Here is a 108,817-nt window from a genome sequence, read left to right as displayed (position 1 = left end):
GTAAATTAAAATCTTGTATAAATACTTTTGTAATACTTTTTCTACTTGTGAATAAAATGTTATGTGAACCAGTCTTGGTTTGTTGATTTCAAATTAATAATAGCATTCTATACAAAGTTAGTGATCAATTCTTTTATTATTTTTAGCAGAATTCTATAATGGTTTAATTGTATTAAAATTATGGTATACTCTTCATCTTGAGATGCTTGCTGTTTAACAGTGGTATCATTCTTCAAGCTGGCAGACTTTGAAGAAGCAGTAAGTTAACATCAACCCTTAAAATCACAGTGCTTCAAAATCTTTTCAAAATTTTCCTTCTCGAGAAAGGGGAAAAAAATAATTTAAAAAAAGCTGGTAAGCACTACAGATTGCTGTCTGTATAATGTTTTTGAAAAGAGAACCAAGTACTCCAGACAGTAGGCTCTTTCAGACAAGATATATAGGTAAATAATGAGAGTAGCTGTATTTCTGAAGCAGAAAATGCCCTAATCATGGCCCCTGATTCATACCAACAGAGCCTGCACTTGTGTTGCACTGCAGCAGCCAAGAGTGGTTTCAAACTTTGGTTGAAGAAAGAGAGAATCAGAGAGTACCAATTGAGAAGACCAATTACCGGTGATTATTTAGGCCATTTTTTGAACATTGTCCAGAAGGTTTATATGTTGAAAAGATTCAGGAAAATGTTACTCAAAGAGATGCTCTGCAATTAAATTATTAAGAAAAGGATGGCATGGTTTGACTGACAAGAGCAGAGGACTGAGAAGAAAGAGTAATTTGATAATTGCATATAATTACATGGGTTCTTATGGTAAAGACGTAAGAAGCAGTAACTGGAAACTGGCTCCAGATAAGGATGGTAGGTAACATAAAGCCAGGTTGTTCCTGGTGAATTTGGAGCACTGTTGGTTTTTATGGGAAAGTTTGAGAGAAATTGAAAGCTGCTTTGTCCCTGCCGCTAGTTTAGTCTAGCAAATTTCACGTTGGTTCTTGTCTGTGTATCGCTGTTATTTCTCCAGTCTTTTAAGTACGTAATTCAGAGCTTACCTGGGGAACACCTTCCCAGAATAGCAAGGTCTTCTTGCACGACGGTGCCCCTGTGCTGCACTCCTGAGTAGTCTGCTACTTGTCTTTTTCTGAGGCTGTGAAGAATGGCAGCAGTCCACATCCCCAGCCCACCTGATCATCCTTCTAGGTCACGCAAATGCTCACAAATCTGCAAAGCAGCACATGGCATGTTTGGTGGTTCGCTTTATGCCAATAAAGGTAGCTTTGTGACTCGAGTCTCAGCACTGCTAGGATCACAATGGTGTGTCCCTGCCAAAAATATAAATGAAAAAAAAAATCAAGGAAAAAACAGGAATTGAAAACCAGGTATTTACTCTATTTTATCTGGAAACAGAATTCAAAACAAATTACCTATGTGATCACAAAACTTGCAGAGACATTTGATTGTGTCAGATAAATGTCATTAGTAAGGCTGCAATTTTCTATCTAACTATCTATCTTTCTAAAGGAGGTCTACAGGAAAAAAAAAAAGCTACCCCCCAAAATCTTTTCCCTGCTTGCATTGCTTTTCAATACAGCTGTGTTTCCTGCCTTTTCTACAAGGTATACCAAGCTCTTAATCCAACGCTCCTTATCCTACCATGAGTATGAGATCATATGGCTTTTCCCTTTGTTGTGGGCTCTTTGAGGGCCTTGGGGTTGCGTTCCTGTGAACTAACTCCAAGCAACAACCTTCATGCATTAAATTAATCCACTCACTGACTTTGGTGATGGAGATTTAGATCGCTACCTGCAGCACATTCCAGTGCAGACACTGCTGCTTTGTTTTGCCCTTTCAAAAAAAAGGGTACTGAAGGGAGAGTGTAGCGTTTTATCGGGCACGGCGCAAGCTGAGGTTGGGTACTGCAGAGCAAACCACACAAGGCACACTTCGTGCTGGCAGGGAGCAATTTAATCCATATTTAGTTTTAGCATGAGTTTTGGTAAAACCCGCTTGCTCTTCACATTGCACATGAGCATTTTGATTATGTCCAATAAGGTAGCGCCTCTCAATAGGATAAAAATAATAGTGGGTGGATTTGCTAGGGAGCCTGCTGGTTTCCACAACGGCAGTGAATGATGGGATTAGAGGAGATGTTTTCTAACAGCCTACTGACAGAGAGGGTGGCTGACTGAGGGCACACTGAAGCTTCTAGCAAGTGCCACAGCTTCAACAGCAGGATCAGCTGAGTAAGATTGAAATATTTATTTTTTATTAATCCCATCATTTGATTTTCTAAATCCTTCCTTGTCACAGTTGATTTTTTTTTTTGTTGTTGACCTGACAAAGGGAGATTTGGCTTGTTCAAGAGGTTATAAATGACGTTATTCTAAAGCATTGGTGGAAAAGCACACAAAAAAGGAATGCAGCTTTTAGAAAGCGCTTTCTCTGAGCCTCAGTCTTTGTGACATTTTCCATTTCTTCTGCCCAGGTCCCAGTCTCAGTTTGTGGACAGACAATTCAGATTCTATTCAGCATGCAAAAATTCTCCTAAGTATAGGAGATAATATATGAAAATCTAGTCTGTAATCAACAGTTTAGGGGACAGCACCGATATAAAGCTTGGAAAAAATTAAACCACTGGAATTCAAGAAATGACCTTGCTATTTTGAAACTATGAATAGAAAAAATTCCTTACTTGAAAAAATTTTCACACCACGACAGAATACTGTGAAACCTCACACGAGTATTTTCTCCAGGAGGGTTTGTGCAGCTGCCCTCCATGTTAAACTCTCAATAAATTGAAACCCTCAATATTAATTTAAATTGTGTCTTTAAATATATTGGAAGATTTGTTGGTTACTCAAGGAAAACTAATCCATTTGTGTGGGCAAGAACTGCCTAAAAGTTATTTTCATACACTGGTTTTTAACTAGCAGAAAGATGTATTCAGGCAGGAGACATTCTAAATCCTTTAGATGATAAAAATACCTGTTTTACTGATGGGTTAAAAGAAGCAAGCCCTGTGGGTTCAGCTCTCTCTCTTTAGTTCAAACAGGCTATGGGATCTGCAGGGAAGAGCTCAAGAATGCCATAAATTACATCTCCTGTGGCTTTCAACAACAAATAGATAGCGTTGGAGTTTACTCAAGGTGTTGCCAAGTGCTGGAGTAGGGATTCCTGAAAATATCTGCCTGCCAGATGATGTTTCCTAATACACAGAATGTCACTGAGGAGGTCTTGCTACATTTACAGCCAGACTCTTTCTTTTCCTAGAGAAGAGATCTTTTTATTGCCTTTCTGCAGTAAGTGGACTGGAGGCAGAGGAGGGATGCAGCAACACCTGGAGAAGCCAGAGGAGAGCAGGACGCAGCGCTGGTACGTCCAGCACACGCTGCAGCCTGGTACAACTGATTTCCCTCTACAAGTCTCCCAGCTGTGCAGAGATTAGCTGAAAATGTGCTTGGAAGCCTAAATATCCCCAAAGATGCAATACTGCACCTTCTGCAGGTGTATCAGTGTTGTAACTGCAGTAGCTGAAAGCTGTAAGTAAAAAGAAATAAGTATCTTCTGTTAGTTGGGGGAGGGGAAACAAAAAATAACCTTAAGATTTTGGGCTCAGGGCTTTCTTGGATCTGCTTTGTAATGTTTGCTTGCACACCTCACATCTAGTTAAAGGTCTACAGCTGCTGGGGCTCTGAGGATGCTCCTGCAATTCTTACCTGATCTTAGGGAGCAGAAGTTACCTTTCGGCTTGGCCTTGCTATACTTGACGCTGCAAGAGCTGGACGGTTTAAATACCTGAAAATATTTGGTTCTTTCCCAATTAACTATTTTTTTTAATTAAAAAAAAAAAAAAAGACTCTCTCGATTCAAATTTTGCTTAAGTTGCATTTTTAATTTTGCTTAAGTTGTATTGCACATAAGCTGCCCATAAAAAGACTCCAATTTCATTTTCACTTGGGAAAAAAATGCAGTTACCCTAGTGCCACCTAGAAGACGGCCCAGGAATCAGATGTTCATTCACTTTGTCACCAGCATCTCCCTGGTGAGACACAAAAAAAAGAAGATAGGAGGAAAAAAAACTGCATAAGGAATTATACTGCAAAATTCCCATTTGTGTATTAAAAGTTTAGCTAAATAACCTTGGGTGGCACAGGAAGACAAGTAGGAAGGAAAATTCTGATCTTTACAATCACCCTGCCCCTCGAGCATACCAGGCTTTTTATATTCTTAGTCTTCATAAAAATTTGATTTTGTGAAGTAGATATGCAGCACTTGCCCCTCATTCTTGATGCAGAGTGTTTGCCCTCCCCATGCCCTGCCCAGTGTCAGAAACAGTAACGCCCAACTGGGTTTCCACCAGGAAAGGAACGTCTCTGTCTTTATCCCCTCTCCTGTTTCATGGCTCTTCCCTACCGTTCTGCCTTACTTATCACTGCTGCAATTTTCGGGTATTTCTTCACCTTCTTTCCTCCAGGTTCGTGTTTCCCATTCTCCTGCCTCCACTAGCTGGTCTGCTCCCCCACCACCACCACCACCTGAAAGCAGAATTGTGGATTTAATTTCACAAACCTGAAACACAACATACACCAGCACCTCTAAGGCTTTGCTTTGCTCTTATATAAAAGCAAAGGAAATAAAAGAGAGGGAAACAAAGCTCCCCAACTGTAGCATGCAAGTGCTGGTCTGTCTCACAGTGGGCAAAGCTTACTTTCAGAAAGGCAGTGAGCTCTAATCCAAAGCCAGCCTACCCAGGAATTTATATGGTTGGGTTCCTATCTGTGGACAGCTGCTTCTCAAGTGGATGATAATGGCTGAGTGCTTAAAGTTGTGATTTTTAAGCACATGCCCTGATCAGGATTTTTCTGCAAGAACCCTCCGTCAAAGCTAGAGACAAGGAACTGGTCCCAGCAGCAGGTGAGATGGAGTTATCCATGACAGTATGTAAAAATTGCTGATAATGTGCTGCAAAATAATTACTATTTGAAAAAATACAGGCAGGACATTTGGGAATTATGATGGTTTAAACTGAGTGGAAACAAAAACCTGCCTACTGGTTTTTGTCTGGAACAATCACTTTCTCTTCCCTGAGATAATCTTACCACAAAGTATTATAGCAAAACAAACAGTCGTTCATATCAGGTCTATTTTTCACACTCCTGACCTGGTGTTCAACTTAATTTCCTGAATGGGTGAGTCAGAGCAGGTTGTGCTGACCTGTAAGTGGAGATACAGGAGGGTATTCCCTGCCGTGAGCTTAGTAGGTTGGTGGAAAACAGCGTCAACAGAGTGAAGGAGTTACTGCAGAAAGGACGACACAACTGAACTTCACACTCTGCTTAGATCTGCTGACTATAAATCAGCCCCAATCACATGTAAGTTGTTTGTTTATATTTGGCTCAACAGAAATTATTTTAACGCTAATGTTTTAAAACACTTTAAAACTTAGGAACAGCAAGATGGAAGAGGTGGAATGAATAATCCAGTCTAATTTGGGCTGAAACGGACAACAGTCCCCACGGGCACCAGGAAGGGATGCCGGGAGCGCTCCCCCACTGCTCACTGGCAGCACCCCCACTGCAGTCTCAAATCCTCACCTCTTGAACCTCGCCGGCTATTGCTGGTTAACAGATCAGCTGAAAATGATAGATTTTTTTTTTAATATATTTCATCCATTCCTGCAGAAGAAGCAATATTATATTATACTGACCTCTGCCCCCTCCTTTTTGTTGCTAAGTATTTTGTTGATGTATGCTCACAGTCTTCCAGCGGGTGAATGGGTTTTTCACAGCACTATGTTACAATGTACTGCTGTATTATGAAATTTGGCCATAAAGGAGCATTTGCACTTGGTCTGTTTGGCTCTGGCTCTTTATTAGGTGATGGAGTGGGAAACTACAAACTAGTTTCAATGAGTGAGCCTTTTTCTTAGCGCTGCTTATGAACTTCCAGCAGCTGAAGGATCTATTCCTGGCTGCAACTGATTCATCAATTGGCAGTATGCAAAAATCCAGATTCAGAAACGGCTGAAAACGCTGCCGCCACCGTGCCGCAAGCTCTTGCAGTATCCTTCTGGATGGAGATTTCTTTCTAACAGCTTTTTGTTGGGGGATCCCAGCTGAGGACTCATCATCTATACACAACACCCGTGAGGTGGGCACTGACGCTGGCCGAGACAGCTCTGTGCAGAGCCCTGAGTTCACACCAGTCTAAAGAAGGCCTTACCGGTACGCTGCCCAGTGGAAAAGCAGAAGAGTGCACCAGAAAGAGACGCAAGAGGAGAAGATGATGTACGAAGCTGAGACTGGGCTTGTAAATTCCATTTTCTCCTTTAGATTGAGAGTAAAATTCAGAAATGCTGAGTGAAGGATTGGCAAAGCTGCAGATAGAGCACTTGTGGGTGTAAAACTGGTGTAACGGGAATGGTTTTAGCTTTAAGCAGCCCAGTAGAATGTACAAATTACCTGAGCTTGGCTTCATCCCTGAATTTGGTGTAACACCTAGGGGCTAATTTGCCACCTGTTTGCTTTCAGTAGAGCCACAGCACAAAGAGGTTTGAAACACCTTGCTGCAGCAAGCGCTCCGTGCTGGACTGCAGGCCCGTCCTGCGTGGGCTGGAACAAGAGCAGGTCAGAACGTAGCTCTGGCTTTTGATAGAACTGGTCTTGGGACTTGAGATCTGTCCCCTTCCTTTTCCTTTCAGTACTTGTGAGCACAGGGGTGGGGATTCCCAACAGAGCAGAGAGCAGGGACAGCTCGGCTGGCGCAGCCCGGGAGCCGGCGGCCAACTTGGCGCAGCACCCAGGCATGGAAGATGTGGGAAGGTGAAACAGATGCGTCTGCAAGGCCAAAGGGGAGGAGAGGACAAGATGCAATGCGGAACGTACAAAAGTGCCCAGAGATCAGCTAGAGAAGGTAAACGGATCCTACATGAGAGTAAAACGTCTATCATGCCAGCTAGGAACCTGTGGGGACAGTGACAGAGGGCTCTTGTAAAAACACTTCTGAAAGCAGCTTTTAAGTAAATCTGACTGAGGTATGCAGGTGATTTACATGTTTCCAGCCAAAGCGAAAGATCTCAACATTTTCTTGGCTGGCCTCGGCAAGGCTTAATTCCCTCCTTAGAGCCTAAGACACTTTTCCTTTTTGAACAAACACAGCTGTGCCGTACATATTTTAGTTCAAACTCACAAGAACACACTTCACAACCCCTGAATTTAGCAAGGCAGCTGAGCGAGTGCACGTGAGTGCCTGCAAGCGTGCTCGTCATGACCACTGTGTCTCCACTGGGACCAGCTTGCTGTAATGGACCTTTAATTGCCTGTGCCTTTGGTGGCTGATCCCGCTACACCAGTCTGTAGCAACGGTTCAGATCTGTAATTAAAATTTAAATACTGTAAACTTCCAGTTGAGCAAGCCAACAACTTTTATCACTTAGTATGGCGTAGTTTCAGAATCTTGCACCATTTTCACTACAATTTTTTGCACTAACCACATATATTTTTATTTGATGTTATAATAAATTTATAAATCAATTTCATTTCTTCTCTCACCCACAAGAAATGTTCGGATGCCTTCCCTACACCTTTGACTAGCTCAAGAGCATGTGCAGAGACTAGAGAAAACCCCCCAAAGACACACTCCTCTTAGTGAATTAACCCAGGTTTCCAGCAGCCAGCCATGGCCATATAAATTAAAGATACCTGTGGACTTTGCATGGGGCTTCACAGAAGCAAATTTACCTTGCAGGTAACGAAGCTGTGATATGACACATTCAAAGAAAAAGCTGGGATAGGGACTTTCCTAGGTGGATCTTATCTGACCCTGGACAGTTGTTCTTTGGCCCTGGAGTCATCCGAACTGTGCTTTATCCAGAAGAGAAGCAGATATCTTTAAATGCATAAATTTTGTTGGACACTGTCCTGTATAGAAGATTTCACATGCAACATTAAAATCTAAAAGGATAAAGACCTGCCAACAATTGGGAGTCATGGTGCAGGACTGAGACTCTCATTTCCTCCTGTGAGGGTGATTTCCAACCATCCAATTCTGGGAACTCCTGTGAGTCTCCTGCCCTCGGTCCTTAGCTTTGTTTCCAGGACTTGCCCCACCTTTCTAGCCCTCGTTGCAAGGCCACGTCATGACACGAGCATTTCATGCACCCCTCTCCCTTTTCCGTCCTTTACTCTGACCCAGAGCCTCCCTCCCTGCCACACCAGCTTTGAACCTGGCATCTGCAAAGCCAACCCCTCACCCTAATTCAGCGCATTTGGTCCTAAAACATCCGTGTGCTTTAGTGCTCTTCCCTCACCCCACCATGCCCACAGCATGACGCTGCTCCAGCTGCTTTCCCTCCAGCTCCCCAGCGCTGGTTTTACACACCCGACTTTCACCATTTCATCCCCTGGGTTTCTGTCACGTTGGATTGACAACTAATGTGACCACCAAAAGCATCTTTTGTGCACCCTGAAAGTGAGATTGGGGAAAGGCTGCTTTGGAGGACCACCTGATGCCATGGGTCAGGACACAGGAGGTCAGAGGGTCCCGCACCAGGCAACCCTCCTGTGGGACTTGTGTGTGAGTTTTGGGACACAGAGAAGAGGCAGATTAGACCCAAGCCAACAGGAAAAGCCATGGAAGATGTGAACGCACTTGAGGCATTAACACCACAGCTGCACCGCTGAACAGTGAGCGCAGGTCCAGCCTCCACTGCGCAGGAGCCGAGCCAAGCCAACCTGCCAGGTATGGCCCACTCCTAGAAAAGCCACCGAATATTGACATCTTCATCCCCTCCGTGTTGCCAGTGCCCAGCGTCTTATGAACATCTTCCAGCCCCTGCAGGAGGGACGGCATTTTGGCAGTTCCACTGGTGATGAGCCTGGAAGTGGAGCACGATGTGGAGGCCACAGCTGCAGCCAAACACCCAGTGCTCCTGAACAGTAAGAAAATACCAGTTTGGCTGCCACGTGCCCTGCTAAGGGATGTTACGGGACTATTAATTGTCCCAATTGACCTCTGGGCATATTAACACCTACTCTTCCCAAACAGTGGTCACTGCTAGATCCACTGCCTCCTTCCACTGCGAGCTGGTTTATTCACATTTCAATTACTCAGAGATTCATCTAAGGACAGTAATTTGTTGGCTGCCTCCATAGCTGAAACCACAATTTCTCAATCCTGCTGGGAGCTTGCCAGCAGCCAGCCCTTGGACAAGCAATGCAGGTCTGCAGCAAAACGCTGCCTTCTTGGGGATTTAGGAGGGAGAAACTTGGATTAGCCACCTCATTTCATCACCCGAGTACGTTGCCCGTATAGAAATACTCCTACTAGACACATCTGTACTCATCTGCTGCATGCATTGTCTAACAGATGGGACGAGTCCTACTCCCAGTCTGGTCTGGGATGCTCTAACGTGAACCACAGCATGCTTGCAGTGTACTGCAGCCATCCGAGCTGCTCGCCCCGCGTGCATCTGCGACTCCTTATTCTTTGCATTCTTTTCTATATGTAGGAGATTCATGTGTACACAACAGCCAGACAAAGTGTGGGAAGGGCAAGCAAACATCAAGACAAGTTTTGAGTTCATGAATCCCTTGGGACTGTCAACAAGTCACAGCAAGGAGCTACAGGAGCAGCTAAAACAATGAGGGCGTGATGGCAGCTGTATCTACAATGGTTCTGTCCTAAGGAGCGAATGGTTATACGCTTTCACTTGTAAAGACATACTCGAGCTCTTCACCTCAGGTAGCATCTCCAAAGTCCCACCTGCAGAAGGGACTCGAGTGTTAGCAGCTCTTAAGGTTCTCAAGTCAATCACGTGCTCCTGAGCATAAGGTAAGAAGGAACTCCTCTCATCGTGCAAGCTCAAATAAATGATTCTCCATGAACAAGAAACCTCAAGTGCGTTAAAACCCCGCAACTCAGTTATCCCCACTCTCCAGCAGCCGCTTGAGTGAGTTTGCAAGGCTGGGAATAAGCGCTGGAGAGATGCTGCGGTAGCCTCATTGCTGGCCAGGGTTAAACCACGACAGTGATGCAGCAGGTGAGATGGGCAGGGCACCGCTCGGGGCAGCTGTGCCAGCATCTGCACAGCCTACGGGGCAAGTCTGGCTTGCAGCACACCTTCACCTGGTCCATTGCGCCTTTCTGCTGGGACTCGGAAACGTCCGCTCATAGGAACAGGCCATCCGCAGGCGTAGTCTATTGTCTAGCCCCGCACAGGGAGATAAGGCACAGCTCGGACACCGTAATGCTGCAGAGTTTCCCTTTTTGTAGCTTTGGGTGGGTTTGGTTGCTGTAGAAAATTTGCAAAAAATGTTAAGTGCCAACAAAGACTTAGGATAAATTTCAGGAAAAAAAGAAGAAAAAAAAAAGAATCAGCTGATCTATAATTTTTACAAAAATAATTATTAAAACCTTAATTTTAAGAATACCTCATATTTTACAGAAGTACAAATACCGATATACAGTACCTTTTGCATTGTCTAGATGGAAAGAATTCCAGTAAATTTCACCCATCCTCACAGTTTTTGGCTCCAAATGCTTCTACACACATACAAAGATAATGCAATCATACGTCCACTGAAGTGAAATTCTAACGCACATAGTCCCACGTGCTTTCATAAAAATGGGACTGTATCTTGCACCATCAGGCACTGAACTTAATACACGTGAAATAGTTGCCACATGACATCATCCACAGTATCCTCACAATCAAGTATCAATACTCAATATTAAAATCCAGACATTTTCAAGTGCAAAACTGGGGCTCCCTGAAGCCCCATTACGATAAAACACCAATCTCCTAATTTTCTGGAGTATTTCTGAACTGAATGTCCCCAGCATTTCTGAAAGTCAGAATAGCAGTTAAAATTTCTTTGATATTCTGTACATTGCTCGTTTAGTTTTTTTTAAATGGAATTTACAGCATTAGGGCAGTACTAACGAAGAGAGAGATTATAGACAGATGCACGTCAGCCCTGCCGGACATTCGCTTACCTTTCTCTAAGTATTTGTACAAATAGCAACGCATGGGAGGTGCAGGATTTATAGTGTAGGTAGAACAAAGCAAATAAAAGGTGGGAGAATGAGTTGCCCGCAGAGAGAGCTTGTCTCACAGTGTTAGCCCTGCCAACGGGGTGGGGGGACTGGGGAGCCGCACCCTGAATCCTGATGGGATTCCTCTGTAGGGTAAGTCAGCATAAATGGGGTTAATTTATCTGGGGGATCTCCTGGGTGGAGGGTATTCCTGGGCAGGGAGAACTTAGATCCTCCGAATGGATTCTGAAAGAAAACATAGAAAAAACATTCCAATCTCACCTAAAAGTTCAATAAAATACAGGTTTCAGGTCAGTGGAGGGTGGTGAGAAGCAGCAGCAGTATAAAAAGGAGGGCCCCAAGCTGGCTCAGATGATTTGGCATAACAAGGACTTTTCTCCAATACGCAGATAACCAAAACTTCTAACCCAGCCCATCACTTGCCCCAGCATTTAGGGGGAGATAAAACAAAATTCTGGGACATTAGCCAAATCACCAGCTCCAACTTCATCTGTCTCCTATTTCCATGCACATACCGCGACTGTTGTTTCAGGTCTTGATGAATAAATAAGCTATCCAGGCAGCTCTCACTTTTAACAAAGCCTCTCAAGAAATTGCAGCAGCACCATGCTAACTTTGGCCCTTAAACACTTTTTCAGAGGACTGGAGCTAATAAAACACATGCGTGTGTGTCCCTTGGATCTTCCGCTCAGAGCTGGAGCAGCAAAGGGGTCTCTGGCCTAGGACGACGTGTGCTCAGACGGTCACCTTCCCTGGTCTCGATATTGATACAAGGCGTACAGCCTCACTTCACCAGCCTAAAAACTGAGGTCAGTAATGAAAAAGTAAGAGAAAAGCTCAAGGGTTCAATTTATTTAAACAAATCCTGCACTTCTTGACAAGTTACACCAAAGTGACCTGTTATGTAGGGTGCGGTGACAGGGATTTGAAGTGTTTTCAGTTGGCACAAAAGGTTCTAACACACAGAGAACGAGTTATAAAAACAGTTTAGCTTTTACTGACCATTTTATTTTGTGAAATGTCTTTTTTTGCCAAATGAAATGGATAAAGCTGGAGGTGCAAGAAGGGATGAGAAACAAACATGAAGCAGGGAAGAAAAAAAAAAAATCAGAGTAAAGCCAGCGAGGCACCGGCCTTAGACCACTAAACAGACACTTCTGACAGATGAAGGGAAAGGCATGGAAAACAGAACAGCTTACAAAGTAAGAAACTGAATGTCAAATTAGCTATTTCCCCGTACTCAGCCAGCATACATCAGTTTTTCACACACATCTGAGACCGTCAGAAACCAAAGAAACAAAAAAATAAAGCAGATTTTCTTGGATAACAGAGATTACAAACTGAACAAACTACTAAAACCACCTCGTCTTGGGAATTTGGCTTAAACACCAGATTGAATCAAAGATAACTAATTTGATTAAGTAGAACAAGTCATCTAAATCCCTATCTAGGGAAAACACCGCCAGCAATTCAGCGCTGTTTTGCAAAAGGCCTTCCATGTTAAATAGTTTCAGTAAGAGCAATATCTACAGACACATGACACTTCTCAATGCGTGAAGGACATGTTTGTTGGGCAGGTGTCAGGGCAAGACAACAAATTAAACTTACAGGAAAACAAGAAAATTTGCCAGGATGGTGAGGAATCGGGTCTGATCAGAATTTATCTGGCGTCTGACAGCCGAGTTGGGCTACAGATCCTAATCGCACTGCCTCTTTCTTGTCACATGCAATTACACCTCCAGTTCTTAGGGAATTCCTTTTGCAACCCCACCGCGACAGCGCGTGCTATTTGCGCAGATGTTAAGAAACAGCGAGCTGTGTTTTCAGCTTTCGTTTGTAATGAATGGGATTTACCATGGCTAGCACGAGTCATTTTGATAACACATATAATTAGTTTTATGGAAGTTTTAGTATGCTATAAAAGTTACTATATCACTTGTATTCCCCCCAGGCTCTCTTATAAAATGACTTTGTTACAACTGTATTCTTCTGGGAACTAACATGTAGACAACAGAGCACATCTGTATGTCAAGAGGAGCGCTGTAAGCCAAGACATTGGCAAAATTGCTGCCTTTTTCATTTCTAAAATCCATGTGAAGAAATGTGACCACTTCTGGACTCCAGCATTATCAGCTGTTCAGAGCTGAAGACACTCATTTCCTCCCAGGACATCAGTAAGCTGCCTCCATGAAGCTCATCGCTGCCGAGAGCAGATGCTGCAGCTCAGCTACCAGAGGCTGGGACGTCTGTCAAACGACCTTGGGGCAAAATGCTCAACACGTATAAACAACGTAGGTCTTTAATAACTTCATTTGAGCTATGGAAATGTATTGTGGATGAGGATTTGGCTCTGTACAGAGGGCTGCAAAGTGAGTTCACTTAATTCCACTTTCGTAAGGAAGAAAAGTGGGGTTGGGAGGAGCGTGTACTACGTGACACCACCAACCCGTTCTGACTTTCTAAGCATTTTTTCTTTCATATGTATGTTGAAGACTGAAAGTAGGCTATGATTGAGCCCTTGTGACTATTTCTGAAGGGTACCATTAATAAACAGACATTATTTTTAACAACTGCCCTGCTAACCTGTTGTGAGTATGCTAGAGGAGCTCAACATCAATGCCCGATCCATTAAAGGCTGCTGCAACATCAGCCAAGCAGAGGCTTCTGACCATGCTTTAGGGAGAAGCCAACATTCAAACACCTACTTGAGAAGTTACTGTTATTCACGAGGTCCAGCTGCCTGCAGTGTATTGGGAACCGTTGTCCTGTGCCACCTAAAGGGGCTCATCCATCCCAACTTGCCCCAGCTTGGCCTTCTCTCCAGGTCACATCTGGGGCATTTTCCTAAGGCCCAGCTCTCCCAAAACTCATCCCCCGCGGTGCAGGGAAGGTGGGTGAGAAATGTTCTTCAAGCAAGAGATGCACTTCAGGCTATGCGGACGTATGCCAATAGCAGTTGTGGGCAGGGCAGGAAGAACCTACCACGCTGCCGTTTTGTTTTTCCTCTGACATGTTCACAACCACCAGGTCAGAGTCACAGTCCGAATCACCCCTCAGCTCCTCCTACCCCTTTGGGTCATGTCCCACTGCAGCTGTAGGAGCAGAGGTAGAAGGGAGCATTTGGAGGTGTCTATGGAGTAAAGTGAGGGGGCTCTATGGAGTCAAAGTGACTGTCGTAGTTCAGCCCCGATAGGACCAGACTACGCAGTCTCTCTCTCACTCCCCCCACCCTCCGAGAGAACAGGGAGAGAAAATATAAGGAAAAACGGCTCGAGGTTTGAGATAAGGACAGGGAGAAATCCTTAAAGTTACCGTCACGGGCAAAACAGACTCGACTTGGGGAAAACTATTCATTTATTACTACAAATAGCAGGATAATGAGACAGAGAACAAGATAACCTCCCCCCACCCCTCCCTCTTCCCGAGCTTAACATTATCTCTACTACCTTCCCTCCCCGAGCGGCACAGGGGGAAAGAGGGAATGGGGGTTGCAGTCAGTTCATCATATGTTGTTTTACGCCGCTGCTTCATGGTCGGGGGAAGAACTCCTCACATTCCTCCCCTGCTCCAGCGTGGGGTCCCTCCCATGGGCCACAGTCCTTTGTGGAACTGCTCCGGCGTGGGTCATCTCTTCCACGGGTGCAGTCTCTCCAGAACAGCTGTCCCAGCGGGCCCTCCACGGGCCACAGCCTCCTTCAGGCATCCACCTCCCCCAGTGCGGGGTCCTTCACGGGCTCCAAGTGGATCTCTGCTCCTCCGTGGACCTCCATGGGCTGCAGGGGGACAACCTGCTCCACCATGGTCGTCAGCACAGGCTGCAGGGGAATCTTGGCCAGGAGCCGCATTACTCCTCCCCCTCCTTCTGAACTGACCTTGGTGTCTGCAGCCGTTCCTCACAACAGGCTGGTAGGTGTCTCTCAGGATCTTTTTTACATCTCATTCACTTCTCATCTCCTCTCCACTTCTTGCAGCCGGGCTGGACCGAGTCGGGCCCAGTCGGCTGCCTGGTGAGAGGCCAGAGGGTGAGGCCTGCAAGGCCCATGAGGCCTGCGCCTCCCCCTCTGCGCCTCTGCCCCCGCTCAGCTTCTTCACATCTTCTCTTCTCTCTCTTTTTTTTTTCTGTTTTCCCATTCTTAAATACGTTATCGCAGAGGCGTCACCACGAGACATTCTGCTACCAATCGGCTCGGCCTTGGCCAGCAGTGGGTCCGCCCTAGGCCTGGCCAAGTCCCCTGAACAAAGGGGAGCGACTTCTAGCAGTTTCCTACAGAAGCTGCCACCTTAGGCCCCCCCTACTAAACAAAACCACAACAGTGACAATTGCCAAAAGCCACCTCACAAAACCCAAGGTGCCCTGAAGATTAATTAAAAGCATCTTCTGCAACTATTTTAATATTGTACTACATGCTATCAAGGTTAATGTATAAACTCAGTCATAGAATCATAGAACAGTTTGGGTTGGGTTTAAAGGTCATTCAGTCCAACCCCCCTGCAAGGAGCAGGGACATCTCCAACCAGATCAGGTTGCTCAGAGCCCCGTCCAACCTGGCCTTGAACGTTTCCAGGGATGGGGCTTCCACCATCTCTCTGGGTAACCTGTGCCAGTGTTCCACCACCCTTACTGTAAAAAAATATTTCCTTATATCAAGTCTGAATCTGCTTCCCTCTATTTTAAAACCATTACCCCTCATCCTCTCACAACAGGCCCTGCTAAAGACTTTCTCCCTGTCTTTCCTGTAAGTCCTCTTTAGATACTTGAAGGCCGCTCCAGGTCTCCCTGGAGCCTTCTCTTCTCCAGGCAGGAAAAAAAAACAACAGTGGCACTTGATGACTGAAAAAAAGTAACGTAAAAAAAAAAAGAGGAAATTTGGCACTTTGAGGTGTTCTGAATTTAAAACAGGATTCCTGACACTTGTATTCTAGCCATCTGTGCTCACTCTATAGTTACTGGAGTAACAAAAAGGCACGTGCAAGAGCTGGTTCATCCCATCCCAAGGCAGATAGGATATGTCCCGCGTTGAAGGCATCTGTTTCTTCTCATCAAGCACGAAGGCAGCCAGAACGGCAAGCTTTAGCCATCTACTAATTGCCTTAGAGGCTACAGGCTCATAGGCAACCGCTTGGCAAGCGGCATCTCGTTTTCCTCTGTGTTTTTAAACCTTCACGCTAGCAGAGCGCCAACTAGTCAACCTGTCGGATCTTTATCCGCAGTTTGCTTCTGGTTTAAGTATTTTGTCTTTAACAGATTTTTTTGATACTTCCTCCGAACAATAAGCCGTAACGATTTCCTACAACTGCACAGCTTGGGCGTGCTGCAGCGCTCCGTTTAAAGAGCCATCTGTGGAAGAGCAGCCGCAGCGGACTTAAAAGGTAAACAAATCCCAGCCCGGGGAAGATCAGAAGGGCCGACAGGCAGTCCCTGCTGGTGCTGATTTATACTTCCTTATCTTTTATCTCCTTCCCTCTCCTCCCTGAGCACACTAGCTCTTCTCCCACGGTCCTTCTCCCAGGGAAATCCATGTGCTCGCTTTCTGCAATCGTGCATTTTCAGTTCTCAAGTTCTTTAAGTCTTCCAGTGTTAATGTAGTAGTCTCCTTTTGGTACACTGCAAATCTGCCAGGGTAAAGCGCTCACTTGAACACATTCCCAACACCACATAAAGAAATCCCTGGCTCCAGGAACAGAAAATCTCCAATGCTTTGCCCAGAAGCAATCCGAAATAGCAGATGCACAGTGCCTCCCCTCTTAACAGCAAGCAGAGGAGGCACTTTGGCTCACACAGCTTTTCCAGCTCTCCACTCACGAACTCCTCTCAAGCCGTGAAGCCGTCAGCAGGACAGTTACCCAGTGAGCGTGGAATTGCTACCCTCACAGCAAAATGTCCTTCCAAAGACACTTTCTTCATTCACAGCTCATAAGACCAGAAAAGACAGCTGTCCCTAGTGTAACTAAGGCTACAAGGCTTCTCTGAATTAATCTGAACTAGGGCATATTTTTGAGAAAATAGTCTAGTTTTGATGTATATTTCTAGTGCTGATCAGTCAACCCCAGCACCATCCTTCACATGTGTTCCAATGCTCAGCTGTCCCTTCTATCAAAAAAATAAACTAAAAATTAGGAGTAAATCTGTCTAATTTCAACTTTCAGCTACCAGCTCTTGTTAAACATTTGTTTTCAGATCAGTGTTCAACCTTGCAAATTCCTGCTTCTGTATCACAATTAAGATATTTTAATCTTCTGATAAAATGAAATGTCTATTTTCTGAGCCATCAATATTGCTGTCACAACGATCTAGACTCTGCATTTCCATCTGTCATCTGTGATACTGAGCTCCATTACTTTGTTACATATTCATTTTTTATTTGTGCACTCTGATTTAAGTCTGACCCACCGTACAAGCTGCTATTTAACATCTGTAGAAAAGAAAGCATTTTATCAAGATACAGTATGAATTCTTCCATCTGACTTTCCACTGAAGACAAGCAGAAATACTTTTGAACACCTCTGCCTTTTCTGTTACTGACGGTGCTGTAATTTCCATTTTAGACTTACTGCTTTGGAAAGAAAATTATCTTTTACTCTCCCCAAATTTTTAACTGAGAGGTCATTTGCTTCTGTATCAACCCTTTTCTCATGCCTGGTTTCTAATCTCTATTCAGTTCTTCCTTGCCCTATTTCCCTTCTCTCCTCTATCTTCTTCTTTAACTGCTGCTCTCTGCTCCTGTTACCTTGGTAAGCCGTTTAGAGAACTCCACACAGCACCAGCTGCGTTTATGTCGCCAGAAAGCAATTATTAAGCAATATTTCAGTCTATCTTAAGTGAATCAGAAAAATAATCACATCAAACATAAAAAAAAAAGCATAGCTAACACCTCAGACTATCAAATGTAATCCATGTGTGTTTTTCTGATGTGTCTTAATTATGTGTTATTATTTCAGGATTGCATAAGGGTATAATTTCTTCTGAAGATGTTCACTACTTATTTTCTATAGCAGCTAAAATCCAAAACATAGTACACTTACAGATTAAAAGCATGATGCTGAGTTACAGTGTTATAAAACCAACTTTTGGATAGCTGGTTCAGCAGCCTCAGTGGGAAAATACGGAATGCTGGAAAAGGATTACAGTGGTTTTTACATTTACGAAGAGTTACACTGCTGGTCACAAGAGAGGTCTCACATTACTGAAAGTACACATATTGGCTGGAAAAGAAAAGTCTCTCAAAAAGAAAAAAAGAAAGGAAAAAGCATCAGACATTTGAACAGCTGGAAGCATTTTTAGAAACTACCAAAAAAGAGAAAAAAAATAATTTAGAATAATATTTCTCTTTCTGTAGTAAGCATCATAGTGGTGATATAATACGTTCCCAAGAGACTTAATCATGTCTACTGTTCAATCCTCAAAGGTTATTTCATAAAACAAAAATTAGAGGAGTCAACAGAGTTTCTTCACAAAAAAACCCTGAAGCTGTCGTTCTGAGTTATATTTATTTTTCTATCAGCTCCCATCTTTGTCAAATGTCCCAAGAGCTATGAATCTGCAACAATAAGCTGCAGTCCACTGTGCTCTGGCAAAAGACAAGATTTTCTTCATTTCTTTGTCTGTATCTGATTTCAGTATTAAGAAGATGTTGTTTGACACTACTCTGATAAAAACTTGAAAAGACTATTGTTTACAGAAGGATCAAATGAGACAGTGAATCAAGGAAGTAATAGCAGCCTTGGACATAAACCAGTGTGACTACAACATCTGTTTTGATAAATTATCTACTCTCTAGAACCAACATCACTTGAATTTCTTTCAAATTAAAATCTAGGCATAACCTCTTAATTTTAAATGCTCTGCTTATTCCGCCAATTATGATGCTTTATTTTCTTTACTGTGGTGCTCCAAGGGCTGTGTCAGCACTAGGATTTCCTTTTGCTAAGTTCTTTTTGTCACAATGAATCTTTCAACATGTGCCAACTCCAGATAAACATAACATTATTTGCTCCAGTACAAAAAACAGGCAACAAACAACACAGGGCTCCCCCTTAGCAACACCCTTGAATTCCCTTTAAAACATACTTCCGTTAAATACTCTATCAGGGGCTGTTAAATTCACATTCATGAGCTACTGTATCCTTTTGAGAACTTACCATCTTCACAATGCGTTTTTACACACACCTAAAATTACATTTGTTTAGTTTTTGTGGGTTTTTTAATCATTTAACTTAGAGCAAAACACTCACCTAGTTTGTTAGGCGAAACTATTCATTCTTTCCTCCTAGGGACCAAATGCAGATACAAAATGTCGTCAGCCAGACGTACAACACAGAATCCTTGTTGTGGCACATGTCTGAAAATATGCTTGCTATTGTTTAATGAAAACATTTCATCTCTAAAAACGTTAAACTCAGTTCTAATAGAACGGCAGTGCTATTCATACAAGACAAAGTGAAAAAAATAGGGTAAAATATCAAACAATACCCAATAGCATGAATCCTGCTAAAAACTAGGGGCCAATCATCCAATCAGCTCTCTCATTTATCCCTTCCCAAACATCCACTTTTTCTAGTTGAGCTTTTTTATCTGTATTCTTCGCTTGCTCCTCTCCAAGCTATTTGCCATCATCTCTCAGCCTTGGTTCTTTTCCTCTCTTGCTTCTTTCACTGCATTTCCACTGAGCAGGACACTTAAGATCCCTTTTGCAACAACCTACAGAGGACAAGGCCATTTCTAGAGAAAAATTAGTAACTTTTTTTTTTTTTTAACAGGCACTCAAATACCATTTCATAATTTACTTCAAGAGAAAAAGAAAACCCCACTGATATTTCCTTTGTTCATCACCCACTATATAATGTGCAACCTTAAACTGCTCCAGTCTATCCTGGACAAACATCTTTATTTTTAATGATCTTCTCCCCCCTAAAACTTTCCCTCCTGTACTTCAAAAGGTTCCCCAACATGCATCTACTCATCATTAAAAGGAAACTCCATCTGAACAAACACGCAAGGACCAGATTCAGGCTGTACCTATGAAGCAACATTGCCAACATATTTCCGTAGTAATTGTTCTCTGCAATGGAATCATCAAAATGCCTGCAAATCCACATTCACTGAAAAATGATAGACTTCATCCAGTAAATCCGTTAAAGTAACCTGGGCAAAACTAACTACCAGTACAAAACAAAACAAACACACCCAGATAACACATAAAAAGACAAAAGGACCCAGTTAATGAGAGAATACTCCCCAGAAAACAACTGCTGACCCCTGAACACTGAAGCTCAGCAGAAGATCTGCAAAAGATAAGCCTAGGAACTAAAATTCTAACTCTGTTGGATATTTAAAAAACTACTAATTGAATAGCAAGACGAGTTTTATGGCACCTTGTAAATTCCATTCCTCCTCCCAACCATTTTATACACCGTCCATCTTTTTTATTTAGCTGTATAGTTTGCTATTCTGTTCCAAACCTGAAGACGACCTGCTTAACGGCTTTGTATAACAAAAGATACTATTTTTACTTACAAACATGGCCAGACATATACCATTGGATCATCACAGCTACAAAAGCATGGCTACCTTCCATCTTCTCCTCCTCTGGGAAACATTTGTCGGGTATCTATTTTACTCTGTTGTCTCTCTTTTTTTTTTTTGTGTTGCAAGGTATCTCTTTCCTCTACATCCTAACATTTTCCATCACATACCAGTATGACTACAGTTTTTCTTCTCCCATCTTCTTGTTCCCTATCTCAAATATAGTTACTAGTTTTCCACTTCATCTTTCTTTCCGATTTCCCCTCAGTTGCAAACACAATTTGCTTTTCCCCAATGCAGAACTCCCACACAGTGAAACAAGTTTAACAAACATCCATGAGCATGTGAGAAAGATCCATGCAAACAATTCTGGGTCAAGACACTCGACAGGTATGTCCTAATACTGAATCCAATGAGCACACCAGAAGACCATTCATACCACTCCGCTCACCCTGAAGATGAGTTCAATTCCTGTTTCATCAGGTGTTCCAACAGCATCTAATTTTCTAACAGTATATGCTAGAGAATTTGTACTCTCAAAGTCCATCCTTAAGCTCCTATGCAATGGAAAGCCATCATCTTCATAAATGAAACCACGTGATCCAATGAAATTATTTATTACTGTTCCACCAACATGAATATTCAAACTTTTACAAGTGTTCACCAATAAGTAAAACCAGTCACAACAATATTTTATTCACAATTAGACGTACGCCATCTTCCATAAAAGAATTCAGTTCTGTTGAACATTGTTAAGAGTCCATGATAAAAGTTTCGAAGTCCTGCTCTAAGTCTGAAACAAGAGCATCCACAAAATCTTCAACTGAAGGTGATTTCTGAAGCATACCTACAAAACCAAGACAACAGACTCTTAGCAAGAATACTACAACTGTGAAAGCTTTGTTAATACAAACGCTCATTGCTAACTAACTTTTAATATCACAACATGACAGAAATGGCTGTCATGTTTCTTTGTCAATAAATAAATGCAATTATAGTGCACAGGGATTATTTAATTTCTGCAAGCTACCTGTTACACGTTATCACAGCACTGACAGGTTTCAAGATCGTTAACTGATTTTTATCATTACAATCTTGCTTAAGTAGGGAATTATAGCCATTTTAAAGCAACGTAACCATAGACTCAATCATTTTTAAACGACTGGAACAAATCAGTGATTGAGTGGGTATTTAAATCCTTATTGGCTGAGTTTCAAGTCTGACAGAGCCAGAAAAAACAACGTATTTTCTCAAAGTGTTACACACCTTAAAGCATTTAATTTAGTACTTAAACTAGAAATATCTCTGAAATTTTTCACAAGGCATGAAACATACCCAAACAAAAGCAATTTTAGTGCACTGCAGTTTTAGTTTTTGCTTTTTTACAGTACCAGGACTTAACCTATTATTAAGAATTTTAATTAGTGCATTTGTTAGCTGTAGCATATGACTACAGAATAACAGGGAGGGAAATTAGCATAATGAAGAATCATGCTCAACCACTTTGTCAGGTAATTCTATAAACAGAGCCACTAAAAATCTCACACCTTCATCCCAGAATCCTAGTTTTTAGAATGCATTATATCCTGTAAATTATTTTTAGATCTTTCCTTGTACTTAATATTACATTAATGCTGGTCTTTTCACTGTTATTAACATTTTCACGATTATATGTGGAAATTTACTGCATTACTTGTACCAGAAAAAAAAAACAGTACAGCTGCCAAATAACGTAAAATTTAATCTTCGCACTTCTTTGAAGTGATCTGTTCTTTCTGACAACGGCCAATGTAAATACAACCTTGTTCTACCCTTTCTGATTGGTGTACTTACTGAGCATAATTTTATACTCTTTCACATCCTCAACAATATTTGCTTTCTGTGGAAATTATAATTGCATGCTGCTAAAAGACCAGAATCTTTCACTATAACACAATGATTCAAAATTTGCCAGGAAACAGACGAGCTTAAGGTAATTTTGTGTGAGCGACTAAAAAGAATTTTCTTGCTAAGACCTCACAGAATTCCGTTTCAATCTGATTTAAACATGTATTGCAAGTGTCAACTCAAACTGCCACAACCCAGTAGATTAATACTGAGCACTAAAAGGAAAACAAATCTCATACTATATATAGGTTGACTGAAATGTTGTTAAATGAAGTTTGCATCAAGCTATTTTGAAAATGGAAGAGAACAGAATTAATATTTCCAAATACTTGGTAAACTTCTCGTCTACTGTAATGTTAGTTAAATTGCTGTGGAATTACTTATAATTCACAATAAAAAGCGGCTTGCTATATGGTGGGCTAAGAAACAGATGTGTCCAGCTAATCTAATCTCCCCAGAGAGCCACGGCCTCTTGCAGACTCCTGACTGGACTGGCTGGGGGACATGCATATTTGCTCCCTAACAGCCTTGGAAAAGTTCCAGTTTAAACTCCTATTATTTTCTTGCTGTTTTCTCGGAAGTGGATAGAATGTCTTAAGAAGGTGACATGGATGGCAGCCGACTGGAACATGTACCGTCATGCATGACTGCTGTGGACAATTCTTAAAACTACGATTAGCAACATGTCACAAAAGAAGAAAAGCTAACAATAACTGAAGGAAGAGACTGATGCTGGAATTGTCTTACAAAAAAAAATGGCAAATCCTAACCAAAATATTCCAACCCTAGATATTACAAAATGAATAAAAGAAACAGAATTAACTACAGGACACTTGGATGTATTTTAGTGCAGCTGAACACAGTCTTACCAAATCTCACTCAAAACTTGTAACAAATTGCATTCATTTAGATTCCACACTGTTTGTTTTAAATATGCAGGAGAACTAAAAACTGTTCTGCAACAGGGATGTCCTCCTACCCAATAGTTTCAACTTTTGATAAGACAAACAGATTTCAGATTTCTTGCATTAGTGGTCTACTGCACTATTTTCTCATCACTGACATCAAAAGCAGACACTAGCAGAATTTGCTTTTGCAAGGGAAGGATGAAGAGGAACTGAGGTCACTGCTGAAGAACTCCTACTCTAGTAAAATTATCATGCCCTTATGAATAACTAACTACAGATTTCAGAGCAGACAACTCCAAAAGAAACAGGCACTGATGGTATTTCCATGTTTTAGCCTCTTACTCTACACAGATGTGTTAAGAATGATCATGTCTCCCTTTAAACTCTACTAAAATATACCAAAGCAAGATCGGCTTTGATATGTTGTGAGTACTCAGCACTTCAGTCCAAATGATTCAGTAAGATGTCCAAAGGTCTGATGGTTGCAGTTTTAAAATCTAGGAGTGTATTTTATATGTTCAGCCCAGCTCCTATTCAGCTCAGTCTCTCCCAAGCCTAAGGCAATTGCATAGCTTATCTTCTGTGCTTTGAAGTTTTCTTTCACATTACAGCACTGTGGTTAACCACACCCTTTTGAGAGATGGTTAGCTATAACCTACAATCACTGAAAATTGGGAGAAGAACAAAGCCTGTGGCAAAATTTGGCCTCTGCCCCTTTGGAACACTAATTATTTTAGTCCATGTAGTTTGAGTTAACATATGTTGCCATTCACATCACCTTTTAGGCTTTATGCATATTTCTTTTACTTTCGAAGAGACATACAATCGTGATCTGAAAATTTTTACAGCCTCTTCAAATCATAATTACTCCATTTCAGTCACAGAGAAACAAATTTTCAAACTGCATTGGAGCAAATGCGTGTTTATTTAGACATTCAGTTGGTTTGATTACCACGGATGCACACAGCTGGGTATGACTGTCTGCAACATAACACAACATTAACAAGTCACGAACACAACTTCACATGTATTTTGCGCCAGGCTTCAGAGGCAAAGGGCTACGTGACTGCACGAAAACTGCAGGAGAAGCGCACTCCAGGATGTGTTCCACGCTCTCGGTTCCCAGATCATCCAACCCAGTACTTTTCACACTGCAATTCACTTTCTGCCTATGCACCTGGGTTTCCTTCCAGTGAGGGAGTGCCAAGGCAGAGAGGGAGGGATGGTGCACACCGGAATCTTGTTCAGACCTGCAACCACCACATAACTGGACCTGGAACAGACACCTGGGTTACATAGCTTTAAAGTCATTAGAAATCCCTAATGCCATGTTGTCCTGGGAAGGAGAGGGTCTGCAAGAGCCATGTGGCCAACTCAAAATGACAGAGGAATCAAGTTCTTCTCAAACTGTGTTTCCTCTCTAAGGAAAAAAAAAAGCAAGCCTCTCTTTTAAATTGCTCCCGCTGTCCATATTGGTGACTGTTTCTGTATTTTGTAGATGATCAAAGCGGTAAGATAAAAGGGGTCACTTTCAGAAAATGTTAAAAAAGGTTTCATAAAGCCTTTGTATTGTTTTTTTTTCTTTTTTTTTAATGGAAACAAATGCCAAGAGAATCAAATCCAAACAGCAACAAAAAATATATTGTGTTTTCTAATTAAAGACTAGTTCAAACAGGAAACTTGTCAGTAACTCCACTGAATGGCAGGTCAAATCCTTTATGTTCCCTAATCAGTACATGTATGGAATCATGTGGGAGAAAGATGAAAAGCTAGGGTCATATCAAAATACAAAAGAGAGACAATAGAGAGCTTCTGAGAAGAAAATAATAACAAAGAAATTGTACAAATGAAATGCGCTTGTGAAGTTATCTGTTATCAAACAGTTTATGAATATGGCTAACTTCACAATGAGATGTGGAAGCACTTCAAGGGTGAGGCTACATATCTGCATCCAAAAGTCAGACTTGTACAAGCGCATTTCTTTATATTAAAAAAAAAAAATGCCTGAAATAATAGCCTACGGAACTTAAGGTTTTTGAAATACAGCACTGGTGAGCACAGAACTGGACTGCTTCCCTGAAGAAGAGTAAAATCAACAAGCTTTTAAGTTTGGTGGAATCTGTCTTTAATCAGGAATCTGTTCAGTCATCTGCTATGAGAGTGCAGGTTTGCAACTGATGAAAACGATGGAAATCAAGTATTTTGGAACATCCGTAACGAAAAGGAATAAATGCAGCAAAAGGAGTCAGAAGCTGATTGAATCTAAACAAGTTAAAAGACAAGTAACTTCTTACTTCTCTCCTTAAATTCTCAATTTTTGTAATAAATACAGAGCAATTAAGTATAAACATATAATAAGCTTTCCCATCATGTGTTCGCATTCTATGATTTAACCTCAAGTAATCCCAAACAAGCAATCAAATTATTAACTTGTCAAAAGACCTGAGTCACCTCAATTTCATTTTTCAAGGAATCATTCAAGCATGCTTGTTTAAGTTTTGCACTGTTCACAAATGAACATCACAATATGCACAGGCAAGGAATTTGCTTATGAATTCTGATTATTTTTGTGATCTGGAATATCTTTTAACATTTCTGTTTAAAGTAATATTAAAGAAATACAGAGTATAAAAGTGAAATTCAGAATCAGAAGTGTCCAGTGAGATAATCTGAAGCAAGGAAGATGTACTCTTGATGGAAGAGGATCAGATCAGGAAATACTTAAGCAAACCGGACGTACACAAGCTCACTGTCCCTGATGGGATGCACTCAGGAGTGTTGAGGGAGCTGGCAGATGGCATTGCAAGGTGACTCTCAGTAATCTTTGCTCTATCACGGCCACTGGGAGAAGTGCCAAAAAACTGGAAAAAAGCAAATGTCACTCATATCTTCAAGAAGGGCAAGAAGGAGAGCCAAGGGAACTACAGGCTGGTAAGTCTCAATCCCTAGGAAGGCGGTGGAACAGCTGGAAACCATTTCCAGGCTCATGAACAACAAAAAAATAATGAGGAATAGTCACCATGACTTCACCAAGGGCAAATCATATTTGACCAACTTGATAACCTTATATGATGAAACAATTGGCCTGTCAGACAAGGGGAGAGCTGTAGATATTGTCTACCTGGTCTTCAGAAAGATTTTTGACACTGTCTCCAGAAGATCCTGGCAGAGAAGCTGTTGATGTATGGGTGATCAGACAGTGAGATAGATTAAAAACTGGCTGAATGGCCGGGCCTAGAGGGAGCTGATCAATGCCACAAAGTCTACTTAGATGCCAGTAACTAGTGGTGTACCCCAGGGGCCAATATGGGGTAACAACTTCATTAATGACCTGGATGATGGGCATAGATCAACAAAGAGAAGTACAAAGTTCTGCACTTGGGGAGGAACAACCCCAGGCACCAGCATATGCTGGGGGCCAGACAGACAGAAAGATACTTTGCCAAAAAGGACCTGAGGGTGCTGGTGGACACCAAGTTGAACATAACCCAGCAATGAGCCCTTGCTGCAAAGAAGGTGAATGGCATCCTGGGCTGCATGAGGCAAAGTATGGCCAGCTGGCTGAGGGAGGTGATCCTTCCCCTCTACTCAGCACTGGTCAGGCCACACCTGGAGTGCTGTCTCCAGTGCTGGGCTCCTCAGAACAGAGACACAGACATACTGGAGAGAAACCAACAAAGGGCCACAAAGACGATGAAGGGACTGGAGCATCTCTCCCATGAGGAAAAGCTGAGAAAGCTGGGACTGTTCAGCCTGGAGAAGATGAAGGTTCAGGGGCATCCTACTAATAAGTATAAATACCTGAAGGGAGCGTGCAAAGAGAACGGAGCCAGGCTCTTGTTGGTGGTGCCCATTGACAGGACCAGATGCAACGGGCACAAACTGAAACAGATGACATTCCCTCTGAACATCAGGGAACATTTTTACCCTGTGAGGGTGACTGAGCACTGGTCCCCTAGAGGTTATGGAGATATTCAAAAGCTGCCTGGTCATGGTCATGGGCACCCAGCTCCAGGTGGCCCTGTTTGAGCAAGAAGCTTAGACTAGATTATCTCCAGAGGTTCCTTCCAACCTCAACTATTCTGTGACTCTGCAATTCTGTGAAAATATCTTGAAACCTTCTGCAATATTTTGTAAATCATAGTCTGTGCTCTTATCGCCAGCTTCATTCATGCTAATGATGACACAGAGGAGTTACTGCTGTCTGCTTCTCCTATTAGACGTGAACAAATACACTAGCAAGTGCACTAGTTACTGACCTTAAAGTGCCACAAAGTTCTGTTTAGTGGTTTATGGATTTACTGATTTAAAGAAAAAAAAATAAAAATCAAACTGTGTATCTTTTATATATAGATTTTTTGGTCACATCACAAAAGATCCCATTACTCTACCATTAACGTTAGGTTCACTGCCCTGCAGTATGAACAGCTACTCCTTAAACATAGCTTGCTCTCTTCTTCAAACCCCAGGCTGCACAGCTATCGCCTCTTCATCAATCACCGTTGGCCCTGACGATTCACTGACAAACTATCTGCACTAAATGAATTGAGGACTGTAAACATGAGGACTATGAATACTGAAATGCGTAAAACATCTAATTACTGCATTACAAGAGCCAAACGATGCTTTCACTGTACCTTGCCAGATTTCATCATAATTTGGATTTCCTTTAAACTTAAAATAACTTGTAATTTTCTGGACTATGATGCCACTTTTTCAGATTAATTTCTTTTATCCAAAAGAACTGATGCATACTCTCAATCCCAAACTGATTGTACCACATTCCATTGTGTTCTCTCACATGCAATGGTGAAAGCCGGTTGTACTTCCATGGATTTTATATAAGTCTGTCCACAGATGAATTTTGCAAACTTCATTCAAATAATATCTAATTCAAGGGAGCACACTGCCAGCAACTTCAACATAGCCTCTAGGACATTCCTGGAAGATTCCATGCTTAGTAACATGCAAAATACATCCCAGAAAGAGATGATAAACATAACTGATGTTTAAAAACATTCTTTCTTTCTCTACCATCTGACTTACAATACAATAATTGGATTTGCTTGTAAAAATGCATGTTCCTGTCTTGCAACTACTTAATCCACAATTTGGGGCTACAGTTTTTTTGAGGTTATAAACACAGACTCTTCAAGAACAGTAAAGAAAGGCAAGTTTGCAAAGTCATGCTGAATGAAAAGTTACCCTGTAGAACAGAAATATAAATAGACTAATCTAGAGAATATACAATTGCTTAATATATGATGAGTCTAAGGACAGCAGAGGTTATGGCCTCAAATATAAACATATGGGTCAAAGACCTGAAATGAAACTGTGCCAATCTCATGATGAAATACAGACACATCACCACTGTCTTCCTTATCTACAGAAAAAACCCCCACAACTTCCATTCTACCAAACTGGAGTGAACAGAGGCCAACGAATTAATATTCATCCTTAATATTAGGAACTTCAGAGTGAATTGAAAGATGTTCCTTTAGATGAAGTACTTAACAAGTGCTCGTGGCAGGGACAATAACACTAACGCAGAAATGCTTGATTTGAATACTGCAGCATTACAGAGGGAAGTCTTTACCCCAATCTCATTGATAGGTTTGAGATAAAGTCAGCAGTTTCTCAAACTTGTTTCATTCTCCTGACAATACCTTCTTAATAGATGAAGTACAAAAGGCAAATATGGTATTGAGCAGAATATGAACCATGTTTGTTTATTACAGTCTTCAGACTTGCATTTCATTACAATGTATACTCAAAGTACTGATCAAACCAAAGCTATTTTGATGATGCTACAATGGCATGGCCAAAACAAGTTCAAATTCTTGTATACAAAATAACCAGATCTATTATGAATTCCATGTATGTAAAAGCGACTCAATTTTTGTATCAAAAAATGACGTCATCTGTCTTCCTTCAAGTATATGACGCTCTGAATTCTTTAGACAGCCTTGTAATACAAACCCTTCCAACACTTCACCCCAACTATCTGTGTGTGTTTTTATTCTGCGTATCACAAGGAATTCTACTGACTGTGACACAAAGTTGATGACCAGTCCACTTAACTAAATAAATGAACAAGTTTTCTTTCATAAATCCAATGAAAATAATAATTAAACTAGAAAGACCAAACTGGGAAATGAAGTTAAATTATTTCTTCCTTGAGCAAGGGAATAAAACAGTTATAATTTTTTTCTACCTTGAACCATAAGTATGGGCTCTTTTCCACCGCCGTGTGCCAGCATCTCTCTACGATAACGCTCACCCATTGCCCTGGAGAAACACAGATGTTAGAGCCATCTGCAAACACAACCTGCTCAGCGTTCAGTCAGATTTGCTTCTAGGATCTCTATAGAGCTCACAGACAGAGATCAAACAAAATTTTCCACTCTGAAACAATGACTGCCTGCATTCCATGTTGACTCCTCAAATTCAAATTACATCTAAAATTAAATTATGAGTTACTGAATAAGACAAATTTTGTATATATGAATATGTGTTGGTGTTTATAGAAGCTCATTTGTGAACATTTCAGCCTTCATTGCTCCAAGGGGAAAAGCTGCTCTGTTACAATGCTCTGAATATTCACCTAAGGTATAAGGACACTTACAATTTGTGATCTCATAATTTTTAATTTCATAAAGCAAAATGAATAGGATAGCTCCACTTAGCTTTGAAGTTGGTGACACGAAGCTTGTTTAATACCCGCAGTTGCTTTGATTTCAACAGAAAATTACAAGTAACTAGGCATCTATGAAAATCAAGCTCTCTAATTACATCTAAATACGGACTTCAATGCCTCCGAACTGGCACACCTGTATTCTAAAACTTTTTTTTTTTTAACCAATCAAACACAATTTTTTTTTTTTCACCAATGAACATGTCCCAAAGTACACTTTATACTTGTGGTTATTCCCTGTTTTGTAATCCTCTTAAAATCAAGAAAAAGGCTAAAAACTAATTGCCATTTTAAAAGCCCATCAACCTACATGGCTCCATTTGTTTCATATTTCCAGAAGCACACAGCATAACCCTTCATTCTACTTAACACGTTCTCTGGTTTTACCTGTCAAATGGGTCCTGAGCAAAACATTGTTTCCACACCATGGAGGCAACAGCCCTAGACATGAGGTAGGAGTAATATTTGGCACCGTAGCCCACAAGATGACTGAATCGCAGCTGCCAGGCCTGTAAGGAGAAAACAAACAAAAATCAGAACAGAAGTCATCTTTTAGATCCTTTAAATTGTTCAGTAGTTTCTTAAGTATAATGGGAGCAATCTGATAAAATTAATGCCGAAGTTAAAAAAAAAAAAAAAGAAATAAATCAACCACCACCAGAAATCCCAGAAAGAACACATCCTTTATTATAAGAAGCAGTTTTCAACCTAAATACTGTATATCCAATACACTGATCATCACAATGGAAATTACACATAAATAGGGTCAGAAGGAGGGAAAACTGAGCAGCCAAAAAATGTATTCATACTTGATAATAGCTGTGTTGTTCTACCGGTCTTGAAAAAAGCCCACAATACTAAAAGTAACACAATATTTTATTATTTTCCAGGTGGGTAAGTGCAGTGTCATGCTTGGAAAAGTTCAATTTATAAACTTTTGCCATAAGCAAAATGATAATAGGACTTGCATTTAATATTATAAAAAAAAACTCTGAGGTAGACAAATTACACCCACATGCACTGTCATTGTTCACAGATTTGCTTGCACATTTTTAAATGTATATATATAGCAGATTATAATCCATAATTCCATTGTTATTCATTTATGTATTGTCACTTTGCTTTACGCCTCATTCTAGAGATGGTGAACTCCTTTTTTTTTAATAGTGTTTGGTGTTCACTGTTTATTTATGTTTCCTTAGCAGAGAAAATCAAAAGCATCAACAGTACTTTCACAGAAATAAAATATTAAAAAAAAATTTCTGACTGTAACAGAGTAATTTAAATTGAGAGAGACCTCTGAAGGTCATCTAGTCCAATCCTTGCTCAAAGCACAGCCAGCTTTGATGAGGTTTCTCAGGGCTCTGTCTAAAAACTCAGTATCTCCAAGGATGAAGATTTCATCACTGCTTTGGTGTAACGTGGAAAGGCAAGAAAGTCCAAGCTGAAAAGACATAATTTCCAGCTGATTTGGGCATATTTTTTGAACTAAAGATGGATCATAGAATCGTAGAATCATAGAATCACATGGTTGGATGGGACCTATAAGATCATCTAGTCCAACCGTCTTCCCACTACCATTGCTGCCACAGCTACTAAACCACATCTTGTAGCTCCTCATCAAGCTGCCTCTTGAACGCTGCCAGGGATGGCGACTCCACCACCTCCCTGGGCAGGCCATTCCAGTGCCTGACCACTCTTTGGGATGAACATACAGATGAAGGACTGAGAAACCTACTCTGCCTTCTCAGCTTTCTGAGGAAACCAAAGAGGAGACAACTCCCCTACCTTATTTGTCCTCCTATCCAAAGACGAAGCTCTTAGCGCTCTCATTATATGACTATTGTAAGATTTTTGTAGGTACTACAGAAGGAACTAGAAGTTAGAGAATAAAATAGCATAACAGATGTTTTAAATTTAAATCCATGGGCTGTCAGATGCTTCTTCTTATCCTAGAGTCAATGGCTGAAATTCTGAGGCAGCCAAACAGAAAAGGAAAGGGGCATTAGCAATTTTCCAGAAGTATTTATCTTTGACTGTGATTATTTATTATACTGTAAGTAACAATCTCTTGATTTTTGACAGCTGAAATAAACTATGCTTCTTTATTCAAGAAAGTGCTGATCATCACCTTATCCTCCATTAGCCAAGTAAAAGATGTATGTGTATGTTAAAAAAAATACGAGTGAGTGGGCGGAAAAATAAAGTATTTGGCTTTTAATCAGTCTTTTTATTTTAAATAAGGTAGCAAACAGTAGCCTATAATCTAGATCATTGTGAACAGTTGATGAGAAACTAACTCGTTAGCTCCCTTTTCTGAGCAACACTTACAAATAAAGTTCCCTAAGTTACCACTTTTGACAAGACGGTTATCTCCACTGTAAGATAGGTGTCCAAACCAGATGGAATTTGCCATGGGTGAGCAATCTAGCCTCTACTGGTAGCCTACACAACTAGTTTCAAGTAGGAGCAGCAAAGTTAGAGCAGATGAAAAAACGTCTCCAGTGTTCAATTTTCCTGTGGGTCTTGACGTGTGATGCAATCTTAAGAATTATTAACTTTATTTAAACTTTCTTAAAGTAAACACCAACTGTACCGTACCTCATTATGCAAGTCCCTAAAAACATTCAGCTTGGATACAGATTCTCCAGTTTGGTCTGAAAAGTACTGTGGTTGCTGTGTTTATACTTTAGAGCTACAGTTTCTCTCTAACTAGCCCCTTAATTATAACCATAATCACTAAACTAAAGGCACATTTTGAAACACATCAGAGAGCCTCCATTTTTAGAAGACTGAGCAGGAAAACATGTTAGTTTTTATTTTATTGTATAGTAAGTTTTCAAAGTTGGAATTAAAAGTTTCAAAGTGAAAGTACAACTCTCAGGAATGTGGAAAGCTTTACTGATGAATTGGTTTCACATACTCAGAAATTTAAATAATTTCCAAATAGATCATTTCAATGAAAAATTCAATTTGCTTTTTCTTCTACAAACAAAAATAATTTCTATGAGCTTGACATAAGGAAGAATATTTCTTCCTTTCCCATCAGAAAGTAATTACTTTAATGCATCATATAAGCTGTAAGCAGGACAGTGTGTCTCCCAGCTCAGATTACATTGTTCACATCAAATGTTCTTGCATTTAATGGTCTGCACCTAAAACAGCTCATCTGCACTTCCAGGATGATCAACTGTTCCACTCATCAGGCTTGCTGAAACTCTCTATCAGAAGCTAGCACATCTTCTCGGTAACCTGTCCAAGACCAAAAGCTTGTTTCAGAGTCTGCACCTAAAACAGACCTCAGCCTGTTAAATAGAAGACATTTTGTTTGACCTCATCTTTACTAATATACTCGTGTATATTAGTATACACACATATATGAAGTATATATACTTCACATTCCTTCCTTTCCAAAGAGAAAAGGAAAGTATATAGAAAGATCAAGGAAAGACACTGCTCATCTCTCTCTCTGAATTTGTGAAGGCCCTCAAATATGATGAAATTGAGAATTCAAAAATTCATTGGCAAAATGACAGTATCCAGAAAAGGAAATAAAAATAGAGGATGAGTGAATCCATCTTAAGACAAGATACACAGATAAGGTACAGATGACTCTCTCTTCCTTCACTGGAATACATAAGGAACATACTTTTAGATATCTCAAGTTATATAAGATGACTACCATTCTCAAAGGCATACTGCAACTAAGAACGTCTTCCTATTGCAAACAGCAGTCAAGGAGTCTCATTATAAACACTGCTATTCCCCAGTGAAGTCTGAAACCTGTATTAGATTATAAAATGTTTTATTTTTGACCAGTACAGATTTTCCCCACTCTAGAGTATGAGTAACTCTAGCATGCCTTTTTGTTTTTCTCAGTCCTGACTCAAAGTTTCTGATCAGGAACTCCCAATTGTCAATATTTCACCACTACCCAGTAGCTATTACTCAAGTGTGTTTTCTAATTCTATGCTGTTCTAGCAATTAACTTACCAAAATTTGACTTAGCTACCTATAAACAAATACTTAAACACTAAGACACATCCTCTACCCTAATTAACGAGGAGCTACCTGCCTGCATTAAAAAACTCTTCCTACTTTATAGAGATGAGATTATGATCTAGGCAATAAAACGTTCAAAAAGCCCAAGAACATACAGGCTAATACTCCTTTAGAAAGTTCTATGATAAATAAAAAATAAAAGCATCACTGTAAATGCATTTAAAACTAAATGGTTCACCTTTTAGCATAAAACTCCATTTTCATAAAACTAGCTATAGATGCAAAATGACTTGATTTCTTGTGTTATTTCCAATGCTGAATGATTTCTCCATATTAAAAAAACAAAATAAAAATCAATTCCACTTTTGAAAAGTGTAAAGGCTAGACATGTAGAACTAAGGCACTCTCCTTATTAAATGTTATATTTTTGGTAAAGCAGCTAGAAAGTTAATGAAGATTCTGAGTAATCACCTACTTCAAAAAGTTCCATGAACCCATTCCAGGATTCTATAAAACAGTGCATTTTACAGCATAGCCCATGGGTTATGACAATATGCCATCCACAGGTCATGTTCATGCCTGCTTTTTATCCAGCGTAACAGACTGAAATAAAGCTGGGTGACTGATCAACCGCAGTTATTAAAGGGGTCTTTTTTTCCACCAACATTATTGAGCTTCTTTTAGAACCAGGTCTGAAATATTTCCAAAATTCCATGTGCAATGGCTTTCCATCCCATCATGTAACAAATAAAAATACCTCACTCTTACTTTTATATTCTTACACCTTATCAGGAATTTAAAAAAAAAATTCTTGTATGATACATTATTGGGGTAAGATTCAGTTCATTTTTCTTTAACTACCTTAAACTAGGTGTCTTGCCCAAACTAGTCACATAGGCTTCCTTTGTAGTCAGAGGACAGAAGTATTTATCCTGTTATCTTTGGAGACGATAGGACTACTGCTCTAAGAGAAATCCAAAGCATTTACTACAACTTCTCTCTTCAATTTAAAACTTAAGCCACTTCAATCATTTTAACAATATGGTAGGATCAGTTAAAACTAACCTGTTTTGAAGACCACATAAACTAATTTAGGATTCAATTATTTGAATTGTATATTTAGAACTGCTAAGATTATGTTGTGGTTTTGTTTAGTGGGGGGGGGGGCTAAGGCGGTGATTCTAAAAGACAAAAAGGAAAGAAAAAAAACCTACAGTTAGCTTAAAATATACTAATGCAGGTTTTGTTTGAATGTGGATAATCATTGTTCCATGGAGTTCCACTAATTACGTGGAATCAGTGCTACAAAATCCTACTACATCTTTCAGAAAGAAAAAAAAGAAAACCTGCAGAAATTCTTGAGTGCTTGGACTTTTCAAAATGCTCTTCCAACAGTTTCTGCTGTGACTTCAGTTGCTTCAAAGTATATATAAGTTCATTTTGCTTTGCATCTTAAGACAAAAAACATAAGTGAGAACCTGAAGAGACCCAACACTAAATTAAGAAAAATATTTTCATAATTTAAGAGTTCTAATTACAAAATGTGTGCTACAGTAATTACATCAATGAGCAAGTTGTTGAATAGTTTGCACAAGGAACAATATTTGACGGAAATTATATTTGATGCCCTCCTCCTTCTTAATTAAATTCTTATTCTGGCAGGAAACCCAATAGAGGAGCAGCCAACTTCTCTCCTTCAGGGGCTACTGGGTGGAGAACCCCTGGGTCTGGCACTAACTTGATATTATTACTCCTAATGCCCTTGAATTTAGCTATCAGCACGGCTGGAAAACTCCTGAGAGTCATTAAGAAGTTCCAGGCTTTGGTAACTTGGGAGTGAGAGGAGAATGGCGATTAGCATGAAAATCAGTACAGGCTATTTCCCTCTACTGAGACCAGGGTTTATCAGGGCTAGTGGAAATCCAGGACAAATCTGGCATGCAAAAAAGCACACTGAAAGTTAGCTCAGGTAATGTTTTCTTGGCACGGTATCAGCCACTCATACAGCAGGAGCTGGAGGTGGAACGTAAAGAGCTGCAGGTTACAGGTCAAGAACTACGAAGCCACTTTTCACCACTGAAAAATGAATTTACTGTGGAGTGCACATCAGAGAGATGCTCCACATTAGCTTAGCAAGTTTCCTGTTCTGATTTACTAGCTGCACAGGCATCATTTTAAAATATCAGAGGTAAAAAGTGCTTTCAGCAAAAGAAAAAAACGGTATTATCTGACGACGATGAGATCTGGTCTTACTTTTTTCCTTTGACTCCACTTTGAATTTTTATGCTCTTCACACCCATATTCTGTCCCAGATCACTCTTCTCAAAATTCAAGGAAGATACTCAAGAGATTTCACAGCACAGAACTGCAACAACATCCAATCACCACATACAGAAAATTTCAGTCTCATTCATTCATTACACAGTGACTCCTCGAATCAGCGTGCTAACCTACTTGAATTAAACGCCCTTCTCAACCTCTTCTGTGCTCCCTATCCAAAAAGAACCAAGCCTACAGTCAGACAAGCTGAGAAGCTTCCTGGTAAGGTTCCTCTTTTTCTCTTGCCCCCACACAGTAATCAGAGTGAGCAGCCCAGCACCGCTAGCAAAAGCCCGGGCTGTGGCTGCCAGGCTCCAAAGCTGGGTGCGCTTATTTTGAGGAGGCCAAATTGTCACATAGCAGAATTTCTTCTCCCACTTTTCTGTTTAAACTACTCATTTATTTTACAAAACAAGAAAAGGATTTTCACATGCGCTCTGCAGCTTAAAGAATTCACTCTTTTGTTCTGAAACAAATCACAGATTTTTTTTTCCTTATTGTATTAGTTTATTACGTAAGTTTACAGCGTGCTTTGAAAATATCCTCAGTTCATTCTCACTTGAAATAGTTTAATGAGTTCAGATACTGCAAACTGTTTGTGCCAGTAGCTACCCCTGGGGAAATGCCAGAGCACTCACTGACTGGCAGAAACAACTCTCTCCATAGGTATGCAGTGGCTTGCTCAGTTAACTTACCTTCTGTATTTTTGGCCTGTACCCCTCCAAATTTTATAGAATTACATCATCATCTTTTTGGAGCTTCACAATAATAAAAAACTCCAATAAAGAGCTTTAAAGCCACTTCCTTTGCTGCAGTTTCTAATCTTTTTCAGAATAACAGAAAGTTAATGTCAAGAAACCACATCTTGTGCTGCGTCCCGAATTTGCTTAATGTCAATACTCTTTAGTTTCTCAGTGTCGTGCATTTCTGTGTTAGGAGTGGGAGAGTGCACAAAGTAAACCAACTCAGAGACATTGCTGACATTTTAGAAAGAGAGTCAAGCAAGGGATTAAGATTTCAATTTATAACACTTCTGTGTTTTTATTATAAAATGATAAATAAATGTAGCAAAGCAGGGAATGTAAATATTTTTGCAGTTGTTTACAGTATGGAAGAGGAAAGGAATTTAACATGCAATTAACCACTTAGGCAATTCTAGATATGTACCATATGGTTTCTGAATTAGTTAAATTAAAGAAAAATATTTCATTTTTATTTATAAACTATTAATGCATTTGAGCTGCTTATGGCAAAATAATTTAAAACTATTTACTCTTCACCCTATTCTCTTCTCCCCACAAAGGGAATGGGGGAAGGGGACCATGGGAGATAATAAATAACACCAACATCAAAAAGCAGTGTGTATGATCTGCATTGCTCCAGAATCCTTAAAACTTGGATTAAAAGACACAGAGATAAGAAAACTGATTTTATATTCTGTCCTTTGACTGACCTTATTTGCACAAGCTGCAAGGCAGTGTTACTGGTAAGCATTATGACTAGTCTTAAAAGCAAAATATAAAAAAATCCATACCATCAGAGAACTTCCAAACAAGTCCTTGATACTGTAACACGTAACTCTACACACATATACATATACATGCAATACACACATCCCATTCTATTACCAATTAATAATTTATTACTGCCTAAGCTTTAAAGATCCATAGCCCGAGATAAGCAGAATCAGATCATCACAGTTTCCTTTGGGTACAGACTCACATTGAAGCCAAAGGTTTTTATTCCACTTTCTCAATTAAACCAAATTTAAAGTATTGACCTATTAATTTTTTTAAACCCTCATGAATGCTGCTTAAGGTAAGCTAAGCTCTTACAAAACCCAAGAAATACTTTAAACAATGCTCTAACTGCAAAATATATTTGCCAGTACAACTTAATCATGTAAATTATCTGTGCCTACACTGGAAGATGAAATTTATACTATTCTACAGTAATGTTCATTTACTATCTTTTGCCAGAGCCATTCCAGGCAGGGATTTAGGGGATCATGATTCTAATCCTGAATCTGCCACAAACTGCAATATGAACTTGAAGAAATGACTTTTTTTCCTCCTCTCAGTCTAACTGCCACCTCCTGTTAAGCAAGGGTGATAATACTTCCTCTCTCTCTCTCTCTCTTTTCTGCTTTGACTGCAAGCTTTTCACAGAAAGGACAATCTCCCACTCTGCTTGAAAAGCACTTCATTTCAGGCCCTCTAGCCTGTATTTGTGGCAATGATACATTCAGTTATATCTATCACTATCAAATGCAGCTCCAGTACTGCAATCCTGGAAAAAAAAAGGAAATGTGAGATGTGAGAACAGAAATAGATAAAACTAAACAAAGCAATCTGCATTTATATATACATAGAAAAGATATATCTAAAGCACATAGAGCTATTTCAAAATGTTACCAAGAGATGTATGCAATTACTTCCTGCACTGTTCCTTAAAATGCTCTGCTACATGTAAATACTATCGCTAAAGTATGTTTGAGTTTCATGGGGCTAACACTTGCAAAAAGAATTTCCTTAAAAGTGCTTCATATCTCATGATATCTGTAAACACTCTGCTGCTGTAGATAGTTGCCCAGTGAATAGTGTCATATTACCACTACAAAAACAAATCTTCACAATATTTGCTATCAGCATTTTCTTTATCGTAAAATGAACTCAACTCCAGAAAGACAGAAACCTAAACAAACCTTGAAGGGTGACTTTAAAAGCTTTTGAAAGTCTCAGCGTCTACTTTAATATTGACCTCAGCAGGGCACCAATCTTTTTGAAATGGCTTTTAGCTATTAATTATTTATAGAACTATCACTCCCCCACAGTTCACTGTGCACTCCTTTATTAATCTTTTCCTCAGACCCAGACTCTTCAACTTGATTTTATAGCATACTTTTATGAAGGCTTATATGAAAACTAATCCAGGGATTTGCACATTGTCTAAATACCTTTGGTTTCCAACACAGCAAAGTAAAAAATTACTTTGAAGAGGTTACAGAGACTTCAAGAAGTTGAGTAATGACCTATGACTTCATCTCTCTTTAAAACACTCCAAAAAGTGGAATATGAGCAACATTGGTGCCTCTTCAAGTAACTGAAGAGAGAGAAAAAGTGGAAAAGCAATCTTCTATGAAGGCCCTCTGCCTTTACTATGAAATTTATGTCTCTGTGATCTACAACAGTGGTTTCCTTCAAACTCTTTATAGGGGAGATCCTAGACTTACTGGGTGTCTGCTTCCCTCTTCAACAAACGAGGGAAAAGATTAGGTACTAACCATAATAGCAACCATAATCACATTTGCTGTAAATTAAACCATTTTTTACCTCCTACTATCTGCTCACTCATAAGAAACAAATGATCACAGTCTCAACTCCAACTGTATTTTCTTTCATAAAGGATTTCAATACTAGAACACACATACTCATGTGTGCCCACATAATTTTCTCTTTGCTAGTCAAACTCAATTTTCTCAACTTTCCTCATAGGTCATGTTTCGAAACCCATTATCTTTCCAAAACCATTTCTCTGTATTTCTTTCAGTTTTTCTACATCTTTTGAAGACTACTACCTACTACAAGACACAACACTACCCACTACCCAACATCAAACACTAAAATATATTTTAAAAAAACAGATACAATTTTCTTTAACAGCATCCCCTGAATAAAAACACACTCTTTCGGTATTTATTGTTCTTTAAATAGTTATATATTTAATTGCTTTCCTAATGAAAACAACTTTGGATCCAAATTCCCTGGATCATTTAAATTTTACTTTTCATGATTTCTCAAATCTTTGTCAACTGCAGGATCTTCTATAAATAGTATAAATAACTCTCATCCAAATCATTAATAAAAACACAGAACTGCAGTAATTCCTAGACAGACCCCTGGTGACTTCCACTTAAAATGTCCAAGCTTGAAACTAAGCTTTCATCTGCTCTTTCAGCATGTTTTCTACATGCTGCCTCAGCCATAACTCCACAGTTTCCTTGTAGAATTATGACTTGCAAGTGTCAGAACGCTTGCTAAGTCTTGAGTTATGCTGCTTCTTTCCTATTCCCAAGGTCAATCAATTTCTGGAGAAGGAAAGTGGATTTTTTCCATCTCAGACAGTGCTTAACAAAAACCACGGTTATTTTGCTCACTTGAGTGTTCTCAAGGTACTTATCTGCTGCTTAATAATTGGTTCTACTACTTCTTGAGTGACAAAGTCTGAATGATTAGCCTACAGTTCCCAAGTTCTCCTCCCTAAGAGTAGCTATCATAATAGCTCTAGCTATCATAATAGCTGTACCACTTTTTCGTGACTTTGTGAGTGACAATTCCTCCAGGTTAGTGACTGCTCTGACAAACTTAAATATTCTGAAAACCTGACTACATCCCATCACATCTTTCTCTCTCTTTCATTCCTTAATCTCAGTTGTGTTTCTACCCATCTCAAAAATTCTATGCATTACTCATCTAATCAAAATTCACTTATATTTTAAAAAACACTGAGGCAGAGGCATGGAATACTTCTGCTTTCTCTGACATTTGTTGTCATCCTCTCCCCCGCTCTCCTCTTCTTCAGTAGTTATGGAATTTTACTACCTACACTATGTGCATTTCGCAGCTCAGCACTTCTAGCATGTTTTGTTCTGAATTCCTGTATTCTTTTAATAATTATTTCCATATCACAATTTTTATTTTTTACAATCTTAATAAGGCCTTCAAAGGGCTTGGTCCCTTATTACCAAATCTTTTTTGCATCAGGATACTTTGTGTCTTTGGTTCAGTCTCTCTGATAACTGCATAATGTCTTCCAAAACATCATACTTAGTTATTTTCCAGTTCCAGCAAATATCTGTCAGCCTTCCTCTTTCTGATGCATTGTTTTTAATCATAATTGATGGTTTTAGTTTTGCTCAAAACTTCCACAATTCTACTTTTCGCCCATTAGAACTTATCCTGTCTTCAGTTTTTCATACTTTTATACAGCTTCTGCTTTTCTAATAACCTCCTTTTCTCAGATATACAAATACACAGGCTTTTTCTCCCACACAGTTCTTTTCAGCATCCTATTGATTAGCACCATAAATTGTATTCCCTCATCCTCAACCTCAAATTGGTCATTTAAAAGCTCTTTGCCAACAGCACCAATTCTACATTTTAGCTGTTCTTTCTCATTTCCTTTAACCTAGCTTTGAGTTTTGCTTAGGTTCTAAGGTTACATTAGTCTAACTTAATAAATCTAAAACAAATTTGGGAAAATTTTAGATAAAATAAATATGAAGTGAAATCACAGTTTAAAATTTAATAGGCAGCCACTACTTAGCCTTCCTTGCCAATAATTTCAAGATTTATGTTCACCACTTGAGTAAAGTTTTTAAAATTCAAAACTACTTTTACCTTCAGAGGTTAAGGGTTATCACTTATTTATTTTAAGACAGCTGCCTCATAGCTTGCCCAGTCTGACTATTTATTCTTTTTATATGGTGTTACTGATATTCACATGAAATGTTATACAGGACCGGAGTTATAAGTACACATTAGTAGTCACTCCAAAGGCCTAAAAAGAAACCCTAAGACAACAGATACCACAACGACACAGATGGCAGGTTCAGTGACAAGATACTTCACTCAGACTGACAGCCAGCCCTCAGTAGGCTGAGGAACAGGCCTATTAAAAACGATACTCTCCTCTTCACTGCAGCACCACTACTGACAGCGGTCATGATCAGTACAAGATTGCAATATAGAACTGCAGAATCTACACTGCCTCCATTTTTTTTGCCTCTGGCTTATCTAATACAACTAAGCATGAGGTCAGGTCACCTTCAAACTCCTGAGGAAAGGCTCCTAAAAAGGAAAAAAGAGGCATACAGCCACTCTTCTGCTTTCAGGTGTTCTTCAACAAAATTAAAAGTGGACTTGTGCACATGGTGACAATGTGTGATGCAGAAACGATCTTCTCTCCGCAGAGAAGCTAGTTCTGCCTGTCTGGTGACACCAACTCCTTTTCAGCTGACCAATCTCAGATGTCTTTATATGTGCCCTGTTAATGAAATCCTTGTGTTCTCAGCACCCATGGCAAGCTACTTCTTCCTGCAGAGCCCGACAGTCTCCCTGAGCAAGCACTCCAAATGTTAGGTTGCGTCTCATCCATTGATTTCCTTTGTCAGGAACATGACAGACACAATCCCAGCAAGTTAAGACAGGGACCTAGGTAGAGCCTTCCAAGGTCAAGATCCCTGTCTGGGCAGAGTCCCTCCAGCTGCAGGAAGAAGAAAGACTAACAGCCACATTGGTGATACACCATTTTTCATACACTTCTTCCCTCTAGGGTATCTACAACAATATCTGCCTTGTTTTCTGTCGGTAAACTTGGCTCGCTAACATATTTGGTCTCACAGGTGTTTTGGTCTCTCCAATCACTAGCAATCAGAGGCCATTAAGAAGTTCCCATGCTGCCAAAGAATCCTGCACTCTGGACAAAAGTATACAAGTATAATTAAACCTGTAACCTGATGTACATTTTAGGCCACCAACAGAGGTGGTCCTTCTGAACTAAAATGTACTTAACATGCTAGAGCAAAAAGGTATATCTCAAATTATTTAGTGTTCCAAAAAATATCAAAAGGCTCCCTACATACCAACACGTTCCCTCATATCAAATGTAATTAAAATTATGTGTGTGGGTTAATTCCAACATTGCACTTTGTATTCAAGTACTGCACAAGAAATTCTTCTGTTTCTGGAAGAAAAGCATACTGGAAGGCCAAGCAATTTTAAAAAATGCAGAAGGGACTGCTTGGCAGTTATCTAAAAAAGAACTGAGGTTCACTGTGCCTCAGTCTTCAAAACCGTTTTTCCTCACAGTCACAAGCCAAACCAGGATCTCCCATCAAACTTGAAAATTCAGGTATGATGATTTGGGCAGCTGATGCTTATTTCAAAACCACTTCATTATGGGGAGCTCCTTCCTGTAACTGCAGGAGGCTGCAATCTCCAGTATCACTGCAGAGCCTGTTTACCGTGTGTCTCATTTTTTGTTACAATATTGAAGCGAAACCCAGAGCAGGAGATAGGAATTATTATGCTTGGCACAAAACTAACAATGGCATATCATTAAGTTTTGATGACTGTCTCAAAGGAAAGTAGTTATCAAGTCTGAACTTGGGGGACAGGCAGGGGACTAAGCAATGGATTACTGGGAGTAACTTTGATCATGTCTCAGGTTGATCAAAGGGTCACTCGATACTTTTTAAAAAGTCTCTCTGGGCACCGTGGAGACAGAGGTAGGTGAGACCTGGGGAGATACTCTAAAAGCAGACAGTGTTATCAATTGCAAGGCAGGCCATAGCAAACGGAAACTGGCTTCACAAGAGATGAGAAATAAGCTATGATTTAAAGAAAAGTTTGGAGCAAAAGCAGAGTACTGAATTCCCCACAGAGCACAGATTTTGATACCAAGGACATTCAGGAAGAAATTACAGGAAAATGTGTGGTCATTATCATTCGGTTTATCTTTTTTTCTTAGAAGAGTCAAAAGGAAGACTGGTTGCTTTTTAAAGGCATCACAAGGACTCAAGAATCCAGCCTGTGCAGAATTTCTATTCATTTTCCAAACTCAGTAACACAAATCTCCTCTGGCAACAAAACTGCCAGACGCTACAAAAACAGGCAGATACATTTCCTTGCCCCCTGCCTGGCAGTCATCAGCTTCTGGATCCAGTAACAGAGAAAAAAAATCCCAGTGGAATTTCATCCTCCAGGAGCCAGCAGCAAACTCTGTGTACTTTTGAACAGATAAGCAATGGCCAACCAGAAATCGAGATTTGCATTCTCCAGGAAAACAAAGTCTCGTGCAGCGCCGTTTCTCTGGGCTCTGTCTGTCTGCAGTCTGCTCCATTCTTCCTTTCTGCCTTGCACGTGGCACTAACTTCTGCAATCATCTGGGTCAACACAGCCCATGCAAATACTACCGCATGCAGTGCCAATTGCCCCAATGCCTGTAAAAGTATTTGAATGGCAAATACAGACTCAACAGGATTTTCTTCCCGCTGTTCTTCCTTCTTTTGGCAAATAAGACACAATATTTGCTGAGGATGATGCTTTGATTTACCTTAAAATAGGTATCACCACACAGGATCACCAGCATTTTCTTGTTAGGTGTAGTTATGTGCCTCATTTTGAAAGTACTGTAACAAAAAGATGCACACAAATTGTCCTGTTATCTGAGCTGTGCCTCACTCATCAACTGAAGATACCTGTTGTGGCTCTGTTTCAGAGAATGAGCCTGCACAGTAAGATTGAAGCCGAAATACATTTGGAGGATTTTTACTACTTTTACTTGGCTGTCAAGAGCAGTAAGAGGGAATTAAGCTTTATCAGAAGGCGATAACAACGATGCTTGTGCAATCCTGACACATACTACTGAGAGCAGCCCTGAGGAGAAGGACTTGGGAATGCTGGTGGACAAAAAGCTCAACGTAAGCGGCAATGTGCCCTTGCAGCCCAGAAAGCCAACCGCATCCTGGGCTGCATCAAAAGAAGTGCGGCCAGCAGGTCAAGGGAGGCGATTCTCGCCCTCTACTCTGCTCTCATGAGACCCCACCTGCAGTACTGCATCCAGCTCTGGAGCCCCCAACATAAGAAGGATGTGGACCTACTGGAAAGGGTCCAGAGGAGGGCCACAAAGACGATAAAAGGGCTGGAGCACCTCTCCTATGAGGACAGGCTGAGAGAGTTGGGGCTGTTCAGCCTGGAGAAGAGGAGGCTCCGGGGAGACCTTATAGTGGCCTTCCAGTACCTGAAGGGGGCCTACAGGAAAGATGGGGAGAAACCCTTTAGCAGAGCCTGTTGTGACAGGATGAGGGGTAATGGTTTTAAAATAGAATGAAGCAGATTCAGACTGGATATAAGGAAAAAAAATTTTACTATGAAGGTGGTAGAACACGGGAACAGGTTGCCCAGAGAAGTGGTAGACGCCCCATCCCTGGAAACATTCAAGGCCAGGTTGGAGGAGGCTCTGAGCAACCTGATCTTTTTGGAGATGTCTCTGCTGCTTGCAGGGGGGCTGGACTGAATGACCTTTGAAGGTCCCTTCCAATCCAAACCATTCTACGATTCTACTACAGAAAATCACATTAATGCAGTTAAGATCTTCTCTAATAAAGAATTACTTTTACCCAACACCACTAACTTATGATATACAAGCCTAATTTAGCATTCATAATTGAATTTAAACTTATAGAGAGCAGATAAAATTCAAATAATCCAAATACTTTAATTTTGCTGCCAGCTACACATGTACCTAGCCAAATGACAGATGAGAATAAAAGCTGGTCTCTCTTGCTATATTTCAATGTCTAGCTCTGCAATTAAATGAAACAAAAGACTACACTCTTTACTTAAAAAAAAACAAAACAACAAAACAAAACTTTCAGGACTTTTTTTTTAATCTGGACTACAAATTGAACTAAAAACATATCATAAAGTTCAGAATAAAGAGCAGCAAAGGATAGCAAGCCATACTCTACAGAGCGCAAATGTTCTTCTAATGTAATTTTTCACTAAGTCTTACTGAAATTTAAATTGTATTACAGTTCTGGACTAGACACACCAATTCTATATTCAATAAATGTAAAGAACATAGACTTTCTGACAATTCAAAAGTTCACAGCACATTTTGTTAGGATAAAGTTCCAGGCCAAAACTTGCTGTCCCTCTTGATATTGAAGCTATGCTCATTACAAGACGTTAGACTCTTTTGAAGGTTCCATTTCAAATGGAACAAAAACCACAGGCTAACTTTCAAAGCAGAGAACTGCTCTGTAACTAACACCTATGGAGGAATGGTCTAAAACAATACTTATAAAAATGTGAAGAAGTCAGACATTATACTCTGAAGACACTTGCTTCACTCCCTGGCTTTGCCAGGCCGGCAGAGACAGTACAGTTTCAATGAGGAAAGGCCTGAAACATGGATCTCCTAATACCCTCCTCAGAGAACAAATGTCACATTTTTGTTAAGGAGAAAAGTGCATTTCCTGAGAAACAGAAAGAGAGAAAGCATCTGGGTATTCTGACCAAGGAGTCAAACAGTGATTTGCACCATGCTCCAGCTGGGAATTCAGCTCCAGATAGCCCAGGAAATCTCGTAACTATCATCTAAGCAAACTGCACCTTTCATCGTCACATGAATCATAGAACAAATGCACAATTAGTCATGATGAAGATCAAAATTACATAGCTCAGTAGAACTCAAGGCTTTAACACTTTCAGACACCACATGAAAGGATAAGTGATGTGCTGAAGGTCACAGCAGGACAATGAGGAAAACTCACTTCCAAGTCCTACTTCATACTGACTTGCTCTCACATGCTGACACTGACAGTATACTAATACCAACACGCAGCACAATGCTTTGCTGCCTTTTACAAAAAGTCTTTTGCAAAACTAGAATAAACTCCTTCCAATGTATTGTTTCCAGTGCCTTCCTTAATAAGAAAATAAAATAAAATGTAATTAAGTTAAAGATGACAGGATTACACCTGTACAAAAATGAGTACATTAATTATATTTTGATTAGCTGAAAATTTCCAACACACTACTCACTGGATAAAGTGGCTGAAAGAAAGAAAACTGTTTCAACAAAACAATACAACAATAAGCATGTCAGTTTGTGGGGCAAGGAGCAGGGAGATGTAGGGATATTAATATGCTACCAAAGAAAAGGAGCAGCTTATACAGTCAGTATGTTTCTACTCACTGTATTAGGTACATATGGCAATCCATAAACTTTCTCCTGTGTTTCCTTTAAAATTTCTGTGGTTGACTTTTTTAGAGGATGTTTCCCATGGTAGATTTGGTCCAAGGCAGCATAAAATACCTGAAGAGATCAAATACATGCTTGTCTTTAGCATATGGCATTGGCATTGAACCATCAAAAAAGACAAACAGAAAAGAATAAGAGAGAGAGAATAGGGAGAGGGAAGAGTTTAAATATATATAGTTTTGCAAATCTTCTATTTTTGGTATAACATATGAGAGAAACAGATTTTTGGAGTACACCAACCACCACCATGATGACCTATCATAAATCCACGTTTAGGTCACTGAGAATACTGGCAGTACTAAATCACCTCAATTTTTCTCCAGGTGTTTGGAGATCAGGAAAGCAGCACCAATAGGAAGACTTTTCCGGCAAAGATAGTAAAGCACAGTACAGGGCACTTCAACAGCAAACATGAAATAGGCATGGACAGAAGACAGTGGCAAGACTCAGGGTGTGCCATCACTGAAAAAAAGTTGCAACTTTTTTTTTTTTATATGAAGATTTCCTGTTTTGTGGAAGTGCAGGAAAGACAGAAGAGGACACCCACTGCGGTGCAACACAAGATATTTTTGTGAAGTTTAGTGAATCCAAATATTTAAGACAAAGAATTCAGGTCAGGCCATCCTGCGGTAGGCACATTTCACAGGAAAACTGATGGCAGGGAGCCTCAAAAAGCTTTTGTGCAAGGGACAAAGCAAATAATTTGGCTAGAGATTCAGGCCCAGTCACCCCAGTCACACTTCCAGGGATACTGCAATACCATTCTCAATGAGATAAACACACAGTTTTAGGAATTATAGCCATGAAATGCAGAAATTTTATGGAGAAAAGGCTGTTTGGAGGCATTTTCCATCCATGGAGAATGGATGTTTTATGTGATCTGAATAACACAACCCCCTCAACCTGTGAAAAGATTCTTTGTTATCAAATTTAGGTACAAAACCATTCTGAACTCTTTAATAATTTACCAGGCTTCAGCATTTGTTTTATTTGGGGTGGACAGAACATACACTTTCACCAAAATTGTGACTGTTTCTAAAGGACCATATCTCCTCTGTTTGAATAAGCTGTCTTCTAACATATAGAACCTTGATAAATCCTTTGACAGTGTTTGTTGAGAAATAATAAATGTGAAAATTGATTTTTTCAAGAAAAAATGAGGGTTATAAGGAGAGGGGTGAAGAAACCATGACTTGCAGCAGCTACTCCTGCATTTCCTGCTTTCTTCCTGCATGGCTAATGAGGAGAAAAGAAGCCATCAGTAAGACGTAAACTTGCAGAAATAGCCATTAATAACATTGCAAGTTTTATGTCCCAGACAGCAACACTGAACAAGAGATGCCAGACCTTAACATCACCCATCTACAAACCCACAGTAGGCAGCAAACATCTGTTCAGAGGACAATTCCATGAGGACACTGCACCAAATGGCAAACAATAATGAGTACTTTCTTTTTTAAAACCAAACTTTGCAAAGTTATTTTAAGTTATCCATCATTATATTGATAACATGAAAACCTAAAAATCTAAAGAAAAACCTACACTAGTTTGTAAAAACTACTTTTTTTTTTTTTTTTTTACTATTATCTTAAAACAGAATGAGGCTTTGCAATGCCTTTGCCTGTACTTTTCATCCTCAGAGCGGGTCTCTAGGATCCCAGTGCATTTTTTAACAAAGTTTAACAACAACTACAGCATTTATGGTAGCAAGGGTGATTGAGAATATGACCACCAGTAAGTATCATGAATAGATCTGAAAATTACCTGATGTAACAGTTCTAGAAAACTCACTTTCTCCTGTCACCCCAGGCCTTTGTGACTCTTCAGGAGTCATTTCACACCAACTTTATTCTCCTCTCCAAAAAAGCCCAAAACAAATATGAGGAACTTCAGCATCTGACAATAGACTTCGGTATCCTGCTTCAGCCTAGCCTTGATTCTCTTTTTTTTTCTGTCTCCCAGCTTTGTTAGGACCTGTTTGCAGTTGCTCTTTAGTGTTCCTCACAAAATGGAGTGGATTGCATTGCAGTCGACCTTCTCTAAAGAAAAATATGGAGTCAAGTAGTTTGTGGTCAGGGAGCTGGAGCAAAAGCTCAACTCACAGCTAGGCAGTGGGGAAATGTCAGCTGAAGGCCAGTGAAATAGACTGCCTGAAAAAAAATGTGGTAATAGGGAAGTGAGTCACTGAAGCCAGCTATAAGCTTTCCCCCAATCCTGGCACATGTAAAGCGTGGGAAGAAAGCTATGAGCCAGGCCACCTGGACAGCACAGTTAAAAAAAAAAAAAATCATCCCTGAAAGTAAACTTGGATGAACTTTATAGCCATAAGCATTCTCATCTACAAGCCACAATTTCTGTGTGTTTACACAGGCCTTTGACATGGGAAAGAGAGACACAAGCCAGCACCTCAGGATTTTAGGTGACACTGCTGAGGAGCATGCTAACACTTAATATTAAGCAGTAGCTAGAAGATTATTTCTAATTTCAGTAAAATACATTTCCCAAAAGACCTAAAAATATAAAAAGGACATTAAATAGTTATCTATCGTCATATTGTCTCTCTGTTTTGCACTGACATTGATATTTACTCGTTTTCTTTAATTCTAGACAGTTCTTTGTAGCTCCTTGTCTCCTTAATAGCATTATCATGTAACATTATGCATTTTCCAGTGAAGTTACTACTGACTGAAAGACTCTAGGACTCAAGTCTCCACGGCAAAAGTCTTACGAGAAGAAGCATGGATTCTCCTGTCTTTCCTCTTAAGTAGCTGATTAAATGAGCTGGAAGAAAATGCGGTGGTATGATAGTTATGATGAAAAACCAGCATAATTTCTTACTTTCACATATCAATAGACTTATTTTCTGAACAGACCACAAAAGAACGCTTAGGTATTTTCCCCCACTGCTGGAAAATTTGTAAGCATTTTTATTTCTTTTAAAGGTTTACGGCTTTCATAGCATCTAGTCATCAATATATAATATACTCATTGCAAAGTCTGAAGGAAAGGTGTTAGAGTTGCCATTCAGTTTTTTCAGGTACATACATTAGTAGTACATATATACTTTGGCATCTGCAGATTGAAACATATGTTTTTCCTCAATGAATTATACTTTTAAGTCTGCATGAGTAACAACACACGCTTCTACAAAGGAATGTATGAACTTTGTATTTGCCATGCAGTCAACTTCTCTGAGACATTTTTTCTGACTTAATAAACAGAAGGGCTCTGCCAGTCTGTCTCTTTGAAATTAGTGCATACTTCTGTGGGTATGACATTGGAATCTCCAAAAACATGGTGCTGAAAGTAGGAAATGAATAATGTTATTCAGTGTGGCATTGTGGTCATTTGGCAAGGGTTGAGACTGGTTACATGAGTAAAGTTATTAGTTACACGAGAGTAACTTGAGGGCAAGCAGCCTCCTTAATCACTGCAGCATTGCCAGCACCAGGCAATCATTAGGCACCCACAGGAATCTGAGCACACCAGAAGCTGGTATTCTCCCCCCAGTTCTAAAGCTGTCACTCCACGACAGACCCTTACAGAGACCCCAGGAGCAGCTCAGGGCCAGCAGTGGCAGGGGGACTGGACAGCCCACCCCACGGGACCGATGCAAGGACCCCCTCCTTGACTTACTTCTGGAGCACACCACCTCCCCTGCCACGAAACAGGGAGGCCATGTCATTTGTTAATATATCTGTGACTTAAAGCGTTCTTGGTATCGAAGCCCATTTGCCCTCACACTGTCAATTTGGTCTCAAACCTTGACAAGATTATAGCAAATACACATTGAAAGGACATCTGTCAAATCTCCATAAAGCTGTTAGGGACACACCAGAATAGAATGGGTGCATGTGAAAGCACGTGATCACCACTTTGGTGGTTACTAGTCTGTACATTGGCAAATTATTCTGTGTTGGTGGACTTCATGAATAAAGGTGCACCACTAAGGGTTCTCAATATAAATTTTATTTCAATCCAGAATTGTTTTTTTTTTTCAAAAAAATCTCCTATGCAAATTATATTCTTGCCCACATTCTCTGTGGATTCCCAGCTATCTCTAAGTGAGAATCTTTCAGAGCCAGCAGCATATATTTCAAAATCAGACCTGCAGAGAGGGTGCAGTTATTTTCTGAGGTATAGCTACAGGTAGCAAGCTCATTGTTCACACCTGCACAGCCAACACTGGCCACTGACAGCCAGCACTGCACTGAAAGCATAATTCAAAAATCCATTAATTTTAACCAAGGAAAAATATACCTATACACTGAAAACAGTATTAAATCTAGTTTTGATTAGTGGAACTGACACGTATACATTTACAAGTCCACATTCCAGTACTGTGATTAGTTTTAAATCACTATAAATAACTGCACAGACCAAACTGCAAATATTTAACTAAGTTTTTCTTTTAAATCAACTTCAGTTAACCAGCACAACTCATGTTTGTAGACAAGGTTGCAATCACTTTCTCACTTTTCAAAGTGAAGAATTACAAAGATCTGATCTTTAAATTTGTTTCTTTCCACATCTCAAAAATGATGGCTACTCTTTTATTAAGGTATAAGCAGAGTTATTCCACCTAAACACTAGGTCAACTGCAAAAAGAAAAATTATATGCTTCTGGCCTAAGGCAAAACAAAGAAAACAAAATAACAAAAATCACACAGCAGAGGCTTGTAGTATACTAAATGCAGCCAAACTCTTACTGTAAAAAAAAACTTGGCTGGATGCGAATGCTGCTGTTCAAATCTGAGAACTGCTGTTGCAGGACTGAAAATACCTACATATCCATTTTAGAGAGAACCCGAGTTTCCTTTGTTTCCTTTGGAGAAAAGCAACACTGATAGTTTGTTTATGAGAATGACCTATCGATTACATCTACCCAGAGAAAATAAAGGTTTATGAATTTATTTACTGCTCCTAACACTGTTAGAGAAAAGGCTAACAGCTGTATAGCTCAGCCACCACTTTTGATGGCTGTAACAAGTTGCCACTTTCATACTGATGCTGCAGAAGACATGGAGCTCACATCATATTCTAGTAAATAAATGAGATGGTTTAATTTTATTAAGGTGGTCAGTATTTCTCAGTCCTGCTACACTTTAATGATCCAAAGGTATGCAATACTTCCTCTACAAGTTCTCCTTAAATAATTCCGTTAATTTAAAACCTCAGCCTTAAACCACATTTGGGAATTCTGATAATCCAACCGTTTTCAAAAGGTGTGATTTTCACTATATTTTCTTATAGATCTAGGCATTTAGCTTTAAGATGACAGCACAGAATACATTCACAAAAACAAACATGAAAATTAATATAAAAATGTATTAATTTTCATTAACTTGCACATAGTTAGATAACGTGTCTACATTAAAATTAAAAATTGGTAATATTACAAGAATTAAAATATGTTCTGTAAGTTCTGGACAGAGAGTAGAGACTAGAATGCAAAGAACACACCTGGAGTTGCATATCAGCTGCGGCACACACCTTTTTGGACTCACATAGTCTTGACACCATGTTTTTTGGTAGTGGCTTGAATTAAAAAAAAAATCAGAAGATATTTAGAATTGTTGTATATTTGTAGTAAACAGTATACTTACTATTAGAAAAGGATGAAGATGCCAAAAAAAAAAAAAAGACTTCTGGTAGTAATAAAAACATGTTTGAAATGCTTTGCATTGAGGAAGGAAATCTCATTTGCTAAACAAAGCATTACATGTTCAATTAAGTTATTGGCAGTAATTTACATAGCAATCAAGAAATCACTGTGTCTCAGTGTTTGTTTTTCTATAAATTGATCCTATGTTCCCTTATATGCCTGTTAAAAATATTACGACTATCCTTAGAGACAAAGAACAGATTGGGCAGTTAGAGTCCTCCGAGGTCATCCCAACTAATCTTCAAAGGCAGGTATTATAATAGATTCTCCTGTTGGTCTTCGAGCATAGTTCACTTAGATTTACACGGAGGCCCACATTACTCCTGTTGAGCTAGCAGGGTTTTCATAACTTCAGCTGGGAGAGCATCAGGCCTTCTACCCTAACCCACGTAAAAATATTTGGTGACACTGAACAGTAAATATCTACTTTCCAAAAATTTTAACAAAGTTGAATTTATTCCACATCTATGGCAATAAAATTATCTGTGCCACCATAGGCTGAAGGTCAGAGACATTTTTCAAGTCTTACGCAAACTCTTTTTGACTTTCTATCCAGCCATCTACAAGTACATCCAAAGACTTTTCAGTGACAAATTTTTAAGAAAATCTGTATATGAATGTTTGACCTTACACTTCTGCTGCTGCTTCGTAAAGCTTTTCAATAGATGTTTTCCCGAGTAAGCATATTCTTTTTTTTTTTTTTTGCTAGCAGTTTTATTAACCAAATATATTAAATACAGTTTAAATAACTGGGTTCTTGGTAACATATTAAGAAAGTTACTACAAGTTCTACAATGTAATACAGATGTTTGGTATTACATTGATCTCTAAATGCATAACTATACTTTTACAGTGTGTTGAAGTGTTTAAGAAATAATACACAAAAGTCTACAGATCCTGATGGCAGAGCCGTATGTTTAGGTTCTGTGCAAATGATATGACTTCAAGACAAACAATGTTAATGTTCACAGAATAAAAACCCAACTCCAGAGAAGTTACACATAAGTGAGAAAAATGTTATCAATTAACTCTGTGGAATTTGGAAGTTAAAGCAGGTAAGTAAAACTCTTAAGTTGCACAGCTGTTTTATGCAGTAGCTTGCCAAGGCTTGTAACCTCTTCTCCAAGACAAATGTTAGCTTGGGCAAGAATGGGATAGAACAACACTCACTATTTTGCCTGTCATAAATATGCCCAGCTGTTAAATTTCAACACAGAAAAATGAATCAATGAACATTAAGTCTGTCCTACAGTATTACCATTGTTTCAAATTACATTATGATTTTGGACTACTAGACTAAGAGTAAATGGTAAATGGGCAGTTATCCACAGTAATAAAGATGTTAGTAGCGACCTACCTTGAGATCCCAACTGGATATAATATTGTTCAAAATATTACTTAATTATGTAGAAAAGTTATTAAGACAAGAAGCAAAGCAGAAAAAAAATTGCAAATGGTAAGAAGTATTTTGGTTGGGCTATTTTTCTCCTGGCTCTATGAACATCTCTTCTATCACCCTCTTACACAGAGTAAGGCATGCACTTCAATCACTTTTCATCCTGGAGCTAAAGCACACGCAAATTTGCAATAACACAGTTTCAGCTGTCACGCAAGAAGCTCTTGTGTAAGCAAACCTATAGAATTTTGAAGAGATATTGTTATTAAGCACCAAACTTATCAGCAAATTTTGGCAGCTTTTTGGAGGCTTTCATTTCCTAGTGAAGTAGTGCAATACAGAATTAAAACTGATTTCTTCTAGGAGTGCCTGTTTTTTTGGATACAGCAAAGTATGAGAAAATTGGATGGGAATTCTTAAATTGTAATTTGTCAGTGTTAAAAAAGCTGAACATCCAAAAGCTTGGCAACAGCAAATACGTATATTTCACACAGTTACAATTTAAGAGTGTTAAAGCCAAGAGCACTGCTACCACTAAGGTCAAACCAGCTCTTTCAACATTATGGATTCTCATTTTAGATTTTGGCTATATTAAATGATGGTAAGAAGTTAAGCACACAGCCTTTCAGCTGGTACACAAGATAAACAGAACAAAAGGCATTAAGACTTTTCTAATCTGCATTTCAGTAAACCACAGTACCACAGATCCTCAACTGAATTGGGAAATCCAAGTTTGCAGTTCACTGGGGCACAGAGCAGCAAGGTTCGGTGATGCGGACAGACTTTGAACGCTTCCTGGGAGAGTTGTTCACATCCAGCTCTGCTCAAAAAACAACTGAAGCAGGTCTAATTCTCAGTTCAGAGCTAAACATTTATTACAAACTCTCCACCCAAGAGAGTCTTGCCTTCTTTTAACTGTACTGCAAACAGCTGACCTCAAGCCAGGGAAGATTGCTAAAAAGGCAGCCTCTGCATTAACTTGTTTCTTCCTTATGTTCTGCTGCAAGAATCTATTCTATTCTAAACCAAACTCCTGAGGGGAAGCACAGAATTATCATTAATGTTGTGGTTTTGTTTAGTGAGGGGGGCCTAAGGTAGTAGCTTCTGGAGGAAACTGCTAGAAGTTGCTCCCCTTTGTTCAGTGGACTCGGCCAGGCCTAGGGCGGATCTGCTGCTGGCCAAGGCCGAGCTGATTGGCAGCAGAATGTTCCGTGATAACGCCTCTGCGATAACGTATTTAAAAAGGGGAAAACAAAAGAAAAAAAAAAGAGAAGAGAAGATGTGAAGAAGCTGAGTGGGGGCAGAGGCGCAGAGGGGCGGGAGCAGGCCTCTTGGGCCTTGCAGGCCTCACCCTCTGGCCTCTCGCCAGGCGGCCGACTGGGCCCAACTCGGCCCGGCCCAGCTGCAAGAAGTGAAGAGGAGAGGAGATGGATGATGTGAAGAGATTCTGAGAGGCATCTGCCAGCCTGTTGTGAAGAACTTGTCTTGTGAGAGGAACAGCTGCAGATGCCAAGGTCAGTTCAGAAGGAGGCGGAGGAGTAATGTGGCTCCTGGCCAAGATTCCCCTGCAGCTGTGGTGACGACCATGGTGGAGCAGGCTGTCCCCCTGCAGCCCATGGAGGTCCATGGAGGAGCAGAGATCCACTTGGAGCCCGTGAAGGACCCCACACCAGGGGAGGTGGATGCCTGAAGGAGGCTGTGGCCCGTGGAAGGCCCGCTGGGACAGCCGTTCTGGAGAGACTGCACCCCGTGGAAGAGATGACCCACGCCAGAGCAGTTTCACGAAGGGCTGTGGCCTGTGGGAGGGACCCCACCATGGAGCAGGGGAGGAATGTGAGGAGTTCTTCCCCCGACCATGAAGCAGCGGCGTAAAACAACGTGTGATGAACTGACCGCAACCCCCATTCCCTCTTCCCCCCTATGCTGCTCGGGGAGGGGGGAAGGTAGTAGAGATAATGTTAAGCTTGGGAAGAGGGAGAGGTGGGGGGAGGTTATCTTGTTCTCCGTCTCATCTCATTCTCCTGCTGTTTGTAGAAATAAATGAATAGTTTTCCCAAAGTCGAGTCTGTTTTGCCCGTGACGGTAACTTTAAGGATTTTCTCCCTGTCCTTATCTCAAACCTCGAGCCAGTTTTCTTACATTATCTCTCCCTATTCTCTCGGAGGGTGGGGGGAGTAAGAGAGAGACTGCGTAGTCTGGTTCCGATCGGGGCTGAACTACGACAATTAATAATGTATTAAAATATCTTTGCACAGGAGATAGCTTAGTACCACCTTCTAGAGACCAAGTAAAATGTAGGTAACACCAAAAGCCTCCAAGAATTTTTTTTTTTGCAGTCATATGAATATCAAACAAACCATGTAGATCTACTTTGACCTAAAGATCAAGCTTTACTGTTTGAGCAGATTAAAATCAACAGGAAATTAAAAATCATGCTTATGACAAAAAGGGACTGGAGAAAGACACAAATGTTCTTTAGTTTAAATCTATCAGTGCTACTGATCTAGCTCAAAGATTGTTTTGTGATCATAATCCACAAGCCAAGCAGAATTTGGCACCAGAAAAACAATGCCAAAATTAATTAAATTTAAAGAATTATTAAAAGGAGATCATTTATTTTCCTGAAGTACCTTTGGAATCTTAAAATTTAAGATTTCAGGGAACTAAAATTAGACTCTAGAGCATTTTTCAAAGATCATCACTCCTCTCCAGAGCTTGTTTCTGTGAACGTCAGGCATACAGATATGCTGAGGTCGCAAATGTACTGGGGAAGTCGTACTGTTTCAGGCAATGGAAGCTATTTCTCCTTGCTCCATTACAATCTCATACAGTCCCTTAATAAGCAGCTGAGTGAAGAAAAAAAGTGCATCAGCATGATTATTTTACTTATCCTGAAAGATAAGCTCTCTGTTAAAACCAGAATCAAACTGTAATCCTCCTCCTAAAAGAAAGACTTCACAGAGCTTTGGCTAAAACTATGTTAATTGAATAACCATTCCATTTTTTAAATTTAAACACTACATGCTTTATTTTGGGTTGCAGTTTTCCGCCCTTCTATATTAAGTAACTTTAAGATCTTGGCATGAATTTTTTAGCATGTTTGCCATGGTGGCTAAAAGAACAGGATTCCCTGTGCCCCAAAGCGCACTTAACTCCTTAGTGCTGTGTACTAACCGTGACACATGATGACTGTTTATTATCTGTGGGCTTATTCTTGTAATCATGCTAATACAATACTGCCTTTGTAATTCCATCTCTGTGAAAAATGAAGTCAGTTCAAATTTGAACAGCTGAAATACTGGCCTTTTTTCAAGAGAGCCTCCAAAGACACACAAGTTTAAAATCATTTAGCTTGACAGACCTACCACATATCTGTGCACTTGACAAACAAAATTAAACAAACACAGTGATACAGAATGGGACGCATGCACCAGATTGTCTGCTTATGCACTGTTAAGACCTCATTTTGGTACGGCTTGACTTCATGAGCCTACTTCAGTAATTCAACTTTAGTCACTAATTAACACAGTCCTCTGTATTCCTTTTTTTTTTTTCCTCAAGCATTTTCTGGTTTGATTTATCTTTAAGATGAAAGGAAAATTAGGCTTGCTACTTTCTTGGAACAAATATTTTTGTGCTGGCTAGCACTCTGAACTAAATTCACAAGACTTGCTCCTTTTGCCAAAAGAGTTTGCAAGCTTTTTCACTCCTCAGTACTCAACAGCACAACTATCCAAAATGCACAGAAAGCAGAGACAAGCTTTCTATAAACTTCAAGATATTTTGGACCAGATCCTCACGATCCATATCTATATGCATAATGCATTCTCACCTTTGAAAGCCTGCCCACCAAATCTTTTTTTCTGCAATGCTACTAAAAAACAGTTTTCAACAGTTCATATGTTTTAATGATCAAAACAACGCCTTTTTCCCCTCCTCTTCCCATAAGCATAAGCACTCACATAAGTGAGGATGCTCAGGACCAGTCCTTCTACAACTGGCTTTTATGGCAAGGGCAATAATAAGCTGAGACTATGCTACTAAGTTTTTCTGATGTAATTACGTTGAGAAAGAGTGTTAAAAATGACACCACCTAAAATACACATGCAAAAACTATAGCATAGATGCAGCAATGCTGAAAGAATGATTTTTCAAATTATCTGCACCGCCTCCTCAACAAGCTAGGTCAGGAAAAAAACCCTCCTGTCAACACCTAGCAGAATTATGTTGGTTTAGTTGTTGCAGGAAAGATCCTTCTCACACAGAAAAACTCAGTCTCTTAATTCATAAGAAGACACTTAATGGCAGTTCTCATATGGAACAACATTTGGATAGAATGGTTTTACAAATTTCACATTTTAACTGTTTCACCCATGTTCCTTACTTCCCCTTGAAAAGGGGGTAAGGTGGACTCATTTTTCTTTCAAGTAACTAAAAAACTGGAGAATAAAATGTAGATTCAAATTTCTATTTGCACACCAAAAAAATTAGTCAGGGAACAAGCATAGAAAATGCAAGCCCCAAAAGGGTTTTTGTGATTTTGTAAATGTAAGAGAGCTGGGATTTTCAATTCAAAGTACTCTGTAACATATACACAACAGATAAAAGTAATTGCTGTAACAATCACCAAATTTCAAGAACAAAAAAGATCATAGAATCACAGAATGGCTTGGCTTGGAAGGGACCTTAAAGATCATCTAGTTCCACCTACTCTGCCCTGGGCAGGGACACCTTTCACTAGACCAGGTCGCTCAAAGCCCCATCCAGTCTGGCCTTGAACACTTCCAGGGATGGGGCATCCACAACTTCTCTGGGCAACCTGTTCTAGTGCCTCATCACCCTCACAGTGAGGAATTTCTTCCATATATCCAATCTAAATCTACCCTCTTTCAGTTTAAAGCCACTATCCTTTGTCCTTTCACCACATTACTTCAAACTATTTGTATTTAAATGACAGATACAGAAATTTTATACCAGATTCTTAAAACTAGCTTAGATGAACCAACATAAGCAAAAGCAGATTTATGTATGTTGGATAATGGCTTAAGAACACACCCTACATTTTTAAAAAAGCAATTAAAAGGAAGCCGTCTAAAGGCCTCAAAAGCCACACGGCAGTTCCAGGCTCTTTTTCTCATCTTTCAGCATAATCCATTCTTGCCCCCTTCAAGACTGAATTTCTACATTAAACCTCTCTCAACTGCTCTCTGAAAGGACAAGATTTCACTACCAATAAACAGAAGTTTATGGAAATGCCAAATGGGACACAGTGCCTGCTTCTTAGCTTTCGCACTGGTTTAGATTTGTTAAGTCATTTTGAAAATACACAGCCATAAAAAACGTTCCACAAATCTCTTTCAGATGTTTTAGCCAAGCTCTTTCTCTGAGCTCATATGCAATCAGATTAACTCCACAATGTTTAAACACTACATGAACTTTATAGAGAACACTAGAAAGCAGTCATTCGGTATGTGGACTCCAATGTATAAACGATGAATCCTCCTGAACCATGTACTTTTAACTCCCAGGTTTCAAGGAGGCTTTCTTTGTGCAATCAATTCTGCAGAAATGATTGCTCTGTAAAAAAAAAACAAACAAACAATCGAAAGCAGATTTACAGAGCAATTTCCTCAGACATTATCTAGTAAAATACAAGTTAAGCAACACATTTTTCTAACTGTGCAAAGGAGGCAAACGTAATTCCACTTTGATAATACTGAAATATATTGAATATTTAGTATTGGATAAAAAGCTTCAATTAAGTGTAACACTACACAGCTTAAGAGATTTTCTTGGTTTTGCATTGATGAGTAGTCTATTCTTCATTCAGCACATCTGAGTACACTGAAACTTGCCTCAGTCAAAAGCACTAGAAAAAGATATTTGGTTATTGTTTACTGGTTTGTACTTTTGAAATGGCTGTACAAATATAAATCATATTCTGTTGCCATGCATTAAAGTGACTACCAAAAGTCACCTTGTTCCAAAGAGCAATGTTTTCTAAATTTCCCATAGAAAGTAGATCCTTGCAGTAGACTGGCATAGAATAGCTTTATGTAAAAAAAGGGATCAGAGTTTTAATGCAGAGATTTATGACTGCCAGAATCTAAATAATCCTAACCTAATCCTAAATAAAGCAGTATACTTTTTATCACAAAATATTTCAATCACTACCCTGTGCTAAAAATGGGAATTTTTAAACACCGCAGATCATTTCCATTTATTTCCATGATTTGGTACTTGAGCTTTATTTGAAGACAAACTTTAGACAATTCAATGATGAATCACTATTTTTGTCATAACTTACCTGTAATTAAATTAAAACATTCCACATAACTTGATTCACACAGAAGTGGTTCACCTACTACACTAAGTTTGTGTAGTGTAGAAACTACACACCCTTTGTAGGAAAAAAAGGTTGAAAGTTTTAAATGTGCAATTGGAACCTTGGATATAAGGATCTAGTACTCTTTCACAGATTACATTTATCTTTTCTGCAATAAGAATATTAACATTTTTCCTGAATAATTGAAATTACAATATTAAAATAATTTCTATCTATTGTTTATTTCTACTTTAAATATTATCATCAAGTAACACATGAAAATGTGATTCTTTTCCTGAATACATTTATTTAGATTTTCATTATTTTACACACTAGTTTTCCCTACCTGTCCCGTTTTATAATGCCTTGCAAACTGGTTAACCACTCGATAATCATTTGCAAAGTACTCCATCAGAATTGAGGGAACTTCAGCAAAATCAGTAGGACATCTGGTTCCTAGGGGCAGAATAATTGTACACATTAGCATTTGCTATTTTCATTAACACAAATAGTTAACTCTTCCCAAAGGTTTTGCAAGTTTCAGTTTGGACTTTTCATGAACTTTAATATTCTTTCTTTTATTAAGTCAATATTTTATTTCCATAGCATTATTGTACATATTGCCAGAAAAGCTTCATTATAATCCTACACATTTTACTATAAATCACAAAGTAAAATAAAATATTTGAACAGCTGGGTGAGGCACCTTATAAAGCTCTGGATCACACCCTTTTTAAACTAAACCAGACTGCAGCCAAACTGGCCCTACATGAAACACTAAATCTATTTAAGTGTCCTAAACCTAAATCAAACTACAATGTAAACAAAACTCTGCCTTAATCCCATTCACAGTTACAATTTTTAGCTTCCCTCTGTTTGCTGAGCTTACTTATGCTTTATATTAATGTCGCTTTATAATACCAAGTCATTCATCCAAGAACACTCCTGCAGATTGAAGAGATGTTCTAAGTGCAATGAGGTAATATCTTAGCAGTTAGTATTTTCAAAAAACACTTGCCCAAAAACTTTATTTACTCTAATCTTTATCAGCACCTTACACGATAGAAGTTATTATGAAGTATAACACATCACCAAATCAAAGCTGCATTTCTAATTTCCACATTAAAGTCAGGAACGTACAAAGTTGTTGCTTTAATAATGGACCCACTGGGTCACCACCTCCACCCCTGTCGGCTAGAGACAATGTCAACATTCAAAAGTAGTCTTAAATGTAAGTATGGTTTTTGCTTCTACTATTCTTTCTTGAAGACTATTTTTTAAAATCACTCCTTTGATATTTACAAATCTTTCTCTAGTTTTTAATCTGAATTCATAATGTGTATACTCAGTCTTCAAATCAACACTGCTCTTTATTATAAATAGCACTCCTACACTGTTTTTTACCTCCTAAATTGAGATAAACTATATTCTCTCTCAGCCATCGTTATCCAAAGGCAAGATAAAGTCCAAAAGACCATCCATTGTAGCTCTTCTCTGCACTTGCTTCAGTTTGAATTTACCTTTAGACTAGAGACACAAAACCATGCCCAAGCATTGCATGAGGTCTCTCTCTTAATCGTTCTAATACTTATTGCTGTAACTTCAAATCACATTTGCCCCTTTCACTGACACATTAGCTATTTCTAGTTCTTCATTAAGACATGATACTGTTCTTCTGTTCCTCCACCACTGTAGAAATATCCATTTGACAGCAGAAATTCTCTTTGTACTCTTTAAATGCATGATCTGCACTGTGTAGTTCTGAATTGCAATTTGCTTCTAACACTGCAGTATACAGTCATTCAGCTCTTACACAACACCCCAATCCTTCTTTTGTGCCATCACATTTCATTAGTAGAGTTGTCATCGTTGTTGTTTCAAAATAATTTTTAAAAAGCCTAAAACAAGGTAGGTCCCAAGACAAATACCTGCAGAACTACACTGATGTTCCCCTAGTCATTTATGCTTTCTCAGTGCTTCTTAATAAAATTACATAATTCTTTTAATAACCATTAAAGAGACTCCTGAAAAATTACATTATCTGCAAGTCGAAAGGCAAAAGGTTGGGCAGTTATCCAGGATAAGTTAGTTCTCCTGTAAAACAACTATACATATTCTCTACTGCATGATGAACTAAAACGGAATACAAGCTAGGTTTTAAAAAAAACCTTATACACACACATATGCATTAAACAATCAACAAATGCATACAGTAAAATGACATATTAACTTAAAAAGAAGCACATCTTAAGTCAAAAATGTACTGTATTATCCCAGTTCTGGGCCCATTAGCAGCAGAATAGGGCCCTGAATATTTGGGAATGTTAATCAGAAAAGGGAGGCAGGGGAGAGTAGGAAAGATGTCAAATACTCAACGCATCTCAACTAGAATGTCCTTTTTTTTTTTCTCACAACAGCCTGTAAGTTATCTTACTTACAGGCTTTGCCACTCTAGTGTCTCACGAGAGCAGACAGACCCTAACAGACATTGCCGCTATGAGCCATTTGATTGTCACACGTTCCAAACTCTAAAAAGGGGTTCTCTGCAGGAACAACACAAGTGACCTCCAACGCTGCTTTTGCAATGCTAGATCTGGAGTGAAATCGTCTGAGATGCAGGACTGCCTGGAGCTAAGGCAACACTGAAATCATACACAGGGGCTGATGGAAAGTCTGAGTCTCAAAATTAGCCATTTCCTGCCCCTTCAAGATTTTGACATGCAGATACACATGATTCACCACAAGAGGAGAACCCCACCAAAGCAGTTACTTTGGGTATATAAGTACTCCTGGAGGTCAAGATGAGCAAGGCCATGAGACAGCACATACAGTGTTCATTTGTTTTAACAACATCCAGTAATGACATACTTACAAATAGTTCAGTCTATTTTAATTTTAAGTGGAAGACTTAAGAAAGAGTATTTTGTCACTAGGTGCAAAGTGTCTGTTGATAACACGTAGCTCTACCACAGAGTCCCCTTTGTATCATTAGCATAACATAAAAATGGTAAAAATTTAAAAAAAGAAAAATCCTTCACACAAGAGAGCTACAATTTCATCTGTTTGGTTGTAGGGTTTTTTTTTCAACAAGTAAATATCTACTGTAAATGGGATTTGAAGTACACTAGCATAGAAGAGGATACACCAAGCTGTTCACAGGTAAGAAAAGCAGCTTTAGCCAGAGTATGTCTTTGACCCATGTGCCACAACTGCAGGCCACAGCAGCCTGCGAGCTATATTCATTGCCACTGTTTGAGAAGAGAGACTAAAAGAAAAAAGGCAATATTCCTTTTCTGTGCATCCTCTAAGCTGTGATTGCATGTTCATTCATGTTCATTTATGTATGATAAAAAGGTCTACCAGTTAATCATGCTTGCAAATACATTTTTAATTTATCAAATTTGCTTTAATCAGAATCAACTAGAAAAGGCCTGACTTCACAGATTTTTGATATTGCCAGTGTATGCTCTTTGCAAGAACTAATTTAGTAATTTTCCTTAATTCAATTTCCTAAATCATTTCCAACCCAGGATTCATTGTGCTTTTATACTACATACAACTTCAGTTTGATTTATTTCCAATCCTCCAACTATTCTAATATTATAAACTCCACATAAGGCAAACTTGCAGGAGTGGATACCACCACCAGAACAAAGATCAGCAGTACAGAAAGAAGAGATACAAATCTCTAATTCTTATTAGGACAAGAGGAATATTCAAGCGTTGTTTGATTGGGTTTTAGATAATATCCAGGGATCTGATACCGTATTTTCAAGTTATCAAAGATACAGAAGTATCAAAATGACTCAATCATTTCTGGTTCATCCTCCTTTTTTTCTTGTTTGTTTTTTTTTTAAATCTACTCCCTTCTTCTAGAAATCAAACATTTAACTAAAACAAACAAACAAAAAATCACTTTCTAACTTTCTTACCAGTGACATGTTGGTACCGCGTTCTTCCCAGCATAGAATGCATAGCATGTCCCATTTCATGGAAGAGATTCTCCATCATGCCAGGACTCAGTAGCGTTGGTGCACCCCTTGTTGAGTGGGGCAGGCTAAGCATAAGAACAACTACAGGTAGCTGGTACTCTCCATTTTCCCTTAATCTGCCTCCACGAACTGTAAAGTGACAATCCTTTCCAAGATAAAAACAAACGTACAAACAGCCAATGTCATTATATCATTGACATTAAAACAATGATGAAATTATTAAATTAAACTTAAACTATTAAATCAAATTTAAACATACACTCAGTTACACAAGTTGAATTCAATGATCATTAACACTGTTGTTCAATAGCAGCACGCTGTTTCTCCGTCTTTATTATTCCCTTCATATTCATAAGGAAACTACCTTATTTCATAAAGACGACTGTGTTGCTTTTAGAAAATAAAATTTAAATTTTTTTTGTTTAGAATTATCAAAACCTCTCAATTTTTCTAAAAAATATCACTAGCTCGAAGAAATTGACTGATGTGCCAAATCCATAATTTATAAATTAAGTTCCCTCCTCATCCTTCAACAGTAACTTCTTTATAAAACATGCTGCACAGCACACCTAGTATATTGTGAAATATGAATGAAACAGAGTAATATATTAAACTAACACAGATGTAAAGTTTGTCCACTTACCACCTCACTAAAGGTGGTAATTTGCAGATGCTTCTACAGAGTGACATGTCTGTTGTACTGCACTGTATAGTTAATATACTGGCACTAGGCAGCATGAGTGAGTAAGCCACAACAGTTGGAACCATCTACAGTTTTAAGCAGAATTGTGAATAAAAATTAGTTGTCATTATGAGCTTTCACCTTTAGAGACTATTCAAATTTCAGATTGTTTTTACTTGTAAATAGTACGCCAGAAATAGGTGTTTAAAAATCTACCATTTCTCTAAACAGTTCTACGACATTTCATAGTGCCTGCCATTCTGCAGAACAGAGTTTGAGTTCAGGTGACACTTTTTAAATGAAATGTTACTCACAAAAATATTTTACCTAAATAGGTAAATTTAGGTTTACCTAAAACCACAGACTTTCCCTGTATAAATTTCATTTATTTTAAAATGAGGTAACTTTTACTAAGCTTACATTGAACACAAATGGCCCTAATGCTACAGTCATTACCCAAATAAAATCCACGCTGCAATCAGATCATAAATGTTACCTGGTGTGGTTTGTCAGGTCGCTGAAAGAAGTCACAATAGATGTATCCTAGCAAACCTTCAGTTTCATGAACTACAGCCTGAAGGAAAAACACATCATTTCCACAGTGAGAGCACTGATAAGATGTGTAAACTGAAGACATAGTATTCTAATCCAAAGATTTATAATGAATAAATGACAAATAAACTGGGAATAAATGTAAAATCTGTTGGCAATTTTAGTTGGAAAAAAATACACAGAAGATTCACAACTTGTCCCTCAAACTACAGCCATTTCTTCATTTCACTCAAAACTACCTAGTGACAGATTAGTGCTAAAAGTAACACTACCTGTAGCCCCTAAATGACTTCTGACAAGTAAACAGTAACAAAAGCTGATTTACCATGGAAATAGAAATAGAAAGAGTGAGAAGTAATTATAAATTACTTAAAATATATAAGTAATTATAAACTACTTATAAGTAATAAGTAATAAGTAATTATAAATTATGAATTACTTAAAATATATAAGAAGTACAGCAGCTCTTGCTGGAGGCTGGAGGTGTGAGGAAGAGCAGTGAAGAAGATCTGGCAGTGAATACATGGAGGGAAGACAAGAAAGGAACCTGGGAACCTGATGAGTAAATTATTGCCTAAGTTTTTATTTCCACCCTCCCCTAAAAAAGCAGGCAAACAAAAAAAAAAGACATAAAAACCAACCTTAAAGTAAAGATGACATACAGATCAAAAAATGAGACAAAGACACATGACTGCTGGAACACACACCTACAACATTCTAGTTGTCTACACATTGAAACAAACAAACAAACAAACAAAAACTAGCAGGGCTCATTCAGAAGGACAGCTTGAAAGGTACAACAATAATCTCCAGAGGAACTGCTTCTGATTCAGGCACCCTTCACACAGAGACATATTATAAAGGCCATAAAACACCAAGCACACAAAAGGCACTTAAAGAGAGTACAAAGCCAGTGAGGTCTTAAAAACAAAATCTGACTCATGGCTCAGAGGAACACACCATCTCGTCTAACTTCCCTTTGTCGTTCCAGATGCTGGGAACAAGAATGCTTACCAACTTTCGAACATCTTCAGACCAAATCTCTCCTCTCTGTGTCTGTTCAGCATAAAGGGAGATTCCTAGGAGACGGCTGAACAAAGAGTTCAAACCTTCCATGCATGCCCCAAGTGAGAAAAAAGGACAGTACAAGCCAGGATCAATGTTGTACCTAAGGAAATACAAGAATCCCAAACCAGTTAGTTGAGCTACATAAACTACTGTCGTTTATCCTCCAAGTCACAGGATGTGACAAAATACACCAGATAAGTCTCAAGGCCCTAATCGAATATGTTTGGCTTTGCTTTTCAATAGTGAAACTAAGTCATAGACTAGTTACAGCACAGTACTTCACAGTAACTCAGTTTTTCTTATATTCAACTTTGGATACCAAATTCAGCAGATGTTGACTACAATTTTCAGAGATGTGGTGAACCTGAAGCTCAAACAGCCCATGGCAACACCATGGGTGACCAGGCTGTGGCATTTGATCCACAGAGGCCACAAGCACTCAAGTGCTGTTCCCATGCCAAGTCTGTGCCGTGTGACTGATCAGAAAATGTAGCTGGCTTTGGCTGTGGTGTAAGCCAAAGCCTCAGCCAGGACAGGAAACCAACCAGTAAGCACGGCTGACCCTGCAGTCTTGTCATTCACTGGAGCAACAGAAACACAAAGGAGACACAATCATCTCCCATGTATGAATCACACCTAAAGATAATGTTACACCTAGAGATAATGTTAATCCTGGGAAGAGGGAGGGGTGGGGGGAGGTTATCTTGTTCCCTGTCTCATTCTCCTGCTAGTTTTAGAAATAAATGAGTATTTTTCCCCAAGTCGAGTCTGTTTTGCCCATGACGGTAACTTAAAGGATTTTCTCCTGTCTTTATCTCAAACCTTGAGCCGTTTTTCTTATATCATCTCCTCCTATTCTCTTGGAGGGTGGGGGGAGCGAGAGAGAGACTGCGTAGTCTGGTCCCGATTGGGGCTGAACTACGACACCCTAAAGAGTAAACAAACTACAAGTATATCAAGTAAACAAATGCTTTGCAAACTTACACCTTCCACAAGCTGCTCAGGGTCACATAACTCTTTGGAGACAACAGCAAAATTAGAACTGGAATCAGCTTGTAGTTGTGCGTGCACCCCAAATGGCAAAAATGTTCTTGCTTCTTCATTTCACATACAAAGTCCAAGTGTTAAGTTACTTATGCCATTTTCTGGAGTCTCAGAGTAAAGACTTTTTACCTCTAGAGAATTACAGCCCCTCCCTTCTGTCTTCTTTCTTGCTCTTGTGCTTTTGCTTCTTAATGAAATGGTAACTAGTCACTGAAACTTAAACACACATCAGCTAGACTACAATACCTGAACACCAAAGATGAGAACCATGCTATTTTAAGGCCTATGATCAAAAGGCTTAGAGACCAGCTATGAAAGAGCCAGCTAGTCCCTATCCACTTACCTACCCTTCCCGCCTTCCCACTCCACACACAAAAGAACTGGGGATACTGCATTTGCCAATATGCTGCTTACAACCGCAGCTGCAATTCGCTACCCAGCTTCACTGCACTCTGATGCACAGCAGGGTGGGGTTACGTCTTTAAGCCACGGCACTTGTTCTTGAATATGTCACTGTATTTTGTCTTATTTTACTAGTATCCTTTATATTACCTTTATGACATGCTCAAGTGGCATTCTGCAACTACCATAGCAACATCTATGAAAGATATAGGTATGCTCAGCTACAGGATTTTGCTTATTTTCACACTACAAATGTAAGACGCTGAAGCCGATGTATTAATTATATTTTCAATTATACTAGAACACAGAAAATAAAGCAGATTTTGCCTCTACCATGCTGACACAACTTCTTCAAGATGCGTATCAACACTTAAATTCACACTCTACATGCTGCAATACATACATTTTTCTTCTTACTCAAAAAGAGTTTTTAAACTAAAAGAACAAAAGTAAGCATGACATAAATCACTTTAGATCAAGTTAGAAAAAAAGACTGGAAGCAAGTCTCTAAGAGAAAGCAGAAGAGATGAGATAATTTCCATGTAATAAGCCATAGAAATTTGGAGTATGAAAGACACTGCTTCAGCCCCGGAGCCTTCCAGAAGTACAGAATCACAGTATACGTGTTGAATATCCTGAGATTTTTAAGTCAGTAATTCCTAAGAACTGCAGCTCCTTCAACAGTGGCACTTTTTGGAAAGCTGAGTTAGGTAAATCTCAGATGTCTCCAGACTTTTACAGTATCACCCTGTGATCACCTTCTGCTCAGACTGTTACCATGAAAACTTAAACCCACCACTACGTGCTTCAGTTGTCTTCTGATTCTGCTCTGAAGCTTTCCCTGCACACAGACTATAAGGCCTGTTAAAAGGATCCTTTTATTAGAAGGAGAAATTACACCTTTTAGCAGCGAGTTATAACAATCTCCGTAATACTTCAGGACTGGTTTTTGTCACATCACTTTAAAATCTTACACCATCATCCTACATACTGCTATGAATACTAAGCTGAGTTTCCCATTTGTAATTCAAACAACTCCTTCTTCAACTAAGCACTGACCATAAATGAAAAGCTCACTATAAAAGTACCATCTCAATAGAAGTTCACTATAATGTGAAGTAGGATTTCTCCACACATATCCCTCCCAGGTGGGAAATATGATTATCCTTATTTTTAAAATTACAGCATTTACTTCAAAATAAATTAAGGGTGAAATAGTAGGTAATTATATCCCTTTTGTATAGCTAAAAAATTACATGGAAAAAAAGACAAAGTTATACATCACTTTTAGTCCTAATGCAGTCTTGAGTTGAGTAGTAACCTAGAGCTAGATCTTCTCAGAGCCAACTCAGATGAGCAGCATTTATTAGTTCTGGCTCCGCCCCAGTCCTGCTCTTCCCACACTGGTTTCTGCAGAGCCACTCAAATTTACTGGACCTTGGTTTAGGTTCCAGAAAGGTTTATTAATCCAGGTGCAGCACAAAACCCACCTACAACAGAACCAGGGGAGTAATACAGACAGGCTCAAGTAGTTTCATATGGAGGTTGCATGAGGGCTCTTTGCAGGGCTTTTTGCAGGGCTCATTTCAATCAGCCCTGCCAAAGCTATGCTGAGCATGTGCAAAGCCCATCTAGGCACCTTCACATCCTCCTCCCCTCAGACATCTAATACCATCTAGGGTTTCCCTGCCATTTCCTCCCTGCCAACTGGGAGAAGAGAGCTGATTGTATGGGATGTTTCGAGAAAGAATCTGTATGATACGATACTACAAACATATACCTCAGTAAATCAAAATTTAACTCCACCAACAGCCCAGAGTCATAGAAAACTATCAGATTTTCACAACTTCAGGAATTAAAACATGTAACTCCTACCAGTGACTTCAGTTGCAGGAAAAGAGAATATGAAAACAGCAAGAAAGTCAAGAACAGCACCCTTGAAAATACTTCATGGAATTAAGCCATATTTACACAGGAAGCAAGAAAAATCAAATGAAGTCTGATATCAAGAGATTCCAGACAGCTCAAAATTTTCTGAAGAGCAGAACTTTTTTTCTGATGGATCAGCTAATCCTGGAAACCATTTCCAAGCATATGAAAGATAAGAAAGACATCAGGAGTAGTCAGCATGGATTCACCAAGGGCAAGTCATGCTTGACCAACTTGATCAAGTTCTATGATGAAACAACTGGCTTGGTAGATGAGGGGAGAGCAGTGCACATCATCTGCCTGGACTTCAGTAAGGCCTTTGACACTGTCTCCCAGAAGATTCTCACAAAGAAGCTGTCGATATATGGGCTGGATGAGCATAGAAGGAGGTGGAGTCAAAACTAGCTGAACGGCCAGGCCCACAGGGAGGTGACGAGTGACACAAAGTCTAGTTGGAGGCCAGTGTCTAGCAGAGTACTGCAAGGGTCAACATTGGGTCCAGTATGTTTAACATCTTCATTAATGACCTGGATGATAGGGCACAGTGTACCCTCAGCACGTTTGCTGATGACATCAAACTGGGAGGAGTGGCTGCTGTGCCAGGGTGGCTCCTCTGCCATCCAGAGAGACCTCGACAGGCTGGAGAAATGGGCTGAGAGGAATCCCATGAAATTCAACAAAGGTGCAAAGTCCTGCACTTGGGGAGGAACAACCCCAGGCACCAGCATATGCTGGGGGCCAGACAGACAGAAAGATACTTTGCCAAAAAGGACCTGAGGGTCCTGGTGGACACCAAGTTGAACATAACCCAGCAATGGGTCCTTGTTGTAAAGAAGGTGAATGGTATCCTGGGCTGCATTAGGCAAAGTATGGCCAGCTAGCTGAGGGAGGTGATCCTTCCCCTCTACTCAGCACTTGTGAGGCCACACCTGGAGTGCTGTCTCCAGTGCTGGGCCTCTCAGCACAAAGAGAGACACAGACATACTGGAGAGAACGTAACAAAGGGCCACAAAGATGATGAAGGGACTGGAACATCTCTTCTATCATGAAGGACTGAGAGAGCTGGGACTGTTAGGTCTAGAGAAGATGAAGGCTCAAGTGAATCTTATTCATGTGTATAAATACCTGGAAGGAGGGTGCAAAGAAAACAGAGCCAGGCTCTTGTTGGTGGTGCCCAGTGACAGGACCAGAGGCAACAGACACAAATCAAAACAGAGGAGGTTCCCTCTGAGCATCAGGGAACATTTTTACCCTGTGTGTGGGACCAAGCACTGGTCCCCTAGAGGCTGTGGAGTCTCCATCCTTGGAGATACTCAAAAGCCACCTGGACATGGTCATGGACAACTGGCTCTAAGTGGCACTGCTTGAGCAGGAGGGTTGGACCAGATGACCTCCAGACATCCCTCCAACCTCAACTATTTTATGATTCTGTGAAGACGCCATATGGAGCGTAGGACTAGGATGACACAGCTGCAGAACAAGATAGATTCGAGCTTTATAAGAGATAGATGACATTTCATGCTAACTGCAGAGGACTACCACACTCAGTTGAAATACTGGATTAATATGTTTGCTGGGCTGCAGATGGAAAGAACTTTGAAACTACTTTATATTTCTTTTCATTTCTGTCAAAAACACAGATACATACTAGCAGTAGAAAGCAGTGGTATTTCTTCATGGATAGAAGAGCTGACAATATATCACAGGGAGAAGAGTCTATTTCTTCCTCATTCTCAGCACTCCTTGAATGCGTACATTGTCTCCATGAACTTACTCCATGATGAAAAGGATGGAGAGAAGGCTTTCTGACAGGCATTTTGTCATACACTGCCTCTGCCCAAAGTAGGGGGAAAAAAATCAGTCTGTAATAGTTTTACCTTTTGGAAAAGCACAATACTTAGCCACCCACACATGAAAATAGCAGTAACAGACTATACTGGCTTAAGGCAAAGTCCTCAGGGGAACTAGTCCTCTACCCTGGCTAATGTTTGAAAATATCACAATCTTGACATTTTGAGTACAATGAGGTTCTGATTAAACAACCACTTTAATAATAAATACAAAAAGTTAATATCAGTCACTTCTGGTAGAACACTGTCAGGATCAAACCTCTCCCACATTTAATGGAAGATGTGTTTTAATATTGCTCTTGCCAATGGAAAATTGCAAAAAAAGTTTTTAAAACCAACATTTTTTTATACAGAACCTAAAAAAGTGGTTTCAGTTCTGATCTCACCTATTTCTCCACTTCTGCCTTGCCTACTACACTAGTGTACAAAGAAAGATTAAAGATTAAGATATTGAAAAATCCTCAAATAGCAGTAGTCTCTTATGACACAAGACTGATATTTAAATTCTTTTGGACAATCCTGACAGTAGTCAGTGGTGATTATTATACCTCAAGTTGTCTGGCATCCATAGCCTTTTTGTTTACTAGCTACTGCAATGTCATAGGAGTTAAGAAGAAAGTGGTTAAAATACGATAACATAAAGCAATTTTCACCATCAGATTATAATAATCAATAACAGTCTTCAAAATGAGTATCGGGTACTGAAAAAAAGCTACCGCTCCAGGAAGTGGATAGTACATCTTCAAAAATCTTTCTTTAATGACCAGTCTATATCCACTAAGCAGTAATCATTCCAGACACCAAAACACAGATTTAATTGACAAGTTTTGAATTTGGTCCTCCCTCATACACAAACTTTCTTTTAACAAATCAAGTAAGACCAACTATCACTGAAGAAAGCCTAACCCCAAACTTGCACTAATTCCCAGAAAACATTCTCTTTGGGCTTATTTAGGAACAGAAATTAGCCAAAACCTCAGCTATCTGAAGCTGATGTCCTATAACCAAAAACTCAGTTCCTGGAAATATTATTAATAGATGATCTTGCCTTTCAGTGGCAAGAGCAAGCATATGACTAACTCTCTTCTGAGCTCCCACCTTCAAGATTTAATGCTACTCACCACAGAATGAAAGGTGTAACAGTAGATAAGATTAGAGGACAATGGGGAAAAGGGAAAAAATTAATTTAAAAGACTTGAATCTTTCCCAAAAAAAAAGAATACTCAATGAGCAGAACAGGAAATTCTACAATCTCTACTAGATCTGTAAAACTGCAGTCTGGCTGGAGGGTGTGGGTGGAAAAGTATTTGGAAGAGTTTACAGACAAACTAAATGCTCCCTTATTGAAGATTCTTGCTTGATTCCAGGCACTCAAACAGTAGCAACCACTAGCAACTTCATTGTTTCCAGATGACAGGAAAAAAAGTCTCTGTTTGCTAGCAAATGATTACCCAACCTCAGTTATTCACAGCTTCATCACCTTACTGAAACTGCAAGAACACAACACTTCCCAGGCACAATATTTCAGTGTTCAAATTCACGCTAATCTAAAACACCACAGCACAACTTCTTGGCAGCAATGGAGACTGTGATTTGTAACAGCAAGTCAAACTTCTCTCCCCTCAGTCCTTTGAATGAAATTTCTAATGGTATTCAAGGATCTTGGGTTGTATCTTTAAAACACTCTCTGACCTGGGCCAGATTATCTAAAAGACCACATAAAACTCCAAGATGAAGACTTGTATCAATACACTCCTTTAGCACTTTAAACTGCCCTGTAACAAAGATAGAGCTTGTCTGTGTAGTATGCAGAGCCTTTTGAGGGCTGATCCAAGACTGTAAAATTAATTTCTCCTGAAGCTAAAGGGGGAAACTCAAAGTTCACCATCTTCTATCCCAGGTGTACAGTGTTTCTTTGATCATTTTTTTCAAATGTGAAACCAAATGTATTTGAAAATGCACACAAAAGCCTCACAACAAAATCCTACAAGAACAAGGCATTCCACTGCATATTACTTCTCTAGCGATAGAATGAAAGGACAAAAACTTTAGTTAATGAATTAATTCATAGTGACTGACTATATAAAAAGAAGCAGAGTTTCCAAAGTACCACAGCTTAGCCTGCCTCTGAACTGTTCAAATGGTCAGAGAAAAGCAATCTTCAAAACCTACATGTTAATAACTGTTGATGACCCTACTGTGCACATAATTACTTTTATTATACCACATGTTAAAGTAGCAGCCATTCTAAGAATCACTTTATGTATGATTTCAACCAATTATCAACTTGGACAGTTGTCTAGCTTTGTCCCCTCTACTTAAAAGAAACAGGAAAAAAATCAAATAAAATTGCAAGAAGCAACTGCTTTAACATGAGAACACTCTTTCTGGACACTCTTTGGCAAGCTGCCTCTACATGTATTCAGCCAAGTTACAATTTTTATCTCCAACAGGAAATGCACTCAAGTATTTTTGGGAAAAGAAATCAGAAAGGAAGTTACTACAACCCATAATGAACTATGCTAACAGGCGTTCTGCTACCACTAAAATGTCTGCTAAGGGTTACTGCTACTAGCAAGAAAGGTTAATGTCCTGGACACAGACAGCTAAAAGCTACGTTAGAAACCAGTTAGAGCTCCATTTGGTGACAATAACTGCAGAGAAGTGCCTGAAGACAGGTTTTCTTGTATGCTGTAATCTGCAGCTTGCTTGCTGCACCAGCTGAGCAGACAGGCACAATTCAGTGGGGTGGACAACGCACATGGCGTACTAACATCGCTAGCAGAACATTGTACCGCTGTCTCCAAAGCTGGCAAATACATGGAAACAGAGCTGCAGCACTTCCTAAGGAAAAAAAGGATTCAGGTCAGCTAAGCAAGCCAGAGCGGGAACCAAATAACCTGTCTGGATACCCTGTCACTTAAAATGTGAATTCTGGGCCCCAACTAGGTGATTCAGAGTGCTTCAAATAAGCACCTAGGATGCCTATGTCACCAGAGAAAGGCAGACACAAATATAATCCTACTCTCTGGCTTAGCAATTAGGGCTGACTAGCAGAAGTCTCGAACTCAGCTATGAGCTCTTGCTCCACTCCAGATCTTAGGCTTCCCTGACTGGACTGCATGTTGTATACCTGAATCTCAAGAGAAGGAACAGCACAGCCTTTTCTGTGAGGAGATGCCTTTGAAAATGCAGGCAAAGGAGATGGAAGAATGGTGGTCTGATGAATCACAACAGAACTTTGTAGAGGACTACATGTTCAAAAGTCAAAAAGATTTCTTATCACAGAACCTTTCTTCTAGGTTACCTGAGATCAAAAAAAAAAAAAAAGAGATATGGATTGATTTTTAATACTTGCAGGGCTACAAAAAGTTTTCCCAACTACCTATGAACTTGAGCATGTAAATTTTATTAAGCCCTTATGTGAAACTTAGAGGATTTGAATGCACTTCTGGAAGAGCAGGAAAAGGAGATACCAAACTTTCTATCCATTACATACATACACACACACCAGAAAACACAAATATTGATCTAAAAGATGACTTCCTGAAATCAATAAGGCATTTTCACATCACTACATATTTTAAAAAGAGACTGCTTTTAGTTTAGATGTAGGAAATATCATATTACATTTACGTAAAAAAATAAAGGACACCAGTATATAAATCTCACTCTGGACACATCCGAAGAACATCAACAAATACACGTATGAACCCATCTACAGTGGAAAAGAATATTTTTCTCTGTGTCAAACTTTTAGTTAACTACTTTGACTTGAAAAAAAAAAACAAGAATTAAAAGTAGTCCCTTTTATTGTAGTAATGAACCTTAAATTATTTTATTGTTTCTGTAGAATTGCATAACTCATATGCTTACCTGTCCAAAACTGTGAAAGACTAAGAAGCACAAAAATGAACAAGAGAAGTTTGCTCTGCTTTCATTTTGTCTCAAAACATATTCCATTAACTTAATTCACTCAGAACATCTGATTTCAAATGCCAAAGCATTTGTATTTATAACAAAGCCCAGGAAAGAACGAAAATTTTCTTATGTACTTTATGTCAGAATGTGAGCTCAGAAACTTTACAAAGAGAAATCTCAGTACCCTCCTAAAGAAAGTAGAAATATCAAAGAAAATAGTAGATTCTTTGATGTAAATTCCTGCTTTATATTAAGGAATAAACTATGTTAAAAAAATCCAGACACCTTACTTTTACAGTATGCAGCCTAGTACTGTTTTTAAAAGAAGTAATGTAGCCAAATCAATTTAAAAATCAATTTTAAAAACAAGTTAATTGACACAATGAGGTTTGGTTATTCTTCAAGAACAGCAGGCTTCAAACAAAAAGGCTGTGTCCCTGTGAAGAACAAAGATGTAGTATGTTATTATAAATAATTATTTCTACACTGAGTCTAAATAAAATGCAGACTTCTAAAATCACTTCCATTTAAGCTGAATATTTGGAAGGAAACGAAGACTGGCTTGTGTAGAATGACTTTCATCTATTCTATTAAGAATGCTCTTTATAAACTTGGACATTAGGGATATTTGAGTAAGGATCACTGTTCTCAGAACACGAGCATTCAGACTTTTGACAATTGCAAATTGGCTGTTTGGCAAGAATTCTTATCAGTGGCTATTAAATATAGTCCCTGATATAGTCTGACTTCTTTTTTTTTTTGAGAAAAATTATTATCCTGCTGACATCCACAAAAATACATAACACTAAGTTAACGATCTCTAATAAAATAGGTTCTGTCAAAACTTTCAAAGAAACTTGAAAAAAATCTTGTTAGCAGAAGATAAAAGTGAGATGAACCCCTCAGGTTAACTTAAAGAGATCAAGACAAGGAAAATCCCTTCCAATTTTCATTACATGCCAGACTATTAAATTTAATTCTTTACCTGAAGGGAGACTCTTAAACATGATTTATAGAAGACTCCAAATTTCTTAAAAATAATAATAGAAAGCCTCTGTACTCTCATCAACCATAAACCAGCACTTGTACCCCACATTCTTTTTTTCTTTCTGTTAATTGCACTTCACAGAATGTTCTGGAGGAGGTCAGGGGGTAATACAGAATATTGGTTTGGTCTCAACACTGTACGCAAATTTTTGATTTGACTTTGTTTTCAAATCAAGAACAATCTCTTTGTCTTTCCACAATGTTTTCAACAAATAAATAATTCTTGAAACCTAAATTCTGCTCCACGGCAAGTCTTTTCAATCACTTTCAGGTTTTCCTCCAAAACGCTTAGTCTACTAGCTTAGTGACTGGTAAGTTAAATAGACTTTTTGCACCTCTGTTAGTTGATTTAATAGAAGGCATGCCTTCCCCTGCTTATAAACAGACAGTTACAGAAAGTTTTCCTTCTGTATGAGTGCTCTGGTTGAAAGACTTCCTGGTTCTTTTTAAATTTTGCATTATTTTTCCACTTCAGCTTTCAAATGAGCAGAATGACACTTTTCTCATATATTCCACAAAGGATCTGGGCTATTTTCCCACGTGGTGTTCCCAACCGAGAACACTCTTTCTTAAAACTAAAAATAGTTTAATAAAAAGCAGCCATAAACAAGTTTGTTTACAAGTAATTTGCAAACCTCAACATTAGTTGCAGCTTTTAGCAACTTGAGAAACATTCAGTCATGTTTAGGTATCTTGGTATTGCACGTACCCCTCTGCCCACTCTCCCTTGAAGCCAGCAGTCTACGTACAGTCACAGCCATAAAGGAGATGAGCTATTCCTGATTTCTGCTCAGCTGGTCACTCAAGAGCCAAAATGCCTTCAGCTGCTGTGGTGGCTTCTCTTTCCTACACAGCAGGAAACTGGCTTATTTTGGCATTGATTTGTTCATCCCCATGGCCAGTGTTATTTATTTCTGTAGTCCCAAAGAGACAGACCAGTACAGAGTGCAACATCCTGCAAGCACATCCCAGTTGAAAGATGAATAAAGTCTTTGACATTTTGGCAAAAATCCCAGCAGTGAATTATAGCCAGTGAAGTCAGTCCAGTCTGGTAAGCACCAAAGGTTAGAGAAACAGGAGGCAACACCAAATACACTAAGCTCATCACTGACAGTTCTCAGGAACAGTTCTGTGCCTCTGTCAGAAGTGACTTAAGCACGGTCAATCTCACCTTCAAGGCAAATACTTGACCTCAAAAGGTCTCTTCCAGCGTTGGCGGGTTTTTTTTATGACCCGGAAGAAGTCAGCAAGACCACAACATTTTGCAAAGATCAGGGCCTTGAGAAATATTTATCACTGCAGCTGCACTTACTGAGAAGAAATGGGATTTAATTAATGCTATGGTATTTGCCTGCACTAAAACTCAACAGTATTATTTTTATAATACACATATTAGACATCTTCTTACTTGTTAGAAGCTGAAGCATGTTCTAGCATTCACTGTTTTATTACTCTTAGCTTGCCAAAATTCTTGAGGTTCTCCTAATTACTCTAACTTCTTTTAAGATACTACTACCATGAATTTCAGAATTTTGTGTTCAGTTTCTCTTAAATGTACATTTATACTGACATCTATTTTCTCTGCCACTTAAACTATAGCTACAAAAGCATTACACAGTCATAACTGTGGGTTTAAAGCCAGAGGGGCTACTTACATAATTTAAAAAAAAAAAAAAAGAAAGAAAAAAGAGAAAATTAAAGTAAACTATCCTGTTACCATCAATGGGAGAGTTACATTTTTGAAGTAGGATCAAGTTTCCAGGGAAAAGACTTAGAGAAAGCTGACAGAAACAAAATTATTGTGGCTAAGTTTACAGAAAGAAAAACACACTCTGTGAATTAAGTCTGGAGCTCCTCCTGCAGTTCAACTTACAAAACAGCAGAAATGGTCAGCAACAATTGTAGAAGCAAAGTGTGAAAATAAAAGCAACCTGGTATGACAGCAAATGTCATTAAAATTCAAGCGTCCAAAAGCATATGAATCTCCTACGTTCTTCAGAAGTAAATATCCAGCTCTTAAAACTAATGATGAGGAATCTAACAAAGGATTTGTTTCCTTAATACTGTTCTAATACAGAATAAACATATATTTAGAATACAAAATATAAAAATACATTTAAAATATACAACATACAGATACAAACCAGACACATTAAAAATATGGCATGAGTTTCAGTGTCACTTGAGACAAACTGATGTAGTTGCTCGAAACCTGGAGAACTAAAGAGGAAGTAAAAGATCACATCACCTAATGTTTGCTTACACCATTCCTGTTTGAAAATATGCTTGTATAGACCAATAAAGAGAACAGGAAACCTTTTTCAATAGACATAGATACTGTCCCACCTAATATTTCTTGCACCTCTTAGTGGTGCACATGTGATCCACTAGAACGCTGCTGAGTTACTTAATCAAGAACTAAACTCCTGGAGTCTCTTGCTTTATATCTCAGTTTGTAAAGATAATCTGCATCTTATATGCCTGACAATATCTAGGAAGCTATGGTTCTGTACACCAGCTGGAGCCACAGTGACAACAGTAGCCCAAAAGAAATATCCAAAAGCTACCATTGCTTTCTGATCCAGAGTAAACTACTACTTTAATCAGATACATCCAGTCTTAAGTTTGTTTAAAAAATAAAAACCTGCAAATCTGCAGTGAAGTGAGATTTTTCCTCCCCCTCTTGTGAGAGAAGCACAACTTTAAATTATCTTTTCCAACACAAAGCTAAAAGGTCACCGCTGCTGATCTAATAAAGGCAACATGCAGGGCTCGCATCGTTCAGAACTGGCACCTCATTATGTGCAAAGGTCTTGTGCGCTCATTAAGTCTGTATAGACGATTTATTTCCAAGTCTTTGCAGGAGAGATGAGAATGAACTCTATCCATAAACACTGAAAATCTACTCAAGAAGTTGCTGTTTCAAGTCTGTGACAGTGGATGATAGGTGCATGTTCAGTAAGAAGTACAATACAGTTAAAATACGAAGAGGAGTTGGATTGTATTCAGTCATCAAAATTTGTTTTTAAACATGAATATGTCTCAGCTAAGAGCTAAAAGCAAAACAAGAATAAGCATTTTCTAGCTGTTCTGAAACCGTTTCATCGTCTTGTATATTCAAAGAGGGCCAGTACTTCCCTGTAAAACAACAGAGGAGCCAAAAACTTCTATAGGCAGTTACAGTAGTAACTAAGAAACATTACAAACAACTGCCACACCAGATACTCTTTATTTTTCCCTATTGAAGTACACCTTCAAAGAAGGAAATCCTGTTTACACTGAGGACTTTCTTTATCCTTATTGCAAGGAATGAAATAAAGACACTCATTTACATTAGAATCATGAGCATAAGGAGCTTACCTCTCTGCACGAAGGACGCCACTGTAGTAAGGGTGATCCCACGGCATCAGCTTCTGAAAGAGAATTCCAGCTTATAATTACAATCATGGACAACAAGTGAACCCAAAGTAAAAGTTTTGTTTCCTTTGAATGTTGTTGCAGTTTCGACAAGTCACAGAACTTTTAAACATAATGGGAAATATTCAGTCCTAAAAATACCATCAGAAATAGCATAATATATCATAACTTGAAATCTTTTTTCTAACATTTGTTTTAAGATGGTACTTCTCACTCAAATATATATGGGACTTCATACCAGCTTTCGATACACACACTCAATTCAAGTAAAAAGAAAAACCTAGTTATGTACAGAATTAGGATACATACAATACAGTATGCAAACAGGACATGCATCTAACCTAAAGTACCTTTATTTTACAAATTAGCCAATAAATTTAAAACAAAGTAATATTCACTTTCACCACTTTGTTTTGGCTATCTCAGTATCATTTTGTATAAACCAACAGCTAACTCACACTCAGTGCTTAGTTTTAACACAAATAACAGCTAAGCAGTCAAAAACCATTTGAACTCAAAAGACAGAAAGTTTATTTTTCCAGTTATACTATGTATTGTATAGTAAAATAGAGTTATTTTTTTTGTGTAGAACAAGGTTAGCTTATACTATATTTTTAAAAAGAAACAAAACAGAAAACCATATATGAAAATTTAACTTACTGAATTCTGTGGGTTAAGCTTCGTTTTCATCTTTGTCATCATTTCAAAATCTTTTTGAGTTCTGAAAAATATTTTTAAGATGAAAGTGTTACTGGAAGATTTTTGAGCAATGGAATACAGTATACCATAATACTCCATGCTAATGAAATGCCCATCATCAGAGATTGATAGTATGCTACAAAATGGCAGTCCCATATACTACAGTAAAAGAAGGTTTCCATTCTGCTTCTGTATTTTGGGTACCTTCAAGTCAAGTCCCTCTTACTCTGGTTGTATGGCTCTAAAGCATTTCCTTTCTTACAGTATACCCCATTTATATACAGTGATGAAACTGGTTTGTCTTTTGTGAAACTAAGGGAGGCAAGAAGGACAAACAAGGGAATTCGCTTATAGATGTAAAATATATGGAGTTGTGCATACGGGGAGAAGAGGTGTTCTTCAACACTTGAACTTGGTCTTCTTGTTTGCAGTCGCCTGCATTTCTCAGCACATCACTTGTTGCATTCAGTCCTGGATGTTCTCTGATCATAGACAGAGAATTTATTCTAAGCTGATAGCTCTTCTCCAAACTCTGATAAAGTCTTGCTTTTTACTTCATCAGAGCATATTAACAAGCAGCACCAACTGACTTATTAGTGCACAAGTCCCTCTGTTCTTGAAATAAAGAGTATGGTTTGAAAAATAACTTAGATAAAAATACATACCTTTTAGATAACTGGTCAGAAAGCTTCTCCAGAAACTGTGTTACTGTCTCTAGAAGTGGTGAAACAAAAAATTAAGAAAGTTATTTCTTCCCTTAAAAGATATTAAGTTTACATCAAAACATTCTAAACAAAACAAGCTCCCTTACAACAACAAAGTTCTTAAAACAACAAACTATTCCATTGACCACTGTGTCATCATTTCAAGAGAACTTAGTACCACATTCACTTTGTTACATGCTGGGAACTTCATGGCATCTTCATAATCTAAGGAGTGTTGATTCTGAACAAAAACACTGGTTCCTACTCAGTGAGTATTGTCATTTATACAAAGCATGAGTATTGCACACAGCAAAAGGTAACTGCAGTAAGATACTTCACTGGAAGAAATATACATAAACTTAGCAAAAAAAACCTAACAGCTTCTGACTTCATACCTAACATAGCGCATTTGATTTCTGAGCATGTCCTTCCACACATGCCTTATACCTGGATTTTTGGCCATTGTTCCCTGAAGAGCCCTTTGGGCAAAGGTGTCGTACCCAACCAGCTGTGCCAGACTGTTTCGGCTAGCAAGCAATTCTTCTAAACGGGTCAACTGCTCAGCATTTGGGTAAAGAAAAATCTTGTAAGCAGCTTCTCGCACCTAATTAAAAAAAAAAATGTAAAAGGTCACATTACTACAGTACAATTTTTAAGGGAAACGAGTGATACAATTGAGGATCTAGCAGTACAGCTGTATTTCACTGGTATCGTTGGGAAAAGGCCTAAAACCTTTCAACAATAGTAATTACGACTGCCTGACAATTACTGCTCTTTTATCCATTAAAGATGGAATAAGGAAAAGCAATGAGACAACCTGACAGATCAAGACTGCCAAAAACGGTCCTGTTCTCTACCCCTCTCAACAGTCCCCTCTCTGCTTATTGCCTCCTTCTTTCTGCCAACATCTGTGTTTCTCAGATCACTATGTAGACTGTCTTAACTCACTAAAACTTCTGAAAATAAACTGAAAAGAAAGCCATATTGTTCTCTGCATCTCAGTGAAACTGGCTTATGGAACGATCTGATATGAACCAGAGACAGGCTCAGGGGAGAAAAAAAAAAAGAAGAGAAAAGTCTTATTTCTTTTGAAGTAGCAAGCTATTAGTCTGTCAGTCTGCCCAAAGACAATCAGTCTTTCTCCTATTTCTAGTCTGGGTTTTTTTTATAACTTTCAAAAAAAAAAATCACCTCAACCCTCAGAAAATTTTATAAAATGCTTTTTATGTTTCACAAATCAATTGAAGATAATCTTCATTTTGTGCATATGGAATAGGCTTAAGAAATCCATTAACAATTTATGCTTGTCTTCATTTGAAATAAGCTTCTCTCTCGGATTATATATTCAAAAAGAATGCAGCTCCTGGGTTTGTAAAAAATAGGACTATAATAATTCATAAGTCATTTTGTATCTGTTCCATTTCACCAGGTTTTCATTCAAAAAAAAAAAAAAAAACCAAACCACAAATAAAGTGAGATGATTCCCATTCCTTTAACATGGTTCAGCAGTGTGTCTTTCCAGCAAAGGCCAACAACATACCGAACTCTATTAGAAAGAGTACAGCCACTTGGTCCACGGTTACATTTGGAGTGTACTGTCCAGATCTGGGTTCTCCAGGACAAGAAAGACACTGAAGTACTGGAGTGGGTCCAGCATAGGGCTACCAAGATGTTTAGGGGCTGGAGAAAATGGAGGCTGAGAGAGCTGGGTTTGTCCAGCCTAAAGAAGAAAAAGCTCAAAGGAGATCTTAACCTTTATCTACTTAGCAGTAAGGCATAGAGAACACGCAGCTAGACTCTTCTTGGAGGTGCAAAACAAGAGAAGGAGATGTAATGGACACAAGCTGGAAGATGAAAAATTCCAATTTGGTATCAGGAAAAAGAAAGATAATATGAGGGTGGTCAAACAGAGGAGTAATGGAATCTTCACCTTTGAAAAGTGTTCAAAACTCAACTGGACATGTCAGTGAGAAACCTGGTCTACTTGATCCTGCTCTGAACAGGATCCGACTCAAACTGACAAGCTCGACCTAAATTATATGATTTCTAAAAAGCCTCTCCAAAGATCTGACTCACAGAACTGCATTATTCAATTGACATATTACTCATAGCTCTAGTAGCAATTCTACAGATCATGCTATTTTCAGGACAACAAGAGTTTATAGATAATATACAATGAGTGTTACTCCTTTATTTACATCCTATCAGTGCCATAATTTAATTCATTTTTAATTTCTTACATAAAATAAACATTACAGCTTGGGCTCTACCACAGTAAGCGTTTCTCTTTTTCGTGACAAACAAGATTTCAAAGTCACCTCAATTATTTAACTACATAGTAAGTGAAAACAGAACACTTGAGTGTTGTAATACACTTGAGTCACATCTAAAATACTAAGGAACCACTGCCATGTTTCAAAGAGCCTAAATTAATTTTCAATTTATAAACAAACTCTAAATTAGTTCTTCTCAGAAAAGTATCATCAGCAATAACTACAATAAGACCATCCAGGATAACTCGGGTTGGATGGGACCTCAGGAGGTCTCTAAGCCAACCTACAGCACCAAGCAGGGTCAGCTATGAGGCAAGATCAAGTTGCACCATGCTTTTTCCAGTCAGGTCCTGAAACCCTGCATAGATGGCGAGCCAGCATGACTTGTCTGTTTCACTGCTTGGATATCCTCATCAGGAAAAACTCCAACTGGTCTTTTTCACTTCAACTTGTGCCTGTTGCCACTTGCCATCCAGTCATACACCACTACAAAGAGCCTGGCTCTATCTTCTCCATGATCTCCTCACGGGTACTGGCAGACTGCTGTCAGGGTCCCCCGAAGCCACCTCTGCTACAGGGTGAACAAGCCCAGATCCCTCAGCCTCTCCCCACAGTGCAAGCACTCCATTTTCTGGCCATCTTGGTGCCCTCCATTGAAGTCACTCCTAAAGAATGATGAGTAAAGGACCATAACCTCAAAGGGCTATAATCTCTTCCCTCAACCTCTGGCTCTGCCCCTGTTCATACAGTTGAGGATGCTGTTGACCTTTGATGCCAGGGTCACTACTGGCTCATGCTCAGCTTGCTGCCCACCAACCCTCTGGGCCTTTTCCACAGATCAGACCCAGACAGGTAGTCTCAGGTTGTATTATTGCCAGGAACTCTCCCTTTTCACGTGCAGGACTTTGCATTTGTCCTTCTTAAATTGCCTAAGGTTCCCAGTGGACCATTCCCTCAGCTTCTAGGCCACTTTGAATGTCAGCCCTGCCCTTCAGTCTATCAATTGTTCCTCCCAATTTGGTATCACCTGCAAATCTAGTAGGCAAGCACTCTGTCACATCCTCTAGGTCACTGACAAAGATGCTAAACAGGAGAGGTTCCAGGACAGACGTCTCTCATTACCAGTCTTCCAGTAGGGTACAATATCTCAATCACCACTCTCTGAGTCTGATCATGAAATTAGGTTTTTTATCTCTCTGGCTGTCCACCAATCCAGACAGTAACCTCCAAACTTCATTGCTCCCTTAATCTTTCTAGGGATCAAAGTGAAGCTAAGTTGCCTGTAGTTCCCCAATCTGGGGTTTTTTTGGCCTTTCTGAAGGTGGGTGGGACATATTACTTCCACCAGTCATTGGGGTTCTTCCCTGATCTTCACAGTCTACCAAAGACAGCAAGCCTTTCAAAGACAATAGTCAGTTCTCTCTGAACCCTTGGATGCAGCCCGTCTGGTCCCAAGGTCTTGTACAGATTGAGTTCTCTCAAGTAATCCCAAACTGTATCCTCATCTACTGCTGATTGTTCTTCTCTTTGAACCCTTTCACTAGAGGGCTGGGAGAACTCATTGGTGAACACTGAGGTAAAGAAAGCGATCGGCATCTCAGCCTTATCTGTGTCTGCTGACACTAAGTCACCCACCTTATTCAGCACTGAGGCCACCTTTTCCTTGTCCAGTCTTTTAGCACTAATGCAGTAGTAGATGCTCTTCTTGTTGCCTTTGATGTCCCCTGCAAGTCCCAACTGCAGTTGAGCTTTGGCCTTCCTGACATCATCTCTACACATACAAGCAATATTTCTAAATTCCTCCCTTGTATCTTGTAGCTGCTTCCACCTTCTGTCTGCCTCCTTGTGGAGATGAAGCTTTGCCTTGAGCTCCCTGCGTGCCAAGCCTGGCTCTGACTACATCTGCTTGCCTCTCTAAGTACAAGTATGCGCTGCTACTGAGTATCTTAGTATCCTCATGTGCTTGGAGGATATTATCTTTAAAGAACTGCCAGCCTTCTTGAGCTCTTTTACCCTTCAGAGCTGCATCCCATGGGATCCCACCTCCCCATTTACTGAACAAGCTGAAGTCTGCTTGCCTGAAATCAAAGGTCTGTATTCTGCCCCTCTTCCTCAATCCATTCAAGATCTTCACTTTCATTACTTCATAGCTGCTAGAGCCAAGGCTGCCATTGATTATTATGTTCTAAAACAGCTTCTCCTTGTCAGTCATATATATGACTATGTATGACTTATATTTATATATGACTATATAAATAACTGATATTCACTTCTGCTGTAGAGTATGCCAAAGCAAATTCGGAGAATACACACCAGATCATCGGGACAATCAGCATGCAGACCAGCAACTTGTAAGTAATTGCCTTCAGCGGTAAAATTATACCGAATATGTTCTGGCAAAACATGTTTGTCAATCTTGTTGGGAAGGTGAGTTCCTGTCAGAAATTCATTACATAAATCCAATATTCTGACGTTGAGATTGACTGCCTTTTTACGCTGTAAGAAAAACAAAGTACAAAATACATACTATCTTCAGACATCGTACAAGCAGAACTTAAAGTTTCTAAAACCTAAGGGACTTATCCAGAAATGCAGCAGCAAAGACAATATTTAAGATTAGACCTACAGCATCAACAAAATCCTAATGTAGGGCTGAAGTCAACAAGATCACACGCTCATATGGATCTGTAATTTCACACAGGATTGAAATTTGAAAGAAAATGCCTATGTTTCTGCAGTAAGAAAGTGTACAGTGGAGTTCAGGTAGAATTTACACAAGCTTTGCTATTAGCTGCTTGTAAAGCATTTATAAAACTATGCCTGATATGATTGCTATGTAAAACACAGAAGCATTGAGACAGATAATCCTGCTAGCATCCTGAAATAGATACAGAATTAGAGTTATCTTGTTACTGTTTGTATTCCACTACTTTCTGGAGACAGGAAGACATTTACGGTATTTCAGCCTTTCCCTGAGGAGTTTGTGATGTAGGGTTTTATCACCATCATTAGAGTATTTCACACATTTAACCTTACTGTAAAATTTGCTTCAGTGAACTTTAGAGTATGCTCTCTATTGCCTGTGGGTTCATAGCTCAAAAGAAAAGCCTGAGGGTACAGATACAACATACTTTTGAAGTCCAAAGAATGACAAAACCTGCATATCTCTGCTCTCCCATCCCACTGTCTTTAAAACACATCTTCTGAGTTTTATTTTAAAAAGCAGAAATTCTTTGTAGCAGAAGTAAATTTCAATTTATGATAGTGAAGGATTTCTAAAGTCTGAAATGAGAATCGAAAAGAAACACTGAGCAGCAAATAACAGAAGAAAAGCAGAGTAGGCAGAGGAGGAAGAGGAAAGCAAGCAAAAACAAGAGGCAAGATAAATTGTAACTGAAAGGGGATGAAGCATGGTAGAACCAATAGTCAAATCAGAAATAAAACTCAGAGTCCAAGTTTCAGAGTTGTTCTTTGTACAAAGTAATTGTAAAAATATACTCTAGAAGCATTTTCCAGGTCATAACACATCATCACAGCCATGATCTTCAAAGTAACTTTATCACATAAATCTGGTAGAAGAGCCCCCCTTTTCAGAGGGGATGACTCCAATAAACAAGGTATTAAGTCTGTACAGGCACGTGAGCTATGAACAGACATCCAACAGAGCATCCATACCACAAAGCACGGTGATGGCTGATGGTTTTGGCAAACCCATCATTAACTACTTCAAAGGCATGGAAAAGCTCCAAGAAATGTAATCAGATCATGCCCAGACATTCAGTTGTGCACAAAATTTACAAATTCTGGTTATGTGAGCACCAAAGGACAGTCTGGACACACACCTGATCCCTTCTAAAACACTCTACTTGATTAACATGTCATCACAGTGCATGGGGTGCTGCTTTTTCCCCTCTGTAAATAAGCTGTCCAGACAGTTAAGCACTTATTTAAAATCTCTGATGCAGACACCAATCAAAGGAAGTAGGGTCTCAGGTCTTGCTTATAACTCTTCAGAGCAGACGAAGGAATGATGAGGGCCAATCTGGGAAGAACAGCCAACTAAGATCTAAAACAACATTAAAAAACACACTTTAGAAGTGATTTAAAGTACATAAAATTAACCACTTCCGAGAAGACAAAATTCCACAGAGGACACTGGGAATCTTGAAGGACAAACTGGGCCAGAATCACATGATTCATATCCCACATTTCATCATCTGGTCTTTGGTAGTTAGGCAAATTTCTGTTCATATACTGTAGCCAAAAATTACCTTTTCTTCATCCAAATGAATGCCACTGATCTCAAAATCAAACATAAAAAGTTCTGCCACTCGCCTAAAAATACAGTAAATTCCTGTTAAAACAGCCTCATTTGATAGCAACCACAATTTCTTAACAGATCTTGCCCACAGTAGTTATTTAGGTTTGATGTCTTTTACAGAGAATAACAATACAGTTATACGAGTATTGTTGTTACAGACACAGACTTTCTATGTTTATTCAGTGCAATAAGATTTTTCTTTTGTAGTTATTTTAGTTATCTGCATTGAAAATATCCTTCAAAATAATTCCACTCCATTAATCTACAGGTTTAAGCAATTTGCGCAATTACAATTTTAATTTGACACTTCCTTTATTCCAACAGATCAGAAAAAGACCTCTTCAAATCTAACATCCTCGATTGTGGGAAAAGAAGGAAGAAGGAAGTAACTTACTCAAATGATAAGCTTGTCTAACCATGTCAGCAAAGAAATAGTTCAAAACTGTAACTGAATAGGCAGCTAATGAAATATTTTACAGCAATCATAAAGTAAGCTTTTAAAAAATATACTGATAATCTGATTTTGAAAGATATAAATAAGTTTCTATAAATTGAGATCAAATTATATAGTCTGTTCTCTACTTTCATTGCTAAAAACACTGACATAAACACCACAGTACAGCACCTCATTTTAACCAAAATAGTATTGTTGCAGAAAATCTTAAGTCCTCATTTTTTCGTTTTTGCACACTCAATTATTTAGCCTAAATGTATCTTGTGCCCTAGTCACAGAGACATCCTCCAAGACTACGGAACTACAAACTTCCTAACTCCTGTGTAGGTAATTTAGAAGTGACTAATAGATTAGTAACAGAGATGTGGCATGTTTTCCAGTTGTATTAATTAATTTAACAAAACACAAAATACAAGCAAAATAAGGAATTATATATACTATCTAAAAATCTGAATCTATAGGCATTAATAAGTACCTGGTTTCTGGATCTAGGGAACTCATAACAACTTCATCAGCTAGCAGACGTCTCAAACTCTGACACAGTTCGACATCTGTATTTAATCTGTAAAGATATAGAGTAAAAGAATCACACATTAGCAACAAACACTAATATTTCAGTCTCTTGGTATTACTTATTCAAAGGTAGAACTTAGTATTTACTGAAACAACATTAAAAACCAAGGACTGCATTTTCAAAATTCTTTCTGGATCACAACCACACTTAAAAACTACAAAACTTGTGGACAAAGGATGTGTGGACAAACTGGCACGAGAACAGGTCTTGTGTATCCATAGGAAAATACTTCTGGACGGCATTTTGTGGCAAACTTAAGCAAGTCTAAGACTGATAGTTTATTTTTTATGCACAAAGATAATCATAGTGAGAGCATAAAGGTGGGACAACTGCTTTTTAATCCTTATTTTGAAAGGACTCAACTCCATTAAAGGAAGATCTGTGCTAAAGTTTGTCATCAGAGAAATGTGCTGCCGGCTGCCACTGAAGTAGACTATGAGCTAACTATCCCCAGAACACTTCCAGATGCTCATCACTGTCCCTGTGCCAGACCACACATCAGATTTGCTGGCATGTTAACTACAAGCGTGTACGTCAACCTGGATTACTGGGTGGGAATCACAGTGGGGAATGAAACACACACGTACACATCAGCATAGCTGCAGTGGGCAGCAGCCCCCAGTCTGAGTCTTGAGCAGTAACCTCTTAAATCATCTGAGGTGCAGAAAGCCTCTGCAGCCTCATTTGTAAAATGAGCTTAATAATGACCAATACCCAACTCAGAGATAGAAGACGACACCGCATCACGCCTGTACTTCACAAAAGGCTCTGTTCAGAAGGTGCTAAGTAAGAAGCCCAGCACTCTGTTAAAACATGGCTAAAAGCAGATGCCTATTGTTAGTAGTTTCCCAGAGGTACCATTTGCCCATGAAAATGAACATTCAAAACCAGCTAGTTTTTGAGCATTTACAATAGTTTATGAATCTCTCAGGTTAATTTGTGAATACTTTCTAAAAATTTTAAATCTGAAGTGGTATTCAAATACTAAAGTTGTATTGTTATAAATGGTGTGCTGCATCTAAGTCTTGAAAAACCCAGTTTCAAGTGAAAGATTTCCCAAACACGCTGTCAAGACCAAAGCAACAGTTGCTGCTGAATTTAATCTTAGAATTCTCTTTTTAGCTAGCCATGTTAGTCACAAGGTTCACTAAACAAATCGATGCACTACTGTCCTCAGAGTACAAAAGGCTTCACTGCCTCTGCACCTTACTGTGGGTCAACCAGTCACTGTCTCCACTGTTATTAGGAATTCTGAGGGAAGCAGCAGACTCTGGGTCACCTTCACAGTCCTGCTTGGTAAAGTTTTCACTTAAGAAGCCTACAACTCACTGTAGTCAAGGACCACAGAGGTAACCTCCAGGATTTAGGACTGAAGATATTAAAAAAAAGAAAAAAAGAAAAGGACCCAAAGAATAGCCAAACTTCAGAAACAGAGGTCTTTAAGAACATGTTCTAAGAAATGAGGTTTTAAATAAAGCACAAGCATGCCAGGGTAGACCAGGTATATACCATGGCCCTTGACAGACACATCCTCAAACACTCATTTTAATGGCAGACCGTCCTTTCCGCTTTCACATATCCCACTCACTGGGTGGAACTCAAGACATCAGCAAACCAAAAGAAAAAATGTTGTAAAATATAACAGTTTAAATCTTAAAAACAAATTAACAATTTGTACACGTGTTTTACAGCAGCTAGTTAACTGTCACAAGTCCTAGAAAAGCGTAGCTTTGAGTCTTTGATGGGTTTCAGTGATGTGGAGTCAGTTTATAATTTACTGTCATAGTTCAGCCCTGATCAGGACCAGACTACGCAGTCTCTCTCTCGCTCCCCCCACCCTCCGAGAGAATAGGAGGAGATGATATAAGAAAAATGGCTCGAGGCTTGAGATAAGGACAGGGAGAAAATCCTTAAAGTTACCGTCACGGGCAAAACAGACTCGACTTGGGGAAAACTATTCATTTATTACTAAAAACAGCAGGATAATGAGACAGAGAACAAGATAACTTTCCCCCACCCCTCCCTCTTCCCGGGCTTAACATTATCTCTACCACCTTCCCCCGCAACGAACGGCACAGGGGGGAAGAGGGAATGGGGGTTGCGGTCAGTTCATCACATGTTGTTTTACGCTGCTGCTTCATCACTGGGGAAAGAACTCCTCACATTCCTCCCCTGCTCCAGCGTGGGGTCTCTCCCACGGACCACAGTCCTGCATGAAACTGCTCCGGCGTGGGTCATCTCTTCCATGGAGTGCAGTCCCTCCAGAATGGCTGCCCCAGCTGGTCCTCCACGGGCCACAGCCTCCTTCAGGCCTCCACCTGCTCCAGCGTGGGGTCCTCCACAGGCTGCAGGTGGATCTCTGCTCCTCCATGGACCTCCATGGGCTGCAGGGGGACAGCCTGCTCCACCATGGACGTCACCACAGGCTGCAGGGGAATCTTGGCCAGGAGCAGCATTACTCCTCCGCCTCCTTCTGAACTGACCTTGGCGTTTGCAGCCATTCCTCTCACAAGAAATTCTTCACAATCGGCAGGCAGACGAGTCTCAGGATCACTTCACATCTCATCTTCTCTCCACTTCTTGCAGCCAGGCCGGGCCAAGTCAGGCCCAGTCGGCCGCCTGACGGGAGGCCAGAAAGTGAGGCCTGCAAGGCCCACGAGGCTCGCGGCTCCCCCTCTCTGGCCCCACTCAACATCTTCACATCTTCTTCTCTTTTTTTTTTTTTTTTTTTTTTCTGTTTTCCCCTTGAGGCGTTATCACGGAACATTCTGCTACCAATCGGCTCAGCCTTGGCCAGCAGCGGGTCTGCCCTAGGCCTGGCCGAGTCCACTGAACAAAGGGGAGCAACTTCTAGCAGTTTCCTACAGAAGCTACCACCATAGTCCCCCTTCACTAAACAAAACCAGAACACTTACAAACTGTTCAGAACACAAACTGAAACTAAAATAAAGTAACCTTTCATGAAATACTGTAATGAAGCTAAATCCTTAAATATCTGTAACAGCAAGACTGACACTTTGCTGTCACATACAAATCCTTCCTACATATTTTTTGTTGATGGCTGTTTTCATAGATGATCACACAGTAAGTTTTAAAGATGCATATGGAAACAGAAAAGAAAAAAAAAAAGAAGAAAACATACTTTTCTACCACAGTACCAATGTTCCTGCAGGCTTCTTCAGCAGCCTCTCTGAATGCAAAGTCAGGATGGGCAATTTTCACAAAATCAGCCTGACATAGTAAAAGATGAAAACAGTGAGGCAAAAAGACAAATAAAAAAATATTGAATTATAAACAAAGTTGCACTCAAGTAGTTCAACTTACATTAACATTTATTTCTACAGTTCTCTGCAATCTATTTGCAGAATTTACTTTCTTTTTCCCTAAAAAATAAAGCTTAATGGAAAACTGTGCGATAACTATTAAACCAGATAGTGAATGTGTCTCTCCAAAAAATAACTTTAATCCATACACTTCTTAGAAACATTTTAGCATGGTGAGTATCTTAGAGTCTTTACAACTTAAGAGATACTCTAATGTATTTAAATGTTATTACAGGAGATTTTTAAAACAAAAATTCACAGTTAAGAAAACACACCACCAAATGTGCATAGAGGGTTTGTTTTCAAAACCTTTTTACTCTTGTGGATAGACCATCAAGTATGCTTTAACATCATTACCTAGTAGGAAGAAATATGTTTAAAGAGAAAACCCAGAAGTTTTTGGATTCAGAACAGGGTTTTTATTTGACTTACTAACTTTTAGTAAGTCTCTAAATACTTAAAAAGATTTAGAAAGAGAAAAGGATGCTAAAAGGAGGCTGGGGAGCTAGGGACTTCCATGACTGCCAGTATGAAGTCAGGGAGGTTCTGGCATTGAAATGATGAAGAACTGAAGATTAGGAATACATTGAAGACATTCAGCATGATTTTACAGAAAGTACACGACACACACTTGACTTTGTTTAACAGTATCATTGCAGTTGGCAACCTTACAAATGTTATACACTTAAGATTTTTACTCCTTAGAACCCCTGTTTAAATTCCTGTATAATATTGACAGAATAGGTGCTGAATGGCAATCTCAAAATTCCTCTCAACAGATAACAATTACCAAACTGCTTCTAGACAGAGCTCTGCAAGCTCTGCATCTCTGAATGTGTAAACCTGAAAGCAGCACATAGGAGGTAATTTTAACTCAGCCAACTCGTACAAAACTATGACCACTGAATTCTGACATTAGTGTTTTAGTTAGATATAGATTGATTAGGAGGGATTGATTGATTAAGAGGAATTAGGCATAGTCTATATAACAGACAAAAGGAGAATTAGTGATTCGACAGTGCATGTAAGTACTTTCAGAAGGAAAAAGTGCCTGTCACAAAAGATGTCTTGAATCTACAAAAGAATAACAAACAAGAATTGAGAATTGAAAATACATGGAGAAATTCAAATGTGAAAACCAAAGTAAAAAAAATTCAGTGACTTCTTTATTAAGTACTGATTTCAGTATGAAGGTTGGGTCTGCTTCCTTGAAATGAACAGTGAGGCTTTGATAAAAGACATACTTCTGGCAATCAGTTTCTAGAGAGCAATATGCAGTGCTCTGTTAAAGTTAACATTTTGCGATACAGAATATCAGACAAAGTACTCTAATTCTGTGGACCACAGCAATTGAAGTCTAGGAAATACCTGCAGTTTTTATTGTGTTAATAAAAGGCAATACTGTTTAGTTTCATCTGCCGCTTTTAATTTAAGTTCTTTACAAACCTTCACCTAAAAACTTGCATGACTTAAAAACATGTGTATTGCAACCTCAGCTTTAACTTCAAGAGCAATCCCATGTTTTCCATAAGGTAAGTCACGCTGGAAAGCTTACGTATTAAAATTACAGCAGAAATACAATTCTGAGTTATTTTTCTTTATACTATTTTTACACCTGTCTTAAAATTAACTGTACAGTTTGACAGGATTTGTAACTACCTATCATTCAATAAAACTCTTTGTAATTAACTTTCAATCAATTTAATTTTCAGTCTTAATACAAAATCTCCCAGAGCTGATCTACTAGTAACTGCAGTGCAGACAATCATAAAATGGAACAACATGGTGTAAGCTTATTAAGTCAGTTAGTTTAAAATAAATTGCTTCAGGTAATAATGAAAAAAAGTAACTTACCAAGTCTGCTACTCTGCATAAGGCATCTGAAAGCTGATCAAAGATCATCACGGTCTCTGGCCCAGGTGGTGTTGAACATGCCTTCCGGACTAGCTGTTCCGATTCTTGCAATGCTTTGTCCTGTGCTTCCTGAAATCCTTCTGGACAGCTCAGTTCTGGAACACCAAACAGACCCTGCAGCACAGAATACAATGAAAACACATTACTATTACCCTCCTCGATTTCTGCTCCTTTGTTTCAGGATGGAAGTATCACCACATAATTTTACCAGAATGACCCTAGCTAACATACTGTGGCACTTCACTAAAACGTTCCCACATGAGTGTCTTTATAGAGAGAATAGTCACAAAATCAATCAAAAGACACTGGTATCACACAAAAACATCTTAATTTCCCAGAGCAAAACCTCACTGAAGTTCTTTTAGCCAGGATTGTTTTCTGCAAACCTTAAAAGTTTGGCATCAAATCCTCACAAATTCTCCTCTTCCACCCCATAACCTCCTACACCATCCTTTTCTCAAAGCATTTTTAATCTCGATTCCAAAGCATGGGCACCAGACAAATCATAGGAAGTTCATTTACATTCTAAAATGAGGGAAAGTCATCCCTCTGAAGCAAAACAGACTTATCAAGGAATGTGAGCACTAAGTAGGAACGTCAAAACAGTGAATGTGTTGGCCAGCAGACCTAGATATCAGCGGACTGCAGGCAACAGGACAGTGGTCTCAGGCTCATTAAATGAGCCCCAAATACTGGAACCAGATCTCAAAGAAATGATCAGCAACAACCAAAAAATCTTATGACGAGAACAGTTTTATTCCTGAAGCTCTCACCAAGCCTGGCCCTGTCCAACAGGGCAGGGTAAACACATTGATTCAGGCAGGGTAGACACAGGCAGGAGTTATGTTCTGCATTTGTGGAAGAGAGTTAAAGAGGTTCTACTGCAGATCAAACAAAATTGCTAACACTACTTGCTAGAGAAGTTCCACAATACAGACTTACAACAGTAAAAAAAAAAATTAATTTAAGATAATCAGCATCTCTGCAAGCAACACACTCCCTTTGCAACTACCCAACTGCAACATGAGCATCTCTTTATCTCTTAATAACGGCATCTAATGGTACAAGGCACACCATTTCACACAACATCCATCCCTTCCCAAATTTAACCTCAGCATCTAAAAATCACGATCCGGATTTGAAAATCTGTGGGCCAGTCATTTTACAATGCACCTTCTGCAAATTCTCTGTGTTACAACAGCCAGTGGCAGAGTTGCAGATTTGCATGTAGCTTAAAGTATTTATCCAAATAAAATTAAAAGCTACAAACTGACAGCTTGCCTGTAAAAGTATATAACGTGAAGCAAAAGCATCACCTAACATAACTCTTTGGGACATTCCAAGTTGCTTTTTCCTATTTTCTTTCTGTTGCTGTTGATAAAACTGCCTTTTTTTCCCCCAATGCTCTTACTGTAAATTGACTCTAAAACAGAAACCCTCTTCTCTCACTTCTCATGTTTTAATTTATTATTTGGGAACAGGAACTGGACTGAAATGAAAAACAAAAAAAGATATTTTAATGTATATACACCTGAATATAAACATTTGCACACAAACATACATGTACCATGTATTTATACATAAATATACATACACTACACCACTCTTCAATAATGCTCGCTGTATAAAAGACTCAAGACTGCCCCTTCACTTAGATCCTCAGACAGCTGATGCAGTGTCCTGCCATGTCCCAAAGAGCTCCTTGTCTTCCTGCTGCCCTACATAACCATTCACCCTCCCAAGTGAGCTCCTCCTCTGCATGTAATCCTCTGTGAACAGGAGGGATCTTCTCTCAGAGATAAATTAGCCATGGAGCTCCTCATCCATGTGACAACAAGTTTGACATAAAGATTAAAAACATACACAAAAATGAAACCCGGTGCAGGTCTCTGTGTTCTTTAAGTGTGGCTGCATGGCTGCAGCATTCTTCTCTTTGCTTGGCCTCAGCATTTATACCCTACCTGTCACAGCCTCTCTGCAAGCCTGAAATATGCATCTTTATTCACAGAGAACTCTACATCCTGTCCAATGGACCAAGTGAATCCAGAAATCATTCCCTAAAACAGGCAAATGCGCAACATTTAACTGGATTATTTCCCGGAGCAAGGCTTACACCAGTGTGCTCGCAGAGGCAGGAGCGCCAGAAGAAAAGTTTCCCAAACAAGTGCTGGATTATGAACAGAGGTCATACTTCTCCTCAACGAATCCCTGAGTCCCAGAGTCAAACAGCTTCACCCGCCTGGGCACCATGGCAGGACTAGCTGAGCCAGCAGACTAACACCTGGATTTTACTAGTGTTAAGTACCCCTGTGTGTCTGCATGCACTGTGCCATTGAAAGCGCACACCTTACGCTGTCCGGGAACTTGGTTTAAGATTCCTAGGACTCTCATTAAAAAACCTACCAGAATCCCCCTAAAAAGAAATAAATCAAAAAGCCTGAGTCTCACCAACCCAGCAAATAAACACTTTTCTGCCACAAGCAACCAAGTGTCAAGAGTGATATCCAGGCAAGAGGAGGTCTACAGTCGAGCTGATTCTGAAGCGCTGCCAAAGTGCATTGGCGTGACACCGATTAAAAAAGACACAGCCAGGTAAAGGCTGGGAGGGGATGGGGCAATGCACAGATATGTATATATACCTATATATACACATGGTCTCTACTGAGGCTCTAAGCAAACGTTTCAATAAACAAGGCCGTGACTTTCAAACTCTTGTGCACCCAGAAGACAGCACGAATTCTTCATTACAACCAAAACAAACCCTTACAATGATGTAGCCGCCTGATCCTCTGAAAACAGCCTCGGCTGTCCCCGCCACCGCGATTTAAGTTTTAAACCACAAAATTACACAGAGAAACAGCCAAGCGCAGGGCTGCGGGCAACCAGGGCCGCTCCTGCCCGCCGTGGGCCCCTCCCTCCTCTCCCGCCGCTCACCGTCTCCCTCCCCGCCGCGCTGCCCCGCAGCTGCTGCTGCTGCTTCGCATCGAAGGCGGCGCCCACCGGGCACCAGCTGGTGCTGACGGCCCGGCCGCCCAGCCCCGCCGCCTGGCCCCGCAGCGCCCGGCCCAGCGCCGCCGGCAGCGCCCGCCGGCAGCCCGTCAGCATGGCGGAGCACAGCGGGCCGCCACAGCAGGCCCAGCCGCTCCCGCCTCGGCCCACGCCTCCGCGCGTCCGGGCTTGGGGGAGGAGCAGGCAGAGCTCCCCCCTTCTCCTCAGCCCGCCTCCTGCCTCCCCTGCCCTGCCGTTCCGGGGCGGAGGCCGCCTGTGCGGGCGGTGGGGGCGCGGCGTGGCCCGGCTCGGCGCTGCGGGGCGGGGAAGGGAAGGCCCCGGCCGGCGGGTTGGGCTTTGCCAGAGGCCCGCGGAGGCTGGCGGGCGCTGGGGGAAGAGGGGCGTCCTTCGCCGGCTGGAGTGTCCCCTGCGTGTTTTCCAGTTAAATTCACATAACCCTGCCCTCTCTGAACCCTCCCTCACTGCAGTTCAGCTGGCATGAGCAGTGCAGCTGGTTTTCCTGAAGAAACCCGGCCCGCCGTGGTCGTGTTTGGGTCTGTTGTTCGTACCCGGGGTTCAAGGCGGGGAGGTGTCCCCGTTTCCTTCCCTCGCTGGCAGCGGTGCTGGGGCGGTGCGAAGTTTGCCCTCGTGCTCTTACTTCGCGTTAGCACAGAATTCCGTGATGCTGACCCGTGTCGGCTGGCATCCCTGTTTTACTCTTTTAAAGGGGAGGGAGTGAGACTTAACAGCATCTTCTGTTGTATTTTTGAGGTTTAGGGGAAAAGGAAGAAAAGAAAAAAAAAATTATAGAATCATGGAATAGTTTGTATTGGAAAGGACCTTCAAAGGTCATCCAGTCCAACCCCCCTGCAAGAAGCAGGGACATCTTTGACTAGATCAGGTTGCTCAGAGCCTCATCCAACCTGGCCTTGAATGTTTCCAGGGACAGGACATCCACCACCTCTCTGGGCAACTCGTGCCAGTGTTCCACCACCCTCATTGTGAAACATTTCTTCCTTATATCTAGTTTAAATCTGCCTCCTTCTAGTTTAAAACCATTACCCCTCGTCCTATCACAACAGGCCCTGCTGAAGAGTTTCTCCCCATCTTTCCTGTAGGCCCCCGTGAGGTACTGGAAGGCTGCTATAAGGTCTCCCCAGAGCCTCCTCTTCTGCAGGCTGAACAGCCCCAACTCTCTCAGCCTGTCCTCATAGGAGAGGTGCTCCAGCCCTCTGGTCATCTTTGTGGCCCTCCTCTGGACTTACTCCAACAGGTCCATGTCCTTCTTATGTTGGGGGCTTCAGAGCTGGATGCAGTACTGCAGATGGGGTCTCATGAGAGCAGAGTAGAGGGGCAGAATCTCCTCCCTTGACCTGCTGGCCACGCTTCTTTTCATGCAGCCATCCAAGTGCCAACTCACCCTTCTTTTTTCTGTTAGATACGCCCACAAAGAGATTATTTATTTCATACTACACTAATTCCAAGTTTAAAAATTATTTTGAAGTTCATCTATGCATGTCACCTAGAAAGATATAAACTGACTTGGAAGTAACTGCTGCTTAATGTTTATACAAGATCGCAGAGACCCGCATGTTATAATTCCAGAACTTGAAATTTTATCCTTTTTTTCCTCCCACTTTCTTTTAAAACATTTGTCCTTCAGAACTGGTGTACGCATCCCTGTATAACTGCAATAAGTCACCAAACCAGTGATGCATCAAGCCCAGCTTGAAAAGTTGTCCTGTCTTGTGCAGGAGCCATTCCTGAAACCAACTGTACTGCAACGGCAGCCATAAAAATGGTTTATGCACATTAAGAACTTTTTTTTTTTTATTTTGAAAAACAAAGCTGACAACAGTAGGTTAGGACAGTTTAATGAATAAACACTTGGTACCTTGTGACTGGGACAAGAACGTGTTTAACAAACTCTTCCGAGTATGGCTTTGAAGCCCTGAGCTGTGTTTTAGCAGGTGGTCATGAAACCTTCAGTACAATAACTTGTGCAATGAGCAGTTGGCCTGATTTCCTACAGATACAAGTAGTGTGATCCTGCACCTTCCCACTGTGATGACTTCAGCAGTCAAAAAAAAATTTTACTCAGCTTTTAGGGCGGTATCTAGCTGGTCCCAACCTGCCCTGCAGTCTCACATCTCCCTTTCAGCCTTCAGTGTACCTCTCTGGATGATTACTGTTCTCCAGTAGAGAATCCAGTAGAAATTGGCCAGCAGATTACAACTTTATTAGGGAGGACTGAAGGACACAGACATACAGCATCCACAGATAACTTGGAGTTACGTGGAGGGTGATGGCAGCGGCTCCAGCAGGTCAGAGGTGCTGAACAGGAGAAACCCAGTGAAGGTGGTATCATCATCAGCATCTGCAAACAGCCCGTTGAAAGTCTCTCCTTGGTGAGCCTGCAGCCACACCTCATCTCCTCCCTGTAGCTCAAGAATGGCGGCTCCCGAGGCCTGGTCCTCTCCACTCTGGTACCTGTCCACCGTGTGCAGCATCTTGATGCCATTTTTAACAAGAGCTACTCTGACGTTCCTTGAGTAGACAGTGATGTGGTAGGTGAAATAGTAAACACCAGGGTATTTGCAGGTGAATTTGCCAGTAGCTGGGTTGTAGTCATTTAGACCATTATACAGCACCTTGTCAAACTTGATCGGGCGATTCGGGGGGGGAAATTTGGTGGCGATTGTAAGGCCAACACTGAAAGCACTCCTTGGGAGGATGGCTGGGGCACCTACATTCCCCTTATCTCCTCTGTCTCCTTTCAAGCCTCTTTCCCCCTGAACTCCTGGATTACCCTGTGGCCCCAGATCTCCAGTATTACCTTTAGGACCTGGATTACCAGTTGGGCCAATTGGCCCTGGGAAACCAACTCTTCCAGGATGGCCAATTTCACCCTTTGCTCCTTTTGGACCTATGGGCCCAATGTCTCCTTTTAACCCCTTTTGTCCTTGCAGTCCCAGCTCTCCCTTCTGGCCTTTGTAACCCACTGACCCTATAATTCCTTTTGGTCCCAATTTCCCAGGTCGTCCTCTTTCTCCTTTATCTCCTTTGTTCCCCTTCTCTTCAACAGTCCCATTGGCTCCTAAATGGGGGAAAAATAAACGACAAAAGCAGACACTTTCTAGTGATCTTCCACTGGATTAGTGGGGCACAACATGAGTTTCAGCACAAAGACATATCTGTGTAGGTGTGTGTCACCACTGTACATACTGTGCTCACTGTACATATGATTTCTCATACATTTAAGTGCAGGATAAGCATAACATCTGAAGAACCTGCTATTGTGTTAGAAAACAGGTGCGCTGGCTGAGAGCAGCAAGAATACACTCAAAGAAAGGAAGGTGTGATTTGTCTAGAGGCTGATGGTAGCACTTACATCTCACATAATCTCAGGCACAAGCAGCATCTGTCCAGACTTTTGTTTTCAGCCTTTGGTATACAAAATATAGAAGATGGTTTGCAATTTAATCAGAGGAAGGTTTTATTTGGACAACACTCAGGACTTGCTTGCCATATGTTTCTATAATTTCTACATGATGGAACTTTGCTTGGGCTACCTAGATTGATACTGAAGTGCAACTAAAGGCTTTTTTGTCCTTGTTATTTGCTACCACATACTCAAATTATCCTTCATCCAGTCTTAAATTGAAGCTCTAAGCCTTTGAATGTTCTCCAGTTGCTGCACAATGGTTTGAAGGTGAAGGTCTCATGATGTGAAGGGCATGCTAGCGGTTGATAGACAAAAAATACCATAATGAAGCTCAACATGAGCCAACAATGTGTGCTTGCAGCCCAGAAAGCCAACTTCATCCTGAGTTATATCAAAAGAAGCATGGCCAGCAGGTCAAGGGAGGTGATTCTCCCCTCAATTCTGCTCTCATGAGACTGCACCTGGAGGACTGCATCCAGCTCTGGAGCCCCCAACATAAGAAGGACATGGACCTGTTGGAGTAAGTCCAGAGGAGGGCCACAAAGATGATCAGAGGGCTGGAGCACCTCTCCTATGAGGACAGGCTGAGAGAGTTGGGGCTGTTCAGCCTGCAGAAGAGGAGGCTCTGGGGAGACCTTATAGCAGCCTTCGAGTACCTCACGGGGGCCTACAGGAAAGATGGGGAGAAACTCTTCAGCAGGGCCTGTTGTGATAGGACGAGGGGTAATGGTTTTAAACTAGAAGGAGGCAGATTTAAACTAGATATAAGGAAGAAATGTTTCACAATGAGGGTGGTGGAACACTGGCACGAGTTGCCCAGAGAGGTGGTGGATGTCCTGTCCCTGGAAACATTCAAGGCCAGGTTGGATGAGGCTCTGAGCAACCTGATCTAGTCAAAGATGTCCCTGCTTCTTGCAGGGGGGTTGGACTAGATGACCTTTGAAGGTCCCTTCCAACCCTAACCATTCTATGATTCTATGATCATATACTCTATCAATCAGGAAAATAAGCTGATCATTTCTGCATAAGAGCCTCTGGCTTCTGATAACACTGTAGCTACAGTCTACTGTTCTCAATTTACAACTGAGTGTATTTAACAGCAGCAATGAACTGAAAAGTGACATTTTACGGTCAGCCTCTGAGAAAAGCAGTGCACAAACACAGGGGTAGTGGTTGATAGACAAGTAATAAACTTAAATACTTCTTCTCTGACCTCGTTCACCTTTCTCTCCATTTGCACCATCTTTCCCTGGACTGCCAGGAAGTCCTGCTTCGCCTAGTACAGAAGAGAAAAACAGATCTTCATTAAACAGTTAAATTACCAGAAAACTTGGGTTGATTCCTTCTCTAATCCTTCCTCTTTCAAGCCTGGCTAAATGGTAATGGAAAGAGTAGTCTTATTCTTGATTTTTAGAGGGTGCCACTGCTGATATTTTTGGAGATTGTCAGAGAGCACAGAAACTCTGCTTGAGAGTGGTGCTTTTCTGAGATAGAGGGAATTCTTGGCATAAAGAGATAGGGTATTGAAGTACCCTGCTCAGCACCACCAATATGAAAACCTCTTGTCCTATTGTTGCCTCCATCTATGGAAGATACCAGCAAGAAAAGGAGTGAGGAAGCTGCATTCAGCAAGAAGCTTTAGAGTGACAGGAAGCCTAGTAGTGAAACAATGGTAAATGCCCCTCTCAAGAAAATACATCTGCAGGAGTCTGGCCAACGGTGATGAAACATTACAGTGGAATAATATTGTCTGTAGATCCGAGGAAGGCATTCATGCTCTTATTCCCTGTATTTAGCATGGCACAGCCCTCCAGTGCTCTAAAGAAAGCAATTATACAAGTCTTTTTTGGAGTAACATCACAAGTGATGAGGAGGTGTGTGATCACATACATGGATTTGCATCCAGAACACAATGGAAGAAAAAAGAGTTGGCAGTTTGGATGTAACCATATTCCAAGGGTAGCTCTCCCACAATATGGACTAGAGAACAGCTCTTTAGCAGTTTTCTGCTGCACAATGGGCATAGTCCAGCATTTGCTGAAATTTCATCGACGTGAAACAAAACGAAGTCTCATGTATTTAGCTGCAAAGGTATATGTACATGCAACATAAGTATACAATATAAAGAATGGTACAGTTGCCCCAATTTGTTCAAACAAAGAATACTTGGAACAGTCATCATGACAGCTTAATTTAGGAAAAAAAAAGTTGAGGGCTTTATCAGAAGCCGGTGATATCATGTAATAACTCACTGGAGTAGAGAGGAGCGTTATAAAAGAAATTATAAGTAAGCTCTAGATTTTCCGGTTTTAGGTTTTCCTGGACTCCGGCATATAGAAAAAGAAGGCAGTCAGTTGTACATGCCTGTTAAGAACCTCACGAATTTTTTTGTTTGTTTGTTTCTAGGTTTTAAAAGGTTCTGATGTTAGCCAGGCTAGGACAGAGAAACCTAAAGGAGCATGTAAGTGATTGCTTGGCAGAGAACTCTGTGAATCATTTTATAAACAAGAGATTTTAAAATAACTCTTTAGCAAGCACTGAGGTAAATACTAAAGTGGGTAGACTTGTCTTTCAGTGGTCCAGGGCAGGCAATAAGCAGCAAGTAACTCTTCATTGCCCAAAATAAAAGTGCTGATTATTTTTCAGCTGATGTAATTTACTGTGTAGCCACACAAACGGTTGTGGTTCATAAGGGAGAAGAGTCAAGGGGTGGTAAAAGCATCTGGTAGAGGATCCATGAAATGGATCGTGACCATGAAATGGTCATGCTTGTGCCAGCATAGCCATTAAAGAAATGCACATCAAACTACACCTTCAGCGCTGATTCTGCGGCATACCCTTTCTGTGGAGGCACTTACTTCTCTGGTGAAGCAGGTGAAGCATTAGCTTTTGGTTGTGTGATTGCACTAGCAACCCAGTCTATTAAAGGCAGACATTTCCACTAGCTTGAAAGACATAGTAAAACATTTAAGTACATTTTAATTTATTTTTGATTGTTGACCTCGGTTTGCTTTATGTACTAGGTTATGTACTCCACTGAAAAGAGCTGTGATTCACAATCCTTAGGATCAGGACTCCGTAGAAGGGTTTATCGTGTAAGTACAAGTTTGATCTGGATTGATTTGTGCAGCTGAGTTAGCCCGCATTTGTGACAGTTTTGTGCATTAAGCCATAAAGCGACCTGCATGATGCCACTCAATAGCTGACCTGACATAAAGCCGGTCAGGGAAAAGTTCCCGCTGAAAATTATGCGAACAAATTTGAAGCAGCAGATTTGCATTTGTCCTGTGTTTTTCATTCTGGCATCATGACACTTCAGATGAAGTGTTATGTGTCTGCATGTTCACAGATTTATCACCTTGTGCAACCCTGGTCTTGATATTCCAGTGTGGATGCAAGTGCCATCCTTATCCAGAGGCTTAAGGTACTATAGGAATTATTAGCTTTAGGAGGCTGAGAATATTAACTCTGTCTTCAGTATAACACATAAATCTCTATTATAGTCTGTTAGAGCAGACATGAATCCTACACATTTTTTCAATGGTCTCTATTCCTGAACTTCACTCTCGTGGCTCTTGAGTTACAGCAGGTAGGCACACTTGCTTTGGAGTGTGTAGGATCCCATGGACCTGACCTCTCAATAGTATTAGCTGTCTTGCTTTCATAATTAGGTCTTTTTTATATTTCCTTCTTCAAACAAGTAAAGGACAAATGTCTGAGATGTTTTCTGAAGGCTAGGCAGAATAATGCCATTAATGCAGAGTGACTATAGACAACTTTGAGAACTAACGATATTGCATTTGATACATTAACTCATTTATTCTGAACATAGTACCTGTATCCCCCTTGTCGCCTTTTGAACCGTCACGTCCATCCCGACCAGGTATGCCATTGTGCCCAGGATTGCCAGGGATACCAGGATACCCTTGGGTACACACGTCCTGCTTTTGTGTTTCTGCTGTGCTGACTACAATAGCCAGTAGTAGAATCCAGCTTTTCATTCTTTAGATAAGCTGTATGGTTTTGCCTGAAAGATTTAGGAGAGAAAAGGTACATCTGTCTAAGTCTACATGATTATCTGTTTTCCCCTATTTAGCTTGTGAGCTCCAGAAGATAATGCAGGGTAGAGGAAGAAGGGAAAAAAAGGAAATGGATTTTCACCATGTCTTTTGTTTTGTTTTATTTACAGGTCTCCCTATAGCATTAAATACAAATCCCTCTGTGCTAACAATAGCACTGAGTGCTATTTCACATACTAATTTAGTGGGAATAGATATCATCTCCACACTCACCCCACCCCCGCCAGCAATTATAGCAAGGAGTATACAGCTGCACCAGCTATATGCTGGAAAACTTCCAGTAACCTGGCTTACTCTGACCTAAACCTTGAAACCCCAATGTCTGGCAAGTCTACAAGGAAGTGTGCTAATAATAATGTTATTCCTGTCTTAAGGCCAAATGGACAGTCAAAATTTAGAGTCTTGGGGGGTAATTCAGGTAGGACCAGTGATCCCGCATTCATACGCAAGGATTTGTACAATGTCCTGTTTTTTTGAGCTGTAGTTTATCTTATATAACATATAGGCATTCTCCTTGTTCAGAAATCTCTTTGTAAACTCCTCTAGCCAGAACAGTGCCCAAAGAGGAGCTACTTCATGGCCACTGTTGTCTTCCTGGGCCATACTGAAGCCTGCCTACATCTTCCAGCTTCCTTCTTCCTCTTTCAAAGACCTCCTACCAAATGTCACCCTATTCATTTGGAGTCTGTAAGGAGACCCTTCATCTTTCTGATCTCCAACCTTTGATCAAAAGTGTTGGCCATCAATAACCCAGTATCTATATAACAGCTTCTTAAGGGAAAAATAATATAATTGAGCCAGTCAAACAGTTCATAACCAAGAAAAAGCAGAGGTCTTAATGCCCACTTCTCCATTCACATTTCTCCTAACACCTGCTCATGACTGTGTAATTGTACCTCTCATCTCCCAGGAGCTGGCTCTGGTGCCGCAGGAAGTGAGCTAGGGCAATTCAAGCCACTAACTCAGTACAAAGCAATAATCTTGCTTTTCTTTTTTTTCTTCTTTTTTTTTTTTTGCATTGGACTTAGTCATCTACTGGGTTAATAAACTGAATGACCTGAGAAAGGGTTAGAGCTGGAGCAGGGTGAGATGAGGGCAAAGTTGTGAGTGATCAAGTAATAGAGTTTTTTGGCAAAAACAAGTCTTTAGTCTGGTTCTTCCCACTATGTAACTATGCTACTTCAAGTCCAGCTTATATTTATCCTTTCATTAGGGAGTCCCTCCTATATAAAGGCTTTTAATAGACATCCAGTGAAATATATTAATATTAATTCTGGACACATCTGGTTTAAACGGATGTAAGAGCAATTAATGGGAAGATATTAGACTGAGGAACAAAAATCAAATAGCAATAAAATTAATGTCCATTTTATTTGGAATTAATATTCATAAACGTCTAATGCACAGAAGCTTGGGCTATAAAGGTCAAGTACTTATACAGGTAAAAGTGATAGTTAGAATGAGTAAATTTTACATAATTGGCTTTTAAATTGGTTCTTTCATTAGTGAGAACTTAATACTAAGATCAGTATTCCTTTTGAGATATTAACTAGCATTCCTTTTGCAATATTAACTAGCATTAATTAATCTCTTCACCACTATTTCTCAAGCTTATGAAGCAATGCACACAAATACCATGTAGAGAGAGAATCGTATGTTCTCGATAAGAATAATTACACCCTGTCAGCAATATTCAATCTAAATATTCTCTTAAATTAATTTATAGGGGAAGACCTTAATTTTGGGACATCTTCCTTAATCTTCTTATTTTGTCCTCAGAAAAGTTCCCAGTTTTGCAGCAATTATTGGAAATGTGATTTATGGTGCCTTTGCCAATGGTCTACAGAGGGTTTGATCACCCACCAGCAAAATCACACTTTTGCTGCTGCTGGTTGGCACTAAAGAAAGTTGAAAATAGATCAAATGTTTGCTACTTTTGAGCTATATAAACATTTGCTGTCTTAGTCAAAGGACTCCAGAGGAGTGCAAAAGGAAGCAGTGCTCTGTGTAACACTGCTAGGCTATGATGCACCCCATGGAGAAGTCTGACAATCCTTGTCCACTGACAGAAAACTCCATTCCCAGTTGTCTAAGGGAGTGTTTCTTGCCTAAGGAATAGATAATTCAGTCCCCATACATGCACTTCTCTCCACAAGGTGATAACATCAATATCATCATCATCATCATCACCACCATCATCCCATATATAGGATCTTTGGTCTTACCTCATTCACTTTGTACTTTCAGTGTTCTTGGGCATCTTTAGCCAGAGTATGAAGGCTTCACGTAAAGGAACGCAAGCTCCAAATACGTGCCATGAGGACAAGCACTTGTTTGGTCACTAAATTCTCAAAGGTCATTGATTTAATTTTGAGAGTTGTTCAATAATTAAAACAGAGGTTTAAACTGGAGTCTTTTTATTCCAATACTGGGCTGAAGTGCTCTGTACTTTGGCTTTTACCACTGCTGTTCAAATGGATTCATAAGGCTTTGATTTGCCTGTTCTGTTATATAAATATGTTACACAAATGTTAGCCTTTGACAGCTTAGTTGGTTTGTAGAATGGAAGGCATGTCTCATACCATTATTGTGCTGCAAAAACATGTAATAAACTTAGTCTCTGTATCAAGCAATTTACAGTGGAAGTAAGGATAAAAAGACTATAGAAATTTAAAATAACAATGCTGTGAATGTGGCATTACAAATATTACGTGTTTACAGAAAAAGAGTAAATAAATTGAATTAAAGTAAATAAATTGAATGACAAAGAGAGCTTTTCATGTGTAATTAGCAGGCTCCTTATCTAGCCATTCAAGCATCAGTCAAAGCTTTTGCGCTACTAGATTTATTATTGGTGACTACATTTGAAGAAGCCATAATTTGATACTTAACTGTGTCTTCTTGAAACTACAGAAACTGCTGCTGTCTAAGGACTAGTGGAAGTAAAGCTGCTGAGTGTTTCATCAACTCCTTAAATGCTGATCGTGAACAGTGAAGGATGAAACCACCAGTAACAGGAGTTAATGTGTTATAGGCAGTGGCCTTAATTCACCCCTCTTGGTGCAAGGGACTGAAACCACTGCGTCTGAGGGGCTTCCCACGCTGCAGAGATAGGACACGTGTGGTCTGCGCATCAAATAACGCATTCTCAGCGCAGCTGAGCAATGAATAGTTGTCACTAAGGTCTTCACCACCACCCTGTGGCAATAAGAAAATATTGCAAGCGTTGCGGTGCCCTGGTTTGTATCTTGGCACGTTGTATCAACCGTGCTCTGAGGAAAAGGAAGGACAACAGGCAGCAATTAGCTGTTCTCCTGGAATGAACTTCTGTAGCCAAATTAGCCTCGCTGCTGTGCTAATTAAGAAGAAGAAATGAGAGCCACAACAAACAATCGTTTTCTCTTCATCCGTTGGGCACTATCTGCAATTTCCTAAGGTTGCTGAGCCTCGGCCTCCTCTCACACTTCAAAAATTTGAGTCATTAAATATAGCCCACCCTGCCAGCTTTGTGCTGTGCCCTCAGTGATCTGTCCTGCCATGCAA

At 39.8% G+C, this 108,817-nt stretch overlaps 2 protein-coding genes across 2 annotated transcripts; both read right to left on the bottom strand.

Annotated features, from left to right (window-relative positions):
- Positions 1-21,171: 21,171 nt before the first annotated feature.
- Positions 21,172-97,889, bottom strand: MIPEP (mitochondrial intermediate peptidase). The gene is made up of 19 exons (XM_086742256.1): positions 97,697-97,889; positions 94,703-94,876; positions 92,668-92,756; positions 89,427-89,513; positions 88,448-88,511; positions 86,490-86,672; positions 82,351-82,507; positions 81,865-81,913; positions 81,161-81,221; positions 80,444-80,496; positions 66,837-66,990; positions 65,767-65,844; positions 64,529-64,733; positions 60,943-61,052; positions 52,674-52,748; positions 47,145-47,264; positions 30,447-30,568; positions 29,580-29,653; positions 21,172-21,417 (listed from the first exon to the last, which is right to left on the bottom strand). Exons 1-19 carry the CDS (start codon positions 97,865-97,867, stop codon positions 21,323-21,325), a joined length of 2,121 nt encoding a protein of 706 aa, XP_086598382.1. The 5' UTR covers positions 97,868-97,889; the 3' UTR covers positions 21,172-21,322.
- A 2,152-nt stretch (positions 97,890-100,041) lies between these two features.
- LOC104480566 (uncharacterized) lies at positions 100,042-105,196 on the bottom strand. Its single transcript, XM_010121531.2, has 3 exons — positions 105,031-105,196; positions 102,409-102,471; positions 100,042-100,847 (listed from the first exon to the last, which is right to left on the bottom strand). Exons 1-3 carry the CDS (start codon positions 105,194-105,196, stop codon positions 100,042-100,044), a joined length of 1,035 nt encoding a protein of 344 aa, XP_010119833.2.
- Positions 105,197-108,817: the final 3,621 nt, after the last annotated feature.

This window comes from Chlamydotis macqueenii, chromosome 1 (assembly GCF_036417535.1).
Source record: "Chlamydotis macqueenii isolate bChlMac1 chromosome 1, bChlMac1.mat, whole genome shotgun sequence".
NCBI lineage: Eukaryota > Metazoa > Chordata > Aves > Otidiformes > Otididae > Chlamydotis > Chlamydotis macqueenii.
The sequence above is the reverse complement of the archived record's forward strand: the minus strand, read 5'-3'. Positions and strand labels throughout refer to the sequence as shown.

Coding starts and splice junctions, on each gene's coding strand:
- MIPEP (XM_086742256.1), bottom strand. CDS start 97,867: ATGCTGACGGGCTGCCGGCGGGCGCTGCCGGCGGCGCTGGGCCGGGCG. Junction 89,514..92,667: donor ATTGGTACTGTGGTAGAAAA/GTATGTTTTCTT, acceptor ATATCTTTACAG/ATTAAATACAGATGTCGAAC. Junction 64,734..65,766: donor GACCTGACAAACCACACCAG/GTAACATTTATG, acceptor TATCTTGGAAAG/GATTGTCACTTTACAGTTCG.
- LOC104480566 (XM_010121531.2), bottom strand. CDS start 105,196: ATGAAAAGCTGGATTCTACTACTGGCTATTGTAGTCAGCACAGCAGAA. Junction 102,472..105,030: donor AGGCGACAAGGGGGATACAG/GTACTATGTTCA, acceptor CTTCTGTACTAG/GCGAAGCAGGACTTCCTGGC. Junction 100,848..102,408: donor TGGAGAGAAAGGTGAACGAG/GTCAGAGAAGAA, acceptor TCCCCCATTTAG/GAGCCAATGGGACTGTTGAA.